Raw genomic sequence first — 121896 nt, 5'->3', positions numbered from 1 at the left:
TATCTGGAACCTGTTTTATTACTCCAAGTGAATGTGATTGTTGCTGATAATGGGCCTCTACACCCATGTAGATATTCCATTTATTTATTCTTTCATTTAAAAAGCTGTTTCCAGCTACAAGTCATTAACAATGACTACACTATTTCTGATCAATTTGATGTTATTTTAAAATGAACAATTTTTGCTTTTCTTTCAAACAATGTCATTTCTAAGTGACCCCAAACTTTGGAACAGTAGTGTATATGGGGAAAGTTGCCGTTAACACCATTCCGTTGGTGTCATGACACAAGCCTGAGATTTAAAGATGAACTGCTGGTCAGTGGGGTCGTCACTAAGGGAGCCCAAGGAGGAAGTACACAACAAAAACATGGAGTGTCAAAAAACAACTGTTTTATTAAATTACAGACTGCATCAACTACAGAGGACTTCTGGACATACGGGTCTTAGCAAGCTGCCGGTCCTATGACTCCTTGTGGCACAAGCACGTGCAGTAACACAGGCTGGGTTCTTGCTACATCGACAAATCTCCTCGTAACTCCTTATCGGGTGTTCACCTGCAAGAAAGGGGAAAATCTTATTACCTTATTAGGACACAGTTTAAGTGAAAGGAGGGGGGGGCTTTCAATTATTAGAGCAATTTATATAGTGTTGTGCGTTTTTTTCTGGTGCTGTGTTCCATACTAAAATGGGCATACAAGATGTAATGCAGGTTGAATGAGAGGGCAGATCTCCACTAGTGACACCAGAGGGTTGTCTGGTCTCTTACCACGTCGTCAATCTTGAGGATGCTGCGGACCGTCTCGGTGGCGAGGGTCAGAGCGCTGACAGACACCAGCAGAGGCTGCACCACCAGCTCCTCTAGAATGTTGGAGATACCGCCCTGAGAGAGGGAGAGGAATGGGGAGACGAGTCAATTCCCTATTCTACATGATAGACAATCGCATATCTGGTATGCAACTGCATTAATGTAAATCTTCATGACAAACTGTCTTTCTGTATCGAGCTGGTGAATGGCTGGGCCACAAGAGACTACAGTCGATGAATAGGCAAATAAGTTTACTGCGAGCACACCAGGACAATGAGGTGTTGTCACGGCGTGACTCTAGCCTCACGAGACAATCACATTTGTTCTAAATCTGAATGTTCAACATTGCATCCTGAGAACAAACTACGGCAGGGTGAAAATAGGCATAAAACAAAACAGAATCCAGGAGAGAGTGGCAGGGCCGTACCTTGCGGACATTGATCCCGGCAGTCTTCTCGCCTTGGGCGTGCCTATTGCGGAGCTCTGTGACAGTGGAGATGGGGTTGAGGCCGGCGTTCTCGGCCAGTGTGGACGGCACCACCTCCAGGGCGTCTGCGTAGGCCCTCACGCAGTATGCCTCCATGCCTGGCAGCGTGCGGGAGTACTCAGCCAGACGCAGGGCCAGCTCGATCTCAGGAGCGCCGCCACCGGCGATCAGAGCCCTGGGAGGGAGAGAAAAGGCATCAGTCAAGGGAAAGAGAAAACAAAATGACTTTTGCTCCATTCTGATGTTAAACAAACTAGTGACAGCAAATATCAATTAGGCTGTAGTCGAGCTGGGTGATATGGACAAAAATCCATATTGCAATAAATTGACTATTAATATTTAATGATAAATGTACAACATTATGTGAACCACAGTCTGTATAACCCCTATAAAACTGATAGTTTAAACGTTGTAGCATTTTTGGTTTATCATCCCAGCTCTAGGCTATAGTGCTAACATATCCTACATTTTCAGATAGGTGCAGATTGAGTGAAGGATACAGGGATTGAGATGCACCCCACTGATATATAGAACCATTCAGAAGTTTAGACACACCTATTCATTCAAGAGTTATTTTTTAAACTATTTTCTACATTGTAGAATACTGAAGACATCAAAACTATGAAATAACACATATGGAATCATGTAGTAACCAAAATAGTGAATCAAATGGAAGCGTGTTGGGTCATTGTCCCGTTGAAAAACAAATGATAGTCCCCACTAGGCCCAAACCAGATGGGATGGCGTAACGCTGCAGAATGCTGTGGTAGCCATGCTGGTGAAGTCTTCTAAGTAAAAATCACTGAGTTTCACCAGCAAAGCACCACCACACCTCCTCCATGCTTCACGGTGGGAACCACACATGCAGAGATCATCAGTTCACCTACTCTGTGTCTCACAAAGACATGGCAATTAGAACCACAGATTTCCACCGGTCTAATGTCCATTGCTTGTGTTTCTTGGCCCAAGCAAGTCTTCTTATTGGTGTCCTTTAGTAGTGGTTTCTTTGCAACAATTTGACCTGATTCACATAGTCTCCTCTGAACAGTTGATGTTGAGATGAGTCTGTTAACTTGAACTCTGTGAAGCATTTTTTTGGGCTGCAATCTGAGGTGCATTTAATTGCCGATTTCTGAGGCTGGTAACTCTAATGAACTTATCCTCTGCAGCAGAGGTAACTCAGGGTCTTCCTTTCCTGTGGCAGTACTCATAAGAGCCAGCTTCATCATAGCGCTTGATGGTTTTTGCAACTGAACTTGAAGAAACGTTCAAAGTTCTTGATTTTTTTTGCATTGACTGACCTTCATGTCTTAAAGTAATGGTGGACTGTCGTTTCTCTTTGCTTATTTGAGCTGTTCTTGCCTTAATATGGACTTGGTCTTTTTTCTTCTTTATACCACCCCTACCTTGTCACAACACAACTGATTGGCTCAAACACATTAAGGAAGGAAATTCCACAAATGAACAAGGCACACCTGTTAATTGAAATGCATTCCAGGTGACTACCTCACGAAGCTGGTTGAGAGAATCCCAAGAGTGCACAAAGCTGTCAAGGCAAAGGGTGGCTACTTTGTTAAACAAAATTATTCAATTATTCCCTTTCTTGGTTACTAGATGATTCCATATGTGTTATTTCGTAGTTGATGTCTTCACTATTATTCTACCATGTAAAAAATTGTAAAAATAAAGAACCGTTGAATGAGTCCAAACTTCTGAATGGTACTGTACGTAAGTTACACAAACAAGGAATTTAATGACTGCATAGAAAATAGTTTATTGCAAATGACTGGTAAGCTGGATACTGGTGTGGCCCCCCTTCTTCTGTTATAAAAGAGGGCATTTTAGATCTGACAAAAATGGTTGATATCAAAACAGAAATATCAATGTTTGGTTTCAAGATCTATTGGGATCACAAGGTCTGCTAAGCTCTTTAAAAAGGACAAAGTGCACATCCTTCACAGCCATTTTAGGTGTAGTTGCAGTCGTTCCGAGTATTATGTTCCTCTCAACAGGTCCAGAGCCAGAGGTGAAGCCCCTGACCCAGGTTGAAGAGAGGGTTGCTCTGTCCCCCGGAAATGGCCACTTGTGACATGGACAGCCACGAGTGGGCAAAGCTTAGAGGGACTTGTGCTTACTTATCTATGTAATTATTCCACATTATCACGGCATGCATCTACAGAGGCTATTGTTGCTCAGACAGCTGACCAGACTGGCTGCAGCACCATACCTCTTCTTCACCAGACAGCGGATGACACACAGAGCGTCGTGGATGGAGCGCTCCGCCTCCTCAATCACCAGCTTGTTGGATCCGCGCACCACGATGCTCACAGTCTTACCAGGGCTGGTGCAGCCTGTGATCTATGGAGACGAACAGGCCAGAGAGAAACAGCATTAATTGACTTTCAATGGGAAACAGCGATCAGACACATGCCAAAGTCATCTTAGAATATGCTTCTCTAAAACCTTAAAAACAAAATTACAATGAACATTTACAGCAAAGAACTTTAACATTTTTTCATTCATGGAGGTTGGAATACACAGAGGCTACATGCAATGCCTAAAATCATCACTGTTTTCAATGACCACTTAACACATTCCAAGGGTATTAGCATTAGAATAAGAGTCTTTTCTCGCATAGTTGTGATGGCAGCAAGAAAGCAGTCTCGTATCCAAGCCTGGGAGAGATCGAGATTAGTTTAAGTGAATTAGCATACCTTGACCAGCTTGCCAGAGCCATCCAGGCTGACCTCCTCTGCCAGCTCGGCGGTGCCCATCATCTCGGGAAGGAACTGATCAATGTGGGCGATGGGCTTGGTGCCAATGGTCTGTAGGGGTGAAAAGTGAATTCAGATTCAACAGTCAGCCTTTGGCTATAACAGAATATCATGAACTACAAAGTAAAGAACAATAATGTGTTTTTGTTTTGTTTTTTTAAACACCTTGCAGATGAATTCAATATCCTCCCTCTCGATCTCCTTGACCACCATGATCTTCATCTTGTTCAGGAAGTGGAGGGCCAAATCGCTCAGAGCATCTCTGAAAGAAGTACGGAACTATTTTTTTTAACCATGTCATCCAGTGATCAAGATAGCATGCAGACAGGAGGTCCACCTATGGGAAGAGTATAATATACAGAGGAACCCATGGTAACTGTGCTAATACCTGCCTTTCAGATTACACTCAAATACATTTCTAGACATTGTGAGAGCAATTGGACAAAGTGAATCGATGACATGACGGTGATGATGTAACGCAATGCCATGACGGTGATAATGCGTTGGGTGTTACCTGAGGATGGACTTCTGGATGAGCAGGACGTTGCAGCCCGCCTTCTTGATCTGTTTGACCAGGTTGAGGATGTAGGCGCGCTCCTCGCGCAGCACACGGTCCATCTGGGCATAGTCTGACACTACTATCTGGTTGTCCATCTGGATTACGACATGAGGGACATAAAAAAATTAAATAATAATATTAATAATACGGAGAAAGAATAACAAAACAATTGTAAGAAAATGTGAAGATTGAGGGGTAAGAAAGGTAACAGATAAAAAAAACGAATCGTCCACCATAACGTCAGGGACATTGTTTATCTCCGTGAAATTGACTTCCATGTTTGTCAGTCAGCGATTGTGATGGACTTACGTCAGTTTTCGGCGGGGACAAGCAGAACTGGATGAGGGCGATCTTGGCCTTCTCCACACGGGACACGCTGGAGTTGACCACCTTCTGGGTCAGCACCAGGCCATCCACCAGCTCACAGTCATCAATGGTCCCACTGCAGAGAAACACACATTAGGTCATTATGGGTAGAACATCTGTCTAAGGGCAGCAGTTTCTACCTGGCTGATTCCAAACAAAGGTTCTTGACCATAAGGCAAAATAATTAATTAAATGTTGTTCTTTAAACGCAATCATTTGCGTTGTCGATTAAGATGAGATAAATGTGTGTCCGTCCATGCACAAGGAAAAACACTCAAGTAGGACATCAGTATGGTTTTGTTGCCATTTACTCAATTACATTTTTTTTTGCGATAGCTTGTCAGAAGGTGACTGGCAGGGAAAGCAAAGTGGAGCCATTCTGCTAATTGACCGCCTGAGATTGATCTGGCACATCAGACATGTCCACGTCCCCACAGAGAGAGAACTGGGGAGTGAAAATGTGCCTATCCAAACTGACTTTCAACTGTAGGAAGCTGTCAAAAGCTTTAGGAAAGGTATGGTATTAGTACAACACTGATCCTACATTAGTAGCCTAGGGTCTACTGCTGGATCATGTTCATTACACACCTAATGGCAGAAAAGGAACTGCGAAAGGAGGGACTATCTGGACTTTTCTAATAAGAAAAGCAAATTTTCCGTTGCAAAATGTTTCAACATTTCCTGTTGCGTGCCCTAATAAACATGACCCAGAAGTCAAAATAGAAAACAACCCTGTTTGTAATCCTAACATTTAAGTCCTTTTGCAGACGTTCTTATCCAGAACAATTTACAGTAGTGAGCACATAATCTGGACCCACCAGCCTTCCCCTCCCTCCTCACCCCAGCTTCTTGACAATGTGGATATCGTGCAGGTCCACGCCAGTGGCGGTGGCCGGGTCGATGACGCGCATCACGGCGTCCACGCTCATGGGGGCTAGCAGGCTGGAGTACTGCGACACCACCTTGGAGCACAGAGAGGTGGTGGCACTGTTCAGCAGTGTCTCGCGGTCGCTCAGGAGTACCGGCTGGCTCATGCCCGTCAGCACCTCGACGCCCTTGTCCACCGCCTTCTGGAACGACTCAGAGATAGTGGTGGGGTGGATACCTGGGGGATAAGCAGAGAGCAGGCAGTTAGTATTAAAGCTTTAGGAAGCAGGGACTCAGAACAGATTCTGGCCTAGGAGTTTATTGTGTAATCCAGGAGTCAGCAAGCCTGGTCCTGGAGATCGCCAACGATGCCATTGGTTCCACGTCACTTACCCTTCTGAAGCAACTTGCCGCATGCGTCAAGCAGGGCACCAGCAATCACCACCACAGAGGTTGTGCCGTCACCAGCCTCAATATCCTGTGCTTTGGACAGCTCCACCATCTGAAAGACAAACAGGCAAAACACAGTGTCAAACTCCTGATATTGGTGATCTCTTAAAAGGGACAGAAGCGAGAAAGGAAAGTCCCCAAAGATGCCTTTCAGAAATAACCTTTAAGAAATGTTGAATTTTAACTCAAATGACAGTCCCTTGCTGGATGTTCAAATAACATTTTATTGGTCACATACTTAGATGTCATTGTGGGTGTAGTGAAATGCTTGTGTTCCTAGCGCCAACAGTGCAGTAGTATCTAACAGTTCTAAAAGTAAAAGAATGGAATTACTATATATAAATATTAGGACGAGCAATGTCGGGGTGGCATTGACTAAAACACAGTAGAATATAATGCATACGAAATTAGTAAAGCAGTATGTAAACGTTAGTGACCAGCGCGCTACAGTATTTTCTCTCCTGTGTGTTATTTCACAAACACTTCACTACAACATCTGTATGTGACCAAAACAAATTAGATTATTAAAGTGGCTAGTGATTTTATGTCTACAGTGCATTTGAGAAGTATTCAGAATAGTTATGCACCGACACACATTTTGCCCCTAATTTATAATACTGTTCTTATTTGATTAATGGTGGTCGGACCCATCTATGTGAAGCTAGCCACAATAAGGATTAGCAACAAGTGGACTTTGTGGTTAGCCTTCAAAATAAAAGTATGGCATAATTCTATTTGCATCACTGTCCAATCCAAGATGGTTGCCAATCAGTCTGTATGTCTGATCCTTGAGAGGAGTTAAGAGTTACGTTTTAATGACCATGATCCTGTTAACAGAAGCAAATCATTTATGTGAAGGTGGATGCTGTATATAACTATTATTTTTTTAGAGCAGTATTTTACTAAATTTACTTGTACAAAGATTTCGGATTGAGAAGGCCTTTATTTTTTTCTACACCTTTCTGGAGTTGGAGCTCGCCGAGTCAGGAGCGTCTGTCTGCACGCCGGGCCTGCTACGTGAGCACAGGTGCACACTGAAGGCTAGGAGCGGAGAAGCGGCTATTGGATTGGAAAACCTAATGCACCGTGGGAAACTCTACGTTGTTCTACACAACGTCTACGGGTCGTTGCACACCTGTGCTGAAATACCGCTCAAACTGGCATTGTATCGGTTACTGTGCCTGCTCTTTACTCAATGCCATCCTGGATTAAATAGGCTGAATTAATTAATGTCGCCTTATGCCCTACAATTTGTAAACACTCAGAGACCATCATGTCAACACCACCAGGAACTCGGTCTCTCTGCAATTACATTTGTGCCCCTCTCAAACGCAACTGGACCTACACTTTATGTCATACTTCCAAAATCTCAAACTGTTGAATGGACTGTTAGTTTTATTGACTGACAATGGTGCTGGCTCCACCAAGTCCTCACACACTGGGCAACAGATAAATTGTTATGTTTTTACTGTTGATCTCTGGTAATGTGCGACCAAACCCTGGGCCGATAGATATCATGCAATTTCTACCGACTCATGATTTGAAAAACAGAGCAGGTTTTGGCCTCCCGCATGTCAGAAATCCAGAAATAGACATGATTAGAATATGGGCCAAAACGACAAATGTAGACGCAATGGTTTATTCAGAAACTTGGCTAAAGAAAACTGTGTCAAATAACTTGATTTCTATTGATGGGTACAGGGTTTTTAGAACGATCGGATGAGTAAAGGAGGGGTTGCAATTTATGTGATATCCAAGTTGAACACCTCGGAAATTACCCTCAATTACCAAAGCCAAACATTTTGAATTGCTTGCGGTTAAAGTGACCTTATATAAGGACTCCCACATCACTGTAGTTGGCTGTGACAGATCGCCCTCGGCGTCGAGGGACGCACTTAACTCTTGATGTCCTGCACAAGCAAAATGACTCTGAAATGCAATCTTTCAGGAGATTTGAACTGGGACATGCTTACATCTGTACCAGACTCTTAAAAGAACCTTGTGACTCTGAATCTCGCTCAATTAATTAATGCGCCTACAAGACCGAATCCCAGAGCACCTAACAAATCAACGCTATTGGACATTCTTCTAACGAATACCCCTCACAAATACACATGGACTGGGATATTCTGTAATGTCAGTGATCACTGTGCAATTGCTTGTGTTAGAAATACAAAAAAATATATGCCCAAAGCCAAACACATATTTATTTATTTTTAAACAAAAAAAAAAAACATTTTAGACGGTTTGATGAGCAAGCGTTTTTACATGATCTGTATCATACTGTCAATATTAAGTCTGATTCCCGACTGACACTGCCTGGAACTATTTTTATATGAAATTTGTGTCGATTTGTGATAAGCATGCCCCTGTGAAGACATTAAGAATCAGTGGAAGGGACAATCCCTGGTGTTCAAAGAACTTGGCAGAATTAATTAGAAAGAGAAATCTCTTGGGCTCAAGCTAGACCTAACAATGCAAGCACTTAATATCTGCTGGTTCAGTTTTTGATAATGGTGTGGCCCAGGCCTCAAGTGTAAGCTCTGTTACAGTCCACTATGATATAGGCCCCCCATGAACCATTTTAACTTTGAACCTCTTCCTTATACAGGAGGTCTATAAAGCACTAAAAAGGTTAGATACAGAAGTCTGCAGGTCCAGACAACCTGGACCCCTACCTCTTAAAGATAACAGCTGGTATTATTTCCTAAACTGTGGCTCACATTTTCAACTAGTCTCTTGACCAATTCAATACCCAGCATTTGGAAATCAGCTTATGCCCTCCCACTGCTAAAAGGGTGGAGATCCCTCAGATGCTAACAACTATTGTCCTCTCTCTAAACTACCTACCCTGGCCAAAGTCTATGAATCCCTAGTGAACTCAGTTAAACTTCTAATGTGAAAAGAACATACTGAGTGGGGTTCAGTCTGGCTTTAGTTTGGGGCACAGCACCACAACTGCAGCTATGGCAGTGGCAAATGACATCATTAATGCACTTGATGAAAAGCAACATTGCGCTGCTCTGTTTGATAATAATCCACAAAGGCCTTTGATTCAGTTGACCATGAATTGTTGCTAGCTAGACTCAAACGTCAGTCTCAGTGAAGGGGCAGTAAATTGGTTTAGGAACTATCTTTCTGATAGAACACAATGGGTATATACTGACAATCACAAGTCTAGCTTTCTGGAGATTAATAGAAGTGTGCCCCAGGGTTCCATTTTAGCGCCTGTGTTCTTAATTTTTATTAATGATTTGGGAAATGGGATGCAACCAGCAAAGTTCTATCTATATGCAGATGATAGTCATACACTACTGTTCAAAAGTTTGGGGTCACTTAGAAATGTCCTTGTTTTTGAGAGGGGCGCAATTTTTTGTCCATTAAAATAACATCAAATTGATCAGAAATAGTGTAGACATAGTTAATGTTGTAAATGACCATTGTAGCCTTAAACGGCAGATTTTTTTTGTGGAATATCTACATAGGCGAACAGAGGCCCATTATCAGCAACCATCACTCCTGTGTTCCAATGGCAAAACGCAAATTCCACTATTGTGCCTAATCCTTGTGGCTAGCTTCACAACACATAACCCGGTCTGGTCGAACCTCACTAGCCAGATGAAGCTAGCTGGCTGCTTATAATGTTAGCTTTGGGCAACAGTGTTAAGTAGCTGGCTAGCTATTTATTTTCAATGAATTGAAGTTCAATTTCAATAGGTGAACAACAAGTGGCAACCTAGCTAATACTTACAAGGATTTCTAAATCATTGCTAAGAATAAATGAAAATTACTGCAGTTCCTACTGGTCATTGTTTTCAGGCTGGTTGTATGGGTGCTAGCTAGGTACTAAGCTAAAGCTAGCTACCCCAGAAGTTGCGGTCGAACAAATGATGCTTTATTACCAACATGGTATTGTAAACATTGTTTGTGGCCGGTGTTTGCAGACTTTTTTGTACACCTTAGACAGTGTTACTATATATTTTGTGACACGCAAAAGACCCAAATGGCGTTCCATGGTATGCATGTCGTGAAGCTATTACTGTGTAACTCCGGTTGGGCAACATCTGAAAAACAGCTCACTTAGTGTGTACGGGTGCTTGACCAGTCGGCGAAAGCCAACTTCACCCACGACAAAACGGTTGATTGTCAACGACAATGAATTCCATTATCTAGGCTTTAAGAGATTTCGCCTTTGAGTTGTTTCGCTGAAATGTTCTTAATCTTTCAAATGACTGCGCAACTTGTTGACTGCTCGATCCACACAGCAGACATTGTGTGCTAGTTTAGGAATGCTGTGTTGTATGTATAGTGCAACATTTTACTTGCCGTCATTACATCATATAGGTATGCACGACAGCTTTGACATCGGTTTTGCACATCAGCCGTTAAACTAGATATCGGCCGATACCAATGTTGGCATTTAACTAATATCTCCCAAACTTCTTCCATTTAAGAATGATGAAGGCCACTGTGTTCTTGGGAACCTGCAATGCAGCAGAATTTTTGTTGGTACCTTTCCCCATATCTGTGCCTCGACACAATCCTGTCTCGGAGCTCCAATGACAATTCCTTCGAACCTCATGGCTTGGTTTTTGCTTGGACATGCACTGTCAACTGTGGGACCTTATATAGACAGGTATATGCTTTTCCAAATCATGTCCAATGAATTTAATTTACAACAGGTGGACTCCAAGTTGTATTAACATCTCATGGATGATCAATGGAAACAGGGTGCACCTGAAATTAATTGCGAGTATCATAGAAAAGGGTCTGAATAAGGTATTGGTTTATTTTTAATACATTTGCAAACATTTCTAAAAACCTGTTTTCGCTTTGTCATTTTGGGGTATTGTGTGTAGACTGCTGAAAACAATATATATTTAATCAATTTTAGAATAAGGCTGTAACATAACAAAATGTGGAAAAAGTCAAGGGGTCTGAATACTTTCTGAAAGGCAGCAGTATATAGGGCAGCAGCCTCTAAGGTGCAGGGTTGAGTAACCGGCTGGCCGGCTAGAGCAGTATTTTTTGAAATTTTTATATTGACAAAGAGGCCCAACAAATTGTAGAGGACAGCACAGAAACATATCTCCAGCTCCTTTCTCTCAAACCTTACCATCTTGGCTGCAGGGTGCAGCACCTGCATCTGTTTCAGGATGGTGGCCCCGTCATTGGTGATGGTCACGTCACCCTTCCCATCCTGAATCTGTAAGAATCAATTCCTCTTTTAGTTACAGACAAAATGACCAAACCTTGAGAGATGGTGATGAGAAGTTGATGGAAATTGTTACATTTAATTACCATTTTGTCCATGCCCTTGGGGCCAAGGCTGGTTCTGATGCATTCAGCGACAGCTGTCAACCCAAAAGAGGTGTTACTTTCACAAAGAAGACCTACCCATCTAACAGTAGGATACCTTCTATAGAAAATGTTTACTGCTCGACTACTGAGGCAGACAAGAGGACCCCAAACGACTTTTGGTTAAAGAGCACATACATACATGGATGTTCATGACAGTTCATTTGGTCAATTCTTGATCCCAACAAATCTAAGCAACTGATGGCTAGCTTAGCTAGTGCACTAATGTCAATCACAATAGTGTTTGGTGCTGCATGAAGGGTGTAAAGAATAATGATTTGCTCTGTAACAGATTCTTGTGGAGTCATGCTAGCTAACTGGGTACCAACTTGCGGCTAACGGTTACACTGCCCATACTGAGCCAGCAGTAGCATCCATTCATTAGCAAAGGGAGTGTCGCAGCAGCTGATGCTATGGCAACTCACTGTGGCAAACAACTGCCAGGGTCAGTTATTCGTCCAACAACGCAATACGAATGCTGTATTTGTAGTTTACCTTTTCCTGCGGAGATGTTACTGAACCGAATCTGTGCTGGCTTGTCACGGTCTACGTATGCCCCTCGTCCTTTGTTTTTCATCCCACCACTTGGCATCTTTGGTGCAGCCATTGCTTATTTTCGTCGGAATATTTGACTAAAATACTTATGATGTGGACAGCTGTACCCCAAAACACAAAATCGGCTGCTCGACTTCAGATGGGTTGAGATTCAGATTTATCTCCCGCTCTGACTAGAACCTTCCAGAGCCACCGGGTTTCGACTCTTGTAGAAAAAGGACCCTCCTGTCAACTTCGAAGGCGCCTTGATATGACGTTTTAGATGTCCAACAATTTGCCTTGCGGTTTTATATGTTGGGACGAGACAAGGCTAGTAGGTCACTGTGTGCATCGAATGCATATACATTCATATATAAGGTACTGGTAGTGATATTGTATACAATTAAAGGGACCTGTGGTGTTGATCAAAATTATAATATCCACCCTCAATATATTAATCTATCTGATTCGACTAGTTGTGTCTACTTCTGATGAAGTCATGTTCCTGTACCATTTGCTGCATGCTGAGAAACCAAATGACTGAACCACAGAGTTTCGAAACCATTTTTGACTGAACTGTGTTCTTGCTCTACATAGACATTTGATTATCGTACAAATACTGTAATTAATTTGCCATTCAAGGTAGGTTATATGAGTAGGTTCGTAAGCTTGTGCTTATTTGTGTTCTCAGATAAAGCTAACTAGCTACCTTAAGAACTAGCAGCACATCATAATAACATCAAATGCATCAACATCCACACAGGGCTGCGAGTGTCACCTAGTGCTAGCAATGTGTAGACAGGTCTCAGAGCAAGCAGCCTTGTCCAGTATTGTACAGTAGTACACATGAGATTTTACTTCTGAGTTAAGAGATTATAGCCCCCATATCTATCTTTGTAATGCAAAGTGTGCATGCAAGCTTTGCTTCAGCTACCAATAATTGTAACCTCACCCTACAGTGTGTGATATGTTATTAGCATTGTGATGTGCATATTATATTACTCTTAGATAAGTAGAATCAGTACTACTGTAGGTTAACTCTGTCAGCTAACTTGTTGTAGTAGGTTTGCCAGACATAAGTGTACTTTCATCTTTCTTACTGATCTCATTCATCTGTGATCTCTGTCCATTTTACAGCTGTATTATGTTGCCCCTGAAGGAGAAAGATCGACCAATAGTGAAGAAGCTGCTGGAAGCTGGATGCTGTGTCCTGAGGTTCTGCTGCTTGGGGGTGCAGTCAGCCTACCGCCAGTCTTATGAGGTCAGTGCTTTTGCTGCATTGGATTGTCTTTGCACTTAAAGCAGGGACAGACATACAGACATTTCAGAGATTCAAGTGCAAAGACATTTAAGTAGCTCCAACATTCTTCTTTGTAGGTAGTCTCGGCTTAAGGCTTTGCGTGAAAGCCTGTGGCAGATGCTACTTTGTAGGTAACCTAAGTATTCTCCTTTAGAATAATTGTGCCTGTGATCTAACTTGCGGTCATATATCGGGTGAACTGAACTGCTGGCAGACATTTGAATATATTTTTTTGATGCTGAATAATGTTTTTCTGTTTGTCCTGCTCAGGATACAGCAAAGGAGCTTTGTGCTTTCATCAGTGGTTCAGAGAATAACAAATCCCAAGATGCAGCTGTGCTGGAGCAGCACACAGAAGAACCCCCTCGTAAAAAATCAAGATGGATGCGGCGGAGACGGACGTCCAATCAGAAGGCGACTCTGCCGTGGTTCCCGCGGTGATGGAGGAAGGCGACGCCAAGCCAGCGGACTCAGACGTGTGTGCGGTGTGCCTGGGAGTTCTACAGGAGTTCTGTGATGAAGCCTATGCCATAAAGGTGTGTTTGGTCACTATTAATCCTATTGCATTCGGAGCCACTGTTGTTTTACATGATACCTATGACTAAGTATGTCTTTAGGTGCGTCCCGAATGACACCCTGGTCAAAAGTAGTGCACTATATAGAAAATAGGGTACCGTTTAGGATACAACGTTGAAGATTAAAATAAGAAAGACCTTTGTATCTGCCTAGTGATCAAATACTCCATCATCATAAAATCAATGCTCCAGTCTACCAGAATCTGCCTCAATTACCACAGCTTGAGGCCTAGGAGGACTGAACCAACAATGGAATTTGGGGGGATTCATGACACTGTTTTTATGTGTGCAGATATCGGATGTGGTGAAGGCCAAAAACTACCAGTTTGACACGATGGTACTGTCCGTCTCCCTGCCGGCCCAGCTGTCTGTCAGAGAGGTCAGTGGTTACATTGTAGGCCTTAGCTGATAACTGATGTCACGCAATTGTGTAGCTATCAGCTTTTTATTTTTTTTTATTTAACCAGGTAGGCCAGTTGAGAACAAGTTCTCATTTACAACTGCGACCTGGCCAAGATAGAGCAGTGCGACAAAAACAACACAGAGTTACACATAAACAAATGTACAGTCAATAACACAATAGAAAAATCTATGTACATGTAACAGTATAACTTTAGACCGTCCCCTCGCCCATACTCGGGCGCGAACCAGGGACCCTCTGCACACATCAACAACAGTCACCCACGAAGCATCGTTACCCATCGCTCCACAAAAGCCGCAGCCCTTGCAGAGCAAGAGGAACTACTACTTCAAGGTCTCAGAGCAAGTGACGTCACTGATTGAAACACTATTTAGCGCGCACCACCGCTAACTAAGCTAGCGTTTCACATCCGTTACATACAGTGTGTGCAAATGTAGAAGAGTAGGGAGGTAAGGCAATAAATAGGCCATTGAGGTGAAATAATTACAATTTTGCATTAACATTGGAGTGATAGATGTGCAGATGATGATGTGCATGTAGAGATACTGGGGTGCAAAAGAGCAGGAGGATAAATAACAATATGGGGATGAGGTAGTTGGGTGTGCTATTTACAGATTGGCTGCGTACAGGTACAGTGATCGGTAAGCTGCTCTGACAGCTGATGCTTGAAGTTAGAGAGGTAGATATAAGACTCCAGCTTCAGTGATTTTTTTTTTTCAATTCGTCCAGTCATTGGCAGCAGAGAACTGGAAGGAAAGGCGGCCAAAGGAAGTGTTGGCTTACAGTATATTCAAATGGTTTGTCTCAAAACAACTTCCATTCAATAGAAAAGTATGATTATTTCAAGCTCAGTTGATTCTGTCATAGCCACGCGATCAGTATAGCCTGGACCACAGTCGTTCTATTCAGTGTGATGTGTGGCAGTGCGAGACTACTTTACAGTCAATAATGCAGTATCTTGTCCCTGGGTTGGCCATTAGAGGGCGTAGTTACCTCATAGTTAGTGGTACTGCTTCTGTCTAGTATAGAGACTAGAGTAGACTAAAATGCAATCGCGAAAGCCATTGTTTCTACAGATGTGGCATTCCCATTAGGGTGTGCATGACGGATGCTTGTAAACAGACAGGATGTTACTCAGGACGTTTCTGAACATGTACCCTCCTCTCTCTCTGCCACACCCCTACAGCACTCTTGTTGGCTGCATGTAAAGAAGGAAGTGAGGTAAGTTCGCTTCACCAGAGTGGCGTCAATCTATCTAACCTGATTTCTTTCCGTTAAATAGATAATTCTAATCCCAAAGTATCATCACATCACTCCAAAACATTGAAATATTACAGTGTTCATTACTATATTATGAACACACATCTTTACCTTTTCTAACATGTCATGTCTTAACCCATAAGAGTCTAAGTCGGGGGAGGGGAGGGCGGGGTTCTACTAAGCTATATGGAATTGTCTTAAGGAGGTCATACCAAGGATCATTTAGCTATTTGATTTTGAATTTTAAAGACCCCTTGAAGTATCCCAACAATATATTAACACATTTTTTGAATGAAAAATGTTATTTGGCCTTACTGCTATTAGCCCATACAAACGCATTGAATAACAGATTCACTACATGAAACAACAGATAGTCCCCGCCCCCCCCCCCCAAAAAATGTAATGGAAGTTTGTTCTGAAGTCTGTCCAGTATCTGAGAGAGATAAGAAAGGGTCAGGCAGCATTTATTTTTTTTGTTAATTTTGGCACTAAACAGTCTCCATATGCACTCCTTTTCAAAATGTTGGGGGTCACTTAGAAATGTCCTTGTTTTTGAAAGAAAAGCACATTTTTTGCCCATTAAAATAACATCAACTTGATCAGAAATACAATGTAGACATTGTTAATGTTGTAAATGACTGTTGTAGCTGGAAACGGCAGATTTTTGTATGGAATATCTTCATGGGTGTACAGAGGCCCATTATCAGCAACCATCACTCCTGTGTTCCAATGGCACGTTGTGTTAGCTAATCCAAGTTGATCATTTTAAAAGGCTAATTGATCATTAGAAAACCATTTTGCAATTATGTTAGCATAGCTGAAAACTGTTGTTCTGATTAAAGAAGCAATAAAACTGGCCTTTTTTAGACTAGTTCAGTATCTGGAGAATCAGCATTTGTGGGTTCGATTACAGGCTCAAATTGGCCAGAAACAAAGGACTTTCTTCTGAAACTCGTCAGTCTATTCTTGTTCTGAGAAATGAAGACTATTCCATTTGAGAAATTGCCAAGAAACTGAAGATCTCGTACAGCACTGTGTACTACTCCCTTCACAGAACAGCGCAAACTGGCCCTAACCAGAATAGGAGAGGGAGGCCCGGTGCACAACTGAGCAAGAGGACAAGTCCATTAGAGTGTCTAGTTTGAGAAACAGACGCCTCACAAGTGCTCAAGTGGCAGCTTCATTAAATAGTACCCGCAAAACACCAGTCTCAACGTGAAGAGGCGACTCCAGGATGCTGGTCTTCTTTTGCCCATCTTAGTCTTTTATTTTTATTGGCCAGTCTGAGATATGGCGTTTTCTTTGCAACTCTGCCTTCTGACCAATTTGATGTTATTTTAATGGACAAAAAAATGTGCAAGGACATTTCTAAGTGACCCCAAACTTTTGAATGGTAGTGTATACTTCCATTCATTTTTTTCAAATTGTACGGGGGACCTTCAGACAAGTCTTGTGAGGCCTGTGGACATCCTAGAGCAAAACAACTGACATGTATGTGTTCGTGACAGTCTCGCCCATATTAGTGTGTAACCCAAACGGTTCGGATGCTACAGACAGAAGTTGCTGTAACGACTTCAGACGAATCCCAAGACACTTGTGGGGGGGGGGGGGGGGGTTGTAGAGAAAAACGGAGAACACCATCGTGTTCGTGAGAGTCTCATCTTTTCATAGAGTAAAAAACCGTTCAGACTATTTTGTGAGAAGACGTAAGTCTCATGGTGTGACAAACACAGCTCTAGTTCAGTCACCTTTCAACGCAGAAGCGGTGGATCGAGACTCATCCAATGCAGAAAAAAACTCTCTCTAGATTAAACAGACTTTTATGGGGATGTTTGTATTATGCTAATTAGATTTCCACGAGGGTGCAGATATCTACCTTATGGGTTTTTAATACTTGAATTACGTTGAATTAATACCAAACAGGGAGAAGTCTATATGCCTCGATAAGGATGATGTCATCCAGGTGAAGGAGGCCTTCAAGTGGACCATGCAGGGTCTGATGTCCAAAGAGCTTGGTGGCGTACCTGTGGTGACCAAGGTCAGTGACGAGTGACCCGGAAGTAGCCATCCAGTGGCCTCACATGCTGATGGGTCGGACACCACTGTTGAAAAATACTTATCATACAAGTAGTGCCTTGTAGAGTAACTGTATCTATAGCAATAACATGTAATGAGCTAGCCTGGTTCCAGATCTGTTTGTGGCCTTGTCAAGTCAATTGCTATCATTGACAAGAAAAACATGACCGGGAGTTGACATTGCGGCACAAACAGATTTGCACTCAGGCTAGTAATGTGAGAAGTGTTCTCTTAGTAAATTTACCCTGGTAAAATGAAGGCAAATAGAGCAAATGTAAGTGACAAAATTCTATTCATTCCTGAAAAGTATTTTTATTCTTGATTTAAAAATGAAAAATATATATTTTTTTAGTTTATTCCTATTTTATTTTCCTCTTTATCCCACAGATCAGTCGACAAACTGAACAGTTTGAGGTGGGCGTGGGGTTCACACATCCAGAGACGGACTCAGACTGCCACTTCCTGTAAGTTCTCCAAGCACACTTCTCCTCCGGGTATAGACCAGATGAATAGATTGACTAGACAGCCAGATGGATGGATGGATGGATGTGCGGAAGGACTGATTGACTGACAGATTGATGGATAGATTTTATAGGTGCAAAGGCATGGAGTACCAGCAAAATACATGTAATATTGAATGTAATGTAGCATTTTTATGAAACTACTTTCTACTTCTCTGCTTTATTCTTGCATTCAGGGCTGGCATCTGTTCAGACTGCTTCAGACCAACTAAGAACAAACAGGTGAGTGAACAAGCCAATTGGAGCCATGTCACGTGACATTTGAATAAAATGGGTCATTGGTATAAATGGTTTTGATAAGTTCCATAAATGTTTTTGTCACCAATGGCGACATGCTGCTCATTCTTTGTCGTTCCATGTCTCTCGGTTTTACGGTCCTTTCTCTGATCTCTAGTTTGTCTCACAACAGAATGTCTTCACTAGAATGGCCGTGGTCAAAGCCCTCGAGAAGGTTTCCAATGAGAAGTTTCTAAAGTAGGTGGTCACGTTATTCTCGCTTTTTGTTTCTCTGTCTTCACTCTTTTGAGAAACCCGACAATCTAACTGCATGCATTGCTTAATGATATTTATTTTCTCTCTCTAGAAAGTTCCCCTGTCCCCCTACACGGCCAGCGAGGAAATGCATCGCTCAAGTCCAGTGTCTTCACGTTTCTGTATTTGTGGCGGGTAAGGTTGTTTATGACATCCCTTTTGGATGATTTGAAACCAAAGGAGGGCTTTGAGATGATCAAGAGTGGGGTCATTTCACTTCGGGAATGTATTCAGTTGGGGGCGAATACTAACATCCTCGTAAGTCGAATTTTCACTTATTTCTCCGTTGACATCAATGCGATGTAAAAGTTGGACTTAGGGAAAAGTTAGGATTCACCCTTCATGGTTAGCGGCTCGTAAGTAAGCATTTCACTGTAAGGTGTACACCTGTTGTATTTGGCGCATGTGACGAACACAATTTGATTAAATTTTTTTCATGCCTTGGGATTTTTCATTTATTTAAAAAAAAATTTTTTTAAAAATGTTTTAAGGGTTTGACTTGACTCCTTTATGTTTGTCCCTGTTTCTTTTTAGGGAGGTACAACAAGTTCTCCCGCACCCTGCCCCAGACCCCCTGGGTGATTGACGGAGAGAGGAGGATGGAGTCGTCGGTGGAGGAGCTAATCGCCGCACCCCTCTTCTCCTCTTTCCGGGCTGAGGGTGAGCGTATACTGTGTGGTGTTCAGAAGGGCACACTGTAGCAATGGGGAAACAAAAATCTGTGTTCTTATTGGATGAGTTCAGGTAGAACCTCCTCATTTCACTCTGTTTCTAAATGTTTTCTCCCTACTGAACCTCATAGGCTCTACACATTATTACTTAGGGATAGATAGACCATAGATAAGAGGGCCCAAAAGCCTGTTTTAGCATGGGCAGCACCATTGAGGACTTTCACCATTTTGAAGTAGTCAACTGGGTGAGACTTCCTATGGGTTAATGAAGAATCACATGATTCCATCCAGGTCATCAGGAGGGATCAGCCAATGAATTATACTTGTGAGCAAATATGCCATAACTTCAGGTGGCAGGAAATCGGCAACCTTGGCTTCAGACCTGTTCAAACACACTGCAGGTAGCAGTATGCACCCTTTCGGTTCTTTTGCCAATTCATAGAAGTAGTAGAAAAAGAAAGTGTACTAATTCAAAAGAGATGGCCTAAATGGCACTGCCCATGCTCTCACAGATGCCATAATGGGACAGATGCAATGATCCAATGTCTATCTAAGTCAATGAGAAAGACAGATCCAAAAGAAAGACCGATCTACACTGGTGAATGAATCTGGTATCTCAAGTAATGTCTTTCTCCTCTTTTCCCCTCTGGTCTTTGCAGGGTTTAATTTCTCCTCCTCAGGGAGGGAGGATGTGGATGTGCGGACGCTTGGAAATGGTCAGACGCACAACATACATTTATGTTTACACATCCCCAGCCCTCGTTTCCATCAATGTTAGGTGTAAGGAGGTGTCTCTATCCCCATTCGCAGGTCGTCCGTTTGCACTGGAGCTGCTAAATCCTCACAGAGCCAGGTTCAATAAGGCAGAGGTCCGACAGCTGCAGGAGGTACACACACACACACAATGTCTCTGCAGGGTCACACACACAGGAATTTGACCACAGCCCTATCTTTTCTTCTCACAGACCATCAACCAGTCATCAGACAAAATCAGAGTACGAGGTGAGCAACGCAGTAGAGAAATGTGTCTCATTTCTGTCCAGACACCTAAGAATGATGCTGACAGGTCATATTCTGTGTGTTTGTTTGTGTGTGTGCGTAGAGATGCTATGGGCCACATGAAGGAGGGTGAGGAGGACAAGACCAAGTCGTACACCGCCCTCATATGGACCCAGAAAGCTATCGACAAAGACGATATCACGTTCTTAGAGGAAACCAAGGTGAGTGTTCAGTGCTATCTTTAAACGGCATTATATTTTCATATAAAATCACAGTGGTTAAACATCTTGGTTGTAGTATATTTTATGGTATGCGTGTTGTAATCTTTGGTTTACTCATTCAGTGTAAACAGTACCTTAAAATGAAGTTCTGCCTACCTACGGTATGTGTTGATAATCTTCGGCTCGGTCATATAGGAGTTGAAGCTAGCTCAGAAGACGCCACTAAGAGTGTTGCATCGCAGGCCGCTGGCCGTCAGGGAGCGCGTCATCCACACCATGAGTACATGCTTCCTGGACACGCATCACTTCCACCTGAAGCTGCGCACACAGGCAGGGACGTATCCTTTATACAGAGAGAAGCAAAACAGTGAGATACACAAATAGTCATACACAAACCCACACGTACACACAAAGGGAGGTATTAAGGTTGAGAGACATTCACAGTGAAATACTTACACACACACGATAACAAATTAATAAATGTTTTTTTTTAATCATCAACGAGTCACCCAATGTCAGTACCTTAACTGTTCCCAGTTACATCAAGGAGTTTGTCCACGGAGACTTTGGTCGCACCAAGCCCAATCTGTGTGATCTGCTGAAGACTGAGACGGATATCCTAGAGCTGGACGTTGATGTGGGTATTTTTTAAAAGTTGCCATAAATGCATCTACTTTTTTGTGGGATATTAAAATAAGACACTGTGCACAGTGAATATTGTATAAAAAAATTGCGAGACACAGTTGAAAAGTTCATTCATAATATAAAGGGATAGTTAGCATATTTCCATATTTGTTTCCTTACCTTGAAATCAGTCTGTTCTTTTAAGCTAAGGAAACAAATATAGAACATTGCTGGACTATGATTGAACATGCAGGTGAATCAAAAGGATTCTGATGAGTTTAGTCTTTCTCTCTCTGTGCGTTCCTCAGTCTGTAGATGTGGACTGGCCACCCTCCATCCCAGAGTGAGCCTCGTCTCACTGATGCTGTTGAGGATGCCAAAAGGAGCCCTAGTTCTTTCTGATGGGCCATACTGTCACCTATTGGGCTCCGTTCCACTGATCTCTAGATGATATGGATAGTGTCAATATATTTGTTTTTCTTTCAATAGATTATGTTGAAATGACTGAATCTGTACAGCACATGCGCTGAGCTGAGGCCTTGAACTGATCTTAGATATACATGTCTTTGAGAGCCGTAGCAGGGACTGGGTGTGAATGGCACCACTGACGGAAAGAACTACAATCCAAGTTAATTGCACTCACCTGGTATCCCAAGTCTGAATTAGTCTATTAGGAGAGGATGAAAACCAGAAGTGTTTCGGCCCTCCAGGACAGACATTGAACAGCCCTTCTATTGAGCATAGGGGTAATATATGGTCAGTATTTTGTGTTTTTCCCTCAATTGATTTACAGAGGTTTATGTTCAGCCTTAAAATAAATTGTTTACCTGTGGATTGTCCCGTAGGCAAAAGGAGAGCAATGCTATACTTTTTTTTTTGTATGAATGAAAATATTTTAATGTGATGTCTCCCATCAGTATCATGTTCCCCCATTGTAAATCTCATCCAAATAAAGGCCTGGGACATGTTCAGTTGTGCACACAATGGAAAAAAATTGGAACAGAAAACCAAAACATTTTATTTCATAAGTCCAGGTATGGTGCTTTTCCATTTTGACTTACCCCAACACCAATGTTTTATGTTAAAGGGAAACGTGAGGCAATCTACTTCCCCGGAGTCACAGGAACTCATGCCTACCATTTTTATGTCGCTGCGTGTAGTTTGAAGGGAGTTGCTAACCATTGATACCGCAATTACTAACTAGCGTTAGCGCAATGACTGGAGGTCTATGGGTAGCAGATACCCACAGACCTTGTCATTGCACTAACGCTAGTTAGCATTTTCTCGTGAAACTACCTCTAGCTTACTTCATATTGGACACAGAGACAATTGTAACCACAAGTTTATGTGACTCTGGGAAAGTAGATAAAGGGCCTCATTGCCAAAATCCTGATGTGTCCCTTTAATGTAAGCTCTAGTGTTTTGTCCATCAGGTGTGTGACACTAAAGACTTGTGGCAAGCAGAATCACAAACCTCTGCATCATTCAAGACTGTTGCTTTTTGAGGTGTAAAAGTTCAGAGTTAACCATCTTTGTAAATTCAAGCTAAAAAGGACCCAGTGCCTTGGCTCCAAGACAGAGCATGTCCGTCGGAGCAATGGCCCAGTGAGACACGGGTGCCGGCCCACGTAGATGGAAAAATAGATTTACCCGTGTTTTACCCAAAAACATACCAGTGGGAATGCGCCAGTAGTTTCTTCCTCCCGGTTTTATTTTATTTGGTTCCTAATGAACATGACCCTGGATGAGACCCTTGCTGAATATTGTTTAGGGTATTGCTTTCCAAAGGGTACACACTCATTGAAATATCAGACGGGGGATTAAAATAAAACACTGATTTACGCCATGAAAAACCCTGAAATGTATTCTTTAATTTAATTCAAAATAAATACTACCACGGCATTGCAAGTTCACTATTGGTTTCTTGCCCTAATGTTTTGGTAAGAAAACAAACAAGCAAACAATCCAAAAAACAATTGGATAAAAAACAGACTTTAGTAATGCATCCAACAATATCATCCTTCAGCGGCTTAAAGAGAGGTGCCTTTTTGACTCTGAACAAGACTGGGTAACACTGCCTAGAATGACACAAACATAAATAAATCTAGTACTATGGTACAAAAAAGGAAGGGAATGATAACGACCTGATGTAACCACATATCACTGCAGAATTGACCATGGTCCCACTTGAACGGGTAAAAGAAAACATTACAGTGGGTGTCAATTTATTTGACCAACAGCGAAAAAGGTTCTCGTCTCCATGGAAACCTCATCTGGAAAGACAGGTCGAGGCGACGCTGACACCAGTCACAAAATGGGAGCGTCCAGTCAGTCTTCAACGTTGTAGTTTACGTTGTTTTAACCCAAAACGTCATTCTCAGTCTTCCTTTTTCCTCCGGTCTTGGTTCTCCTCTGCAAGCTTGAAGTACAGTCACACACAAAAGTTCATGTCTGGCCAAGATGCCACTAAGAACAAAAAAAGGCATTGCATATTTACATCAAAAAACGTGGGGGAACTGCTTTCCTTTTCTCTCTCCATTCTCACAGTCCTCATCATATCATCATACACAAGTATATTCATGGCTCAGTTACACGTGATCTGTGACCCGACATGGTTAGTGATTATTGATGCCTTCCGCCCACCTTGTCGCTTTGGGAAGATTGATGGGGAGATTCTACTTTTTTTATACAGATAGATTTCATAGTCTGTCACAAGCCATATCAGCAGAGCTCCGAGCTGGCTCTGATGTTAGAGAGTGTGTGTGTGTGTGTGAGCATGTGTGTTATGACAGCATAAGGTGGACCTGTATAAGCCACATTCCTTGTGTAAACATCTATACCACTATTTTTTCTATAGCTATGAAAATAAGTTATTAATCAAATGACTGGAAAAAGACGCAAAAAAGGCTTGTATATATATTCATAGTAGCTTTTCCCTGATGGGTGTGTAAAGCTAAACTGGTAGCTGAGTTGAATGCGGTTGTGCTCTGTGTTGCCTGAGTGAACCGTGCAGTATCTGGCAGTTTAGTGTTTCTGTCAAACAATAACCAAGTAGAAATCTCTGGCAGAAAATGAAAAGGTCAAAAAGGATGAAAAGTAATAACACTGACAATGAAATTGGAATGAAAGAAACGGTCAGTTCTGTCTTTTTTGTTGTTTTTAGCAGATAGTGACTCTCGTTGCCATGGGATTGGAGAATGTGCACCACCATGGCATTGTATATGAGAAAAATAATTGTTTGAATGAACCACGAGCCCCCCGACCTAAACCCTGTCTGTATGATACGAAACATCTGCACACATAAGGCAACATTTTTGGTTTTGTTCCCTAGAACGGCTCTTCCAAACCAAGTGCAAAAAAGTTCAAACTAAAATTTTAAAAAGACAAAGAACGTAACAGGTCGACAACCTAATATTGACGGATAAAAATAAATAACAAAAACATTGCCTTCTGCAGTATATAGCGTTGAAAATGTAAGATACTTTTTTTTGTGTGGAGAGACCAGCTTGAGTCTATCCCACTGTGCAAAACCCCTTTTACAGTCCCTAAAAAGACAACTTCTCCCAGTCTGCACTCGAATACAGAGAAGGAGAAAAGAGGGGAGACTTTTCCTAAAATGGCTACGTGTTTTCCTCGAAACGGACGCACGGCGGGGGGGGCGGGGCAATACTGGCTGGCAATGACCTTCACTCTCGTCCGCTGGCCGAATACGAGAATTGTGGGAAATGAGGCCTCCGTTCGCTGTCACCCTCACCCATCCCGTCTTCATCGTCTGTAGAAAGAGACAGAGACAGCGAGAGAGGAGAGTGAGAAAGACAGGTAGGTCTGGGCTCAATAACAAACTATAACCTGCATGAGTTAAGTGTCATTACTTAAGTCTCTCACCGTTGCCGCTTGCTATAGACCACCCTCTGCCCCCAGCTGTGCCCTGGACACCATATGTGAATTGATTGCCCCCCCATCTATCTTTAGAGCTCGTGCTGCTAGGTAACCTAAACTGGGACATGCTTAACACCCCGGACATCCTACAACCTAAGCTTGATGCCCTCAATCTCACACAAATGATCAATGAACCCACCAGGTACAACCCCAAATCCGTAAACACAGGCACCCTCATAGATATCATCCTAACCAACCTACCCTCCAAATACACCTCTGCTGTTTTCAACCAAGATCTCAGCAATCATTGCCTGCGTCCGTAATGGGTCTGCGGTCAAACGACCACCCCTCATCACTGTCAAACGCTCCCTAAAACACTTCAGCGAGCAGGCCATTCTAATCGACTTGGCCCGGGTATCCTGGAAGGATATTGACCTCATCCCGTCAGTAGAAGATGCCTGGTTATTCTTTAAAAGTGCCTTCCTCACCATCTTAAATAAGCATGCTCCATTCAAAAAATGTTGAACCAGGAACAGATATAGCCCTGGTTCTCTCCAGACCTGACTGCCCTTGACCAGCACAAAAACATTCTGTGGCGTACTGCATTAGCATCGAATAGCCCCCGTGACATGCCAACTTTTCAGGGAAGTTAGGAACCAATATACAGGCAGTGAGGAAATTTAGGAAATTTGTATCCTGTAGCACAAACTCCCAAAAGTCCTGGGACACTGTAAAATCCATGGAGAATAAGAGCACCTCCTTCCAGATGCCCACTGCACTGAGGCTAGGAAACACTGTAACCACCGATAAATCTTCTATTATTGAGAATTTCAATAAGCATTTTTCTACGGCTGGCCATGCTTTTCACCTGGCTACCCCTACCCCAGTCAACAGCCCTGCACCCCCCACAGCAACTCGCCCATGCCTCCCCCATTTCTCCTTCACCCAAACCCAGATAGCTGATGTTCTGAAAGAGCTGCAAAATCTGTACCCCTACAAATCAGCCAGGCAATACAATCTGGACCCTATCTTTCTAAAATGATCTGCCAAAATTGTTGCAACCCCTTTTACTAGCCTGTTCAACCTCTCTTTCGTATCGTCTGAGATTCCCAAAGATTGGAAAGCTGCCACAGATCTATATCTATCCTACCCTGCCTTTCTAAGGTCTTTGAAAGGCAAGTTAACAAACAGATTACCGACCATTTCGAATCCCACTGTACCTCCGCTATGCAATCTGGTTTCAGGGCTGGTCATGGGTGCACCTCAGCCACGCTCAAGGTCCTAAACGATATAACTGCCATCAATAAGAGACAATACTGTGCAGCCGTATTCATCGACCTGGCCAAGGCTTTCGACTCTGTCAATCACCAAATTCTTATCGGCAGACTCAACAGCCTTGGTTTCTCAAATGACTGCCTCGACCTGGTTCACCAACTACTTCTCAGACAGAGTTCAGTGTGTCAAATCGGAGGGCCTGTTGTCCGGACCTCTGGCAGTCTCTATGGCGGTGCCAAAGGGTTCAATTCTCAGGCCGACTCTCTTCTCTGTATACATCAATGATGTCGCTCTTGCTGCTGGTGATTCTCTGATCCACCTCTACGCAGACGACACCATTCTGTATACCTCTGGCCCTTCTTTGGACACTGTGTTAACCTCCAGAAAAGCTTCAATGCCATACAACTCTCCTTCCGTGGCCTCCAACTGCTCTTAAATGCAAGTAAAACTAAACGCATGCTCTTCAACCGATCGCTGCCCGCACCCTCCCGCCTGTCCAGCATCACTACTCTGGACAGTTCTGACTTAGAATATGTGGACAACTACAAATACCTAGGTGTCTGGTTAGACTGTAAACTCTCCTTCTAGACTCACATTAAACATCTCCAATCCAAAATTAAATCTAGAATCAGCTTCCTATTTCGCAACAAAGCATCCTTCACTCATGCTGCCAAACATACCCTTGTTAAACTGACCATCCTACCGATCCTCGACTTCGGCGATGTCATTTCCAAAATAGCCTCCAACACTCCAACACAACAAGTTGGATGCAGTCTATCACAGTGCCATCCGTTTTGTCACCAAAGCCCCATATACTGCCCACCACTGCGACCTGTACACTCTCGATGGCTGGCCCTCGCTTCATATTCGTCGCCAAACTCACTGGCTCCAGGTCATTGACAAGTCTCTGCTAGGTAAAGCACCGCCTTATCTCAGCTCACTGGTCACCATAGCAGCACCCACCCACAGCACGCGCTCCAGCAGGTATATTTCACTGGTCACCCCCAAAGCCAATTCTTCCTTTGGCTGCCTTTCCTTCCAGTTCTCAGCTGCCAATGACTGGAACGAACTGCAAAGACACTGAAGCTGGAGACTCATATCTCCCTCACTAACTTCAAGCACCAGCTGTCAGAGCAGCTCACAGATCACTGCACATAGCCCATCTGTAAATAGCCCATCCAACTACCTCATCCCCATACTGTATTTATTCGTTTATCTTGCGTCTTTGCACCCCAGTATCTCTGCACATTCATCTTCTGCACATCTACCATTCCAGTGTTTAATTACTATATTGCAATTACTTTGCCACCATGGCCTATTTATTGCCTTTACCGCCCTTATCTCATTTGCACACACTGTATATATACTTTTTTATACTGTATTATTGACTATGTTTGTTTATTCCATGTGTAACTCTGTGTTGTTGTATGTGTCAAACTGCTTTACTTTATCATGGCCAGGTCGCAGTTGTAAATGAGACTAGCCTACCTGGTTAAATAAATGTGAAATAAAAAATAAATAAACTTAAGGTCACTTGAGTAACAGTGTTACCTTAGAATAATCACTAAATAAAAGCCAGTACCACAGCACAACACCCCCAACAATTCAACAGACTAATCATCCTATGGCAGAGTCTATGGCAGGAAACCCCTATTCCAAAGAAGTGGGCCGAACCGTGCAGAGGGATCCGATGGACACTTACATTTCTCCGGGGGAGTGATGGTGATCGTCTGTGCCGTGAACTCCTCATCGAAATACCGGGTGTCTGTCTCTGACGAGACCTGTGGCATGAAGGGGGGGACCAACTGTAGGGGAGAGAGAGGGGACACCGTTGTCACATGTAATATATAATTGATATGCCATTTAGCAGACGCTTTTATCCAAAGCCACTTACAGTAGTTTGTGGATACATTTTTGTATCGGTGGCATGAGGAGTCAAACCCAAGATCTTGACATCATGCTTTATCAACTGAGCCACAGGACCAGTGACATACTGATGTCCGTGGCTTGTGTGTGACGTCAATATTTGCATATTTGACTGGAAAAATGCCTGTCATTTTCACCTGTGTGGAATATTCCGGTGGGAGGGCAGAGAACTGTTTTAATGAAATCCTAAGTGATCAGGTGTAGAAGAGGAGACTCACCTTTTTGTCGTAGACGTCTTGCCAGTCTATAGCCGCAAAGAAACTGTGGCGCATTATCTCCTTCGCATCGTCTGGACCGCCACCGAGTCTGTCGTAAATAAAGAAAAGTACAAATGTGAACACTTTCTAGAAAACCTGTCAAGAAACAAGACAACATGAGCTAGGTGCAAATCCTGGAATAACATCAAGGGGTGAATGAGAGAATGTTCTCCCTTGGGTTTACCACTAACCTAGCTGCCTCAAGCTTTTAGTGACAAAACAGATTTGTAGCAGAACAATAAACAAATGCAAAATTGTGATGAGCTAGTATTTCATAAAGCAGGATCAATGAGTGAGCCAGTAACTCCTATACAAAAAAGACAAAATGATGGGAAGTTACAGTTGAGGGCTGGTTAGCTGATTAGCATGAGTCAATAATCCACTTCAAATTGATCTGTTACGAAGAAGGAAATGTGTTGTGTCAAAACTATTTGGCAGAGTTTGTTGGCTGATCACTGACCCAGCTTCGTATAATCCCCCACTGGAGCCTTGGTGTGTGTGTGTGTTCGTTCGTCTGTCTGCATACCTGTGCCTCTGTGTGTACATCTCTCTTGCTTCAATGCATGCATGTCTGTCTGTGTGTGTGCCCGAGCGTCTGTTTCTATCTCTCTGTACCGTTTGTTGGGGTCCTTGATGAGCAGGCCGGAGAGCAGGGACTTGGAGTCGGAGGAGAGCGTGCGCGGAAACTTGATCTCCTCCATGAGGATCAGCTCAAACAGCTTCTCGTGGTCCTGGTTGTAGAAGGGCAGCCGACCGCACATCATCTCATACATGACCACGCCCAGACCCCACCAGTCCACCGCCCGGCCGTAGTCATTGTCCTCCAGCACCTAGCATAGGGACATCATGACATAATACAGTATGTTTTACCCACTTTATATGTATATAATGCATTCAATTTTGACCGATTAATTAGGGCCGATTTCAAGTTTTTTTTAAATGCATGCCAATTACATTGCATTCCACGAGGAAACTGCGTGGCAGGCTGACCACCTGTTACGCAAGTGCAGCAAGGAGCAAAGTTAAGTTGCTAGCTAGCATTAAACTTAATCTTATAAAAAAACAATCAATCTTCACATAATCACTAGTTAACTACACATGGTTAATGATATTACTAGGTTAACAAGGTTGTCCAGCGGTGCATATAATCAATGCGGTATCAATGCGGTAATATTTGTCATCGAATCACAACCTACTTCGCCAAACGGGTGATGATTTAACAAAAGCACAACCTTTGCACAAATGTACCTAACCATAAACATCAATGCCTTATTTAAAATCAATACACAGAAGTATATTTTTTAAAACCTGCATATTTAGTTAAAAGACATTCATGTTAACAGGCAATATTAACTATGGAAATTGTGTCACTTCTCTTGCATTCATTGCACGTAGAGTCAGGGTATATGCAACAGTTTGGGCCGCCTGGTTCATTGCGAACTAATTTGCCAGAATTTTACGTAATTATGACATAACACTGAAGGTTGTGCAATGTAACAGCAATATTTAGACTTAGGGTTGCCACCCGTTCGATAAAATACGTAACGGTTCCGTAATTCACTGAAAGAATAAACATTTTGTTTTCGAAATTAAAGTTTCCAGATTTGACCGTATTAATGACATTAGGCTCGTATTTCTGTGTGTTTATTATATTATAATTAAGTCTAAGATTTGATGAAGCATGCTGACTGAGCGGTGGTAGGCAGCAGCAGGCTCGTAAGCATTCAATCTAACAGCACTTTCCTGTGTTTGCCAGCAGCTCTTTGTGTAACCGATGTGAAATGGCTAGCTAGTTAGCGGTGGTGCGCGCTAATAGCGTTTCAATCGGTGACGTCACTCGCTCTGAGACCTTGAAGTAGTGGTTCCCCTTGCTCTGCATGGGCCGTAGCTTTTGTGGCGCGATGGATAACAATGCTTCTTGGGTGTCAGTTGTCTATGTGTGCAGAGGGTCCCTGGTTCAAGCCTAGTTAGGGGCGAGGAGAGGGACGGAAGCTATACTGTTACATTCGCAATGCTTGAAGCACTTCAAGCCTATCAACTCCCGAGATTAGGCTGGCAATACTAAAGTGCCTATAAGAACATCCAATAGTCAAAGGTATATGAAATACATATGGTAGAGAGAGAAATAGTCTACGCCTCATAATTCCTATAATAACTTGCGGCTCAACTTGAAAGGGGTTCCTTAGTTATTTTACCGTTCATGTCTTCCATAGAGAATGTCTTGATCTACTTCAAACAAGGTCTGTCTTTCGTGCAGGCTTAAACCGCCTCGATGTTTTGATACTCGTGTAAATCTCACTCGGATAAGGTAACGTTTGTCAACATATTTTCATATATCAACTGTACAAAAAAATGTATTCGCTTATAAACTCAGCACAAAAATAAACGTCTCTTTTTCAAGACCCTGTCTTTCAAAGATAATTCGTAAAAATACAAATCTTTGTAAAGGGTTTAAACACTGTTTCCCATGCTTGTTCCATGAACAATAAACAATTTATGAACATGCTCCCGTGGAACAGTCGTTAAGGCACTAACAGCTTACAGATGGTAGGCAACTAAGGTCACAGTTATGAAAACTTAGGCCATTTTATTACCTGTTCAGGAGTCTTATGGCTTGGGGGTAAAACAACTGTTGAGAAGCCTTTTTGTCCTAGACTTGGCACTCCGGTACCGCTTGCCATGCGGTAGTAGAGAGAACAGTCTATCACTGGGGTGACTGGGGTCTTTGACAATTTTTAGGGCCTTCCTCTGACACCGGTGTAGAGGTCCTATATGACATGCAGCTTAGCCCCAGTGATGTACTGGGCCGTACGCACTACCCTCTGTAGTGCCTTGCGGTCAGAGGCTGAGCAATTGCAGCTGTAGAACCTTTTTAGGATCTCAGGACCCATGACAAATATTTTTAGTTTCCTGAGGGACAATAGTCTTCACGACTGACTTGGTGTGTTTAGACCATTCTAGTTTGTTGTTGATGTGGACACCAAGGAACTTGAAGCTCTCAACCTGCTCCACTACAGTCTCGTCGATGAGAATGGGGGCGTGCTCGGTCCTCCTTTTCCTGTAGTCCACAATCATCTCCTTAGTCTTGGTTATGTTGAGGGATAGGTTGTTATTCTGGTACCACCCGGCCAGGTCTCTGACTTCCTCCCTATATGCTGTCTCGTCGTTGTCGGTGATCAGGCCTACCACTGTTGTGTCGTCTGCAAACTTAATGATGGTGTTGGGGTCGTGCCTGTCCATGCAGTCGTGGGTGAACAGGGAGTACAGGAGGAGACTGAGCACACACCCCTGGGGAGCTCCAGTGTTGAGGATCAGCGTGTGTTGTTACCTACCCTCACCACCTGGGGGAGGCCCGTCAGGAAGTCCAGGATCCAGTTGCAGAGGGAGGTGTTTAGTCCCAGGATCCTTAGCTTAGTGATGAGCTTTGAAGGTACTATGGTGTTGAATGCTGAGCTGTAGTCAATGAATAGCATTCTCACATAAGTGTTCCTTTTGTCCACGTGGGAAAGGGCAGTGTGGAGTGCAATAGAGATTGCATCATCTGTGGATCTGTTTTGGCGGTATGCAAATTGGAGTAGGTCTAGGGTTTCTGGGATAATGGTGTTGATGTGAGCCATTACCAACCTTTCAAAGCACTTCATGTCTACGGACGTGAGTGCTACGGGTCTGTAGTCTTTAGGTAGGTTGCGTTTCTGTTCTTGTGCACAGGGACAATGGTGGTCTGCTTGAAACATGTTGGTATTACAGACTCAATCAGGGACATGTTGAAAATGTCAGTGAAGACATCTGCCAGTTGGTCAGCACGTGCCCGGAGCACAAGTCCTGGTAATCCGTCTGGCCCCTCAGCCTTGTGTATGTTGACCTGTTTAAAGGTCTTACTCACTTCGGCTACGGAGAGCGTGATCACACAGTCATCTGGAACAGCTGATGCGCTCATGCTAGCCTCAGTGTTGCTTGCCTCGAAGTGAGCATAGAAGTGAATTAGCTCATCTGGTAGGCTCGTGTCACTGGGCAGCTCGCGGCTGTGCTTCCCTTTGTAGTCTGTAATAGTTTGCAAGCCCTGCCACATCCGAAGAGCGTCGGAGCCGGTGTAGTATGATTCAATCTTAGCCCTGTATTGACGCTTTGCCTGTTTGATGGTTCATCGCAGGGCATAACATGATTTCTTTTAAGCTTCCGGGTTAGAGTCCTGCAACTTGAATGCGGCAGCTCTACCCTTTAGCTCAGTGCAAATGTTGCCTGTAATCCATGGCTTCTAGTTGGGGTATGTACGTACAGTCACTGTGGGGACAACGTCCTCGATGCACTTATTGATAAAGCCAGTGACTGATGTGGTGTACTACTCAATGCCATCGGAAGAATCCCAGAACATGTTCCAGTCTGTGATAGCAAAACACTCCTGTAGTTTAGCATCTGCTTCATCTAACCACTTTTTTATAGACCGAGTCACTGGTGCTTCCTGCTTTAATTTTTGCTTGTAAGCAGGAATCAGGAGGATAGAGTTGTGGTCAGATTTACCAAACTGGTCTTAGTGCCAGTCTGTGGTGGTAAATAAACAGCCACAAAAAGTATAGCTGAAAACTCTCTAGGCAAGTAGTGTGGCCTGCCATTTCTCACAATATACTCTACTTCAGGCAAGCAACATCTAGAGACTTCCTTAGATTTCGCGCACCAGCTGTTGTTTACAAATATGCACAGACCGCCCCCCTCGTCTTACCGGAGTGTGCTGTACTATCTTGCCAGTGCAGCGTGTATCCTGCAAACTGAATATCCATGTCATTTAGCCACGTTTCCATGAAACATAGGATATTACAGTTGATGTCCCGTTGGTAGGATATTCGTGACTGTAACTCGTCTAGTTTATTGTCCAATGATTGCACTTTGGCGAGTAGTATTGACGGTAATGGCAGCTTTCTCACTCGCCTTTTCCGGGTCCTGACCAGGCACCTGCGTCGCTTCCTCTTGAAAATAACGAGGATGTCGGCCTGGTTGGGTGTTTGAAGAATGTCTTGTGCGTCTTGTTTGTTGAAGAAACAATCTTTGTCTAATCCGAAGTGAGTGATCACTGTTCTGATATCCAGAAGCTCTTTTTTCCCGTAAGATACGGTTGCACACACATTATGTACAAAATAATTTACAAACAACGCGAAAAAAAACACAATAGCACAATTGGTTGGGCAGCTGTAAAACTGCTGCCATTTCTTCCGGCGCCATGTTCAGTTTGTCTCAGTTGTTGAATCTTATATTCATACAAATATTTATACATGTTAAGTTTGCTGAAAATAAACGCAGTTGACAGTGAGAGGACGATTATTTTTGTACTGAGTTTATTTATCCAATATTGATCAGAGTTACCTTGTCCTATGGATATCTACACAGTTATCAAATTGGCAAGGTGGTATAAGCCTACACGAAACACAGACCTTATTTGAAGTCAATCTAAAAATGTCCTGTGAAATAAATGAATGAAGGAACCGCTTTTCAGATTTTGCTGGAAGGTGTCATGGAGATTATGACTCACACTTTGGTAGTCAATTCTTACCATGCCCATTATTAAAATAGGATTTCCTGCATATAGAAATGACAGTTTTTGTTTTCAACATTCATCACAGGTAACTCTATTTTTATTATTCAAACAGTTGAGAGTATTTGTGTCTCCTAAGCAGACTCTTCAGTATCATTGTCACTTCAGAGAGCTCTGTGTGTATGTGTGTGTACACAAATATATTAATTTTACAGATGGCAGAGAAAAGCAGAGCACCACTGTGGGACTATTACATTGAATTGGCACCAGGGAAAGCAAGGTGTCTTATTTGTGATGAAGATGTAAGCATGGGGTCAGCAACTGCTAAATCAAAAAATACCACTAAACTGTAGAATCACCTTAAAAATCCCCCATCCAAAAGCCCATAAGGAAGCAAATTATGGAAAAAAAGCAAACGCAAATTCTTCACAAGGAAAAAGTGATACAGACAAGTCACATACAGACATCGCAGGCTAAAATCTTTCAACTTTTTAATAAAAAATCTAAATGGCAGGACAAAGACCCAAGGGCCAGGAAGATGGATGAAGCAATTATTGAGATGATTGCCATTGACAACCAGCCATTCACAGTGGTGTCTGACGTTGGTTTTCAGCGGCTGATTACTCTTGCTGAACCCCGGTAGAGGATCAAAATATAAATGATTTTGCACCGAAATGCTAGATAAAACACATGAAAGAGTTGTGATGAAAGTGAAGAATCTGGTGGCACCAGTGGACGCTCCACACATGGCATTTACAACTGACTGCTGGTCAGGCACTACAGAGTCCCTGATGCGTCCTACTGGACATTTCTTTGACAATGTCTGGACAAGAAAGCAGGTTGTGCTGAATGTCAAGACTATGAATGGATCACAGATAGGAAACTACATCAGAGAGATGTTTTTGACCATGTTGGAATACTGGGAAATCCACACAGAACGTGTAGTGCTGGTTCTCAGGGACAGTGGGGCAAACATGGTGAAAGGTATGAGACTGGCAGAGCTTCCAGACTTCAGCTACAGTGCACACACCCTACAGCTTGTAATCAATGATGGCCTGTCCAGTCAGAGAGCTGTGCTAGACATTATTGCCATGTTGAAGAGCTGTGCAACTCACTTCGACCACTCTGTTCTGGCCAAACAGAGGCTGAGGGCCATTCAGGAAGAGCTTGGCCTTCCCAAACACAGCATCATCCAAGCAGTTCAAACTCGCTGGAACTCCACACTACACATGTTGCAGAGGATGTTTGAACAGAGGCGTGCACTGAATGAGTATGCAGGCGAATACGGACACATCAGCAGTTTGTCTGCTGCACAGTGGGACATTGTCTCAAACCTAAAGTTCCCTAGTGCTGGAAACTGTCCTGGATCCACGTTACAAGAGCTATGCCTTCACCTCAGGGACAGCACAGTGGCTGAAGGAGGAGTCTGACCTACTAAGGAAACCAAATCCAAGAGCCACAGCAGATGGGACAAGTGAAGAGGATGACCCAGATCCAGGCGCAAAAAGGCAGAATCTGGGTAGATCAGCCACCCAGTCTGGTGGACAACCTCTACGCTAGAATCCTCGGAAAGCTAAGAGGGCAGGGATGAAGTTTTGAAATTGAGTTGGAGTGTTAACTCACAGCGCCTGTCATTGACAGAAAGAGCGTCTTGCCTTTTGAGTGGTGGAAGCAGAATGAGGACAGACTTCAATCACTCGCTCCGTTGACAAAGAAGTTTCTCTGTCCCCCACCTTCTTCGGTCCCAAGCTAGAGTGTTCAGTGAGGTGGGGATAATTTATGAGAAGCGGAGGAGCAGACTGACAGGGGACCATGCAGACAAGCTCTGCTCTTTGCACTACAACCTAAAACTTCTTAACTGAGAACATTAAAGACCCATGAAAGCTGGTGGTTCCTTTTAGCATATGTTTTGAGCTAGTAACTTAAACTTGAGCTTTTTTACATGGCACATATTGCACTTTTACTTTCTTGTCCAACACAGTTTTTTGCATTATTTAAACCAAATTGAACATGTTTCATTATTTGAGATTAAATGTATTTATTTATGTATTATATTAAGTTAAAATAAAAGTGTTCATTGTTCATTCAGTATTGTTGTAATTGTCATTATTTCAAATAAATAAATACAAATCGGCACCTGCTTTTTTTGGTCCTCCAATAATCGGTATTGGCGTTGAAAAATCATAATCAGTCGACCTCTAATTCTAGTCAAGGCTCATCCTATATAACTACTGCACATTTATTGTCCATAATGTCTATACACAGCACCATATACATATATATTTTGGACTGACATTGCTCGTTCTGATATTTCTTCTTTATTTTGTGGATTTCTGTGTATTGTTAGGTATTACCACACTGATGGAGTTAGGAACATAAGCATTTCGCTGCACCTGCAATAACATTTGTAAAATGTGTATGTGACCAATAACATTAGATTTTATTTTATTAGTATGTGACCTGACTGTATCCTCTTGGCCCCCTTGGGAGCATACGGCATTCATACCGTTCTTCTCTACACCTGACTCTTTTCCGTGCAAGGGCTTTTGTCTCTTGGCAGTAGAGCTCTGCTTTACTCAGTACACTGATGTGGTTAGTATATTAGACACCTAGAATATTTCCTCCCATAAGAAAACATGGATAGATCTCACAACATGGCATTCTGGGTAGTGTAGTGTACATCAGTGTGAGCGCTGACCTCTGGAGCCAGGTACTCTGGCGTGCCGCAGAAGGTCTTCATGGTGGCCGTGTCGGTGATGCCCTCTTTGCAGAGGCCGAAGTCCGTGATCTTGACGTGCCCGTCTTTATCCAGCATCAAGTTCTCCAGCTGCCAATGAGAATAAATATCATGTTATATGTTGAATATACGCCCCTATAATATATCCATCCTCAACAGAATGCTCTTTTTATACGTTTTAAGTCAAAATCTTCACTTTGTCTCCCATTGGACTTAGTTAGGATTGGAAGTAAGGATTCGCTTCTAAGAGAAGTCTACACATGGTGTTATGACAGATATTAGCCAAACTGTTGGACAGTCATTGCTATATGAATGAACGTACCTTCAGATCGCGGTACACTATCTTGGCAGAGTGAAGGTAGTCTAAAGCGGAGACGATCTCAGCTCCGTAGAATCGGGTGCGGTCCTCGGAAAACACTCGCTCTCTTGACAAATGGAAAAACAGCTGCGAGGAAAAATATGTATTTACACATCTGCATATAAAAAGATATAGTTTCATTCACTAATAGCTCTCTAAAAAAACATGTTATGGGCCCATATTCACAAATTGTAGAGTAGGAGTGAGTAGGAGTGCTGATCTAAGATCAGTTTTGCATTTTAAATCAGAATGAATAGGAGAGGGACTTGATCCTAGATCAGCATTCCTAATCTGAGACGGTCCCTGGAAATAATTATTTCGGCTCCTGGAAAGAATTCTGTATGGTGGAAGAGGAAGGTGCACCTGTCTCAGGGAATCCTCATCAACAAACCTACAGTGTCTGTAAAAAAAAAAAATGCTAATCTTTCCCCAGGTAACTCAGGTAGCACAGGCATCTCTTACCTCTCCTCCGTTCACATACTCCATGACAAAGCACAACCGGTCCTTGGTCTGAAAGGAGTACTTCAGAGACTAGAGAAAAATAACAAGAGTTGCACCATCATTGTTGTTTTGTTTCTTTACATCCACACAAACAGACGTTCAATTATCTTGTGAATTCATATCTAATTACATGTGCAACAGTAGATCAGCTTAAATGTTTATTCAATCAGACTTAGCTTTTGACTGAGTCTGTGGATGCATCCCAAGTGGCACCCTATTCCCTATATAGTGCACTACTTTTGACCAGAGCCATATGGGTGCCATTTGAGACATGGCCTCCAAGTGAATAATACAGGCTTACAGTGTAAAGTTTGCCTTCAAGTCTTTGCTAAACAATACTCACTGTTAGGAATGGATGCCGGGTGTTTTTCAACACTCTGCTTTCTGTGAGGGTGTGAGCAACTTCGTCCTGAGTTTCAAGGAAAGAGAGGAAAATCAAGAAACGGCGGTAGAGAGAGAGGGAAAGAGAGTGGGAGAGAAAGACAGAATGTTAGGATGTAGAAGGTACAAGGCGCCAAATGGTGATATCTGGATCCATTCCAACAGGGCTCAGTTCTTTCTACCAGTGTTTCGACCGCCGGTCTGTGGGATGGTCCCAGACACTCATTTAGTCAGTTCTATAGTGTTAGTTTAGTTGAAATGTACTTCCAAGCACGAAAAAACAGTTATAGTTTGCTGATGTACATATTACCTCTACTAACCTGTACCCCAGAACATTGACTCTGTACCGTTACCCCCTGTATATAGCCTCGCTACTGTTATTTTACTGCTGCTCTTGAATTATTTGTTACTTTTATTTTTTTAAATGTACTTATCTATTTTTTACTTAACACTTATTTTTCTTACAACTGCATTGTTGGTTAAGGGCTCGTAAGTAAGCATTTCACTGTAAGGTCTGTTGTATTCGCCGCATGTGACATAACATTTTATTTGGTTGATTTGATCCCTAGACTAAAAAAGGTTGAGAGAAACTGCTTTAAAACCAGCCAGTACCTTGGCGATGATAACTTCTTTCTTCAGGATCTTCATGGCGTAATAAGTTCCGCTTGCCTTCTCCTTCACCAGAATTACTTTCCCAAAAGTGCCTTTTCCCAGTAGTTTCAGATAGTCAAAGTCATTCATTGTCTGTCAGAGAGAAGAGGAAAGTAGAGGAGAAAAAAAGAAAGAAGAAGAGGAGAAGCCTTCATTGAGATGAGAGAAACAATCTTGCTTGGTGTTTATGTGCCCATCTACCAATGTATGACCTGCGCTCAGTCCCCAGAGCGGCTCACCTTCCGTTTGTGTTGGCTGGTGGAGGTGTCCATCTCCTCCTCGTTGACCTCATTCTCGATCTGCGACGTGGGGCTGCACAGGATCCCCTCCTCCTCCTGCTTGGCCAGGGAGTCGGCCACCATCTGGATGGCCTCGGCCCACTCATCCCTGGAACCAACCAACAGCAGCTCACTTTAATACACTGCTTTACTGCGTGTGTATGTGTGCGTGTATATGTATGCTGAGGAAAGCACACATTTCGAAAAATGCAGGGTACACAATAAATGTCATGGAGAAATCTAGAGACATACCCCCATTCTGTCTGGATGCTCCTGTGGTTTGCTAAAACTAGTTACATCAAAACATGCAACTGCTGCTGTGGAAGTTTTATGCTTAGATTAACATGTTTTAGCAGCATCTAAACAGTGTATAGGTATTCTTCTTCAATTTTCAATAGCGTTTTCCCTAAAGGCGAGAGATGAGGAGGCAAGGCTGTAGTAGAGGAAGAGGAGAGAGAGAGAGAGAGGGTGACCCACCTCTCATCGGGCGTGTCCACGTGGAATGTCCTCTCAATAACCGTGGTCCACTGCAAACAGCGGATGATGAACGTGTTGGGCTTTGGCCGCTCTGTCTTCATCAGCTGACATTCTGAGGAGAGGGAGAAAGAGGGGGGAGAAATAGAGGGTGTGTCGGGAAGGAAAGAGAGGGAAGAAAGAGGTAGAGAGAGAGAGAGGAGGTGGGAGAGAGCAAGAAGGTAAAAATAAAATGAGTGGGGTGATGAACGAGTGATTGAATAAATCCTTCATACCATGGAGGTTGACAAAGCATCACAGAATAAACATTTGTCACTCACTACTGTTTCAGGAGATAACGGTGGAAACATAGTGTTGTACTATACTCAAGTAGCACTAATTTAACTCTGAACGTTTGACAGAGACACATTGGCTCTTGGGAATGCACACTGCCTAAAAGGGAACCTTTAATGATATTTAAAAATTAAGGTAATTGTAGCACAATGCCTTAGGAAAGTATTCAGACAGCTTTACTTTTTCCATATTTTGATTTGTTACAGCCTTAATCTAAATTTGATTAAATAGTCCCCCCCCCCCTCAATCTACACACAATACCCTATATTGACAAAGCAAAAACAGGTTAAGACATTTTTGCCCTATTTATTAAAAATACAAAAAACTGAAATATAACATTTACATTATTGAAGCACCTTTGGCAACGATTACAGCCTCGAGTCTTCTTGAGTATGACGCTACAGGCTTGGCACACCTGTATTTGGGAAGTTTCTCCCATTCTTCTCTGCAGATCTTCTCAAGCTCTATCAGGTTGGATGGGGAGTGTCGCTGCAGAGATATTTTCAGGTCTCTCCAGAGATGCTCGATCGGGTCCAAGTCCGGGCTCTGGCTGGGCCACTCAAGGACATTCAGAGACCTATCCAGAATCCACTCCATCGTTGTCTTGGCTGTGTGCTTAAGGTCGTTGTCCTGTTGCAAGTTGAACCTTCACCCCAGTCTGAGGTCCTGAGCGCTCTGGAGTAGGATTTCATCAAGGATCTCTCTGTACTTTGCTCCATTCACTTTCCTTCTATCCTGACTAGTCTCCCAGTCCCTGCTGCTGAAAAACATCCCCACAGCATGATCCTGCCACCACGTTTCACCATAGGGATGGTGCCAGGTTTCCTCCAGGCTTGACACTTGGCATTCAGGCCAAAGAGTTCCATCTTGGTTTCATCAGACCAGAGAATCTTGTTTCTCATGGTCTGAGTCTTTAGGTGCCTTTTGGCAAACTCCAAGTGGGCTGTCATGTGCTGTTTACTGAGGAGTGGCTTCCGTCTGGCCACTCTATCATAAAGGCCTGATTGGTGGAGTGCTGCAGAGATGGTTGTCCTTCTGGAAGGTTCTCCCATCTCCACAGAGGAACTCTAGAGCTCTGTCAGAGTGACCATCAGGTTCTTGGTCATCTCCCTGACCAAGGCCCTTCTACCCGATTGATCAGTTTGGCAGGGCGGCAAGCTCTAGGAAGTCTTGGTGGTTCCAAATTTCTTCCAGTTAAGTATAATGGAGGCCTCTGTTCTTGGGGACCTTCAATGCTGCAGAAATGTTTTGGTACCTGTCCTCAGATCTGTGCCTCCACACAATCCTGTCTCGAGGCTCTACGGACAATTCCTTCGACCTCATGGCTTGGTTTTTGCTCTGACATGCACTGTCAACTGTGGGACCTTATATAGACAGGTGTGTGCCTTTCCAAATCATGTCTATTCAATTGAATTTACCACAGGTTGACTCCAATCAAGTTGTAGAAACATCTCAAGAATGATCAATGGAAACAGGATGCAACAGAGCTCAACTTCGAGTCTCATAGCGAAGGGTCTGAATGCTTATGTAGATTGCTGAGGATTTAAAAAAATATTTAATCAATTTTCGAATAAAAATGTGGAAAAAGTCAAGGGGTCTGAATACTTTCCGAAGACACTGTATATTGTAATACAATATACCCAACACACTAAGAAGCGGTTTCCTGGGACAGATTAAACCTAGCCCTGGACTCAATCATTTTCAATTGACATTCTCCATTGAGCTTGCTTTTTAGTCCAGGACTAGGCTTAATCTGTGTCTGAGAAACCGCCCCCAAATGGTTTAAAATGGGGACTGATAATGGCGAGGAGAACCTACTTGCTACAGAGAAGTTATTGAGGGGATAGGCCAGGTCTGCGTCCTGGGGTTTGTCTTTGTAGCCGATGAAGGATCCGTCTGTCTTCAGCAGGAAGTAGCGCGGCCTCCAGTTCTTTATGTACTCACCTGCAACAAGTCCAGCAGGAATTGGTTCATACTGGAAACTTAACCTATCAGTTGTTATAGTTACTGACTGGCTGTAGCAGTGGTCAGACCTTCACTGCATCCTAAATGGCACTCTCCTCTTTATAGTTCCAGGGCTATGGGCCCAAAAGTAGTGTATTATAAAAGGGAATGAGATGTCATCTGGGATGTACCCCTATGTACGGCTTTAAGGAAGTGCATTTTCATTTAACAGCATGGCAGGATGATTCATCATGGTTCAAGAAGGTTAATACATAATTACTTAATACGACGGTCCATGCTTGTGTTTGCTTGCAAGATCTCCATGCGGACCTTGTTGTAGAGGAGCTCCATTTTGCTAATAGCCTACATGGTATTATTTAACTTTTCTTTTACCACAAGTGACAGTGTGTACAAAAAAATGCAGTAACGACTTTGTAATGACAATTTAATACAAGTATAAAACTGATTGTTTGCTACTAGTTTAACTCTAAACCACTAGCTACCCTTCAGTGTTTAGAAGACTAACTGGATTTTGTACCCAGCACAAAAGTGCCTGTAACAATTCAGTGGCTCCCGGGCTCTGAAAGGAAGGAACTGGGGAGTTAAGCCATCCTCCGAGAACTCAAATTTGTCTGTGGCAGTGTCACAGCCTGAGGCTAAATAAATAACCACACACACACTCCATGTGTTCAACCAGTCAACACAGCTTAAAATCATCCATACCACATGCTGTGCATACTAGCTATAAATCAGGGGTTGGAACCGGTTCAGGGAACAGATCCAAAAACCGGAAAATAACAATATTAAACGAAAGTTATCTAAACTGTTCCGGAACAGAACCGTTATATTAAACTCATGGGAACCAGTTAATAACGTTATTTTATGTTTCGGGCATTTTTTTATGGTCCCACAAAAATCTCAGAAATTCAAAGACATTAAAAGTTCCTCCATAGAAGCTGCTTCTCTGTAGGTATAGTTCTGTGGGCCTAATTCAGATAATGCATGTCATAAGATGCCCAGCGCTTCAAGCCAAGCCTCCTCCATCTTCTCTCGCCTGAAGATTTTCAGTCGCATCTTGCGCCCTGCTCTATCCACACCGATTGGTGAAGTAATTTAATGCTGAATGAAATGTAAAAAAAAATCAAACGTTTTCAGAGGTTTAAAAAGGAACGATATAAAGAGTACGTTTTTGGTTCGAAATGGTTCAGAACTTTATTTTGTTGTCAGAACGGGAAAAATAATGGTTCTGTTCAGAACAAAACGATTGGAAAATAATTTTGGTTCCAACCCCTGGATATCATAATACAATATTCCATTGTTTCCCTTCCCTGTTGGTTCCATGTTTATGTATATACAGGTATTTGGGGACCCGGGGGTGTTTGAAAAGGGGTGTTTGTTTTTGATGTGAACTGTGAAAAAACTAAACAAATTCCAAGACAGTAAACATCACCGATCATCAATCAATCAATCGACTCACCTCTCTTCTGAACCCAGCCTTCCTTGACAACGTTTTGGTCACTCATAGTGGCGTCGCCTTGACCGTCAGCCCAGCGCTCAGACCCAAGGGGGTGGGGGGGTTCAGCAGTCCTGACCTTGCTGTCTCTTTCTCTTCCTCACAGACACACGCCCACTCTCCTCACTCCGTCTCTGTGTGTCGTCTCTCTCTCTCCCTTACTCCATCTTTTTCCCCAACTCCCTTGGCTCTCTCTCTTCTCCTTTCTGCTACCTCCTCGCCACTCGTTTTCCTCTCACTCTCTGTCTTTACTCCCCTAGCCGTCTCTCTCTCACACTACCTTTCTCTCCACGTCTTCCTTCGCTCTCTCTCTTAAGGCACTCCAGCGGTGACTCAGCCTGGAAGGAAGCAGGGGAGAGAGAAAGGAGGGGGGGAAAGGTCCATGGATTGCTCCACACACACACACACACTACATCCCCAACCCCTCTCGTTCCTTTACAAACACCTACGTGAGAACTGGGGTCATTGTTAAGACCCAGAATGCGCTTCCCGTCCCCTCCCACCGGCAGATTTGTCCCCTTTCCTCCCTCTCGCTGCTCTTTGGCGGGCCAAATACTGCTTATACAGCGCCATTGACCAGATTTTCTAGAGTAGGCCTACATAATGCTTTTGACATACTGGCTGCTTTTCCCATTGATCTCCAATTGGGATTTGGAGTGATTGACTGAGGTCCGTGCTAATGATGTCATCATTGTAGCCAATAGCCAATATACTTAGATGTGACTAAATATACGCAGTGAAAAGTAACTGAAGATCAATGCTTTTAGAGATATCAGACTGGCCAGGTTGGGATTCAAGTTATATACAGTACCAGTCAAAAGTTTGGACACGCCTACTCATTCCAGGGTTTTTCTTTATTTTTAATATTTTCTACATTGTAGAATAGTGAAGACATCAAAACTATGAAATAACACATGGAATCATCTAGTAACCAATAAAGTGTTAAACAAATCTAAAAATATTTTATATTTGAGGTTCTTCAAATAGCCACTCTTTGCACTGATGACAGTTTTGCACTCTTGGCATTCTCTCAACCAGCTTCATGAGGTAGTCACCTAGAATGCATTTCAATTAACGGGTGTGCCTTGTTAATTTGTGGAATTTATTAAATGTATTTTCTTCTTAATGTGTTTGAGCCAATCAGTGTTGTGACAAGGTAAGGGTGGTATAAGGTCAAATACCAAGTCCATATTATGGCAAGAACAGCTTAAATAAGAAAAAAGAAACGACAGTCCATCATTACTTTAAGACATGAAGGTTAGTAAATCTGGAACATTTCAAAGACTTTTAAAGTTTCTTCAAGTGCAGTCGCAGTAACCATCAAGCGTGATTATGAAACTGGCTCTAAAGAGGACCGCCACAGGAAAGAAAGACTCAGAGTTACCTTTGCTGCAGAGTTCATTAGTTAATTAGAGTTACCAGCCTCAGCAATTGCAGCCCAAATAAATGCTTCACAGAGTTCAAGTAACAAACACATCTCAACATCAACTGTTCATAGGAGACTGTGTGAATCAGGCCTTCATGGTCAAATTGCCACTACTAAAGGACATCAATAAGAAGAGACTTGGGCCAAGAAACATGAGCAATGGACATTCGACCGGTGGAAATCTGTCCTTTGGTCTGATGAGTCCAAATGTTTGATTTTTGGTTCCAACCAGTATGTCTTTGTGAGACTCAGAGACAGTTGATCTCTGTATGTGTGGTTCGCACTGTGAAGCATGGAGGAGGTGGTGTGCGGGTGCTTTGCTGGTGACATTATCAATGATTTATTTAGAACACTTAACCAGCATGGCTACCACAGCATTCTGCAGTGATATGCCATCCCATCTGGTTTGCGCTTCGTGGGACAATCAGTTGTCTTTCAACAGGACAATGACCCAAAACACACCTACAGGCTGTGTAAGGGCTATTTGACCAAGAACGAGAGTGATGGAGTGCTGCACTAGATGACCTGGCCTCCACAATCACCTGACCTCAACCCAATTGAGATGGTTTGGGATGAGTTGGAGTGAAGGTAGAGGCCAACAAGTGCTCCGCATGTTGGAAAAGCATTCTAGGTGAAGCTGGTTGAGAGAATGCCAAGTGTGCAAAGCTGTCATCAAGGCAAAGGGTGGCTACTTTGAAGAATCTCAAATAAAAAATATATTTTGGATTTGTTTAACACTTGTTTTGGTTACTACATGATTCCATAGGTGTTACTTTGTAGGTTTGATGTCTTCACTATTAGAAAATAGTTTTTAAAAACTTCAAAGGGTATGTCAACTTTTGACTGTTACTGTATATCTTTAATTTAACCAGGTACGTTGACTGAGAACACGTTATAATTTACAGCAACAACCTGGGGAATAGTTATAGGGGAGAGGAATAAGCCAATTGGAAGCTGGGAATGATTAGCTGACCATGATGGTATGAGGGCCAGATTGGGAATTTAGACACTGGCGTTAAGACCCCTACTCATACATAAGTGCTATGAGATCTTTAGTGACCACAGAGAGTCAGGACACCCGTTTAACATCCCATCCGAAAGACAGCACCTCACACAGGGCAAAGTCTCCAATCACTGACCTGGGGGAATGGGATTTTTTTTTTTAGACCAGGGGAAAGTGTTCCTCCTACTGGCCCTCCAACACCACTTCCAGCAGCATCTGGTCTCCCATCCAGGGACCGACTTGAACCAACCCTGCTTAGCATTAGAGTCATGACAGTAGTGGGATGCAGGATGGTATGCTGCTGCTAGATCGAGGCTATTTGGTTATTTTATTCCCATCAAAGCGCATATGTTGCTCAATCAAACAAAGTTTGTGTAGAGTTCTCAAGGCACACATTATCTAACAGTGTAGTAGATCAAAACATCTTAATTAAAAGCGGCAAAGTCTTGCGTGGTCCTAATACGCAACCCTGACCTTGCCACAGTCTCTGACGTTGTTTGTGCATATCCTAATAGACAACTTAGAATAATCCATTGGTACCAGAATAGACACAAGGTGGCCGTAAAGGATGTGTACCTTTTTAATAAAAGGATTTAATTCTGGGTCCACAATCATATTCGAGTTCAGGAACAGCTTCTGTGGTTAAATTCATGTCCTTTGTGGAGAGATAAAAATGTATTACCATTTACTTATCTCTAGTAACCAGTGATACAAGGGTGCCAAAATAGAGGCCAAACTGCCTGTGACAACCCATTAGTTTATTTTTGTTCAAAGTGAAGCACTTACTACCGTACTAGGAGAAAACTGTATTACATGCAGTATAGTGTTTTGTTGTCAGAGATTGGACGCCTGTCAAACGCGGCCGACTGATGTGAAAGACCTGGCTCTGGGATGGAAAATACATGGCATCAATCCAATGACAACAAAAACAATAGCTGACATGACCAGACTTTCCATTTTAGAAGCCATTACAGGTCACATGTGCAAACCTTTTCCGCAATAAGAGTCTCTGCCATCAATGTACAAGACATGGCTAGGCCTTGCACCGCATACAAAAATAAGCAAATATTGAAACAACAGCTTTTGTTTCAAGGGCGTGTGGTGTCATTTGCGCTTACATAATAACATCCGCCTGCCATATAACATTACACGCTTAATTATACAATAATAACAACAGGCACAAAGTCATTACTGGGTAAGGATGATTTTTAAACAATGTTCACGTGCCCAGCAAACGGATAAAATGTCAAGTGATTGGGGGATAGAAATTGTAAATCGAGCCACTGAAAGCGGCTAACGAACGTAGTAAACGTTAGCTAGCAGCTAGCTGACAGTGTCCTCTTGACGTTTTACCTTTTTGTACGACTCCCTACATTTCTTCCTATGTTGTTGGCGTTATATATATATCATATAAACATGTGGCGTTGTTTCAATAAACATATCATTTATTTAGGGCGCAAAGACTGCGCCGAAGCCAGGCAGTAACACCAGCCCATCATTGTAGCTCACGCTTGAGAATGCCCGAGCCCTCCCGTTGCAGCATCCAAGCAGCATCACATCCCAAACTTGCAAATTACGTGCATTCATGCTAGCTAGCCCGCTACAGGCTAACGGTTGTTCCCATCCATTTTACGTTGAAAATATGCTTCCACAGGCCCAATAAAATATTGAACCCCAACCCCAGCGCTTCTTAAACCCTTTCTGAATTTCTTTTTATAATGAGTATTTCATTACATTTGACGTATTTTACCTGGCAAGTCGAATAATGATAGCTAGGGACACCCCCCCTTCGAGCGCTTGCGTGCTTCCCAACGCAGCAAAATATTTGGAAAGAACAGTCAGTCAGTGATAAAAATGGAAAAAAAAACGGGATGTATCCATTGCTGCTGATGCTACGTCCAATTATAATATCCGAAAATAATCATTTGTAGACAGAAATTGCTGCGACAGTCCTCCCGGCTCTGTGACTAGCTTCAGCAGCTGCCGCTTGGTCTAAGGAAATCTCGTGACGTCACATGTAGCCAGATTTCGGACGACTTCCCTCTCCCCACCGCATCCATTCGCTTTTGTTGGTCCCCGGCTTTTGTTGGTCCCTCTTCCCCCTTAGCTTGTACGTTTGTATGAACAGATGCAATCCAGTATAGGTTTACACTTGGTCATGACAATGCCGGTAGGCCATTGAGACATTCGACAGTGTTCAAACCAGTGAGATGAATTTGTGATTATTGTTGATAAAACGTTAGGGATTTGTTATTTCCAATTAATTCATTTGGAATCCTATTAATTCAGGTCATATCTTTCACTATCTGAATGGGGGCTTTGTTTAAAGATTCTCATACCAGTCTAGCCTTACTTCATGGGAGCATGACAAGGAACACATGCAACTCCTGGTACAGCAAGATCACAAGATCCTGCAACGAATCCATTCAAATAGGTTGTTGTATTTGCCGACAATTTGAACTATAAAAAAATAAATATATATATCCATCTCCATCTCATGTTTGGAAATAATATGCCATTGTCTGATCATGTCTGATGTAGGGTAGCAGTGATGTTGGACTATGGGTGTGTTTGCATTCTGCCAACATTTTAAGATTAGCAAAACTTTTCTATTTGGCCTGACTGATAACACTTAGGGTGTGGTGCCTCCACCCAAATAAAAAGGAGACCGTATTGACTTTAGAGTCGGCTACTTGTACAGAGGAGACAGAGGTGATGTTTCAAGAGAAACACTACCCTCTAGTGTTATTAAAGGAAAACTGAAGGAATCCAACACGAGAGAACCCTCTCACCCCCAACTGAGCACCCCCATAGCCTACTAACTACACTACCCTAACCATAACGCATGAAGTTATGAAAGCGTGGCCAAACCTGTTTAAATTACTGCAAGTTGTCATGGTCACCCTGATCAACTTGATTCATTTGCTTAATGTTGCCATTCAGATTGTCAACCATACAACTGTTAGATGCACTTTCTGAAAAGGTACCACATTCCTATATGGTACACACATTTTGACCAGATCCCATAATCCCTATACAGTCATATAATCATATTTGGGGCGGCAGGGTAGCCTAGTGGTTAGAGCGTTGGACTAGTAACCGGAAGGTTGCAAGTTCATAATCCCAGAGCTGACAAGGTACAAATCTGTCGTTCTCTAGGCCGTCATTGAAAATAAGAATTTGTTCTTAACTGGCTTGCCTAGTTAAATAACAGTATTAAAATATATATATATTTATTTTATATAGCACTTTTCATTGCAAGTAGATTTCAAAGTTGCTTTCATATAATGCAAAACACATCATGGTGATATGGCAAGTGACACTGCTTCTTGAAAGTCCAATATCTTCAAAACTTGACTGCTGACAAGGCAAAATATTTTGGGTCTGTATTAACAGTGGACTAATGAAATAAAAACATGTACATAGTTTTATACAGCACTACAGTATATAGGGAATTGGGTGTCAGTTTGGACGCAGACCAGCCTAGATTAGTTTTCATCCAATTACTTGTAGGTTACGAGTTGTACTGGTTTCCGTGAAACCTCTTGATTAAAGTGGTGAATGAGTTGACCCTTTCTCCCAGCGTCAGTTTGCTGAGTGCCATTGGTTTGCTGCAGGGTTGGGTTTCTCTCTCCTGGTAACTAAAGCAGAATGTGGGTCCCCTGCCAAGTCAGTATGCATGATGTGCATCCCAATGGTAGCCTATTCCCTATAAAGCACACTACTTTTGACCAGAGCCCTACTGACCATGGTCAAAAGCCATTTATAAGGAATAGGATGCCATTTGGGATATAGTCATTACCATATGAAGAGAGAGGACCGAGGGCTCTGATATGAACACAGATTTGAGCAGCACATCTCATCACTCTCTGACCTCTAAAGCACCAGGTAAGACTGATAGTATTTAAGTCTGCTCCCGCTCCCCCTCTGGCACTCGAGGTCGCCAGGCTGCTCATCATTACGCATACCTGTCACCACCTTTACGCCCACCAGGGCTTCATCGGACTCACCTGGACTCCATCACATCATTGATTGCCTCCCCTACATCTGTCACTTTCTCAGTTTCACTTCCCTGTTGGCGTTGATGTTGTTTTGTTTCTCTTGTCCAGACTCTGTTCTTGTTTAGTTTCATGGCTGTTTATTGTTAAATCCTCATCCTGTACTTGCTTCCCGTCTCCCAGCGTCTGTGGTTACGGAACCGTTACATTAATAGGAGGGAATACAAATGATTATAGGCCTAACCACTATTTAACATAACCAGTTGATAGAGACCTAACCTGTATTGAACATGTACATTTAGATTCATTCTGATTATGTTAAAACAGTTGTGGAATAATGAATTTGTTTTCCGGTCAATATAGAAGTTTATTTTGTATTTATTACTTTTTTGACCATCTACTTCTTACTGTTGGTTTCAAAATTCCATTGACCGTCTTTAGAATTGTGTTGATTCAAGAGTTCTAGCCAAAGTTCTAAAATGCCTAGTAGCTGATTTTTGTGAATACAATCAACCGCTATAGCATCTCTTGGATAGCAGGGTTGAGGGTGGAAGGGTTGAGGGTGGTAGGATTGAGGGTGGTAGGGTTGAGGGTGGCAGGGTTGAGGGTGGCAGGGTTGAGGGTGGTAGGGTTGAGGGTGGCAGGGTTGAGGGTGGTAGGGTTGAGGGTGGCAGGGTTGAGGGTGGCAGGGTTGAGGGTGGTAGGGTTGAGGGTGGTAGGGTTGAGGGTGGCAGGGTTGAGGGTGGCAGGGTTGAGGGTGGTAGGGTTGAGGATGGCAGGGTTGAGGGTGCTAGGGTTGAGGGTGGTAGACACAATGTAGGGGGACTGGCTCGTTTAAAAGACAACCTGTAGCAACACTGAGGTGAGAGAGAGAATGGTTTTACTCTTTTTCAACAAGACACTGTACAACTGGCAGCAATACGTTTAATTGCTTTAAGTTGTAGAAACAATACAGCCACAAATTGTATCGAAAAATATTTACATTCATTTTTCATTTACATTAAATATTTGATATAACTTCTAACAAGTAGGCTTTTTTTTAAAGCTGTTCATAAGGGTACCTGCACAGAAGTGTGTGAAGGAAATAACTAACTACCACTATGATACTGTAGTTATGAGGAAGTCATGTCCATTTGAAAACACCTGTGTGCTGATACTGCTCGCTACCGCACTGTATTTAGGTCAGAGGATTCTTCCCTGTTGAGTCATGAGCTGAATATCTGGCGTTGTGTGCATATGCACATGTTGACATTGACCTTAACTTGCTACCTTACATGCAATATGTAGGCATATGGTCTTTGACCTTAACTCTGCTCTTAGTTATTCTTACTTTTACTCTGAAATGAACTCTTCTCATTGTAATTGCAGAGTACCATGTCAGGGGAAGGATGTGCGAGGTCTGTACCCTGGTCAGCTGGGTAGAATCCACGTCGTTCACTCTCAGAATCACAGTACCAAGACACTGGACTCAGTGGATTAAAATCACACTGCAGTTTTTACGCAGTAGCTCATTTCCCATGGTTGCATGGTGTTACGGCCCAAATGGCACCCTATTCCCTACATAGTGCACTACTTTTGACAAGGGCCCAACAAGGGAAAGGGGTGCCATTTGGGACACAACCATTAACTCGGACTGCTATTGGGTAGTGGTACTATATGAACATCTACAACTAGCCTACTACCAGGTAGACTCTCCACGTAGATGTGCTTTCATCACTTTTCAGAATAACAAGTGTGTTGGCTCGGTGTTAGGTTTATAAACAAAGACACTGTGTAAAGATTTCCAGTAAATTGTGTAGCTACTTATGTTTTGTGGTGTTACAGCCTGAATTCAAAATGGATTACAGATATTTTTTTCTCACACAACGACATAGTGAAAACGTCCTTTTTTTGCAAATGTATTGAAAAGGAAATACAGAAATATTTAATTTACATAAGTAGAATCACCTTTGGCAGCGATTACAGCTGTGAGTCTTTCTGGGTATGTCTAAGAGTTTTACACACCTGGATTGTACAATACCTGCACATTATTTAAGAAATCCTACAAGAGCACCTCCTCCCAGCTGTCCACTGCACTGTGGCTAGGTAACACGGTCACCACCGATAAATCCATGATAATCGAAAACTTCAACAAGCATTTCTCAACGGCTGGCCATGCCTTCCTCCTGGCTACTCCAACCTCGGCCAACAGCTCCACCCCCACACCCCCCGCAGCTACTCGCCCAAGCCTCCCCAGCTTCTCCTTTACCCAAATCCAGATAGCAGATGTTCTGAAAGAGCTGCAAAACCTGGACCCATACAAATCAGCTGGGATTGACAATCTGGACCCTCTATTTCTGAAACTATCCGCCGCCATTGTCGCAACCCCTATTAGCAGCCTGTTCAACCTCTCTTTCATAACGTCTGGGATCCCCAAGGACTGGAAAGCTGCCGCGGTCATCCCCCTCTTCAAAGGGGGAGACACCCTGGACCCAAACTGTTACAGACCTATATCCATCTTGCCCTGCCTATCTAAGGTCTTCGAAAGCCAAGTCAACAAACAGATCACTGACCATCTCGAATCCCACCGTACCTTCTCCGCTGTGCAATCTGGTTTCCGAGCCGGTCACGGGTGCACCTCAGCCACGCTCAAGGTACTAAACGATATCATATCCGCCATCGATAAAAGACAGTACTGTGCAGCCGTCTTCATCGACCTGGCCAAGGCTTTCGACTCTGTCAATCACCATATTCTTATCGGCAGACTCAGTAGCCTCGGTTTTTCTAATGACTGCCTTGCCTGGTTCACCAACTACTTTGCAGACAGAGTTCAGTGTGTCAAATCGGAGGGCATGTTGTCCGGTCCTCTGGCAGTCTCTATGGGGGTGCCACAGGGTTCAATTCTCGGGCTGACTCTTTTCTCTGTATATATCAATGATGTTGCTCTTGTTCCCTGATCCACCTCTACGCAGACGACACCATTCTGTATACTTCTGGCCCTTCCTTGGACACTGTGCTATCTAACCTCCAAACGAGCTTCAACGCCATACAACATTCCTTCCGTGGCCTCCAACTGCTCTTAAATGCTAGTATAACCAAATGCATGCTTTTCAACCGTTCGCTGCCTGCACCCACACGCCCGACTAGCATCACCACCCTGGATGGTTCCGACCTAGAATATGTGGTGTCTGGCTAGACTGTAAACTCTCCTTCCAGACTCATATCAAACATCTCCAATCCAAAATCAAATCTAGAATCGGCTTTCTATTTCGCAACAAAGCCTCCTTCACTCACGCCGCCAAACTTACCCTAGTAAAACTGACTATCCTACCGATCCTCGACTTCGGCGATGTCATCTACAAAATGGGTTCCAACACTCTACTCAGCAAACTGGATGAGGTTTATCACAGTGCCAGCCGTTTTGTTACCAAAGCTCCTTATACCACCCACCACTGCGACCTGTATGCTCTAGTCGGCTGGCCCTCGCTACATATATTCATTGCCAGACCCACTGGCTCCAGGTCATCTACAAGTCCATGCTAGGTAAAGCTCCGCCTTATCTCAGTTCAGTGGTCACGATGGCAACACCCACCCGTAGCACGCACTCCAGCAGGTGTATCTCACTGATCATCCTTAAAGCCAACACCTCATTTGGCCGCCTTTCCTTCCAGTTCTCTGCTGCCTGTGACTGGAACGAATTGCAAAAATTGTTGAAGTTGGAGACTTTTATCTCCCTCACCAACTTTAAACATCTGCTATCTGAGCAGCTAACCGATCGCTGCAGCTGTACATCGTCCATCGGTAAATAGCCCACTCAATTTACCTACCTCATCCCCATACTGTTTTTATTTATTTACTTTTCTGCTCTTTTGCACACCAGTATCTCTACCTGCACATTACCATCTGATCATTTATCACTCCAGTGTTAATCTGCTAAAATTGTAATTATTCGCCTACCTTCTCATGCCTTTTGCACACAATGTATATAGACTCCTTTTTTTCTTTTTTTTTCTTTTTTTCTACTGTGTTATTGACTTGTTTATTGTTTACTCCATGTGTAACTCTGTGTTGCTGTCTGTTCACACTGCTATGCTTTATCTTGGCCAGGTCACAGTTGTAAATGAGAACTTGTTCTCAACTAGCCTACCTGGTTAAATAAAGGTGAAATAAATAAAACAAATTAAACTGTCAAGTTGGTTGTTGATCATTGCTAGACAGCCATTTTCAAGTCTCGCCATAGATTTTCAAGCCTATTTAGTTCAAAACTGTAACTAGGCCACTCAGGAACTTTTAATGTCGTCTTGGTAAGCAACTCCAGTGTATATTTGGCTTTATGTTTCATGTTATTGTCCAGCTGAAAGGTGAATGTGTCTGTTGGAAAGCAGACTGAACATTTACATTTACATTTAAGTCATTTAGCAGACGCTCTTATGCCTAGCTCTATTCCTTTTCTTTTTATCCTAAAATACCCCCAAGTCCTTAAAGAGTTGTTCTCAGTGATGTGTTGGATTTGCCCCAAACATAACACTTTATATTCAGGACAATAAGTGAATTTCTTTGCCCATGTTTTTTTCAGTTTTATAGTGCCTTACTGCAAACAGGATGCATGTTTTGAAATATTTGTATTCTGTACAGGCTTCATTTTCACTCTGTCATTTAGGTTAGTATTATGGAGTAACTACACTGTTGTTGATCCATCCTCAGTTATATCCTATCCCAGCCGTTAAAACTCGAACTGTTTTAAAATCACCATTGGCCTCATGGTGAAATCCCTGAGCAGTGTCCTTCCTCTCTGGCAAGTGACTAGTTGTAGTGGATGGGTGTATTGATGCACCATCCAAAATGTAATAAACAACTTCACCATGCTCAAAGGGATATATGTCTGTTTTTTTGTTTTACCCATTTACCAATAGGTGCCCTTTGCGAGGCATTGGAAAACCTCCTTGGTCTTTGTGGTTGAATCTGTTTCAGATTCACTGATCGACTGAGGGACCTTATAGATAATTGTGTGTGTGTGTGTGGGGGGGGGGGGGGGGGGGTACAGAGATGAGGTAGTCATTCAAAAATCATGCTAAACACTATTATTGCACACAGTGAGTCCATGCAACTTATTATGTGATTTGTTCAGCACATTTTTACTCCTGAACTTCTTTAGCCTTGCCATAACAAATGATTTTACAAAGGCTCAACACCCGTTGAATATGGCCTGTTAGTAAATGGCGCAAAAAGTGTAATTAAACTATTGCCAGCAGCACAGTTAGTCACCAACGCTCTGGATAACATGAAAACAGCCTAACCAGCTCTGCTAGGGTGAGTGAGGTGTTCTAGCATTTGTGTCTGAAAGTAACTACCAAGGTAGCCAACGTTAGCCAGTTAGCTTGGGTGCTTGACTACCGTTGTGGGGTCAGAACGCTTGGACCAACTCTACTCCTCAGCCAGAGCGTCCAGTGTGCGCTCTGAACGCTCCAAGAGAAAAACGCTCTCAATTTACAAATGTCCTGAGCGCACTCTGGCACTCCAGATTGAATTTACAAACATGCCTATAATATCATCTTAATCCTTTTAAATTCCGGCTGTAACACGTTTGTGTGAAAGTCAAGGGGTGTAAATCTATTTTGAAGGCAGTGGTATATGGTTCTATGTAAAGCAACTAGAGGCGTCTTATTCAAAACACTGAACTCTGTTACTCTAATCCATTCTGTCACATCTGTTTTTACCCCGCAGAGTAAGGTTTGCATCTTTGGATTACTCTCCGGAGCCTTACCGTGAACACTATGAAGACTACCCGAGGAGTTTCGACCTCCAGACATTCGACCTCTACCTTCAGTGCTGCTTCACTACTAGCTCTGGACCATGGTGTTACGTGCGGTTTGCTTATGCTTGGGAATCTCAGAATCAGCAACCCACACGTAACTCACTCGACTAGAGCTACTTCACTACCTCTCTTTTCATCTCTTGATTTGGTCCTTTACATCAGAGTGTAATGGATTCCAGGTGAGTACCTCAAGAAGCTGGTTGAGAGAATGCCAAGAGTGTGCAAAGCTGTCATCAAGGCAAAGGGTGGCTACTTTGAAGAAAATTAACACTTTTTTTGGTTACTGCATGATTCCATATGTTATTTCATAGTTTTGATATCTTCACTATTATTCTACAATGTCCAAAATAAAGAAACCCTTGAATGAGTAGGTGTCAGTACTTTTATGAAAGTGTAATTAAATCCCAAAATCTCAGCAAACGTTAATCAAATCAATCTTTATTTATAAAACACATTTCAGACATGGATGCAGCACAATGTGCTTAACATAAAAAATTAAAAAAATTAAAAACATAAATATTTACTACACAAGAGGATAAACTAAAGAATAACAAAAACTAAAGGATGAAAAGCAGAACCAAAATATGTTTATAGATCCCCTTTAAATATGTTCAGTTTCAGCCCCATCAGGTCCTCTGGCAGGCTATTCCAGAGGCTGGGGGCATAGTAACTAAAGGCTGCCTCACCATGTCTCTTGGTCCTAGGCTTTGGGATAGTTAAAAGACCAGCGTCAGATGACATCAAGGACCTACTGGGTACATAACTGGCATGTATTGGGGTGCACAATCGTGGATTAATTTCGAAACGAAATAGAATCTTAGAATGAATTTTAAAACTCAACGGCACCCAGACCGGAAAGCATCTCATCACAGTAGTCAAGCCTACTTGTGATGAAGGCATATATGAGTGTCTCTGTATCAGCCTGAGAGAAATAGCTGCACCTTGGTAATGTTCATCAGTGACACGCCTGTTCCCGCTCCCCCTCGCCAGGCTGCCCATCGTTACGCGCATCAGTGCTTCATTGGACTCACCTGGACTCCTTCACCTTGTTGATTGACCCCTCTCTGTTCCTCAGTTTGATCCCTGTGTCAGCATTAATGCTTTATTTCCCAGTCCAGGGGCCTGTTGCACAAAAGTAGAATTAAGACATCCGGGATAAATGACTCAGCTGAGCTCAATGAAGCCAAAACATGTGCGTCCAGGCTTAATTGGTTGCACAAAGACCAAGCCAGGATGAGCAGACACGGATTCATTAAGCCAGGTGAAACCAATCCTGGATAGGTGCGCGCTCACGGCTCACTCAAATAGACCCCGCCACAGATCACAGATTAACTGATTTACCATGGCAACTAGAGCCGCGTACTTTTCCCCGTCGGAAGCACAAATCCTCATGGAGGCATACGAGGAGGTAAAAGATATAATTAAGAAGAAAGGCAACACCGCCACAGTGATAAAGCAAAGAGAAAAAGCGTGGCAAAGTATTGCAGACCGCCTGAATGCGTAAGTAGTGCACAATTACACACTCACCGCTCCGCTGAAACATCACAATTACAATTCAAATATTTAATTCACATCTCCAAAAATGCAGTTGTACTGTAATTATGAAACGGTTAAATTTTTAATTGAAATGCACTGCAGATATGAGTGAAATTGTGTAAAGTAACTCCATCACACTGTATAAAGCTATGATAAATTTTTTGATATTTTTACTGAAAACAAGACAAAAATACCAAGTAATTTTTGCAGTGTGACTCCATTAAATGTGTGTGTGTGTGTGTGTGTGTGTGTGTGTGTGTGTAGATTAAACATGAACGGGCCAAAACGGACATGGCAGCAGGTCAAAATCAAATACAAGAACATTCTGCAGAATGGTGTGGTCCCTGACTAATATTTAACAAAGCACAAGCATATATTGTACCCAGAAGGTGCCTGCTCACACATTGTCTGTACTGTTTTAGCAGTGAAAAAGAATACCCACAGACAAGGCACGGGTGGTGGGTCACCAAAGGCTGACCTTACCCCAGCAGAGGACATGGCCTTGGAGCTAAATAAAGGCAGGCCCGTCTTAGAGGGGATCCCTGGGGGAAAGAGACGAGCATAGGTTCCTCCCAAGATGCCACCCGCTTCATTCAAGGTATGTCCTTCCATCTCTACATGGGATACAACCACATTCATATTGAATCAATTTGGACTGTCTGACTTTGGTTTACCTATTGCCTTGCAGTGCCTGGCAGCACTGTGTTCCTGTTAGAGCCACCAGCACAAGCACCAGACGATGCTGATCCAGTGAGTACTCCATCAAAGGCATACTGTAGGCCTGGCATGTCTTGTCTACTAGCTTCAATATGAATCCGATTAAATGTGATAGGGTGAAGGCCCCAGTGCAGCAGCAACAGCACATGATGGAGACGATGATGAGGAGGAGACCATCTCGCTGGATTCCAGAAGGCATGAGGTATCATGTTAAGACTGTGAAAGTACTATTTACTCTACAATGGTGAGGAGTCCTCATCAAAATCAAAAAATCTAATTTCTTTTACAGGACCCAGATGCTATACAGTGGGAAAACAAGCCTGGCAACATAGTGCTTATTAATAAAAGGACACCACATCCTGCCAAATTCCAGCTGCGCTAATTGTATTGTGTTCACAGAGCTCACAAGCTATCAGAAAGTTGTATGGCAACCACCTCCGGCGCCAAATAGAACTGGCAGACATAGACATTCAGTACAAGAAGAAAAAGATGGAAAATCTTGCACTGGAGTCCGAAATAAAAAAGAGGACAATTAGGAAACTGGACCTTGAAATAAAAAAACTTGAGAGGGAGGTGAGATATGCCTTCAATGTACACTGTATGCTAACTGTAACACAAATGTATTAATCATTATTTTTCTTTCCTCCCCCAGCTCCAAGAAGATGACACAGCTCAAAATAAAAATTAGGTATATTCTCGTAAAGTCAAGTGAGCCATGACATATGAGCTCTTATTGTGAGCACACAGGACGGTGGCATCTTTCTAAGGTTTTTTATTTTCCCAGCAATCAGTACAACCAAGTCATCGTTATAAGGCATCGCCCTCTTTTTGCCCACCCCCAGCACCAGGTGTGGCCACTAGCCTATATGAAGGCCCAAAATTGTGTGTTCCTTTCTGCTCTGACAATGGCATGCCCATTCGTGCGAGATGTGGTGGATGAAGAAGCACTTGTGCTGAGGAGAGCCTTCAGGCGAGAAAGGGTCTTCAGGGACCGGTTGGACCCACTGGCCTTCCCTGATGACCATCTATATGAAAGATACCTGATGCCATCTGCAGAATACTGGGTCCCAGGATTAAGCACCGCACTGCACGGAGCCATGCACTGAGTGTGGAGCAAATGGTTTGTGTGGCCTTGCGCTTTTTTGCTAGTGGAGCCTTCCTGTACTCAGTGGGGATGCAGAACAGCTGAACAAGGCCACAATTTGCCGCACAATAAGGAGTGTGTGTCTGGCTATCAAAGCATTAGCAGATGTCTTCATCTCCTTCCCTGGCCACAGAAGACTCTGTGACATCAAAGAGGAGTTCTATAGGATTGCAGGTAAGAGGATCTACAAATTACAGGACAACTGTTAACACATAGTAGGATACTCATTACTTTGTGTGACAGGTTTCCCCAATGTCATTGGTGCAGTGGACTGCACACACATAAGGATAAAAGCCCCCTCAGGTGCCCATGAGGCCGATTTTGTGAATAGGAAATCCTTTCACAGCATTAATGTTCAGGTGAACATAACTTTTTGATATTGTCCATTGACGAACACTCTGCATTGCCAGTGATGTGCATTGATTGGTGTAATATTCCTCATCTTATGATTTCAGATGGTCTGCAATGCTGACTGTGTGATCAGCAATGTTGTGGCAAAATGGCCTGGCTCAGTCCATGACTCCAGAATCTTTCGGGCCTCTGAAATCTATCAGTGCCTATCACAAGGTAAGCCACACAACCCCTATTTATAACCATCATGGCTGTGTCAAGAATCTCACTGTGTTTATGAGGTAGTAATGATGAGATTTTGTGTTGACAGGTGAATTCTCTGGTGTGTTGCTGGGAGACAGGGGTATGGCTGCCAGCCTTTTCTCCTGACACCTTTCACAGACCCCAGGAAGCACAGCAGGCCTACAACCATGCCCATGCCAGGACCAGGGCCAGAGTTGAAATGACCTTTGGCCTCCTGAAGGCACGCTTTCACTGCCTTCACAAATTAAGGGTCAGCCCTGTTAGGGCATGTGATATTACTGTGGCTTGTGCTGTCCTCCACAATGTGGCCTGCCTGAGGAAGGAGAGGGCCCCCAGAGTGCCACCAGCCATGGACTGGGACAATCCGGCAATCTTCCCTGATGACGACAGTGGTCGGCTGCTGAGGGACCAATATGTGTTGAATTATTTTAGTTAGTATGTGTGCTTTCAATTTTGGTTAAATATGTCCTGCGGTGGCAGAGGAATTTGGGTTTTTTGGGTTCGTTTTTTGACGAATTTGGCCTCTTATGATGTTTGTGCGGTATACTGTGTGTAATACAAGGCTGCAGGGAGGCTACTGCATCCATTCATTTGTCTGTTCAGTTGATGTGTATGGATTTGTCCTGCATTTATTTTAGTGTGCAGACATGCAGGGTGTGTTATATACAGACCTTTGAATGTGTATGTATCATTTTGTATAATATGCTTGGATTCTGTGCTTTCCATCTTGTAGAGTCACTGTGACTTCAGTTTCGAAAGGAGCTGATGGTTTACCTGCTTTGTTTTGTCCTTATTCAATAAAGGAACATAATGTTACACATTGTGTTTTTATATTCATATGGAATGTGTATTTGTTTATATGACAGAGTACTAGGGCCACACTGAAGAAAAAGGATAAAGTCATAAATTTATGAGGCTGGTTCTTTCTGCAGAAAAGCTACATATTGTTTTTACAGTTTTGATACTTATGACAATGTGATACTTAATATTCTGGCACATCAGCATGTCTTTGTTTATGAAACCATACTGAAGTACAATTTCACGAAATGCCCCACATCTGTCATTTTAACAACTGTCCTCCTTTAAAACAACTGGTTACAATATTATGACTTGTGTTTTTTTTCCCCTCTGTGGCCCTAATATTCTATCATTTTATATATAGCCTTATAGTCTATGGGAAACTGTAAATTATCTAATGATAGCAACATCTAAAAATCATTTTTTTATCCTAAATCATTGAAATGATCACAAACGTTTAAATAATAACAGTGGGTCTAGTTATATGTGATAACAATGTATAGTGAGCAGTGAAATAACTATTGGTTTCCATTTGTGGTGACTGCTGACTGACATTAGGGATGAGATTAAATAGATCCTGGAATTTAGCCTGGTCTGGAGCAGGCTAGCTCCACAGAATAAATCTCCATGGTAATTTATACCATAACATATCCTCCTGCCCCCTATCCATCTTTAGTGCAACCGGATTACGGATCAATTGAGCCAGGATCACCAAAATATCCTGGCTTAATCCCTTATCCTAGTTTTGTGCAACAGGCCCCTGATGCTGTCCGTGTTTTGTTTTGTGTCCAGTAAATGTTCACTCTCTGTACTTGTTTCTCTTCTCCCAGTGTTTTTGTTTGGTGACGTCGGGTCCGGCTGCTTAAGGAACCGGGGATGCCTCAGCTGGCTCGTCAGGCTTCCACGCCTTCGCTGGCTCTAGAGGTTTTCTTTCCTCGGTTGGCTCGACAGGCTCCCATGCCGCGTCATGCATTCAGCCGGCATGATACTCAAAAGACTCGGTCGCCAAACTAAATGTCCTTGCAGCTGAGAGCATTAGTAAAAATAGTGGCTGTCTCCCCACCCTTTTTCCCTTTTCTGAGTATGAAAAGCTGTAGTCCGGGGGAGGCTTCAATAAGGGCGGCACTACAATCTGAAGACGCATATGTTTCAGTGAGAAACATGCAATGAACTTTGCACTCAGTAATGAGGTCATTCACAATAATGGTTTTCGAGTGATTGCTCTAACATTTAAAAGCGCCATATTCAATGTGTGGGCCACTCTGCCACTAGGGCATCAGTCTCAAGGTAACCAACGGAACGACAAATAAATTAACGTTACAACCATGTTTTCTGAAAGTCTCCAATCTATCAGAATGGTAGGAGATGACAGTTTGTATAAACTCTGTAGAAGGCGGATTTAGATGAACATAATTTAGGTGACTCACAATCAGTGGCGGTTCTAGCTTGCATATGGCTCCCTCCCAAGACTAAACCAATTTACCTTGGTGGTGTGCAGACTAGTTATATATTATTCTTAATGATTTCGGCACAAACCAGAAAAAGCAATATGTCTGTGAAACTATATATTCACAGTATTATGAATGAATTGTGCTTTATTTGGTAGCATTTCGCAGTGTGACTGATTTTACTAATTGCATTAGTACTGTACAAAGTTAGAGGTGCGCTATTTGATAGATGCCCCCACTCTCCCTACCTCGGGCTTCCAGTGGGGTGACCTGAGGTCAACCTACTCCCTCCCCATCTTGTACTTCTGAGTGGGAGATCTTCCCAGGCAGTAGCCTGCCTAGCTCACAAACTAGAATCAGGGCGCCCACTCCGACAAGGTTAATTGACCCACAGTCCCACACGGTGACATGATATCATTGACTTGACGCGCAAATGAGCGATAGAAAACCGATGGCGCAAATGATACCATTCCAATTTTTTTTTGTGCGGGTGCCCCCTGCCACCCCCGGCAAGATGCCCATGTCGCCTATACCTAAATCCGCCACTGCTCACAATAACCATAGAGCCATTTCTACGGGAGTTGATATGGTTTCCAAGTCTTCTATTGCTTAGTCTGCCAGGGAGGACTGGAGCACTACCAGACCCTGTCTGTCAGTCTCTAAAACAGTTTGATGTTGCTTGGACTGGAGCACTACCAGACCCTGTCTGTCAGTCTCTAAAACAGTTTGATGTTGCTGGGACTGGAGCACTACCAGACCCAGTCTGTCAGTCTCTAAAACAGTTTGATGTTGCTGGGACTGGAGCACTACCAGACCCTGTCTGTCAGTCTCTAAAACAGTTTGATGTTGCTGGGACTGGAGCACTACCAGACCCTGTCTGTCGGTCTCTAAAACAGTTTGATGTTGCTGGGACTGGAGCACTACCAGACCCTGTCTGTCAGTCTCTAAAACAGTTTGATGTTGCTGGGACTGGAGCACTACCAGACCCTGTCTGTCAGTCTCTAAAACAGTTTGATGTTGCTTGGACTGGATCACTACCAGACCCTGTCTGTCAGTCTCTAAAACAGTTTGATGTTGCTGGGACTGGAGCACTACCAGACCCTGTCTGTCAGTCTCTAAAACAGTTTGATGTTGCTGGGACTGGAGCACTACCAGACCCTGTCTGTCAGTCTCTAAAACAGTTTGATGTTGCTGGGATTGGAGCACTACCAGACCCTGTCTGTCAGTCTCTAAAACAGTTTGATGTTGCTGGGATTGGAGCACTACCAGACCCTGTCTGTCAGTCTCTAAAACAGTTTGCGATGTTGCTGGAAATAATCCTGGAAGCCCTGCGGTTAGGGTGAATCTTGTCTCTTTTAAAAAGTGCTAGTTGCTCCCACTGCAAATCAAAGTTGTCCCAAACGAAACATTCCTGTCATTGCAAAGTTTCTTCGGGTACTCTTTTAGGGCAACAATCATTATTTGGAGGGACGATACTGGTGTGAAACAAAAGATCAAAACTATAAGGAAGCACAATGTTATGGCCCTTGGGCCATTGAATGTTTGGCACTTAAAAAAAAGAAGAAGAAAGAAAGGAGTAACAACAAAGACTGAAACTATTCAACAAGCAAACGTGACATATGTGCCTTTATTAGGCGACTACCCAAATTCTCTGATCAGCTCAGGACATTATGCAAACCCAGTGAACCTGATAGGAAGACATGAGCCTGGATTGTCTGAAAAATAGGCCGTGTACACACAGATTGTACAACACGTTTGAGACAGTGTGTTTGTGATACAACGGAGAGTTTGTCTGCACAAAAAATGTTTACACACCCGTTGTCTCAAGTGAGTTACACATCATTTGTACAATCTGAGTGTGTAGGGGGCCATACATACTGTTTGGTTACTGAATACAGAATCACATTTCTCAACGCTTTGTTGATAAAACGCAAAGAAAGACAAAGAAAAGAGGATGGCATCTTAAGTACTTGCTTGATTGGTTATGCTTTCCATTCAAGGTATTGTGAGTTAAATGGCAGGAAGGATGGGACTCATTTTACACATTGTTATAGCTTCAGTCTTGAGTTCTCACCTCGACACCCACAGTAATTGACATAATCAGGTGATCACAATGACTATGCAAAAAATAGAAATGCCAGCTAACTGGTTAACCACGTATGCTTAGTGTGGTACACATTGCAAACATGTGTTTTCATTGTGTTCAGTTGTGTAATACACAGTACTATCATCGGATCATGTGTTTGTGGAATGTTTGATTTTGTGAAGTTCATGTGAACAGGTCACAGTTGGTCTCGGATGGACCAAAGTGTTAGTAACCTAAACCACAAACACAGATGGATAGTAATGTCAATTATGACAAGAATCCTGTCAGGTGTAGCCCACTACTGCTTACCAATCCTGGTTTAAAGTGATGGTTAGAGTTTGCATCATCTTCATGTCATTGTTCTCCTCATTCATTATGCCTAACGCAGACTTACCCTTTAACGCCCTAAGCTTCACTCCCACCTATGTAATTAAGATCTACAGTGTCTGTGTACATACTGTACTTTCCATTACTTTGCTGACGTGATGGGTTATTACCCAATGGCCTGAGAACAAAATGTGAAGAATTGGCTCACCTGGCTACCCGTCCTGCTTTACCCATCCTTCCCGTATAAAAACTCTGATGTGTTGTCTGTCAGACACAGAGGAGTAGATACAGCTTGATCAGCTGTGTTATTTCCCACTGAACACTGTTCCTCGCTTACCTGAACGACTGGTAAGGGCATTTTTATTGACTCATTGTTTTGACCTGTATTGAGTTATTGTATGTTGAATGTTCAGTGAAAAAGTCAATATTATGGTTGTAGAGGTACTTTGAGAAATATGGAAATACTTTGAGAAAACATGTGTTTTGGTAATTGAGGTCTCACAACATCGCCGATTTGCTAGCTCAGATATATACAAACGTAAATACCTAAATAAATATACATTTTAGAATGTAAATACAAGAATACATGAACAAGTACATGTTTTCATCCCTCACGGTGATAGCTTTGAAATACATTGGTTATGGGGAATACACTATGCGTACAATTGACAATACATTTTGAAACATGAGTGTTGGTTGAAAAATCCTCAAATAATCTGCTCAGGTTTCATCTTATTTGCCTACAACAATGTAAAGCCTCTCATGAACTTGAAGAGTTTCATTCCAAAATTATATCCTGTAGGTACCTTCATGTGTGTGTGTAAAATATTACTGTTCTCAGATGTTTTATTAACAGATTTGAGATGTGTATTCAAATGGGTTTTGTTGCAAAAATGCTACATACTGTTAAGCTGGAATGGAATGTTGGTATCCTGTATATTTGACTGTGTTACGTGGTTGTCTCCCCTAGTTATCTTAATTAAGATGAATGCACTAACTGTAAGTCGCTCTGGATGAGAACATCTGCTAAATGGTGAAATGTAAATATTTTACATACAGATCTCCTATTATCATATTTATTAGTTTGTTTTATATATTGACGTCACAAATATATAATTTGTACAGATCTTTATTAAAAAAATGTAGTTATTTATCACATTTGACTGTGTAAAACCCCAGCAGTACTACTTATTCCTGTGAGAGTGAGAAGGATATATAGCATTTTGCAACAAAAGATGATTATTTGCCTCTCTGAAATGAATACGTCAAGTGATAGATTTCAAACAAATACACGTCTGTCATTGAACACCGCACCATGATTAGACGGTGAAAAAACATCCATCTTTTTCATAAGTTCTTTAAAACAATAAAAGCTCATTTACCAACATTTCCGAAAATGGATATACTATAAGCAATCATTTCTGATTAAAAAACACAAATGTGAAGAATTGGTTTATACAGTGCATTCGGAAAGTATTCAGATCCCTTGACTTTACACATTTTGTTACGTTACAGCCTTGTTCTAATGACAAAGCAAAAACAGGTTTTAGAAATTGATACAAAAACTCAAATGGAAAAATCACATTTACATAAGTATTCAGAACATTTTACTCAGTACTTTTTGAAGCACCTTTGGCAGCCATTACAGCCTCGAGTCTTCTTGGGTATGACGTTACAGGCTTGGCACACCTGTATTTGGGGAGTTTCTCACATTCTTCTCTACAGATCCTCTCAAGCTCTATCAAGCTAGATGGGGAGTGTCGCTGCACAGCTATTTTCAGGTCTCTCCAGAGATGTTCGATCGGGTTCAAGTTGGCTGGGCCACTCAAGGACATTCAGAGACTTGTCCCGAAGCCACTCCTGCGTTGTCTTGACTGTGTGCTTAGGGTCGTTGTCGTGTTGGAAGGTGAATCTTCGCCCCCAGTCTGAGGTCCTGAGCGCTCTGGAGCACGTTTTCATCAAGGATTTCTCTGTACTTTGCTCCATTCATTTTTCCCCTCGATCCTGACTAGTCCGCCAGCCCCTGCCGCTGAAAAACATCCCCAAAGCATGATGCTTCCACCACCATGCTTCACCTTAGGGATGGTATTGGCCAGGTGATGAGCGGTGCCTGGTTTCCTCCAGACGTCTCCCATCTCCACAGAGGAACTCTGGGGATCTGTCAGAGTGACCATCGGGTTCTTGGTCACATCCCTGACCAAGGCCCTTCTCCCCGATTGCTCAGTTGGGCAGGGCAGCCAGCTCTAGGAAGGGTCTTGGTGGTTCCAAACTTCTTCCATTTAATAATGATCGAGGCCACTGTGGTGTTGGGGACCTTCAATGCTGCAGACATTTTTTGGTACCATTTACCAGATCTGTGCCTCCACACAATCCTGTCTCGGCGCTCTACGGACAATTCCTTCGACCTCATGGTTTATTGTTTTTTCTCTAACATGCACTGTCAACTGTGAGATATTATATAGACAGGTGTGTGCCTTTCCAAATCATGTCCAATTGATTGAATTTCCCACAGGTGGACTCCAATCAAGTTGTAGAAACATCTCAACGTTGATCAATGTAAACAGGATGCACCTGAGCTCAATTTAGAGTCTCATAGCAAAGGGTCAGAATACTTATGTAAATAAGGTATTGCTGTTTATTATTTATAATACATTTGCAAAAATGTCTAAAAGCTTGTTTTCGCTTTGGCATTATGGGTTATTGTGTATAGATTGAGGGAAAGGCTGTAACAAAATGTGGAAAAAGGGAAGGGGTCTGAGTACTTTCCGAATGTGTTGTATAGTGTTTTGGAATGGAACTCTTCAACTCTTCAGAACAGCCTTACAGCTTCTCTTTGTAGGATAATCATGTCTCTTTTTATCCTATATATTTCCATACCATTCTAAACAGATCACCCAAAGACAACATGAAGCTGGAGCTGCTGGTGGTGTTGGCTGTAGCAGCCCTGGTTCCCAGCCTGTCTGAGGGGCTGCTTCTATCCAAATGTGAGCTGAAGCCCAAACTGACAGAGGCTGCTGACCAATTCAATCTGACTGAGAAAATTGCAGCAAAGGGAGTCGAACTGGACAACGCCTTGGCCAAAAGTGGGTTGTGAATTCTATGTAGGCCTATTGTGTTTGTGTGAGTTTCGAGAGATGACTTAAAGGTGGTGTGAGAGCATAAAACATCAATGTCACTGAAAAAGGTCTCAAATTTAGTTAAAGGGGATGTTCAATATTTTACAACTTAATGTTAAAGGGGTCGTCACCCTAGTAGTCTATGGGCCATTTTCTTTAGAGAGCCACTACAAACTTCAGCTAAAATCAACGGGGGCAATTTACCAAATTGAATGGCCAAATCAAATAAACTCAATTATTTTATTAAAGTTAATTAAAGGTGATTGGGCCATTTAAAAAAAAAACATTGCATGGTTGCCCCTAGCCAGCGGTGCCTAAGGTTAGCGGAAGTTTGTAGTGGCTGTTTAAAGACAAACTGTAATCCATGTTTTGTTTTATCTTATAGACTACTTTCAGGGTGAGGAAAAATCAAGTAAAATACTGAACTTCCCCTTTAAAACGTCCAAATATATAATCTCTCCCTCTATTATCTTCCTGCTCTCACTGTGACTTGGTTGGTCCAGTTATCTGCAGTTTGGACCTAAAGTCTGGTTTAAACACCAGCCTTGTGACCAACCTTGTCCTGCGCAAACCTTTCCTGCATAAATCCAAAAGGCGCCCCATCAGCAGGAGACCTGTGAGACTGTTTGGGCACAAACGTCCAGGTAGAGATGTTGAGTCAAAGGAAGATCGAGTCAGTTCTGAGGGAGAAGAGGACAAGCCTAGACCTACAGGAAAGCCTGGGGGAATGAAACCCAAACCTACAGGGAAAACAGAGGGAGTGAACCCAAGATCAGAGAGGCCCGAAGGGAAGAGGACGAGACCAGGGAGTCCCGCGATAGGAAGGAACAAGCGTGAGGCTGAGGAGTCCGCTGGTGAAAAGGAAGAACATGACAAAGTTGAGGCGCAAGAAAGCAAAGCGGCTGAGGTGGAAGAGTTTTGCGGCTATGAGGATGAGGGTGATGAAGACGAGGTTGACGAGGATGAGCTAGACGAGGAGAACCTGGAAGAGTTAGAGGCGGAGCTGGACGAGCAAGTAGGAGAGGAACCGAAAGAGAGAGAGGGGAACAGGAAGAAGAGAGACATCCCAAAGCAGTTCAGAGGTCCCGGACAGAGCCGCAAGCCACCGCCACATAAGCCGAAGCGCAAGCCATTCAAGCCGATCAAGACCCTGTCCTTCAGCTTTTTCGGTCTCTTCCAGCTGAGCAATCGCCTCGCCTGCGTCTCCTCCAACACCACTCGCTCTCTCAATCTCTGTAAGACAGAGTGCAGCTGTGAGTATAAACATCTTTCCTTCCTCAGCCTGTTTAGCAGAATGTCAACAAATGCCTGCATGTATGTATGTACAGTACATGTATGAATGAAATAATGAATAGGCCTACATGAGTGAGTGAGTGAGTGAATGAATGAACGTCAGGCTTGTGATCATGTCAAACCCTTACGTTGGTGTTCAACAACACACCTCCAGGTACTGCTGTTTTAAAACTTCCAAATATATAATCTCGCTCTATCTCTCCATTTCCTACTCTCACTCTGACTTGGTTGGTCCAGTTATCTGCAGTTTGGACCTAAAGTCTGTCTTAAACACCAGCCTTGTGACCAACCTAGTCCTGCGCATATGAATGAATCAATGAATGAATGGACAAACAAACAGATGGATTATTCTTGTGTCATGAACAAAGACAAGAGATTAGAACTAGTGGGTTACGTAATCAACCTCTCACTTCTCTGTAATCACACTCACTCTGTTTAGTCCTACATTAGTGAACATTTTCAAGGTGCAGGGCTAAAATACTGTACCTGCAAAGTGCACACAAAGGCCTTAGGTAATTGACGGGAACTGTACTGACTGTATGACTGTGTTTCTGCCCTTCCAGCCTTCGTTGATGATGACATCCGTGATGACATTGCCTGCTTTGTGAAGTCTCGTGCCTGGATGTAAGTTAACTGCCAGTACTAGTGAATAGTGAGGACAATGACATTGATGTCACACTGATCTTGATCCATAAAACATGAATTAGAGTGAAGCAGCCCCCTGACAGCACAAAAGAGGTGTGGTTTGGGCCTTAATTAATGCAATATAATTCAATAGAAATTTGACATTCAAAATGCAATAACATAAATGGTTACTTTTGTACGGTAAATAGTATTTTAAGCCGTTGTACAACTTTGAAGCAAGCTGTATTATTGACAGAAAAATATACAATAACAAAATAATAACCATTTTAATTTGTGTATTACAGGAAGGCTCTGAAGTTCCCATGGAAATGTGCCAAGCTGCAAGCCTCTGAGTACTTTGAGTGTGACCAACCACTTAACAGTACTATGAGTACTTTGAGTGTGACCAACCACTTAACAGTACTATGAGTACTTTGAGTGTGACCAACCACTTAACAGTACTATGAGTACTTTGAGTGTGACCAACCACTTAACAGTACTATGAGTACTTTGAGTGTGACCAACCACTTAACAGTACTATGAGTACTTTGAGTGTGACCAACCACTTAACAGTACTATGAGTACTTTGAGTGTGACCAACCACTTAACAGTACTATGAGTACTTTGCAAACAACTGTTCAACAGAGCATTTTCCTTCTTTCTCTCAACTCTTATCTTCTGCTATAAGCTTCACAAATATGCTACTTTCTATTACCTCTAGATGGCGTGCTAGGAATGATTTGAGCCGTTATCCCTTATGTTGGGACAACAAGTGCCTCCTACAGACATTAGGCAACAGCATCATATTCTCCTTCAACTGTCCAACTACCACGAGTAAGGAAGTTAAATCTAACAGATGCCATTTTGTTGAAAATGTCTCTTTTGTTGCTTGGTAACAACATTTCCTTCTTTCACAAACAAAAATACATAAAATTATCATAAAGACTTTTGGTTTCCAGTGTATTATTTTCTATATGCCAATACCTGATTTGCTTGTGTTAATTAATACAATTCTGTTAAATTAAGTATTCAATTTTAATCTCAAAGAAATGAAACCCAACATGTATTATTAAGTTGTCATTATTTGGAGGGATGATCGTGGTACGAAATGAGATATGTAAAAGAAGCTACCCACTGGGTATAGACATCAATTCAACGACATGGTGGGATAAGTACCCAACTATCATACCTGAGTAAAAGTAAAGATACCTTAATAGAAAATGACTCAAGTAAATGTGAAAGTCACCCAATAAAATACTACTTGAGTAAAAGTCTAAAAGTATTTGGTTTTAAATATACTTAAGTATCAAAAGTAAATGTAATTGCTAAAATACACTTAACTATCAAAAGTAAAAGTATAAATCATTTCAAATATCTTATATTAAGCAAACCAGAAGGCTCCATTTGATTTTTTTATTGACGGATAGCCAGGGGCACACTCCAACATTTAGACATCATTTACAAATGAAGCATGTGTGTTTAGTGAGTCTGCCAGATCAGAGGCAATAGGAATGACCAGGGATGCTCTCTTGATAAGTGTGTGAACGTGACAATTTTCCTGTCCTGCTAAGCATTCAAAATGTGCTTTTGGGTGTCAGGGAAAATGTATGGAGTAAAGAGTACATTTGTTTCTTTAGTGAAGTAAAAGTAGTCAAAAATATACATACTAAAATAAAATACAGATACCCCAAAGAACAACTCAAGTAGTACTTTAAAGTGTTTTTACTTAAGTACTTTAAACCACTGAGTCAATGTCTATCCCATGTTGGTTTAATGTAATTTCATTGAAATGATGTGGAAACAACGTTGATTCAACTAGTGTGTGCCCAGTGGGGATTAACAGAACATGTTATGAGCCTTGGGTCAGTGGATGTTGGGGCTTTAAAAAAAACTAAATGGGGGTAACAATAACATGAAAAAATTACAAACATACTGTTAGATGAATTTAGTTCTTATGTGTTCATTAACCAATTCAATTAAAACACTGTCCATTTCTAAGAATTTGTAAAGTTCTTATTTGCATAAAATGGACAGAGACCAGCAACCAAAATTAGCCAATAGCGTTTATTCTCGTGAGCTCTGGTCATAATACCATGTACATTGGTTTATACATTTCATCATAAATGTCCCTCCTCCTCTCAGATACAATGGAAATATACTTCACAAGCCTTCTCACATTGTCTGCCACCTGTTAAACAATCTACTACTAGCTCAAGGTCTCTCCCCTCCCTGGGTAGGGACAGAATGTCCTGTAAGGAACACAGTATTCCAGACGGTCTTGACGATAGCTCCATTAGTTTCTAACAAGGAACAGAAAGTCCTTGTTCTAATTCTTGACTAAAACTACACACATTATATTCAGTGTTATGATTATAATAAGATTCATACATTCACACAGTGACAGGGTAGTATTCTGTTTAGTTATAGTTCTAAGCTAAATGTATACATAATTTAGTCATTATTCATAAAAATCCCATAACACATACCTAAGAAAAATATATCCTGTGCATTGATTCAAATATCTTGTGGTTCCTCTAATCACAATTTTGTCATTTTGAAAGCATGATTAACAAAGAAATCTGTACACGTTACATAACTTAATTCTTCATCAATTGATATGGGAGCAGAAATCAGCCCAATATTAGCCAAATAATAGTAATTCTGCACAAAATCCATTCTCCAAAATTCTGCTGGAGAATGGGAGCAACTGTAATGATATGACAAAAATGTCAGTCAACCCAGCAAACCAAAACTGGTTCTGTGAACGTTTCCAGAACATTCATTAGGTTGCCCCAAAAGTTATAATAACACAAAACGGTCCAGTTGTGCTGATGATTATACAATGTTTGTATAAAACATTTGCCTGATGTTGAAAGAACGTTCCCAGAACACAGTTTCTTATTACATTACCTGGAAACCCAATAAGAACATTGGGACTCCAGTTTCAACTGACCTGAGCCCTAGGACCGTGCCCCAGGACTACCTGACATGATGACTCCTTGCTGTCCCCAGTCCACCTGACCGTGCTGCTGCTCCAGTTTCAACTGTTCTGCCTTATTATTATTTGACCATGCTGGTCATTTATGAACATTTGAACATCTTGGCCATGTTCTGTTATAATCTCCACCCGGCACAGCCAGAAGAGGACTGGCCACCCCACATAGCCTGGTTCCTCTCTAGGTTTCTTCTTAGGTTTTGGCCTTTCTAGGGAGTTTTTCCTAGCCACCGTGCTTCTACACCTGCATTGCTTGCTGTTTGGGGTTTTAGGCTGGGTTTCTGTACAGCACTTTGAGATATCAGCTGATGTACGAAGGGCTATATAAATAAATACATTTGATTTGATTTTACAGATGTTGTGCACAACATTTGAGTGAATGTTAGAACATTCTATGGATGTTTCATTTTTTTTAATTCTGAAAAAATCCAAAACAATATTTCAAAGTTTTTGGGATATTATCATCCGAATGTTAGATAAAACCCTAACTTAATGGGAATGTTATTTAATGTCCTGGGAATGTTCCTGGTTTTCTGTTTGTTCTGAACACTCCATAGCCTTAAGGCAGGAAACACATCATTACAAACGTTGGCCATGCAAAACAGGGTTAAAACTATCATATTGACCTAGTGGACTGTCAGTCCTTGCATCCCTTAGCACTACAGAATATCAAGTGGCAGGGCTGATGTTTTGTTCTTTTTTAAATTAAGCAGTAGTCCTTTTTTCCCCCCTTCCAATGATGGCTTGTAATATATTCTTTGTGGGGTTTATTTTCAAGCCATTTGACAATACATCTATAAACAATGAGGTATGTGAGTGTTTGTTGACAACTCCTTTAACGATTTGCTCAGGTTTCATTATTGTATTTGTCTACAACAGTAAAGTTATTTCATCAGCTGGAACCCTGGGAGGTATTTAAAGCCGTAATATGATGTTCTTTAATGTTATTTTTTCAGTGTACATTTCAGCTGTGCCCATGGTGCAGACGACCGCATTATAACCTCAATATAGGATACTATATACTTGGTTCACAGCATTTCACACTGTTCTTAACAGATCACCCAGATACAACATGAAGCTGGAGCTGCTGGTGTAATTAGCCGTAGCAGCCTTGGTGGTCCCCAGGCAACTCTCCCAATGTGAGCTGAAGACCAAACTGGAGGAAGCAGCCCTCAAAGTCAGGCAAAGAAAATACATGAAAAGGGCATCAATGGATGACATCTTGGCCAATTATTTTGTAATGAAGTTTGTTGATTGAAGTTACCCCGAAGATCACTTCAAATATCAAGACCTGTCTTTGGGGTCCATGACTACCTATTAATGTAGCATTGCTGTAAACCTTCAAATATCTACATTTACATTACATTTAAGTCAGTTAGCAGACGCTCTTATCCAGAGCGACTTACAAATTGGTGCGTTCACCTTATGACATCCAGTGGAACAGCCACTTTACAATAGTGCATCTAAATCTTTTAAGGGGGGTGAGAAGGATTACTTTATCCTATTATTCCTTAAAGAGGTGGGGTTTCAGGTGTCTCCGGAAGGTGGTGATTGACTCCGCTGTCCTGGCGTCGTGAGGGAGTTTGTTCCACCATTGGGGGGCCAGAGCAGCGAACAGTTTTGACTGGGCTGAGCGGGAACTGAACTTCCTCAGTGGTAGGGAGGCGAGCAGGCCAGAGGTGGATGAACGCAGTGCCCTTGTTTGGGTGTAGGGCCTGATCAGAGCCTGGAGGTACTGAGGTGCCGTTCCCCTCACAGCTCCGTAGGCAAGCACCATGGTCTTGTAGCGGATGCGAGCTTCAACTGGAAGTCAGTGGAGGGAGCGGAGGAGCGGGGTGACGTGAGAGAACTTGGGAAGGTTGAACACCAGACGGGCTGCGGCGTTCTGGATGAGTTGTAGGGGTTTAATGGCACAGGCAGGGAGCCCAGCCAACAGCGAGTTGCAGTAATCCAGACGGGAGATGACAAGTGCCTGGATTAGGACCTGCGCCGCTTCCTGTGTGAGGCAGGGTCGTACTCTGCGGATGTTGTAGAGCATGAACCTACAGGAACGGGCCACCGCCTTGATGTTGGCTGAGAACGACAGGGTGTTGTCCAGGATCACGCCAAGGTTCTTAGCGCTCTGGGAGGAGGACACAATGGAGTTGTCAACCGTGATGGCGAGATCATGGAACGGGCAGTCCTTCCCGGGAGGAAGAGCAGCTCCGTCTTGCCGAGGTTCAGCTTGAGGTGGTGATCCGTCATCCACACTGATATGTCTGCCAGACATGCAGAGATGCGATTCGCCACCTGGTCATCAGAAGGGGGAAAGGAGAAGATTAATTGTGTGTCGTCTGCATAGCAATGATAGGAGAGACCATGTGAGGTTATGACAGAGCCAAGTGACTTGGTGTATAGCGAGAATAGGAGAGGGCCTAGAACAGAGCCCTGGGGACGCCAGTGGTGAGAGCGCGTGGTGAGGAGACAGATTCTCGCCACGCCACCTGGTAGGAGCGACCTGTCAGGTAGGACACAATCCAAGCGTGGGCCGCGCCGGAGATGCCCAACTCGGAGAGGGTGGAGAGGAGGATCTGATGGTTCACAGTATCGAAGGCAGCCGATAGGTCTAGAAGGATGAGAGCAGAGGAGAGAGAGTTAGCTTTAGCAGTGCGGAGCGCCTCCGTGATACAGAGAAGAGCAGTCTCAGTTGAATGACTAGTCTTGAAACCTGACTGATTTGGATCAAGAAGGTCATTCTGAGAGAGATAGCGGGAGAGCTGGCCAAGGACGGCACGTTCAAGAGTTTTGGAGAGAAAAGAAAGAAGGGATACTGGTCTGTAGTTATTGACATCGGAGGGATCGAGTGTAGGTTTTTTCAGAAGGGGTGCAACTCTCGCTCTCTTGAAGACGGAAGGGACGTAGCCAGCGGTCAGGGATGAGTTGATGAGCGAGGTGAGGTAAGGGAGAAGGTCTCCGGAAATGGTCTGGAGAAGAGAGGAGGGGATAGGGTCAAGCGGGCAGGTTGTTGGGCGGCCGGCCGTCACAAGACGCGAGATTTCATCTGGAGAGAGGGGAGAAAGAGGTCAGAGCACAGGGTAGGGCAGTGTGAGCAGAACCAGCGGTGTCGTTTGACTTAGCAAACGAGGATCGGATGTCGTCGACCTTCTTTTCAAAATGGTTGACGAAGTCATCTGCAGAGAGGGAGGAGGAGGGGGAGGGGAGGAGGATTCAGGAGGGAGGAGAAGGTGGCAAAGAGCTTCCTAGGGTTAGAGGCAGATGCTTGGAATTTAGAGTGGAAGAAAGTGGCTTTAGCAGCAGAGACAGAAGAGGAAAATGTAGAGAGGAGGGAGTGAAAGGATGCCAGGTCCGCAGGGAGGCGAGTTTTCCTCCATTTCCGCTCGGCTGCCCGGAGCCTTGTTCTGTGAGCTCGCAGTGAGTCGTCGAGCCACGGAGCGGGAGGGAGGACCGAGCCGGCCTGGAGGATAGGGGACATAGAGAGTCAAAGGATGCAGAAAGGGAGGAGAGGAGGGTTGAGGAGGCAGAATCAGGAGATAGGTTGGAGAAGGTTTGAGCAGAGGGAAGAGATGATAGGATGGAAGAGGAGAGAGTAGCGGGGGAGAGAGAGCGAAGGTTGGGACGGCGCGATACCATCCGAGTAGGGGCAGTGTGGGAAGTGTTGGATGAGAGCGAGAGGGAAAAGGATACAAGGTAGTGGTCGGAGACTTGGAGGGAGTTGCAATGAGGTTAGTGGAAGAACAGCATCTAGTAAAGATGAGGTCGAGCGTATTGCCTGCCTTATGAGTAGGGGGAAGGTGAGAGGGTGAGGTCAAAGAGGAGAGGAGTGGAAAGAAGGAGGCAGAGAGGAATGAGTCAAAGGTAGACGTGGGGAGGTTGAAGTCGCCCAGCACTGTGAGAGGTGAGCCGTCCTCAGGAAAGGAGCTTATCAAGGCATCAAGCTCATTGATGAACTCTCCGAGGGAACCTGGAGGGCGATAAATGATAAGGATGTTAAGCTTGAAAGGGCTGGTAACTGTGACAGCATGGAATTCAAAGGAGGCGATAGACAGATGGGTAAGGGGAGAAAGAGAGAATGACCACTTGGGAGAGATGAGGATCCGTGCCACCACCCCGCTGACCAGAAGCTCTCGGGGTGTGCGAGAACACGTGGGCGGACGAAGAGAGAGCAGTAGGAGTAGCAGTGTTATCTGTGGTGATCCATGTTTCCGTCAGTGCCAAGAAGTCGAGGGACTGGAGGGAGGCATAGGCTGAGATGAACTCTGCCTTGTTGGCCGCAGATCGGCAGTTCCAGAGGCTACCGGAGACCTGGAACTCCACGTGGGTCGTGCGCGCTGGGACCACCAGATTAGGGTGGCCGCGGCCACGCGGTGTGGAGCGTTTGTATGGTCTGTGCAGAGAGGAGAGAACAGGGATAGACAGACACATAGTTGACAGGCTACAGAAGAGGCTACGCTAATGCAAAGGAGATTGGAATGACAAGTGGACTACACGTCTCGAATGTTCAGAAAGTTAAGCTTACGTAGCAAGAATCTTATTGACTAAAATGATTAAAATGATACAGTACTGCTGAAGTAGGCTAGCTGGCAGTGGCTGCGTTGTGGACTTTGTAGGCTAGCTGGCAGTGGCTGCGTTGTTGACACTACACTAATCAAGTCGTTCCGTTGAGTGTCTTGGTCTTGGTCTTACTTTTCTATGTTTCCTTTCTGCTCATAACATGACATGGTTTTTCCAGTTATCTTACAGTATTCTGGGACATAACCCTGTGGTGAAAGACAAGGTCCCTTCGACGAATAGGCATCCTGGCCAAAGAGAGAGACCTGTCATGAGGGCCAGATACCCACCGTTTAGCTGGAGGCCACAAGATACCATTCAAAGGACCCGAAAACAAGGAAAATGGTAGCCATGAGTCAGAAAGAGACAACGGATCTGAGAGAAGTCAAGCCAACCTCTCACTGAGAGGTAGATGCCAACGACGAGAGATGCAGACGAGACAGAGGGAAAACACAACGAGCTCAGAGTGAAACCTTCAGTGAAATGCAGACGTCCATTGTTCAGGAGGCTGTTCAATGACTGGCCAAAGAGAGACGCAAAGTCGAAGGAAAGTGACGATGAGAGCAATAGCAACGAAGAAAGACGGAGATCGAAAGCGGCGAAACTCAGATCGCAAAGGAAAGTCGGAAGTCGGAATGCAGATGTCGATAAACCAGAAAGTGAATGTTATGAGGAAGACGCAAGGAGGGGGAAAAAGAGAGCCATCCACAACCCGGGGAGAAAACACAACTAACTACAAATGGCCATACCCATGAGTCTCTATATACGGGCGGTAGGTAGTCTAGCACTTGGGAGCGTTGGGCCAGTAACCAAAAAGTCGCTGGTTTGAATCTCCGAGCCGACTAGGTGAAAAATCTGGCGATGTGGCCTTGAACAAGGCACTAACCTTAATTGCTTCTGTAAGTCCTTATGGATAAGAGCATCTGCTAATTGACTTAAATGTAAATATGGTCTACTCCAGCAGAGCGATCAGATTGCCTGTGCTTTGATTACTCGATCTGTCAATCTCTGCCAGACAATGTGCAGTGGTGAGCAAAATACATCCTTCTGCCACAAACCTATTTAGCATAATGTTAACATATAATGTATGATTGGTTATTCATATATTCTACATTGAGATGAGTGTTCGTGGACTTGGTTAATTGAACAGAACCAAAGCTGCAGACCATACTATTTACCAAGAGAGTTTTCATCTGTATTTTTTTGTAAATGTCTATCTACCACCATAAACCGATGCTGGCACTAAGACCGCACCGATGTGAGTAAGACCTTTAAACAGGTTAACATTCGCAAGGCTGCGGAGCCAGACGGAATACCAGGACGAGTACTCAGAGCATGCGCTGACCAGCTGGCTAGTGTCTTCACCAAGGTCATTATAGTAAACTAAAACTAAAATTTGAAAAAACGATTTAGTAAACTGGAATAAAATAATCAAGAAAAACATTTGTAAAACTATACTGAAACTACCATATTTGACTGCGAAACGAAATAAAATAAAAAGCATCATATTATGATGTTCAGTTGTATTTTGTATTTTGTTTTGGGGGGTTTTCAAATGGACTTTTCAAGCTTTTTTTGATGGATTTTTTCAAGCTTCTGATTCTGGCTGGTAAATGCTGCCAGTAGATAGCAATGTTTCAAATAGGCCTAGCTTGTGCATCACTATCACTAGCTATCACCAGAGTGGAAGAGGCGAAGCGAGAGGATTAACTCGGCCCAAAATCTGTCCCTGCGAGATAAGCAGATTATTTTGCAGGAAAGTCTATGAGAGAGTATCAAATTACGTGAGGTTTATTTGATCAAATACAGTAATGTTTAGGTTGTTACAAATGTACTGATATAAGTGGACGCATGTGGCATTCGGCAACTTTCAGAAAAACGACTTGTACCTGTTCACACGCCTTTCTGCCGTCTCATTGCTTAGAATGGTCCCACCTGATCTTGTCTCCTCCCATCTGCTTTCCATCTTTGAGGACATGTATTTTCATTGTCAGAATGGTTTCTTGAAATCTTGTCAATATAATAAATAATCTTTGCTATCACTAGCTAACGACAGGGAAGAATTCTGAAGCAGAGACAGTAGAGAAAGCAAGACACCCCCTCTTTTTTTTCTGATTGAGGCGGGGCCACTCTGGTGTGCTTATTGCCCCTGCCCCACGGAACATGCATGCATTAACCAATCGTTGCGTGCCACATCATTGACTGTGTCATCGACTGACAGATTGCTATAACATATGATGTGATTATATGATACTTAAATACCTGTCCAGACTTTGTAAGATTCATCAGGAGTCAGCAATGTCTGAACAGAGGAACGCGCCCCAAGTCACAAATAGGGCGCCTCCCATACAGTGGGGCAAAAAAGTATTTAGTCAGCCACCAATTGTGCAAGTTCTCCCACTTAAAAAGATGAGAGAGGCCTGTAATTTTCATCATAGGTACACTTCAACTATGACAGACAAAATGAGAAAAAAAATCCAGAAAATCACATTGTAGGATTTTTAATGAATTTATTTGCAAATTATGGTGGAAAATAAGTATTTGGTCAATAACAAAAGTTTATCTCAATACTTTGTTATATACCCTTTGTTGGCAATGACAGTATTTATGCTGCAGTAGTTTATGTGTCGGGGGGCTAGTGTCAGTCTGTTATATCTGGAGTATTTCTCCTGTCTTATCCTGTGTCCTGTGTGAATTTAAGTATGCTCTCTCTAATTCTCTCTTTCTCTCTTTCTCTCTTTCTTTCTTTCTTTCTTTCTTTCTTTCTTTCTTTCTTTCTTTCTTTCTTTCTTTCTTTCTCTCTCTTGGAGAACCTGAGCCCTAGGACCATGCCTCAGGACTACCTGGCATGAGGACTCCTTGCTGTCCCCAGTCCACCTGGCCGTGCTGCTGCTCCAGTTTCAACTGTTCTGCCTGCGGCTATGGAACCCTGACCTGTTCACCGGACGTGCTACCTGTCCCAGACCTGCTGCTTTAAACTCTCTAGAGACAGCAGGAGCGGTAGAGATACTCTCAATGATCGGCTATGAAAAGCCAAATTACATTTACTCCTGAGGTGCTGACTTGTTGCATCCTCGACAACTACTGTGATTATTATTATTTGACCATGCTGGTCATTTATGAACATTTGAACATCTTGGCCATGTTCTGTTATAATCTCCACCCGGCACAGCCAGAAGAGGACTGGCCATCATTCCAGACACCCTTTGTCATGTATTGTCATGTTACGTCTTGTCCCTGTGCTTTCTCTTCTCTTCGTTTCCCCCTGCTGGTCGTATTAGATTACTTTCTCTCTCTCTATCTCTCTCTCTATCGTTCCGTTCCTGCTCCCAGCTGTTCCTCATTCTCCTAACGACCTCGTTTACTCTCTCACACCTGTCCCCTCTTTTGCTCTTTTGCGTATTTTTCTCATCGCCTGTCGCCGTCAGAACGTAACTATGATGTGGGAAACCGCGAACTGCTCGCCATCCGCTTAGCCCTAGGCGAATGGCGACAGTGGTTGGAAGGGGCGACCATAAGAACCTTGAGTACATCCGTTCTGCCAAACGACTTAATGCGCGTCAGGCTCGTTGGGCGCTGTTTTTCGCTCGTTTCGAGTTCGTTATTTATTATCGTCCGGGCTCAAAGAACACCAAGCCTGATGCTTTATCCCGTCTCTTCAGTTCTTCAGTAGCCTCCACCGACCCGAGGGATTCTCCCTGAGGGCGTGTTGTCGGTTGACTGTCTGGGGAATTGAGAGGCAGGTAAAGCAAGCACTCACTCACACTCCGTCGCCGCGCGCTTGTCCTAGGAACCTTCTTTTCGTTCCCGTTCCTACTCGTCTGGCCGTTCTTCAGTGGGCTCACTCTGCCAAGTTAGCCGGCCACCCCGGCGTTCAGGGTACGCTTGCTTCTATTCGCCAGCGTTTTTGGTGGCCCACTCAGGAGCGTGACACGCGTCGTTTCGTGGCTGCTTGTTCGGACTGCGCGCAGACTAAGTCCGGTAACTCTCCTCCTGCCGGCCGTCTCAGACCGCTTTCCATTCCCTCTCGACCGTGGTCTCACATCGCCTTAGACTTTATTACCGGTCTGCCTTCGTCAGCGGGGAAGACTGTTATTCTAACGGTTGTCGATAGGTTCTCTAAGGCGGCTCATTTTATTCCCCTCGCTAAGCTTCCTTCTGCTAAAGAGACTGCACAAATCATCATTGAGAATGTTTTCAGAATTCATGGCCTTCCGTCAGATGCCGTTTCGGACAGGGGTCCGCAATTCACGTCTCAATTTTGGAGGGAGTTTTGCCGTTTGATTGGGGCTTCCCTGATTGGGGCTCCCCTGGGCAGAATACGCTCACAACTCGCTTCCTTCGTCTGCGACCGGGCTATCTCCTTTTCAGAGTAGCCTCGGGTACCAGCCTCCTCTGTTCTCGTCCCAGCTCGCCGAGTCCAGCGTCCCCTCCGCTCAGGCTTTTGTCCAACGTTGTGAGCGCACCTGGAAGAGGGTCAGGTCTGCACTTTGCCGTTATAGGGCGCAGACTGTGAGAGCCGCTAATAAGCGTAGGACTAAGAGTCCTAGGTATTGTCGCGGTCAGAGAGTATGGCTCTCCACTCGTAACCTTCCCCTTATGACAGCTTCTCGCAAATTGACCCCGCGGTTCATTGGTCCGTTCCGTATTTCTCAGGTCGTTAATCCTGTCGCAGTGCGACTTCTTCTTCCGCGACATCTTCGTCGCGTCCACCCGGTCTTCCATGTCTCCTGTGTCAAGCCTTTTCTTCGCGCCCCGTTCGTCTCCCCCCCGTCCTTGTCGAGGGTGCACCTATCTACAGGGTCCGGAAGATTATGGACATGCGTCCTCGGGGCCGTGGTCATCAGTACTTAGTGGATTGGGAGGGGTACGGTCCTGAGGAAAGGAGTTGGGTTCCATCTCGGGACGTGCTGGACCGTTCGCTGATCGATGATTTCCTCCGTTGCCGCCAGGTTTCCTCCTCGAGTGCGCCAGGAGGCGCTCGGTGAGTGGGGGGGTACTGTCATGTATTGTCATGTTACGTCTTGTCCCTGTGCTTTCTCTTCTCTTCGTTTCCCCCTGCTGGTCGTATTAGGTTACTTTCTCTCTCTCTATCTCTCTCTCTCTCTATCGTTCCGTTCCTGCTCCCAGCTGTTCCTCATTCTCCTAACGACCTCGTTTACTCTCTCACACCTGTCCCCTCTTTTGCCCTCTGATTAAGTCTCTATTTCTCTCTCTGTTTCTGCTTCTGTCCTTGTCGGATTCTTGTTTGTTTTGCCCTTGTCCCGTCCTGTCGTAATCTGCCTCTTCATCAGATGCTGCGTGTGAGCAGGTGTCTCTGTCCTCTACGGCCCGCGCCTACCCGGAGGGACCAGCAGTCTGTTGCCGCTAGCCCTGCTATTCTCCTCTACTACTAGAAGGGGGACTCTCCTGTAAAGATAGAGGATTTATGTTTTCCCTGTTTGGACATCTCCTCTAAAGATTGAGGATTTATGTTTTCCCTGTTTGGACATTAAAAGACTCTGTTTCTGTTAAATCGCTTTTGGGTCCTCACTCACCTGCATAACACCCTTGATCAACACCATCATTCCAGATACCCTGGATCCACTCCACTTATTATACTGTCCCAACAGATCCAAAGATGAATCAATCTCGATTGCACTCCATACTGCCTTCACCCACATGGACAAAAGGAATACCTATGTAAGAATGTTGCTCATTGATATACAGCTCAGCATTCAACACAATTGTTCCCTCCAAGCTCATCACCAAGCTCAGGACCCTCGGACTGAATACCTCCCTCTGCAACTGGATCCTGGACTTCCTGACGGGCTGCCATGTTAATGGTGACCATTAACATGGGGGCCCCTCAGGGGTGTGTGCTTAGTCCCCTCCTGTACTCTCTGTTCACCCACAACTGCGAGGCCAAGCTCGGCTCCAACAACATCAAGTTTGCTGACGACACGATGGTGGCAGGATTGATCACTGACAACGATGAGGCAACCTTTAGGGAGGAGATCAGAGACCTAGCAGTGTGGTGCCAAGACAACAACCTCTCCCTCAACATCAGTGAGATAAAGGAGCTGATCATTGACTAAAGGAAACGGAGGGGCGAGCACGCTCCCAACCACATCGATGGGGCTGTATTGGAGTGGGTTGAGAGCTTCAAGTTCCTCTGTGTCCACATCACTAAGGAATTAACATGGTCCACACACACCCACACAGTTCTGAAGATGGCACGACAGCGCCTCTTCCCCCTCAGGAGGCTGAAAAGATTTGGCATGGGCCCTCAGACCCTCAAAAAGTTTTACAGATGCACCATTGAGAGCATTTTGACTGGTTGCATCACTGCTTGGTACGGCAACTACAAGGCACCCGACCGCAAAACGCTACAGAGGGTGGTGGCCGAGTTTCCTGCCTCCAGGGCCCCTATACCAGGCGGTGTCAGAGGAAGTCCTTAAGAATTGTAAGACTCCAGCCACCCAAGCCATAGATTGTTCTCTGCTACCTTGGTACCAGTGCACCAAGTCTGGAACCAACAGGACCCTGAACAGCCATAAGACTGCTAAACAATACTGCTAAATGGCTAATCAAATGGCATCCAGGACCTGCATTGTTGCACTGACTCTCTTGCACACACTCACACTGACACCCCAGCATATTGGCAACACACACACACACACACACACACACACACACACACACACACACACACACACACACACACACACACACACACACACACACACACACACACACGCTGCTGCTACTGTCCATTATCTATCCTTTTGCCTAGTCACTTTATCCCAACCTATATGTACATAGCTGCCTCAATAACCTTGTGCCCCTGCACATTGACTCGGTACTGGTACTCCCTGTATATAACTCTGTTATTTTGACTCATTATTGTTATTCACTGTGTTTTTATTCCTTTTGTCACTATGTCAGTTTTTAAAATGTATTTTATCTTTAACTCTGCATTGTTGGAAAAGGACCCGTAGTATAGAAATAGAGAGGAAACATTCATTGAAAAACAACTTCTAACTTGATTGACACGTCACATTTGAGTTTGTATACTAATCTAACACGTCAAAATTACATTTGTGAAATCACACTAAATTTGACCTGCTTCTAGTATGTAACAAGTAAATAGCAACATTTAACATAAAGTGGTACCTCAAAGGAGATGATATGAGGACCAAATCACCCCAGTCACGAGTCTTCATAAAACAGGCGATGTCATCACTAATGTCATCATCAAGTAAAGCTTGAGGGCCAGTCAAACAAATCAAATGACATGTCATTTCTCACATGCTTTGTGAACAACAGGTGTAGACTAACTGTGAAATGCTTTAAACTAGGTGACTCTGCTTGACGTCATGGGAAAATCTAAAGAAATCAGCGAAGATCTCAGAAAAAAAGTTGTAGACCTACACAAGTCGGGTTCATCCTTGGGAGCAATTTCCAAATGCCTGAAGGTACCACGTTCATCTGTACAAACAATAGTACACAAGTATAAACACCATGGGGACCACACAGCCGCCATATCACTCAGGAAGAGTGTCTCCTAGAGATGAACGTACTTTGGTGCGAAAAGTGCAAATCAATCCCAGAACAACAGCAAAGGACCTTGTGAAGATGCTGGAGGAAACAGGTACAAAAATGTCTATATCCACAGTAAAATGAGTCCCATATTGACATAACCTCAAAGGCCGAACAGCAAGGAAGAAGCCACTCCTCCAAAACCGCCATAAAAAATCCAGACTACGGTTTGCAACTGCACATGAGGACGAAGATCATACTTTTTGGAGAAATGTCCTCTGGTCTGATGAAATAAAAATATAACTGTTTGGCCATAATGACAATTGTTATGTTTGGAGGAAAAAGGGGGAGGCTTGCAAGCCGAAGAACACCATCCCAACCGTGAAGCATGGGGGTGGCAGCATCATGTTGTGAGGGTGCTTTGCTGCAGGAGGGACTGGTGCACTTCACAAAATAGATGGCATCATGAGAAGGAAAATTATGTGGATATATTGAAGCAACATCTCAAGACATCGGTCAGGAAGTTAAAGCTTGGTCACAAATGTGTCTTCCAAATGGACAATGACCCCAAGCATACTTCCAAAGATGTGGCAAAATGGCTTAAGGACAACAAAGTCAAGGTATTGGAGTGGCCATCACAAAGCCCTGACCTAAATACTATAGAAACATTGTGGGCAGAACTGAAAAAGCGTGTGCGAGCAAGGAGGCCTTACAAACCTGTCTCAGTTACACCAGCTCTGTCAGGAGGAATGGGACAAAATTCACCCAACTTATTGTGGGAAGCTTGTGGAAGGCTACCCGACATGTTTGACTCGGGTTAAACAATTTAAAGGCAGTGCTACCAAATACTAATTGAGTGTCTGTAAACTTCTGACCCACTGGGAATGTGATGAAAGTAATTAAAGCTGAAATAAATCATTATCTCTACTATTATTCTGACATTTCACAACCTTAAAATAAAGTGGTGATCCTAACTGACCTAAGACAGGGAATTTTTACTCTGATTAAATGTCAGGAATTGTGAAAAACTGAGTTGAAATGTATTTGACTAAGGTGTATGTAAACTTCCGACTTCAACTGTATGTTCTGCCCATCGCCTAGATGGAGTGCTATGGAGGATGTTAGCCCCTGATGCTCGAACAAAGTTGACAAAAGGCCTCTAATAGACAACGGTCATTGCTATGCGGGATCCTTTGGACATCCCTACCATAAACCCTAACCTTAACCGTAACCCCTACCCCTACCATTACCCTTACCCTAACAATAAACATAACAATAACCATAACCTAACCCTAACCTTACCCACTTTACGTTTCAACTTCAATGGGTTAGCACAGACCAATAGACAATATCCTCTCCTGCAACAGCCAGGAATAAGGAAGCTGAAACCAACAGATGCCATCTTGCTGCCTTTGTTGTTCCCTAGAGCTGTACTTGTAACATGTCCTACTTTTTCCCCCATTATCTTTCGTATACCCGCAGAGTTCAATGTGAATGTGAGTAGTTATGTGATTGTCCTTGTAAGCTTTCGTTGTTTATTCCAGACAAGTTATCTGTCTGCAAACACGGTATCCCTTACATGAGCAGTACACATGAAAACAATGCATAAAAACAAACCACATTCATGGGTCTCGTATTACTCTTGGGCTGGTGTCATGTGACCCGTCAGAACATGAAAATGAAGAGACGCTGATCTTTAATTCTCAGTCGTGGTCATGAGATACCCGTGAGAATTGTTGTGTGTGTCAATCTAATTAATGCCCAACTTACTTCTCAGGTGTCACACAAAGGAAAACCCTTTGTGATACCATCCAATAGCCGTTTGTAACACATTTTCCTAGAGGCCTGAATGGAATGGTGAAACACAACACTGGGTGGATCTTTTAGGTAGTCCTTTGACTCATTTCAGAGAGCCAGATGTATTGCCTTACCTTGGATTTTTTTTAAAGGAGACAAGAACGAGTCTTAGTCAAAGGTCACTCTCAAGGGGCTAGGGCGCCACGAGTATATCTACTGTGCAACTCTCGTCTTCCTCCTCACAATTGAGGAAAGACCAGACAGAGACAACATGAAGATGCAGATGCTGCTGGTGTTGGCTGTAGCAGTCTTGATGGTTCCCAGTCTGTCTGAGGGACGGATCCTCTCAAAATGTGAGCTGAAGAGCTTATTGGAGGAGGCGGCCTTCAAATTCAACCTGACTGAGAAAGCCAGAGAGAATTATCTGACAAACAAGGACTTTGTGGCAAAAAGTAAGTTACATAACATAACTCAATGATTTTTTTCATTCAACAATCGGAACAATTTCTTAAATGCTATGGGCTGGTTTCACGGAACACGGATTAAGCCTAGTCCTGAACTAAGAAACATTTCTCGAGATTCTTCATTGAAATGGCTTCTTATTCCAAGACTAGGCTAAATCTGTGTATGGGAAATCGGCCCCTAGGAGTCCGATTGTAAAGTAACTCTCAATTGTCATTGCCTCTTCCAGTCGTCTGCCACGTAGAGAAGGCCACAGGTTTCAACACCAGTTTTGTGACTCCTTGGAGGGATGATGATGACAGCCCTACCCGCCCTGCTAAGGATGATAACCGCCCGACCCGTCCTACCCACCCGGAGCACCCTCCTAGGAGGGATAAGAGACACACTGGGGATTCTCACGGGGATTCATCCACTGAAAGTCATCAGTCCAGCCCATCAAAAGAGGACTCCAGAAAAGAAGACTCCAGCGAAGAAGAGACCATGTGGACCCTCTACGGCTTGTTTCAGCTGAGCGACCGTGTGATCTGTGCCAACGGCTCCACTCCGTCTCTGAACCTTTGCCAGATGAACTGCAGTGGTGAGTTCAATAAAATTGTCCTATCGAAACGAAATATGACAAATAACACAACAAGATCATTAATAGAGTAGTTGGATGTTAGATTTGATCTTGAGTTTGTTTTTTTATTAAAATGTCTTGTTCGAGAGTCAGTGGTGTATCCCTGTTGCGCCTTTTTTTTCTCTCTCAAGATTTGATTGACGACGACATCAGTGACGACTTGGACTGTGTGGAGACAATCAAACAGACAGTGTAAGTGTTTGGTTTTGAGGTTGATGCTTTTTCTCCATTTTCTTATTGTGTTAATATACCGTGTGCAAGTGCAGCAATTCTTACTAACTTTTGGATTGTCCTTTTTTCGTTTAAACAGGGAAAGTGGGCCCAGGGATCATAAAATGGCTTTAATGAGAATGTAAGTTATGCAAATGCAAAATGTGTGTTTTCAATTTTAAACAGAAATCTATTCTATTTCCGTCATGTTGAGTTGAAATGGGCTGGCATTCAATGTTTAAACGTGTGAAAAATGATATTAGAATGTCACTTTAGGATGTCCTTGAGTGATTTTTTTTGCGAGCACCTCTAGGGGTGTAACTGAACATGGAAATGGAAACGCTTTCTGATGTAATCATTAATATTGTTTTAATGATCCGTATAGGTTTAAGCTGCTCTTCCAGAAGGAATGTGTCATGACGGATGCCTCTAGCTACTTCTCCGAGTGTTGAATGAGAAGCCATGTCAGATGACGACCCCCCCAAAGTGTATTTTCGCACACTAATCGTTCACTCTTTAAACAATACATTGAGTTACATAGGGTGAATTTACACAGGCAGCCCAACTCTAAGCTTTTGCCCAATTATTAACCAATTGCAAAAAATGACCAATGCCAAAATATCATAATTGAGCTTCCTGTGTAAATGTAGCCATGGTGTGTAACAATTAGTTCTCATCAGCCTCATTTTCACAAAGTACACCAAAATAGAATGTATGTAGAAAGAATAAAGTTTAACAGTATATTTCTTTGGTTTGTTTAATTATCATTTGTTGTTGTTGATGTGAACACCTGCACTTACTTTTAAATGCAATTGGGATACATATATAACAGGTTAAAGCAAGGCATACCTTGGATGTAACACTGGGATAAACTGAACAGGAAGAGGGTTTACTCCGCCCAAAATCTGTTCACAAAAATAAGACCATGATGTGAGGAATTTTTGTATGGAAGTCAATGAGTGTGTCAAATTTGATCAACAAAAAATGTAATTACTAATTTGCTACATGAGACTTACAGTGGATATCATAAGTATTCACCAACCATAGATTTTTTTAAAATTGTGTTGCATTTACAAAGTGGGATTGAAATGGATTTAATTGTGATTTTTATTGTCATTGATCTAAAGAAAAAAAAAAGACTCCCTACTTGTCAAAGTGAAAAGAAAATTATACAGTTTACAAATGAACTATTTGTTTAGGAAAGCCTAAATTAGTTCAGGAGTACAATTTGGCTTAACAAATCACATAACAATTTACATCAACTCACTACCCGTTCCTCTGTCCCTCATACATACAACATCTGTAAGGTCCCTAAGTCAAGTATTGAATTTCAAGCACAGATTAAACTACAAAGACCAAGGAGATTTTCGAAAGCCTCATAAATATTGGTAGATGGGTAACAATAACAATTCAGACATTGAAGATCTCTTTAAGCATGTTCAAGTTAATAATTATTTTGTGGATGATGTATTAAACCACCCAGATACAACAAAGATACAATCTTCCTTCTGAACTGAGCTACAAGACAGGAAGGAAACTGCTCAGGGATGTTACCATGAGGCCATTGGTGATTTTAAAACAGCTACAGAGTTCAATGGCTGTGATGGTAGAAAACTGAGGGTCAATCAACAACATTATAGTTACTCCACAATAATGACCTAATTCAAATCAAATCAAAGTTTATTTGTCACATGCGCCGAATACAACAGGTGTAGACCTAACAGTGAAATGTTTACTTAGAGGCTCTAACCAATAGTGCAAAAAAGGTGTACAATAGGTAAGTAAAGAAATAAAACAATAGTAAAAAGACAGGCTACATACAGTAGAGAGGCTATAAAGTAGCGAGGCTACATACAGACACCGGTTAGTCAGGATGATTGAGGTAGTATGTACATGTAGATATGGTTAAAGTGACTATGCATATATGATGAACAGAGAGTAGCAGTAGCGTAAAAGAGGGGTTGGCGGGTGGTGGGACACAATGCAGACAGCCCTGTTAGCCAATGTGCGGGAGCACTGGTTGGTCGGCCCAATTGAGGTAGTATGTACAGTGGGGCAAAAAAGTATTTAGTCAGCCACCAATTGTGCAAGTTCTCCCACTTAAAAAGATGAGAGAGGCCTGTAATTTTCATCATAGGTACACTTCAACTATGACAGACAAAATGAGAGTAAAAATCCAGAAAATCACATTGTAGGATTTTTTATGAATTTATTTGTAAATTATGGTGGAAAATAAGTATTTGGTCAATAACAAAAGTTTATCTCATTACTTTGTTATATACCCTTTGTTGGCAATGACAGAGGTCAAACGTTTTCTGTAAGTCTTCACAAGGTTTTCACACACTGTTGCTGGTATTTTGGCCCATTCCTCCATGCAGATCTCCTCTAGAGCAGTGATGTTTTGGGGCTCTTGCTGTGCAACACGGACTTTCAACTCCCTCCAAAGATTTTCTATGGGGTTGAGATCTGGAGACTGGCTAGGCCAATCCAGGACTTTGAAATGCTTCTTACGAAGCCACTCCTTCGTTGCCCGGGCAGTGTGTTTGGGATCATTGTCATGCTGAAAGACCCAGCCACGTTTCATCTTCAATGCCCTTGCTGATGGAAGGAGGTTTTCACTCAAAATCTCACGATACACGGCCCCATTCATTCTTTCCTTTACACGGATCAGTCGTCCTGGTCCCTTTGCAGAAAAACAGCCCCAAATCATGATGTTTCCACCCCATGCTTCACAGTAGGTATGGTGTTCTTTGCATGCAACTCAGCATTCATTGTCCTCCAAACACGACGAGTTGAGTTTTTACCAAAAAGTTATATTTTTGGTTTCATCTGACCATATGACATTCTCCCAATCTTCTTCTGGATCATCCAAATGCTCTCTAGCAAACTTCAGACGGGCCTGGACATGTACTGGCTTAAGCAGGGGGGCAAGTCTGGCACTGCAGGATTTGAGTCCCTGGCGGCGTAGTGTGTTACTGATGGTAGGCTTTGTTACTTTGGTCCCAGCTCTCTGCAGGTCATTCACTAGGTCCCCCCGTGTGGTTCTGGGATTTTTACTCACCGTTCTTGTGATCATTTTGACCCCACGGGGTGAGATCTTGCGTGGAGCCCCAGATCGAGGGAGATTATCAGTGGTCTTGTATGTCTTCCATTTCCTAATAATTGCTCCCACAGTTGATTTCTTCAAACCAAGCTGCTTACCTATTGCAGATTCAGACTTCCCAGCCTGGTGCAGGTCTACAATTTTGTTTCTGGTGTCCTTTGACAGCTCTTTGGTCTTGGCCATAGTGGAGTTTGGCGTGTGACTGTTTGAGGTTGTGGACAGGTGTCTTTTATACGATAACAAGTGCCATTAATACAGGTAACGAGTGGAGGACAGAGGAGCCTCTTAAAGAAGAAGTTGCAGGTCTGTGAGAGCCAGAAATCTTGTTTGTAGGTGACCAAATACCTTTTTTCCACCATAATTTGCAAATGTGATATTCAGGATTTTTTTTCTCATTTTCTCTGTCATAGTTGAAGTGTACCTATGATGAAAATTACAGGCCTCTCTCATCTTTTTAAGTGGGAGAACTTGCACAACTGGTGGTTGACTAAATACTTTTTTGCCCCACTGTACATGAATGTATAGTTAAAGTGACTATGCATATATGATAAACAGAGAGTAGCAGTAGCGTAAAAAGAGTGTTTGGGGGGGTTAGGGGGGTTAGGGGGTGGGGCACACAATGCAAATAGTCCGAGTAGCCATTTGATTACCTGTTCAGGAGTCTTATGTCTTGGGGGTAAAAACTGTTGAGAAGCCTTTTTGTCCTAGACTTGGCACTCCAGTACCGCTTGCCATGCGGTAGTAGAGAGAACACTCTATGACTGGGGTGGCTGGGGTCAGCCCCTGTGATGTACTGGGCCGTACGCACTACCATCTGTAGTGCCTTGCGGTCAGAGGCCGAGCAATTGCCGTAACAGGTAGTGATGCAACCAGTCAGGATGCTCTCGATGTTGCAGCTGTAGAACCTTTTGAGGATCTCAGGACCCATGCCAAATCTTTTTAGTTTCCTGAGGAGGAATAGGCTTTGTCGTGCCCTCTTCATGACTGTCTTGGTGTGTTTGGACCATTCTAGTTTGTTGTTGTGGACACCACGGAACTTGAAGCTCTCAACCTGCTCCACTACAGCCCCGTCGATGAGAATGGGGGCGTGCTCGGTCCTCCTTTTCCTGTAGTCCACAATCATCTCCTTAGTCTTGGCTATGTTGAGGGATAGGTTATTATTCTGGCACCACACGGACTCCTCCCTGTAGGCTGTTTCGTTTGTGATCAGGCTTACCACTGTTGTGTCGTCTGCAAACTTAATGATGGTGTTGGAGTAGTGCCTGGCCATGCAGTCGTGGGTGAACAGGGAGTACAGGAGGGGACTGAGCACGCACCCCTGTGGAGCTCCAGTGTTGAGGATCAGCGTGGCAGATGTGTTGCTACCTACCCTCACCACCTGGGGGCGGCCCGTCAGGAAGTCCAGGATCCAGTTGCAGAGGGAGGTGTTTAGTTCCAGGATCCTTAGCTTATTGATGAGCTTTGAGGGTACTATGGTGTTGAACGCTGAGCTGTAGTCAATGTGGATCTGTTTGAGCAGTATGTAATTTGGAGTGTGTCTAGTGTTTCTGGGATAATGGTGTTGATGTGATCCATTACCAACCTTTCAAAGCACTTCATGGCTACGAACGTGAGTGCTACAGGTCTGTAGTCTTTAGGCAGGTTGCCTTTGTGTTCTTGGGTACAGGGACAATGGTGGTCTGCTTGAAACATGTTGGTATTACAGACTCAATCAGGGACATGTTGAAAATGTCAGTGAAGAAACCTGCCAGTTGGTCAGCACGTGCCCAGAGCACAAGTTCTGGTAATCTGTCTGGCCCCGCAGCCTTGTGTATGTTGACCTGTTTACAGGTCTTACTCACATCGGCTACAGAGAGCGTGATCACACAGTCGTATGGACCAGCTGATGCGCTCATGCATTTCTCAGTGTTGCTTGCATCGAAGCGAGCATAGAACTGATTTAGCTCATCTGGTAGGCTCGTGTCACTGGGCAGCTCGCAGCTGTACTTCCCTTTGTAGTCTGTAATAGTTTGCAAGCCCTGCCACATAAGACGAGCGTTGGAGCCGGTGTAGTGTGATTCAATCTTTGCCCTGTATTGACGCTTTGCCTGTTTGATGGTTCTTCGCAGGGCATAGCAGGATTTCTTGTAAGCTTCCGGGTTAGAGTGCCGCAAGCTCTACCTTTTAGCTCAGTGCATATGTTGCCTGTAATCAATGGCTTCTGGTTGGGGTATGTATGTACAGTCACTGTGGGGACGACGTCCTCGATGCACTTATTGATAAAGCCAGTGACTGATGTGGTGTACTGTTCATTGCCATCGGAAGAATCGCGGAACATGTTCGAGTCTGTGATAGCTAAACACTCCTGTAGTTTAGCATCTGCTTCATCTGACCACTTTTTTTATAGACCGAGTCACGGGTGCTTCCTGCTTTCATTTTTGCTTGTAAGCAGGAATCAGGAGGATAGAGTTGTGGTCAGGTTTACCAAATAGAGGGCGAGGGAGAGCTTTGTACGCGTCTCTGTGTGTGGAGTACAGGTGATCTAGAATTTGTTTCCCTCTGGTTGCACATTTAACATGTTGATAGAAATTTGGTAGAACTGATTGAAGTTTCCCTGCATTAAAGTCTCCGGCCACTAGGAGCGCCGCCTCTGGGTGAGTTGTTTCCTGTTTGCTTATTTCCTTATACAGCTGTCTGAGTGTGGTCTTAGTGCCAGCATCTGTCTGTGGTGGTAAATAAACAGCCATGAAATGTACAGCTGAAAACTCTCTAGGCAAGTAGTGTGGCCTACAATTTCTCACAATATACTCTACTTCAGGCGAGCAAACTCTAGAGACTTCCTTAGATTTCGTGCACCAGCTGTTGTTTACAAATATGCACAGACCGTCCCCCCCTCGTCTTACCGGAGTGTGCTATACAATCTTGACGGTGCAGCGTGTATCCCGCTAGCTGAATATCCATGTCATCATTCAGCCACGATTCCGTGAAACAGGATATTACAGTTTTTGATGTCCAGTTGGTAGGATATTCGTGATCGTACCTCATCTAATTTATTGTCCAATGATTGCACGTTGGTTAGTAGTGTTGACGGTAACGGCAGCTTTCCCAGTCGCCTTCGCCGGATCCTGACCAGGCATCCGGCTCTTTGTCCTCTATACCTGCGTCGCTTCCTTTTGCAAATAACGGGGATGTCGGTCCTGTGGGGTGTTTGGAGAATGTTTTGTGCGTCGTCTTTGTTGTAGAAGAAATCTTTGTCTAATCCGAGGTGAGTGATCGCTGTCCTGATATCCAGAAGCTCTTTTTTGCCATAAGATATGGTTGCAGAAACATTATGTACAAAATAAGTTACAAATAACACGAAAAAGAACACATAATAGCACAATTGGTTGGGTGTCCGCAAAACTGCTGCCATTCCTTCCAGCGCCATTTTAACACTCCTGACATAGTGAAAAGAAGGAAGCCTGTACAGAATACAAATATTCCAAAACATGCATCCTGTTTGCAATAAGGTACTATAAAACAGAAAAAAACGTTGGCAAAGAAATTAACATTTTGTCCTGAATATTTGGGCCAAACCCAACACAACACATAACTGAGTAACTGCCTCCCTATTTCCAAACATGGTGGTGGCTGCATCGTGGTATGGGTATGCTTGACATTGGCAAAGACTGGGGAGTTTTTCAGGATAAAAAGAAACGGGATGGGGCAAAATCCTAGAGGAAAACCTGCTTCAGTCATGTAAGGGAATTTTTATGTTTGTGCTTTTCTGATAACTAACTATCTAATGCAAGTAGCTGACTGTACAAATCTTCTCTATCAGTAGCTGCAATTTGGCAGTAGGACAAGACCTTGTTTTGAGAACGAACTAAATATATCTCAGTTTCAAGGTCTCAGCTTAGAGAGAAGAAACCTTGTGAGGTATTGGTCTGTCAGATGTTATGAACCAGTATTTGTTGGTCACATGAATTAAATAAAATGGTAATGATTAATTAATTATGCTAAATCATGCAAATATAACTTGTCTGTGCATAGCCATATATAGCCAGCAGCATGCCACCCTGCATCCCACTTCTGAAGCTAAGTAAGGTTGGTCCTGGTTGGTCCCTAGATGGGAGACCAGATTCTGCTGGAAGTGGGGTTGGAGGGCCAGTAGGAGGCATTCTTTCCTCAGGTCTAAAAAATATGTATTTATCTCAATGACCCAGGGCAGTGATTGATACTGCCCTGTGTAGGGTGCTGTCTTTCGGATGGGACATTAAATTTGATTTGATTTAAACAGGTGTCCTGACTCTGAGGTCATTAAAGATCCCCTGGCTAAACTCCCAAGCTGTCCCTCATACAGTCACCTAATCATCTCCAGCCTACAATTGTCTCATTCATCCCCCTCCTCTCCCCTGTAACTATTCCCCAGGTCGTTAATGTAAATGAGAATGTGTTCTCAGTCAACTTACCTCGTAAAATAATGGATAAATAAAAAATAAAACAACTGCTGGGACTGCCCATTCAGAGTTTCTTATTGACATTTAAATTTTTTTTTTTTTTATTGAGCTCCCAAGTCATTCCTATGTTGGCCTATTGAATTTCCAACCAAAAAGCGCCCAGATTGCAGTACCTATGGCTTCCACTGGATGTCAACAGTCTTTAGAAAAGGTTTCAGGCTTGTTTTTTGAAAAATGAACAAGTAGTTGTAGTTTTTCCAAGTTGTCCCTCATTAGGACTCTAGTCTTGTGGCGTGGGTGAATGAGGGCGCGCACTTCGTTATTTATCTCCGGTATTGAACATACTACATTCCGTCTTAAATTGTTTCATTTATTTACATATTAGGGTACCCAAGGATTGATTGGAAATGTTGTTTGACCTGTTTGGACGAAGTTTACCGGTAACTTTTGGGATTCTTTGTCTGCATGTTGAACGGGTTGAACGGGTGGATTACTGAATCAAACGCGCCAACTAAACAGACTTTTTTGGGATATAAAGAAGGACTTTATGGAACAAAACAACCATTTGTTGTGTAGCTGGGATTCTTGGGATTGCAAACAGAGGAAAATCTTCAAAGGTAAGTGATTTATTTTATCGCTTTTTCTGATTTTTATGACGCTCTGCTGGTTTGGAAAATATTTTTATTACTCTAGGTGTATGCGGGGCGCTGTCCTCCGACAATCAAATGCTATGCTTTCGCCATAAAGCCTATTGTAAATTGGAAAAGTGGTTTGATTACCAAGATTCTAAGCTAAAGAATGATGTGTGACACTTGTATTTTCATGAATGTTTAATATTAGGATTTTTGTCATTTGAATTTCGCCCTCTGCAACTTTACCGGATGTTGTCGTAGTGGAACGCTAGCGGGACACCTAGCCCAAAGAGAAGACTAGAGTGAGGGCGTAACGGTACCATGAAAAGCCCCGCTGACACCTGTCTTTAGGCATTTAGAAATGTCTTTGTGGTCTGCAGCCACTAAATAAATAACTCAAGGTATTTTTGAGTATGTGGTGTTATTTATATGTATAGTGAGTAGCAGCAAGAAAACTGATTACCGAGTGTGTTTAGGAATAATACTAAGTGAATGTGGATGTGAAAGTTGTGTGACTGTGAGATATGGGATGTTAAGAAAGATTGGTATTTGGATAACAAGAGCTGATTGCGCCTCCCGAGTGGCGCAGTAGTCTAAGGCACTACATCGCATCTGTGCCACGAGAGATTCTGGGTTCAAGTCCAGGCTCTGTCGCAGCCGGCCGTGACCGGGAGACCCATTGGGCGGCAGACAATTGGCCCAGCATTGTCTGGGTTAGGGGAGGGTTTGGCCGGCAGGGATGTCCTTGTCCCATCGCGCACTAGCGACTCCTTTGGCGGGCCGGGCACAGTGCACAGACACGGTCGCCTGGTGCACAGTGTTTCCTCCAACACATTGGTGCGGCTGGCATCTGGGCATTGTGTCAAGAAGCAGTGGGCATTGTGTCAAGAAGCAGTGCGGCTAGGTTGGATTGTGTTTCGGAGGACGCACGGCTCTGTAGAAGAGTTGCAGCGATGAGACAAGACTGTAACTACCAATTGGATACCACAAAATTGAGGAGAAAAAGGGGTAAAAGTAAAAAAAAATATATATATAAAAAAACAAAAAAACAAGAGCTAATTCAAATTTTGAGAATATATGGATTTAAATGATTTACTATTAAGATAATAAGATTGAAATGTGGATAATAAGAGGAATGAAATTGAGCTATTAAGTATTGAGTGAATGAGAGCTGTCATGTGTGAAAGAGGTGAAGGAATGCCACAACCAGTTCTGTGTGAGCTGACTTCTCCAGTTCTGTGTGAGCTGATCTGTAACATTATCTAGCGGTATGTCCAACACCGCCGTTGGATCTACAGGTAGAGTATAACATGTCTCAGAAATCAGATACTGAACATGTCTCAGAGGACAACGTCTCGTTAGGAAAGAGGATAACGTCTCGTTCAAAATGAGGATAGCATGTCTCATTAGTAACGAGGGTAACATGTCTCTGAGGATAACATGTCTCATCAGTGGAGTTTGATGTATAACGTTATTATGTATGGAGATATGAAAGAAGAGAGAACTATTTCCGAATATGCTGTTAAACAGAGCTAGTGTAAATATCTAAACCCCTGTATGAATAGAACACTCATCTTGATGAGGAATTTGTGATGTAACACAAATGTAAAATGGTTATTATGATGATCTGATGAGGTAAGAATAGAAAAATAATATTATGCAACTAGCACACCCACACATTGACGTACGTAAGTGGTGAAAAAAGTATTCTGAGGAATGTTCAGAGTGGTCCTTTTATGGATAAGTTTAAAGCATTGTACGGGACTTGACTTTCCCTGACCAATAGAACTAATGAACGCTTAGAAGATTTCCTCCACCCTGGTAATGCATTTTGAAATAAGCCCATATACCCTGTTAAATAGAATCAATGAATGTTGAACATGATTTTCTGTTAACTAAACTTAAAAGGCTACAATTTATTGTACTCCCGATGGAGTTTTCGTTGCTATCCCAAAGGATGACGTTCTAAACCATTCTCAGGTGCCAGACTTATTATGGACGGAGAGGGACATCTACTGGGGACTGAGACAGTTCCAACCCAGTTAATACATATGGATCCCTCCAAGGCATTACATATGAATCTTAAAATAACAGACATTTAATAAATATTGAAGCAGAAAATTAATACCCAACAGAGATTGGTAACATAAAAATATAGTCACTTTTTGAAGGTATACTAAAATGAAAACAATGCCTTCCAATATGGAGAAAGTTATGATGTTTGTTTTGTTTTAACCCTTGCAATAGGGGGAAAAGCATAACATTGTTTGAGAGTGATCCGATTTCTTCTACTGGAAAGAGTAGAAGGGTTTTAGTTGATGGAGACTAGTGAAAGTAACAAAGTGAATGATAATTGGCTTTAAGATAGCAATCCAATAATGCAATATTATAGTCATTTGAAGGAGTATAACAGAGGGATTGAGCATTGAGACTAATTTTAAATGAGAGGCTGCTCACTCTTTAAGGCCTGGTCCACTGCTCTTGTGTTTAAATCATCTGTTGTTTGTGATTAGAGATAACCTTCTGGTGGAACAATTAATAGCCGCCAGTACACACTGAACTCAAACAGGCAGTAAGAGACACAGTGGGGAAATTTTGGACAGTTTGTACATGATTGTACACTACCGTTCAAAGGTTTGGGGTCACTTGGAAATGTCCTTGTTTTTGAAAGACAAGCACATTTTATGTCCATTAAAATAGCATCAAATTGATCAGAAATACAGTGTAGACATTGTTAATGTTGTAAATGATTATTGTAGCTGGAAACGGAAGATTTTTTAATGGAATATCTACATAGGCATACAGAGGTCCATTATCAGCAATCATCATTCCTGTGTTCCGATGGCACGTTGTGTTAGCTAATCCAGGTTTATCATTTTAAAAGGCTAATTGATCATTAGAAAACCATTTTGCAATTATGTTAGCAGAGCTGAAAACTGTTGTTCTGATTAAAGAAGCAATAAAACGGGCCTTCTTTAGACTAGTTGAGTATCTGGAGTATCAGCATTTGTGGGTTCGATTACAGGCTCAAAATGGCCAGAAACAAATAACTTTCTTCTGAAACTCGTCAGTCTATTCTTGTTCTGAGAAATGAAGGCTATTCCATACGAGAAATTGCCAAGAAACTGAAGATCTCATACAACGCTGTGTACTACTCCTTTCACAGAACAGCGCAAACTGGACCTAACCAGAATAGAAAGGAGTGGGAGGCCCCGGTGCACAACTGAGCAAGAGGACAGACGCCTCTCAAGTCCTCAACTGGTAAATTATGATATACTGGTATTGATGCAGGGACAGGTTTGGGTTTTTACTTGACCTTCTATACCGGTATTTCAATGTTTGGTTTGTTAAATGTGATACGCCATATGTAATGTCCATTTTGAGATTACTTCGCTACTTGAGTCATCTCTCTCCGCGCCACTTTCCACTGACCTAGCCACGCCCCCTGTCACTCAAGGAGCATATTTGATGTTCTTCAACCACGAGACACTTGCGTTCGACCTGCATGGTCAATGTAGCAAATTCAAGTGTTGATGATAACAATGCTATTTTCACTTTGCTTCTTAATATAAATCCACTAGCGTTCTATGTCACTATTAGTTTGTGCTGCTTACATCAGCAAATAACTAGTTTGTATTTTCTTAGCAAATAGCCCTAAATCTTGTGAGAGGCTAATTGTTACCGGCTAATAGCTAGGTAGCTAATAAAGGTACTGAGTAAGAGCAAACGTAGCTAGCTAAATACAGCCGGAAAAGAACTAAATCAGCATGTTGTTTGTGAAACAGTATCTTCTAAATCAAAGAGAAATATGCAAAGCATGAACATGTTAACATGAAGTAACGAAAAACATGCAATGTAGCCAAAGTAGGGTCCCCTAGGAAACACGTATCAACACTTACGTTCCTACACTGTCACAAATCCTCCCTGGCATTTTATTTCGTTGTCATCTCAAACAACACTATTCAAAGTGCCCACTATTATATTATAACGATTGAATTAGATTAGTCATTCTATTTCCATGATTCCAACAGTTTTGCTCTAATGCGCAAGTCAAATCGCAATTGCAACATTTGGTTAAAAATAAAATAGGTGCAGCCCTTACGTGGCAGTTCGGAAATTATCTAAATTGAGCGGTGGTGTAAAGTACTAAAGTAAAAATACTTTCAAGTACTAAAGTCGTTTTTTTTTGTATCTGTACTTTACTATTTATATTTTTGACAACTTTTACTTTTACTACATTCCTAAAGACAATACTGTACTTTTTACTCCATACGTTTCCCTGACACCTAAAAGTACTCATTACATTTTGAATGTTTAGCAGGACAGGAAAATGGTCCAATTCGTGCACTTGTCAAGAGAACATCCCTGGTCATCTACTGACTCTGATCTGGCAGACTCACTAAACACAAATGCTTAGTTTGGAAATTATGTCTGAGTGTTGGTGTGCCCCTGGCTATCCGTAAAAAACAAGAAAATGGTGCCATCTGCTTTGCTTATTAAATAAGGAATTTGACATTTGTATACTTTTACTTTTTATACTTATGTACATTTTATCAATTACATTGACTTTTGATACTTAAGGATATTTAAAACCAAATACTTTGACTTTTACTCAAGTAGTATTTTACTGCATGACTTTCACTTTTACTTTAGTCATTTTCTATTAACATATCTTTACTTTGACAATTGGGTACTTTTTCCACCACTGCAATTGAGTGCAGGAAATGCAGAAATTATAAAAGTGCTGAAATTTGTTTTGGTTGAAGTTGAATTGAACAGTATAAAACAATCGGAATGGAGAAAGACTCATTGAAATCACATAGAATGTATGTGTTGCAACCCTAGGATCACTCTTTAGCAAATGTGGAACTTTATTATTCAAAAACAAAAAATACAGTCAAATACCGTCATACCACCGGCCTGAGAAGGGAAACATGAAAAGATGGTGAAATCAGGTGATTAGTAAGGAGGACCCCACAAACTGGGCAAGCGGAGTAGGAGGTTCCTGGTGGAGAGCAGTGGCGATCCGCTTGCTCCTTCTGACGGCGGGCTGGAGTCTCATGTGGGCATTGTTCCATAACTCTTCTGCACACCTGAACCACTTCGGCCTGGCGCAGAGTAAGGGCAGGCTGATAACCCAGAACATACTGGAAAGGAGTCAGCCCAGTGGAGGAGTGTCGTAATGAATTATGGGCGTATTCTGCTAAAGGAAGGAATCGGGCCCACTCCCCCTGCATGTCCTGGCAGTGACTCCCTCAGGAATCTCCCCAGCTCCTGGATCATCCTCTCCCCTTGCCCGTTAGACTGAGGTCGGTACCCAAAAGTGAGGTGGACAATGACTCCCAGCTTCTCTATGATGGCTTTCCAAACATGGGACTTGAATTTGGGGCCGCGGTAAGAAATTATGTCCTCCGGGAGGCCATAGTAACGGAAGACCTGCTGGAACAATGCCTCAGCGACCAGGAGAGTGGTAGGTAGACCAGAGAGGGATTAAACAGCAGGATTTAGAGAATCTGTCAACAACCAGAATAGTGGTAAAACCATCAGTAGGGGGAGATCCGCGAGGGGAAGCCTTCAGAAGGGGAAGCCTATGGATAGATGTGACCAAGGCCGCTGAGGCACGGGAAGGTTGTTTCGCTGCAAGAGCATAAGTTGTTTCGCTGCAAGAGCATGCCGGGGAGTTTTGGATTGAGTACATACTGAACATTACATTGGTATACAGTATACATGTATTTCATATGGATCACATCTGAGATGAGCAATTTACTGAAAGTACCAATGCAGCCATTTTTAATCTCAACATCAAATTATTTCTGGGTAACATTACTGTGGATGTTTTCATTTAAAATGGGCAAAAATAAACTCTTTAGGAAAGAGCAATCTCTACAAATAATTAGCTGGGAGTGGTATGAGAAAACTGATATTAGCAGAGGTTTGGAACTCTTATTGGTCTATTAAGCAATTTACCGGCAGCCCAAACTAGTGGAAATATCAAATACAGGATGATCGTGTTTTTGACTGCACTGGGCCTTTAAGCTCATTCTTCTACCTTTACACAAGTATATCCTCAAGTTACTATTGAAACAGTGTCTTATTTTGGTTGCTTGGTTTAGACCTATCCTCCACCATCACCACATCCACCCTTCATAAGGCCAAGATATCTCTGTGGTCACCCACCTGACCCAACAGGCTTCAGACATGGAAGAGGTAAATATTAACAGCAGTGAGTCCAGAGGCCTGGCAGGTGTGAAAGGTGAGAGTAACTAACAAATGATTGAGACTTGCGCTGGTGTTGTACTTCACTTGTCACAGATCCACGCAGCAGATATTTGAACATACTGGGCCCGGAATGAAGATCAGCCCAGAGACTGAACGTCCTGTGGTACAGAACGGACCAGCTCCAAGTCCTGTGGTCCAGAACAAACCAACAGTGGAGACCCTGTTTGTGAGGTCCAAGACCAGCAGAAAAGCCTGGCTTGGTTTAGGGCATAAGGCCCACCTCCCAGTTGACACCAAATCTGTAAGATTGTCATTTCTCACACCCTGTCCAGAAAGAGTAGAATAAGATACAGAACCTTTGCCCATTTTGCACACCGAATTGTTTGGCAACGGTTGAGTGATATGGTCGGAGATTGTCATCTTCCACAGGTCGTCTGGGATCAGACACCAAATAGATGGGTGGATAGGAGCTGGAGGCAAACTTTCATTAAAATAAAACTTGTATTTGAATGGTGAGCATTTCATAGAGTATGTTTAGATGTAAATTGCATTGATATTTCATTTGAGCAAGCGTTTACCAATAGGGATGTACCTCCCCTTCACCAGTGGGGAACAGGCTGTGTCCTCCCATGGGTAACAATAGTAGCATGTACTCTGAAGAATGACAGGTTAAAGTCTCAACTGAATCCTACATGAGGCTTAACTCCTCATACTGCATCAGCCAATCATGGCTCTGCCTGGTGTTCAACACCCAACATCAGCCGTTTGTGCTCGACCATTTAGCCTGGGAATACACAATTGAATATTTTATCTATGTTTTGAATGCTGGGCACTGCCGCGTACAATATGTGCATGTTACGTAGTAAATACAGTGTGGTGTAGACTACAGGAACCCCAATTTAAAAAAATAAAAGTGCTGGAAGCGTCAAGCTTACCAATAACCCACCAATTTGACAGCACATATTGTAATAAAGTTTATTTACAGGCTGTAATAGAACAAAGAAATGTCTGTACACTTGTGAAGTTGGGAGGGACTACAGGACACATAGAAAAAGAAAGACAGGAAACGAGGACATTTAAAAGTTGAAAGTGCTTTGGTTCTCAGGGATCTGGAAAGCGTAGCCGTCAGTTGTGATTTCCGGAGCAACAGTCTCATCCTCTTCATCCTGAAAGCAAGACAGATGGTGTCACCAGAACAATAGTTTGAATTGCAACTGGCCCGCGTTTCACTCAACAAAGCTGTTCTCTACCAAGCTGCTGCACCATACCAATAACACATGTTCACATTATTGCGACTGTAAAAGGCTACAAGGTCAGATGTGAAAAGGCCAACTTGGGGAATAAAACCCAGCTCATCTTCAATGTCTCCTTGAATGGACCTGAAGGAGACGAGCTAAAGAGTAAATAAGTGTATATGGACTTAGTCATTGCTTGGTAAATGCCTCACCTCGCCAGAGAAGTACTTCTCAATGAGACTGAGAGATGCCTTGTAGACCATCTCGTTCTCGTGGGACTGCAGAGCCTCGATCCTGTCCAGGCCGCCACACTCCTCGATCATCACGCACAGCTTCTCCACCTCGCCGATCTTCTCTCCTGCCTGAGAGCATGAGTCACTTATTATGGGCTTTTACACACAAAACCATTTCTAATTTTAAACCAATAAACATAAGTCAAATTTGAAAATAGCAGAGCAATGCTAAAACATGAATGTCTCAACAACCGGGCTATGGGAGATACTTGGAGTGGTAGCTCCCATGCATAAATCGCAGAGATTAATATTTGCCAGTCAATCAAAACCCACAGATCAGCACAGTCCAGCTGTCTCTAGGAACCACAAGGCAAACGGTCAGTGTTCTAGGGTGCTCATTAGCCATAATGTGTTACTGATAGAATTCTGGGTTGCAATAGGAACCTCTTGACCTTCATACTGAGCACGTCATGAGACTTAATTAAAAGCACCACCCATCGTCTCTTCTCACACACCAGAAACCGACTTACCAAGAAGATGTTGGTTATGGCATCCAGAATGACCAGGATGGTCTTGCTGTCCTTGGCAGAGAGCAAGTTGAGCAGGGGCTCCAGCACGTTGGCCTGGACCAAGTGTATCACCTGCTCCACCGTTCCCCCGCTGGTGTAGTTGGTGATAGCCCACACCGCCTCCTTCTGAGTCTTATAGTCTGCCTGGTTGAAGAAATAGACGAGGCAGGGTCAAAGAGATAGCAAGGACTCATCTTTGTATTTGTGCCATTATAGTGTCTATGACAGCACGGTCATCGAGGCAATATCCACCAGAGTAGTACATTTCCTTCACGATTTGTTGATCATTCCTGATGACCCAGTTGGACATGACACCAACAGGGTAACCAGGAGGGATCAGCCAATGAAATCCCACCCAGTCAAGTACATTCAAATTGTGGGAGCTCTCAATGGCGCTGCCCATGCTAACACAGCATTTTGGCCACTAGAGGCCTCCATCACTCTATGGGCAGGGCTCCCTTCATGTATAGACTCATTCACAGCTTTCATTTCTGCTGTCGGCAAGGAGTGCTGATGTTTGTGGAGCAGCACAAGACATAAACCAGGCGTAAGGTCAGTAGGCATGAAACTGAACAGTCAAAACAGAGAGGTAAAATCTGGGGCTGCATGTAGCAACCATCTAGGATCAGGTCCTAAAAGGACAAATCAACCTAGTCCACCAGCTTGATGCATACTAGCCCACGAACCCTTGTCATACCTTTTTGAGAACGTCCACCAGCAGTGGCACAAGGCCGGCATTGACGACTTCCTGGATCTGGGTGTCCTTGCCAGCCGTGACGTTGGACAGGGTCCAGGCCGCCTCCTTCTGGATGTTGGACTTGTGGTGGCGGAGAAGCGCAGGGAACATTGTCAGCGCGCCGGAGTTCAACACGCACTGAGTCTGCTCATCTGTGCCAGTCACAATGTTACCCAGCGACCTCAGAGAGGGAGTCTGGGAAAAGGCTTGGGGATTAGGATGCAAGCTTCACAATTGATTGATGTCTGACAACAGGCTTTCTTCAGCAACTTGGAATGTCTCAACAACCGGGCTATAGAAGCTACTTGAAGTGGTAGCTCCCATGCATAAATCACAGAGATTAATATTTGCCAGTCAATCAAAACCCACAGATCAGCACAGTGCAGCTGTCTCTAGGAACCACAAGGCAAACAGACAGTACAGGGACAATAAAAAAAAAGCCTAGTAACCGCGACATACCACGATGGTGAGCTCCCCGGAGCCGAGCAGCTGGACGAGGCGGGGCACCAGGCCGGACTGCACTACCACCTCGATGCGCTCGTTAGGGCCGTCAGTCAGGTAGGACACCGCCCAACAGGTGTCAGCCAGCACCTCCTTGTCGTTGTGATGGAGCAGGCACACCAGCGTGGGCAGCAGTAACTGCACGGCCGCCAATGGCGGGGCAGGGTTCTTGTTCCGACACAGGTTGGACAACGTCCATGTCACATTCCTCAGGTAACCAGACTAGAGGGAGCAGGGAGATGTCTTTAGAGATCAATAAGCCACAGTTATCAGCTATATTTAGATTTATGGATGCATCAAATTGAGGTAATGTGCCAAGATAAGAAAGCTAAAGCAGTCAACTGTATATAGCACGATATCATAAATACAGTTGAAGTCAGAAGTTTACATACACAGTCACCAACTACATTTAAACCCGGTTTCACATCCTGACATTTAAGCCTAGTAAAAATTCCTGTCTCATGGAAGTTAGGACCACCACTTTATTTTAAGAAATGTGAAACGTTAGAATAGGAGAATGATTTCAGCTTTGATTTCTTTCACCACATTCCCAGCAAGTCTGAAGTTTACATACACTCAATTAGTATTTATTTGGTAGCATTCGATTTAAATTGTGAAACTTGGGTCAAACGTTTTAGGTAGCCTTCCCACAATACGCTGGGTGAATTTTGGCCCATTCCTCCTGACAGAGCTGGAGTAACTTAGTCGGGTTTGTAGGCCTCCTTGCTCCACACTTTTTCCAGTTCTGCACACAAATTTTCTATAGTATTTAGGTCAGGGCTTTGTGATGGCCACGCCAATACCTTGACCTTGTTGTCCTTGAGCCATTTTGCCACAACTTTGGAAGTATGCTTGGGGTCACTGTCCTTTTGGAAGACCCATTTTGAGCCAAGCTTTAACTTCCTGATGTCTTGAGATGTTGCTTCAATATATCCACATCATTTTCCTTCCTCATGCTGCCATCTAATTTGTGAAGTGCACCAGTCCCTCTTGCAGCAAAGCACCCCCACAACATGCTGCCACCTCTGTGCTTCACAGTTGGGATGGTGTTCTTCGGGCTTGCAAGCATCCCCTTTTTACTCCAAACATAAATGGCCATTATTGCCAAACAGTTCTATTTTTGTTTCATCAGACCAGAGGACATTTCTCCAAAAAGTACAAACTTTGTCCCCATGTGCAGTTACAAACTGTAGTCTGGCTTTTATTGGTACACACCCAATTGACTGATATTAGAAGCTTCTAAACCATGACGGTTTAAAGACACAGTCAACTTAGTCTAAGTAAACTTCTGACCCACTGGACGTGTGATACAGTGAAATAATCTGTAGTCTAATCAATTGTAGGAAAAATTGTGTCATGCAAACAGTTGATGTCCTAACCGACTTGCCAAAACTATAGTTTGTTAACAAGAAATGCGTGGAGTGGTTGAAAAAAAACGGTTTTAATGACTCCAACCTAAGGGCATTTTAACTTCCGACTTCAACTGTAGCTGATGACAGAGTGGAATTTCCTGCAGCACTTGCTAACAAATTCCACAACAACCCATAAGCTATTCCTCATTATATGTAAACAGCTTACAGAGAACACAGACAGGTCAGGAGCAGCCAGCAGAGTCAGGAGGGGTTCAATTGCACCGTGCTTGATGACCAAGTCCCTATAGATGGAGCCATCACCTGAGGAAAAGGGAGGAATCAGGCCAAGTTAAAAATGTGGTCACAGAAGACAGTTGATCCGGCATACAACCAAAGAGTAAGGCTTATTGCAAAAGGTATATTGAACTAAAACACGATCAAGTAGTAATATTTTCAAAAGAATAATGCTAATAAATTGATATTGTTACCTGCCGGGTAGCAATAACCTTTATCAGAATTTCTAGTTCAACAAACAAAGATGTTTGAAAGATACAGGGTTTGACAGGAAGTTATTCCAACAAACACGGGAAAATCTTTCAGATCACTGTTCCTGTACTATCAATGACAATGGCAACAGTCATGCCATAGCCACTTTCGATACAGGTAAAAAAATAAAATAGTGTGCCTTCTCATACCAGCGATGTTTCCCAGGGCCCAGACAGCCTGTTCGCTAATGTGGGGGTGCGGGGACATCACCAGGCTGACGAAGGCGGGGATGGCTCCTCCGGCCACCACTGCGGTGGTTTGGTCAGAGTTTCCAGAGGCGATGTTGGTCAGGGCCCAGGCTGCCTCGAACTGTATGGGAGGACACTCTGCAAGGCCCAAAAAGCTGACAAAGTTTGAGATGAGCCCGGCGCCGATGATGCGATCAATGGGAGGGTGCCTCTCTCTGGACAGCAGCTTCCTGTGGTGAACGGCCAGGTCAAAAGTAACAGTTAGGGACAGACAAGGCAATAGAACAGAAACAGTGATTACTCAAAACCAGTTTCCAATGATACGCTCACTGACTTACCTGGCTGCCTGGGTAGCCTGCACCTGATGATCAAGGCTTTGGCTATTTACGCCGGCCACAATCTCCTCAACCGTCCAGTGCTGTGCAGGCTATGGAAACATGACAGGATTACAGATGAATTACATGACATGCCATCTGTGGAGCATCTGCATGTGTAACAGTATAGCTTCGCACCTCTACCTGGGCTCGAACCAGGGACCCTCTGCACACAGTCGCCCTCGAAGAATCGTTACCCATCGCGCCACAAAAAACGCGGCCCTTGCAGAGCAAGGCTGAAACGTCGCCGATTGAAACGCTATTAGCGCGCACCCCGCAAACTAGCTAGCCATTTCACATCGGTTACACATGCATGTCAATGGAAAAAAGTGACGAATATAAGCGCTAACTAACAGGCCTCAGAGTACAGGACAACAAGGCGCCAAATCAATCTATTGAGAAAATGTCCATATTTGGCCTAACTCACCCATTGTTGATGGCCTGTACACAGTCATAATCCAAAGCTTGCCGTTGCCTGTTTGAGTTTCAAATAAGGGTAGTTACAGTATGGATGCAAAATAATACCTGTGCATTTTGGTCCTTCTCTTGGAGTGGAGACGTAGGCTCATCTGGGCAGATACTGACGTTCCTTCTTTTGAGAAGTTGGTCATCTTTCTTTGCCTTTCGAAGTTCAACGTTGACCTCGACTCTTCTGCGCCTCAATTCCTGCACATAAATAATGTCAAGTTGAAATACTGTAAACTATGTGTCAATCAAGATTAGGCAACAAAGGCGGTATCAACTTACGTTGGTATCTTTGCCCTTGTTTTTGAATTGGGTGATACGATCGGCGTCGTTCGCAGTTGTCGACATTGTTTTCGTTGCTTATTGAACAAGGCGATGACTTCGCTGTAGTATTGATTACTAACGTGATGGGGAAAAGTTCAAATGTTAACTATGTGCGTGCTTAAAAAAAATAAAAAATAAACGTTTTTCCTAGCTAGCAAGACAGTGTCGCTTTCCTGCTGCCCGGCAAACTATAATCTAACGTAGATCACCATGTGGCCGGTTGAAATCGCACAAACTGACCATTTAATCATAACCAGTACACCAGAAAACAAGTAATAATTGTACAATATATCAACGAATATCATTTATATCGAATGCACCCAGTAACTGCTATATTATAACCATTAAAATAAACAATAACTAACAAACGCATGAAGACCAGACTCACCCTGTTCTTGTTCTTACTGGCAATGACGTCTAACGTGAGGCCACCTTTAAATTTCCGGCATTCTCGATCTGTGATTGGCCCATTCGAGTCAAAGCACCTCTTCATTGGCCCTTATTTGAAAAAGTCGGAAATGAGTCGCTAGTGGTGATGCGCTTTTATCGCGAGACGATACCACAGCTTTTCACGAAATTTGACGATATTTGCCTGCGACAAGTCGCAGAGCACAGTAGTTGAGCTAAAATTGGCAGTAAATATGTTGATCATGAAACCAAATATACACAATTCTATAGAACTTTACACACCTTTATCATCATGTTTCTAATTTTATAAACTTCGCCTGCGATAACTGGGAACGTGATGACCCAGTGGCCTAATGGATAAGGCATCAGCCTCCGGAGCTGGGGATTGTGGGTTCGAGTCCCATCTGGGTCGTATTTAGCTTCCGTTTTACGTGAAATGACACAGAAAGAAGTAAATGATAGCAAATGATTGTTAATAGCTACATGGAAGATAAAACCGGGGAATACACTCCGACTCCAAATGTTACTGCATTAAACTATGGAGCCTTGACCCACGAAAATGTACCATACAAATCAATCAAATACGTAGCAATAAGTTTTAATCACAACTTTAATGTTTGAAATCTGCAATACCCCAAGCGTCGCCTCAAAGTTTGTGACATTGTGTCCAAAAGGGGGCAGTGGTTCTATGCGTATGACTTTTACCGGTATCTATGCAGTACGGTGTTGTGTCGAAATCTCCACCCTGCCAGTGTATTAGGCAAAGATATTTATTTATAGACTAATACACATGAAACAAATAGCCAAACCGAAAACTGCAGACATTATAAGTGCCTCCCCGAGATCAAACCGCCCTAAAAATGTTTTAATGAAACGCAGCCTAACGCGATCATTGACAGCTGCCATAAAGGACACGTTTAAAAAAAAATGCTTTCTGCTACTAAGATCAGTGAAATGTAGGCTAAACTGACAACGGAGTGAAGAGCAGAAATCTCAACTCGCAGGCAAGCCGCAGCAATGAAGAATTGAGTGTGTGTGCGTTCTGGCAGAGGGGGAGATTTTCGGCACAACACCGGCACCGGTGTCTGACTGGGCGATTGATCTAGCGGACCTGCTCTCATTTCCGGCAGAGAGGAAGAGGCGAAGCCAAAGGCAATGCTTTGGCAATGTTAACATATGTTTCCCATGCCAACAAAGCCTTTGGAATTGAATTGAATGAATTGGGTCCAAAATCTGTCTTCTCCAGCAGGTGGCATTTAAAAGTTTTTATATGGAGGTCAATGAGCGTGTCGAATTTAGTTAACAAAAAATGTAATGCCTTATTTGCTACGTGTGGATTATTTGATCGAATATACGTTTCGTAATGATTACGTTGTTACGAGTGTACTGACATAAGTAGGACACGTGACATCCTGGCAACTTTGAGAAAAACACATTATATCGGAATTGTGCCTGGTTGTCACTAGTTACTACAGCCACAAAGTAAAAAAACCACGCTTATTTCTAAAATGTCTATTTTTAAAATGTTATTTTAAACCTAACCATTACCACATTGCTAACCTTATGACTAACCTTAACCTTAAATTAAGACCAAAAACAGCATTTTTGTTTTCATTAATATTTATTCTAAACATGTTCTGACTTTGTGGCTGAAGTAACTAGTGGAAACGTTCACACAAGAATCTGTCCCACCTGATCTTGCCTCCTCCCGACTGCCTCCCATTTTTTGAAGACATTTATTTTCACTGTTTGAGCGGGCACTAGAGTATCTGGTCAATATCATGGATAATCTGTATTCAGGATCAAAGCCAAGCCAGTACTTTTCAGAAGCAATTTACATAACAATGGCTAACTGTGAACTTTAAAACCATGTTACTTAAAAAAAATACTGTTCAAATGCGACAGCCTGTGACAATCCGTAATCACTAATAATCATTACCATCAATAATTAGTGGAATTAAAGGCTAAAGTCTGGGCTACGTTTTTTCCAAAGGCCCCACACACAGTAGCCTACTAAAGACCGAAGGGTGTTGCATGGATATAATTCGGAATTTAATAGGACCTCTATGGCTTCATGAATGAAGTGTCTCTGATGTCACGTTGTTTACCTCTGCGTCGGAGTGACACGCCTTCCATTCCAGGCATATAAACCTCAGGAATTCAGAGACACTCCAGCAGACTTCGAAATTGATCCAAAAGTACTTTTCAGGATGACAGTGATTATTCTACTCCTGCTGGTACTTGCGTTGACATTTTCTGAAGCGGAGGACAATGGTAAGTCGAGTAACAATTCTTGCTGCTTTCCAACTGTGTCTAATCACATTTACATTTGACATTTTAAGGAGAAGAATGGTGACAGTGTTATTGTAGATCAGAAGATCCATTAGGAAATAGCAATTGCTTTTAAAACCAATACACTTAAACTTTTTTTTTGTTTTTTTGTATCTATTGTAAATGTGATGACATGGTGATTTTTAAAGCAATCGAAACATTTTCTCAGATGTGCAATAAAGAAATAGATGTATTGGCTTATCAAATCGACATTTGATTTATTTATCACTTGCGCTGGATACAGCTGATGTAATAGACATGACTAAATGCTTGCTTACGAAACTTTCCCAGTGATGCAGAGTGTAAAAATAACAATAAAAAATAGTAAGTAACACACGAGGATTCAAATAAAATACACAAGAAGGGAGCTATATACATACAGTGAGTACCAGTAGCCTACCAGTTCAATGTGCAGAGAGAGGTACGAGGTATTTGAGGAAGATGCAGTACGCACATGAAGTCAAGGTAAAGTGACTAGGCATCCGGATAGATAATAATATGAGTAAAATAAAGAAAAGATTAGCAGCAGAAAATTATGAGTGTAAAAGTGTGTGTTTGTTGGTATGCGTGTGTGCGTTTGTTAGGGTTTTGTGTGGGTGTGACAGTGTAGTGTGTGTGTGTGTGTATATATAACATCTAGCAAGTGTGCGTCGGGTCAGTCAGTGCAAGGTAGAGTCAGTGCAGAGAGTTTGGGATCCAATAATTGACTATTTAGCAGTCTGGCTATTTAGCAGTTTTATGGCTTTGGGGCAGAAGCTGTCTCTCAGCCTGTTGGTTTGAGAGCTCTCTATGGCTTGAGTGTCTGGAGTCCTTGGCATTTTTTCTGACCTTTGACACTGCCTGATATAGTTCCTGGATGGCAGGACTTTATGTATGTATATGTATGGAAGTACATTTTATGATAGATGTAAAAATAAATTGTCTTTCACAAATTAGCCTATACATCTCGGACATATCTAATTCAATCTTTGTATAGGTCACTTTACAAAAATATAATCATCTGAAATGTGCATATCATAAAGCTGGAGTTAACAAAAAGAGTTACATTGTCATAATCTGACAATTTTTTTTACAACTATCATTGTCAGGAAGTTAGATCTAGTTCGTATTACAAAACATACTGCCACTAGAAATGTACGTAGTTTAGCAGACGGTCTTATCCAGAGTGACTTACAGGAGCAAGTAGGGTTAAGTGCCTTGCTCAAGGGCACATAGACACATTTTTCACATAGTCGGCTCGAGGATTCGAATCAGTGATCTTTCAATTACCGGACCAACGTGCTTAACAGCTAGGCTACCTGCCACCCAATAATGTCGATTTTGATCATTGAGGCTACTACGATTAACCTGTTAATGTTTTACTTTACTTTGAAGTGTTTGGCTTGTGTTGGTGTACTGATAACGTCTGGATGAAAATGTCTTTAGAAATAACTATGTAATATCAGTAGATTAGATGGTGAATAGTTCAAACAAAACAACAAAAATCACAATTGAATATGTGCAGTGCATTTAGCATGCTTTAGTTCAGTGCACGCACTCAATTTATTTGAAGTGACCAGGTTAGTCTTATTGAGATGAAATATCTCTTTTACAAGAGACCTGGCCAAATATCATCGCAAAGTTTCGGGACACATTTACAACATAATAAAACGCCGAGCGTTACAGTTTTAAAAGCATACATTTTAAAGATTGAGCAGGCAAGATACTTTGGGGAGGTGTGGTGCATCCTGGGGTCAGAACATTGACAGCCCTCCACTTCATTGTCCACCAAAAGGTTTTACCCTAGCTTTAAACACATTCAAGGACACTAGCACCTGTCATATCATGCCCTTTGGTAGTTCATTCCAAGTGGAAGGGGCAGAGAACTGGATTGCTTTTAAAAACATTTTTTTTACCCAGCTCTGACAGTTAAAAAGAATATTGATAGTCTCAAACTACTGTTTATATTAAAAAGCAGTCAACTGTACTCATAACCTTATGATGGAGGTATGAAAAAGGGGCCATTGATATTATAAAGTTACAATATACTGCTGGGTGTAACTGGATTGTCCTCGCTTGCTTTATCCAGAGCTGTTCTCCGTGATCAGCACCCCCCCTGAGAAGGGCCAGAGTGTTTTACCTGGCCAGAACCAGAGCACGAGGCTAGGGGTCAAAGACCCCTCTCTCCCCATCAACGAGCTCCTGGAAAAGGGCAGCAAAGTCGGGGACTCCAAGTACGCCCTCCACCCCCTTCCCTCGGGGGTCTGGCCCAAGCACAGTGACCCTCGCCCCGGCCTCCACAACAAGAGCAAGAAGGGCCCTAAAAATGACCGCCTGATTGAGCACAACAGCGAGAAGAACCGCGGCGAGGTGAGTCTAGTGCTTCCCAAAATGCCACTGACCGCTGCCACCAACCGCACACAGAAAGTTAGCGTGGACCCTCACCGGGACCCCCACACCAACTTCAACAACCCCCCACAGAGTGACCCGGACAGTCACCCCAACTCCAGACCCAGGGGCCAACCTCACTCGGCCCCCTCCCCTCGCAGGGACCCCTCAACCAGAAAGCTGGACCCGGAGGAGAACCGCCCTGGGGGGAAGTCCAGTCTGTACCAGTCCGGCGGCGCCACCCGGAATAACAGCCGCTCATCTGTGCTCCTCAACCGTCGCTCCTCCAGCCTGCTCTACCATTTCGACATTCTGAAACGAGGTACCGAAAATGACACTACACCCCCACACTATGTATGGTACAAAGTGAGCTGTGACAGTGCGAGACTTCTGCGATTTCGGGATAGTTAGCTAATTACCTCTCCAGCCAAAAATTGCTGCCTACATCCGGAATGAATGTGTCCCTTTGTGTGAAGTCTTGGGGAGTGAGAGGTTTTGATATCAATGCTAAATATGCCTAAGTGAGATCATTTATTATGTAGTAATTAAGGGGCGAGGACGGGGAATGTGGATCCCCCTCCTGCGGAATGCGACGCCTGGGTTCTGTAATGACAACTCTGGTCCTTCTAATGACACTGGAATGAAGTCTGGCTCCACACAAGCAGGCACGGTCGGTCACACTCTCTCCTTCTCATCTCCGTCTCTCTCTTCCTTTCTTTGTCTCCCTCTCTCGCAGAGTCTGACTTCCCTCACGAGGCCGTCTGCATGAGTGAGTGCAGGAAGGAGAAGGAGGAGAGAGAGCACTACTGCTACAGTGAATTTGGTAAGTGTGTGTGTGAACGAGGTTAGACTATTGTATGAAAGTGAGATGGGTGGCCTGGCCACCATCTTCCAGTGATCTCTCCATAAAGACCAAGTGAAGTGAAGGGATGGGAAAAGGGGACAAAATAAGGGTATGACACAATGTCTGGTGTTGTCTATTTGAAACCTGCCAATCACGCTGTAGTTTAGACTTTGGTCATGTAGAGTCTTCTCACCATGGTGCAGGGTGAAGTTGCCTCAAAACGCTGATCTTGGGTCAGTTTTGTTGAGCCTAGATCTGTCCCTATGAGTGCTCTGTGCTACTCTCCACTTTAGAGTTCCAAACAATGACCTTTACTTTCATTTGACCGTTTGCCTTTCCATTTCAGCCGTCAATGGGGTCGTTCACGACATAGACGTGGTGCGTAAGGGGATTAGACTCCTCACACTGATGGTGAGCAGCGATGGCTTCTACAAGATGAGCCGCCTCTACGTCACTCCAGACAGCTTCTTTCTCAAAGTGCGTCTCCTTGTCCTGGACACCTACAAATGTAGCAAGCCTTGTCCTGACATCAAACTAGGTAACTGTCAACTTAAGTAACTAATGAATGCATCCCAAATAGCACCCTATCCCCTAAATCAGGGCACTGCAACCCTGTTCCTAGAGAGCTACCCTCCTGTTGGTTTTCAATCCAACTCCAGTAGCAACTAACCTGATTCAGTTCATCAACCAGCTAATTATTAGAATCAGGTGCGTTAGATTAGTGTTGGAGTGAAAACCTACAGGATGGTAGCTCTCCAGGAACAGGGTTGGAGTGAAAACCTACAGGAAGGTAGCTCTCCAGGAACGGGGTTGGAGTGAAAACCTACAGGATGGTAGCTCTCCAGGAACGGGGTTGGAGTGAAAACCTACAGGAAGGTAGCTCTCCAGGAACGGGGTTGGAGTGAAAACCTACAGGATGGTAGCTCTCCAGGAACAGGGTTGGAGTGAAAACCTACAGGATGGTAGCTCTCCAGGAACAGGGTTGGAGAGCCCTGCCCTATATAGTGCTCTCTGGACAACAGTAGTGCATCATATAGGGCAGGAGTATTCAAGTCCAACCCTGGAGATCTCTTCTATCTGATCATAAATTGCACCCATCTGGAGTCCCAGGTCTAAATCAGTCCTTGATTAGAGGGGAAGAATGGGGGGACAAAAGCAGTGGAACTGGCTTTGCGGTCCAGATTTGAATTTGAGGGATTCCCAATACATTTCTCCATGCTATGTGGTATGCTACTATAGTCAATGGTACTGAACTCATGTCTACCAGTTGAGCAGAGAGACCAAATACTGAATTCACTGACACCCTCTCTACCCCCAATGCTATTCTATAGGTAGCCGGTACATTATAATGGGTCAGATCTACCACCGGAGGCGCCACCTCCCCAACGACCTCCTGGCCCTGCTGGGGGGAAAACTGAAGCCAGGGGATGGCCTCCTCCGTAGCAACAACTACGTCAAGCGCTTCAACAAGAAGAGACACCAGAAAGCCCTGGAGGCCACCCGCTCCAAGTGTAGGTGAAACCAAAACAGACTATCACCCCCCTGCAGTGGCGGAAAAGACATTGCAGTCGTCAACATGAAGTGACTGAGACCTATAACCCCTACAGCATTTCAGCAGAGACGTAGATGGACGAGGCCAATATGTTTGTTTTTTCCGGACCTCCTGCACTTGTCTGTGTCATAATCCAGGTTGAGTGGTAATGTTTTTGCTTGTCTGTCTGTAGTCTTTACCTTGAGGCTTTGCGTCCTCCTTGATAGAAGACACAAGTGGAGTCTATATCAAAGGTTCTCGTCTTTCAAACTCTGCTTGAAGTATTGCCCCATCAGATTTCCTAAATGGATTTTTATTTTATTTCGTTTTCAAACGTTTAGTTAACTAGGCAAGTCAGTTAGAACAAATGATTATTTACAATGACTGCCTACACGGGCCAAACACAGACGACACTTATTATTGTGAATGAGCATAGAGTTGGCTAGAGGGCACACTTAACAAAGATAAAAGATGAGCTCTCTAGTATTTCTCTACTCTAGTCATTTATTAAGATGTCATAGTACTGAAAATGATCATTTATTCATGCCTGGTACTTGAATTGGTCAGATCAGTGCCTCTCAAATTGGTTTATTTTACGATTGAAAAATTCTGCCAGTGAACCCAGAGTTCTGGTTCAATGGAATAATTCAGGTAGAGGACATTTTCATTGGCTAATCCGATGTAAAACAACTTTTCATCAGAATGTTTTGGATGTCCAGTGTCAACACTTGAAGATGGTGTCTGAGCATGTGAATGAAGCCCATATTTACCCTGAGGGAGGAAGACTTCCAACTCCAGCCCCACTATTCACACGAACACACCCACACATCTTCAATTTGGCTTGTTCCAAGTTATCCTAATTATCCATGTTCCAAGTTATCCTAATTATCCATGTTCCAAGTTATCCTAATTATCCATGGGAAAGACGATCTGTTCAGATCTAGATCTAATCACACTGGTGATTCTCCAATGGCAAGTGTCCAATCACATTTCCCCTTTAGCACTTGGTAGGAAACTTTAAAGGACTTCCTATTGCCCGAATATACAATAACAGCAAACTCCTACTTATGCCTGTAAGAAAAGCTGTCAAATTTTCATACTGTTTTTTTTGTGCCTGTCATTTGATTGCAGGAAATGCACTTTTACTGTATGTGAAAAATAAGAGGGGGTGAAAGACTGGAAAAGCATCAACAACAAACCCCAGGGGAGGAAAAGTTGAGAAGACAGAAAAGAGACTAAAATCAACCTATTTTTCTAATATTAAAGATGTGTACAGTTTGAAATATCCAATGGAGAAAACAGACTTCATAAGGGAACCTGGTGGTATTAGTGAGTGTTTTTGTAAATCTAATCAGGGGAATCTGATCCCCAGCGCACCTGGACACACAGGGCTTCAAAAAAGTGCGGCTCTCCTTGCCGGTTCTTTTTGGAGATGGTGGGGTGAAAGCTAATGCCACCTCTGGCCTTTATTTGTTCATACACACACGTGCAAACGCAAACATACACACACACGCGCGCAAACATACACACACACACACATCCGATGGGGCAAAAGCTCAAAGGAGGCATTTGAGAGTGGCAAAGGGAAGGAGAGAGGGAGGAGTGAAGGAGGGAAGGTGAAAAAGAAAGAAGGAAAAGGTTATAGCGCCTTCAGAAAGTATTCACACCCTTTGACTTTTTCCACACTTTGTTGTATTACAAAGTGGGATTAAAATTGATTTAATTGTAATTTTTGGAAGGTGGAAGAATTTAAAAAAACATTTATTACAAATTTATGAAAAATTAAATACTAATATCTTGATTAGGTAAGTACTTAGGTAAGTAAGTCTCTAAGTGCTTTGCACACCTAGATTGTACAATATTTGGCCATTATTCTTTGTAAAATTCTTCAAGCTCTGTCAAGTGTGTTGTTGATCATTGCTAAAAAGCCATTTTCAAGTCTTGCCATAGATTTTCAAGCCAAATTAAGTCAAAACTGTAACTAGGTCACTTAGGAACATTCAATGTCGTCTTGGTAAGCAACCCCAATGTAGATTTGGCCTTGTGTGTTAGGTTATTGTCCTGCTGAAAGGTGAATGTGTCTGTTGGAAAGCAGACTGAACCAGTTTTTCTTCTAGGATTTTGCCTGTGCTTAGCTGTACTCCATTTATTGTTATCATAAAAAAATTCCTGAGTCCTTGCCGATGACAAACATACCCATAACATGATGCAGCCACCACCATGTTTGAAAATATGAAGACTGGTACTCAGTGGTGTGTTGTGTTGGATTTACCCCAAACATAACGCTTTGTATTCGGGACAAAAAGTTAAAATCAGCAATAGCCTCATGGTGAAATCATTGAGGAAGTGTTCTTCCTCTCTTGCAACTGAGTTAGGAAGGACGCCTGAATCTCTGTAGTGACTGAGTGTATTGATACACCATCCAAAACCTAATGAATAACTTCCCCATGCTCAAAGGGATATTATTATTTTATCCCATCTACCAATCGGTGGCCTTCTTTGAGAGACACTGAAAAACCTCCATGGTCTTTGTGGTTGAATCTGTGCTTGAAATTCACTACTCGATTGGGGGACCTTACAGATAATTTTATGTGTGAGGTACAGAGATGAGGTAATCATTCAAAAATAATGTTAACCACTATTATTGAACACTGAATGAGTCCATGCAACTTATGAGATTTGTTAAGCACATTTTCACTGAATTTATTTAGGCTTGCCATAACAAAGGGGTTGAATACTTATTGACTCAAGACATTTCATTTTTTCATTTTTTTAATAATTAAAAAAGTGTTCTACAACAAAAAAAAAAAATTTTTACATTATGGAGTACTGTGTGTAAATCGGTGACACAAAATCTCAATTTAATACATTTTAAATTCAGGCTGTAACACAACAAAATGTGGAAAAAGTCAAGGGAAGTGAAAATTTCCTGAAGGCACTGTGTGTACATACATCACGACAGAGAGAGAGACCCCGGGCTCTCTCCATTCCCGAGGGAAAACTTTGACTGGATGATAAGATAGACATCCAGGCCACAGACCCTTGGTCTGGCCTGTCATCTTTGACTATCCTCATACTTAAAATGAGCGAAAAGCCAAAGGTTTGCACTGTGTGCACATATCTCATCTCATACTACATGGAACTAATAAAAGATGCATTTGTTATTTACTCATTGGGTGTCGGTGTGGTCTGTGGGTCTATTCATGTGCTATCGGTGGGGGCTAACACTCGGCCGAAGCCTTGCAAACACACATTCTTGAATGGCACCACAGAATGACATATATAATCACTTTTGGATTCATTCCTGACCAAGATGGCTGCCATAATGAACACATTCTGGAATTATGAGGGTCTATGACATCAGCCTCTCTAGTGAATTATAGGATCTCTATGTATGGTGCACACAGATTTGAACTGGAGTGTATAGTAAAACAAAATACTGTTTCAATCCTGATGATAACCCCTGGTGATTAAGTGCCCCAAAACAGGGTCATAATTGTGGTGTAATAGGGGCTCTGTCTGGCCTAGGGAATCATTTTTGAACCGAGCCGTTCCCATGCTTTGAAGTCCATCTGGGAACATAGCTGGAGGGAACAGATGCAGGCGGGCAGGAAACGGGAGCCCACTCGCATCTCGGCTACCATCACAGCGGGACAACATTCCTTATGGAGAGGAATAGGGATAAGGGGTTGGGGTAAGGGACGAGGTGGGAATTTGTCCTAGTTCCTTCCTGTGTGACAGAGAGAGCGAGAGAGTTCCAGCCCCCAAGCCACAGAGGAATTGATGGGACTTGTGGTCATCTGTAGTCCATTTGGTGTCCATGCAAAGCTCTGGATTCAGTTAGGGGTTTGGAGTGGAGGGGGAGCGTAAAGAAGGGAGCGAGGGAGGGGTGTGTGTGTCTCTTGGTGAGAGGAGAAGGTTAAATGAAAACTCAACCCAAACTATCTTTTGGTATTTGTTTCATTAATCCATTGTTGATATAGTCCCAAAATAGCCCATATGATGCATTTTGCAACATATGATGAAAAACACAGAATCATAGGATGCAAAATGCATCATACAGGACTATATCAACAATGAACGAAAGAAACAAATAACCCCCCCCAAAAAAATGTTTTGGGGTGTTTTTTGTACAGGGGAAATACAATGTGTGTGTGTGTGTGTGTGTGAGGGGGGCATAAGTGCTGCCCTCAGGCATCATCCCCTGCTCTTGTCTGGGTAGAAGTTGCCTATAGGCCCAGATCTAGGATCAGCTAATCCTCCCCGAATGTCTTATCTTTTCTGGAACCCAGGAAGAGGAGCTGTTGTTTTCACAGCGGCTAATGGGGATCCTACTAAATACCAAAAATACCTGAAACATTTACAGGAGGAAATGCAGAGAAGCTGCCTCTAGATCAGTGTCTGAGGCAACTTAATCCAACTCCACTGTGGAAAGGGATGAGAAAGGTACAAACTACTTAATATTCATTACATATTCCTTACCAAGTGACCTGACAGGATAAACATGTCCGGACAAAACTCCTGGCCCTTTAAACACAAATTAATTACAACATAAGCATGTAAAAACAAAGATGACAGCACATTGGACAATTGATGTCAAAAACATGACTTTATTATCTAGGATGAAATGTCCTATCAAGTACAAAAAAGGATCTCATAAGAGTTGCCACAATCTGTTAAAAACATATAGTATTTTCCCCCAGTTATGTTTCCTCTTACATTTACTAAAAAAATGAAATATTTTCAGCGATATGAATAAATAACAACAGATATTGTGATGAAGTTATTAAGAGATGTGTAGAACTGGTTGGTTCTTAAAAATAAAAAAAAACTCTTCAAAGAGTCAACATTCTCCGCCCGGTTTTAAATCAATATGCACACAATATGCAGCACTTTTAATATAAAGGGCAATTTTACCTAAATGTAGAGTCCACTATGACAAAAGATATTCTCTATCTATTGAATCTACAGGTAGGCTTAGTTGCTGGTTAAGACGGTCAAAAAGAAAAGTACTAACTCTATAAAAATCTCTATAATCTCTGTTTATCGACAGCCATATTATACAACATGAAATACAAAATGGTGGACGATGCATGTAAGAATAGAAGCTGGTGCATGGTTTGAAATGCAAACAGGTCAGTGAATAGGACTGACAGACGGTCACCTCATCTCTCAACTCAGTCCACCTCCGAAAAAGTTGTTGGCACTTCAAACCAGGGTTTCGGTTATTTCCATTTCAATTTAGTTAGTAAACTAAAATTCCAATGAAAATGGGAATTTCAGTTCACTTCCAAAATTGAAATGAAAATTTACCCCAACCCCTCTTCAAACCTAAGCCTAAGACATTAACTAAGAGCACCAATGACAACTCCAAAAATGTTCTCCCCCCCAACAAACAGTACTGCCTCGACACAATTATTACAGAAGAGTTCCAAATATGATCAAAATGGCCAAGAGTTCCAAAAGAAATCTTCATACAAACCCCAACATAGTATGAAGATTCTTCAACGAAGGTTGACTTCCTGATTTACTGTTGTAGACCACAGCATGTTTACTTGATGCAGTGCAGAACTCAAAAGCATTTGACTTAATCCTTTATAGGGGGCCTGTGAGTTGAGAGATGCATGTGATCCAAACTTCTTGACAAACCATTGGGGGAGAGAGGGGGGAGGTTGCGGTGTGGATGGTCAGTACACTTAGGTTAAATATGCCCTTTTAACGACTTTCACATTCTCCAAGTCCATCCTCGGTTATTTTCCCGTCGAAAGACTTGGAGAGCTTTTCTTGTTTTCATCGGACGAATGTCTTCAATTAAAAATGTTTGAGAAGCCTCGACATGGCGAGAAATAGAGCTTGTTTTCTCAATGTCGGCTGTAGTTTCATATACACCAATATTCCCGTTTTAGGTGGTAACAAAGAAAAAGGAAAACAGAGGTTCAACATCTGAAAAAACAAGGTTTTACAAACAGGATAGCGTTTCCACATTGAGACATTACATAGAAATGGTAACTTGGACTCTCTATGGCCTGTTTGGAGG

At 43.0% G+C, this 121896-nt stretch overlaps 8 protein-coding genes, 1 long non-coding RNA gene and 4 other non-coding genes across 14 annotated transcripts in view; 6 read left to right on the top strand and 7 right to left on the bottom strand.

Annotated features, from left to right (window-relative positions):
* Window positions 1–368: 368 nt before the first annotated feature.
* On the bottom strand, window positions 369–12420 carry LOC115103882 (T-complex protein 1 subunit delta). The gene is made up of 13 exons (XM_029624907.2): window positions 12162–12420; window positions 11610–11662; window positions 11425–11514; window positions 6252–6360; window positions 5832–6096; window positions 4935–5067; window positions 4581–4720; window positions 4232–4328; window positions 4007–4117; window positions 3520–3650; window positions 1233–1467; window positions 767–880; window positions 369–554 (listed from the first exon to the last, which is right to left on the bottom strand). Exons 1-13 carry the CDS (start codon window positions 12271–12273, stop codon window positions 540–542), a joined length of 1605 nt encoding a protein of 534 aa, XP_029480767.1. The 5' UTR covers window positions 12274–12420; the 3' UTR covers window positions 369–539.
* A 63-nt stretch (window positions 12421–12483) lies between these two features.
* On the top strand, window positions 12484–22370 carry LOC115103886 (tRNA pseudouridine synthase Pus10-like). The gene is given in 19 exon segments (XM_065006302.1): window positions 12484–12578; window positions 13338–13461; window positions 13771–13873; window positions 13876–14036; window positions 14368–14454; window positions 15683–15717; window positions 17680–17794; window positions 18220–18296; window positions 18530–18575; window positions 18748–18827; window positions 18937–19019; window positions 19419–19544; window positions 20215–20271; window positions 20366–20442; window positions 20521–20564; window positions 20646–20775; window positions 20971–21113; window positions 21313–21412; window positions 21708–22370. Coding segments are annotated over 19 exon segments (1722 nt in total). The 3' UTR covers window positions 21747–22370.
* Window positions 22371–23250: 880 nt separating this feature from the next.
* Window positions 23251–47872, bottom strand: LOC115103883 (RAC-gamma serine/threonine-protein kinase-like). The gene is made up of 14 exons (XM_029624909.2): window positions 47610–47872; window positions 43395–43768; window positions 41792–41917; window positions 39644–39755; window positions 39128–39275; window positions 38850–38981; window positions 38200–38265; window positions 37818–37886; window positions 37320–37442; window positions 36959–37087; window positions 29352–29566; window positions 28698–28785; window positions 28256–28358; window positions 23251–25171 (listed from the first exon to the last, which is right to left on the bottom strand). Exons 2-14 carry the CDS (start codon window positions 43438–43440, stop codon window positions 25086–25088), a joined length of 1443 nt encoding a protein of 480 aa, XP_029480769.1. The 5' UTR covers window positions 43441–43768; window positions 47610–47872; the 3' UTR covers window positions 23251–25085.
* An 8873-nt stretch (window positions 47873–56745) lies between these two features.
* Window positions 56746–60458, top strand: LOC135563528 (uncharacterized). 2 transcript variants are annotated; one of them, XR_010460350.1, is made up of 8 exons: window positions 56746–57151; window positions 57452–57522; window positions 57610–57785; window positions 57876–57937; window positions 58020–58477; window positions 58557–59222; window positions 59504–59615; window positions 59710–60458. It is a non-coding gene; the product is annotated as an uncharacterized LOC135563528 (long non-coding RNA). The 2 variants fall into 2 exon arrangements; XR_010460349.1 differs by having other exon boundaries at window positions 56746–57522.
* A 4083-nt stretch (window positions 60459–64541) lies between these two features.
* LOC115103884 (nucleoplasmin-like protein ANO39) lies at window positions 64542–70280 on the top strand. The gene is made up of 5 exons (XM_029624910.2): window positions 64542–64649; window positions 67191–67384; window positions 67921–68670; window positions 69274–69334; window positions 69640–70280. The coding sequence occupies exons 2-5, from the start codon at window positions 67207–67209 to the stop codon at window positions 69761–69763; spliced, it is 1113 nt and encodes a 370-aa protein (XP_029480770.1). The 5' UTR covers window positions 64542–64649; window positions 67191–67206; the 3' UTR covers window positions 69764–70280.
* Window positions 70281–86413: 16133 nt separating this feature from the next.
* Window positions 86414–88230, top strand: LOC115103885 (uncharacterized). The gene is made up of 5 exons (XM_029624911.2): window positions 86414–86647; window positions 86887–87234; window positions 87405–87465; window positions 87584–87625; window positions 87869–88230. The coding sequence occupies exons 1-5, from the start codon at window positions 86467–86469 to the stop codon at window positions 87933–87935; spliced, it is 699 nt and encodes a 232-aa protein (XP_029480771.1). The 5' UTR covers window positions 86414–86466; the 3' UTR covers window positions 87936–88230.
* A 14586-nt stretch (window positions 88231–102816) lies between these two features.
* On the bottom strand, window positions 102817–108842 carry LOC115103881 (importin subunit alpha-1-like). The gene is made up of 11 exons (XM_029624906.2): window positions 108767–108842; window positions 108337–108453; window positions 108115–108255; window positions 107554–107642; window positions 107177–107445; window positions 106708–106802; window positions 105088–105351; window positions 104590–104823; window positions 103854–104036; window positions 103303–103452; window positions 102817–103021 (listed from the first exon to the last, which is right to left on the bottom strand). Exons 2-11 carry the CDS (start codon window positions 108400–108402, stop codon window positions 102932–102934), a joined length of 1581 nt encoding a protein of 526 aa, XP_029480766.1. The 5' UTR covers window positions 108403–108453; window positions 108767–108842; the 3' UTR covers window positions 102817–102931.
* On the bottom strand, window positions 103561–103695 carry LOC115104456 (small nucleolar RNA SNORA84). The gene has a single exon (XR_003859759.1). It is a non-coding gene; the product is annotated as a small nucleolar RNA SNORA84 (small nucleolar RNA).
* LOC115104455 (small nucleolar RNA SNORA84) lies at window positions 104902–105036 on the bottom strand. The gene has a single exon (XR_003859758.1). It is a non-coding gene; the product is annotated as a small nucleolar RNA SNORA84 (small nucleolar RNA).
* Window positions 107021–107146, bottom strand: LOC115104454 (small nucleolar RNA SNORA71). The gene has a single exon (XR_003859757.1). It is a non-coding gene; the product is annotated as a small nucleolar RNA SNORA71 (small nucleolar RNA).
* A 283-nt stretch (window positions 108843–109125) lies between the features above and the next one.
* Window positions 109126–109198, top strand: trnar-ccg (transfer RNA arginine (anticodon CCG)). The gene has a single exon. It is a non-coding gene; the product is annotated as a tRNA-Arg (tRNA).
* Window positions 109199–110636: 1438 nt separating this feature from the next.
* Window positions 110637–115865, top strand: LOC115103570 (UPF0450 protein C17orf58 homolog). Its single transcript, XM_029624410.2, has 5 exons — window positions 110637–111060; window positions 113186–113806; window positions 114221–114307; window positions 114675–114866; window positions 115660–115865. Exons 1-5 carry the CDS (start codon window positions 110997–110999, stop codon window positions 115845–115847), a joined length of 1152 nt encoding a protein of 383 aa, XP_029480270.1. The 5' UTR covers window positions 110637–110996; the 3' UTR covers window positions 115848–115865.
* Window positions 115866–120449: 4584 nt separating this feature from the next.
* LOC115103879 (nucleosome-remodeling factor subunit BPTF-like) overlaps window positions 120450–121896 on the bottom strand; it is a 56831-nt gene continuing 55384 nt past the window's right edge. The window contains 1 exon segment of the mRNA XM_029624902.2: window positions 120450–121896. This exon segment is cut by the window's right edge and continues 930 nt beyond it. The gene's annotated coding sequence lies outside the window, so the exon portion shown is untranslated.

The sequence above is a fragment of the Oncorhynchus nerka genome, linkage group LG21 (assembly GCF_034236695.1).
Source record: "Oncorhynchus nerka isolate Pitt River linkage group LG21, Oner_Uvic_2.0, whole genome shotgun sequence".
NCBI classification, from domain to species: domain Eukaryota; kingdom Metazoa; phylum Chordata; class Actinopteri; order Salmoniformes; family Salmonidae; genus Oncorhynchus; species Oncorhynchus nerka.
The sequence above is the reverse complement of the archived record's forward strand: the minus strand, read 5'-3'. Positions and strand labels throughout refer to the sequence as shown.

Coding starts and splice junctions, on each gene's coding strand:
- LOC115103881 (XM_029624906.2), bottom strand. CDS start 108,402: ATGTCGACAACTGCGAACGACGCCGATCGTATCACCCAATTCAAAAAC. Junction 107,643..108,114: donor AGAAGGACCAAAATGCACAG/GTATTATTTTGC, acceptor ATGTTTCCATAG/CCTGCACAGCACTGGACGGT. Junction 104,037..104,589: donor TGGTGGACGTTCTCAAAAAG/GTATGACAAGGG, acceptor TTCTTCAACCAG/GCAGACTATAAGACTCAGAA.
- LOC115103884 (XM_029624910.2), top strand. CDS start 67,207: ATGAAGCTGGAGCTGCTGGTGGTGTTGGCTGTAGCAGCCCTGGTTCCC. Junction 68,671..69,273: donor CTGTAAGACAGAGTGCAGCT/GTGAGTATAAAC, acceptor CTGCCCTTCCAG/CCTTCGTTGATGATGACATC. Junction 69,335..69,639: donor GTGAAGTCTCGTGCCTGGAT/GTAAGTTAACTG, acceptor TGTGTATTACAG/GAAGGCTCTGAAGTTCCCAT.
- LOC115103885 (XM_029624911.2), top strand. CDS start 86,467: ATGAAGATGCAGATGCTGCTGGTGTTGGCTGTAGCAGTCTTGATGGTT. Junction 87,466..87,583: donor GAGACAATCAAACAGACAGT/GTAAGTGTTTGG, acceptor TCGTTTAAACAG/GGAAAGTGGGCCCAGGGATC. Junction 87,626..87,868: donor AAAATGGCTTTAATGAGAAT/GTAAGTTATGCA, acceptor TGATCCGTATAG/GTTTAAGCTGCTCTTCCAGA.
- LOC115103883 (XM_029624909.2), bottom strand. CDS start 43,440: ATGAGTGACCAAAACGTTGTCAAGGAAGGCTGGGTTCAGAAGAGAG. Junction 38,982..39,127: donor CCAGCCAACACAAACGGAAG/GTGAGCCGCTCT, acceptor TCTCTCTGACAG/ACAATGAATGACTTTGACTA. Junction 37,887..38,199: donor CCCGGCATCCATTCCTAACA/GTGAGTATTGTT, acceptor ATTTTTCTCTAG/TCTCTGAAGTACTCCTTTCA.
- LOC115103570 (XM_029624410.2), top strand. CDS start 110,997: ATGACAGTGATTATTCTACTCCTGCTGGTACTTGCGTTGACATTTTCT. Junction 111,061..113,185: donor TTCTGAAGCGGAGGACAATG/GTAAGTCGAGTA, acceptor TGCTTTATCCAG/AGCTGTTCTCCGTGATCAGC. Junction 113,807..114,220: donor TTTCGACATTCTGAAACGAG/GTACCGAAAATG, acceptor CCTCTCTCGCAG/AGTCTGACTTCCCTCACGAG.
- LOC115103882 (XM_029624907.2), bottom strand. CDS start 12,273: ATGGCTGCACCAAAGATGCCAAGTGGTGGGATGAAAAACAAAGGACGA. Junction 6,097..6,251: donor CGGCAAGTTGCTTCAGAAGG/GTAAGTGACGTG, acceptor CTTATCCCCCAG/GTATCCACCCCACCACTATC. Junction 881..1,232: donor CCGGGATCAATGTCCGCAAG/GTACGGCCCTGC, acceptor TCCCTCTCTCAG/GGCGGTATCTCCAACATTCT.